The sequence below is a fragment of the Oryzias latipes genome, chromosome 12, assembly GCF_002234675.1.
Source record: "Oryzias latipes chromosome 12, ASM223467v1".
In the NCBI taxonomy this organism is placed as follows: Eukaryota; Metazoa; Chordata; class Actinopteri; order Beloniformes; family Adrianichthyidae; genus Oryzias; species Oryzias latipes.
Window position 1 is genome coordinate 19,528,651 of NC_019870.2, and position 144,179 is coordinate 19,672,829.

At 37.9% G+C, this 144,179-nt stretch overlaps 6 protein-coding genes across 14 annotated transcripts; 4 read left to right on the plus strand and 2 right to left on the minus strand.

Annotated features, from left to right (window-relative positions):
• Nucleotides 1-3,537: 3,537 nt before the first annotated feature.
• skor2 (SKI family transcriptional corepressor 2) lies at nt 3,538-14,038 on the plus strand. The gene is made up of 9 exons (XM_011481952.3): nt 3,538-3,814; nt 5,266-7,277; nt 7,740-7,803; nt 8,436-8,513; nt 10,816-10,881; nt 11,035-11,133; nt 11,361-11,428; nt 12,217-12,280; nt 12,513-14,038. Exons 2-8 carry the CDS (start codon nt 5,292-5,294, stop codon nt 12,271-12,273), a joined length of 2,418 nt encoding a protein of 805 aa, XP_011480254.1. The 5' UTR covers nt 3,538-3,814; nt 5,266-5,291; the 3' UTR covers nt 12,274-12,280; nt 12,513-14,038.
• A 555-nt stretch (nt 14,039-14,593) lies between these two features.
• Nucleotides 14,594-18,057, plus strand: LOC101167970 (immediate early response 3-interacting protein 1). Its single transcript, XM_004074868.4, has 3 exons — nt 14,594-14,733; nt 14,841-14,942; nt 16,650-18,057. The coding sequence occupies exons 1-3, from the start codon at nt 14,643-14,645 to the stop codon at nt 16,703-16,705; spliced, it is 249 nt and encodes an 82-aa protein (XP_004074916.1). The 5' UTR covers nt 14,594-14,642; the 3' UTR covers nt 16,706-18,057.
• A 566-nt stretch (nt 18,058-18,623) lies between these two features.
• Nucleotides 18,624-22,906, plus strand: hdhd2 (haloacid dehalogenase like hydrolase domain containing 2). 4 transcript variants are annotated; one of them, XM_020707811.2, is made up of 10 exons: nt 18,624-18,852; nt 19,661-19,717; nt 19,823-19,941; nt 20,567-20,669; nt 20,798-20,903; nt 21,156-21,240; nt 21,393-21,585; nt 21,670-21,720; nt 21,803-21,866; nt 22,638-22,906. In XM_020707811.2, the coding sequence occupies exons 2-10, from the start codon at nt 19,673-19,675 to the stop codon at nt 22,739-22,741; spliced, it is 870 nt and encodes a 289-aa protein (XP_020563470.1). In that variant the 5' UTR covers nt 18,624-18,852; nt 19,661-19,672; the 3' UTR covers nt 22,742-22,906. The 4 variants fall into 4 exon arrangements, with proteins under 4 accessions (XP_020563470.1, XP_020563471.1, XP_004074917.1 ...); XM_004074869.4 differs by having other exon boundaries at nt 18,742-18,852; nt 21,420-21,585; XM_020707812.2 differs by lacking the exon at nt 19,661-19,717 and having other exon boundaries at nt 18,630-18,852.
• A 196-nt stretch (nt 22,907-23,102) lies between these two features.
• On the minus strand, nt 23,103-34,730 carry katnal2 (katanin catalytic subunit A1 like 2). Of its 5 annotated transcripts, none has more exons than XM_020707807.2 (17): nt 33,338-34,730; nt 28,799-28,869; nt 27,989-28,155; nt 27,866-27,896; nt 27,705-27,786; nt 27,498-27,596; nt 26,714-26,773; nt 26,491-26,568; nt 26,029-26,127; nt 25,201-25,264; nt 24,978-25,096; nt 24,809-24,900; nt 24,616-24,726; nt 23,941-23,967; nt 23,805-23,859; nt 23,577-23,679; nt 23,103-23,481 (listed from the first exon to the last, which is right to left on the minus strand). In XM_020707807.2, exons 1-17 carry the CDS (start codon nt 33,386-33,388, stop codon nt 23,345-23,347), a joined length of 1,446 nt encoding a protein of 481 aa, XP_020563466.1. In that variant the 5' UTR covers nt 33,389-34,730; the 3' UTR covers nt 23,103-23,344. The 5 variants fall into 5 exon arrangements, with proteins under 5 accessions (XP_020563466.1, XP_020563469.1, XP_020563467.1 ...); XM_020707810.2 differs by having other exon boundaries at nt 23,577-23,711; XM_020707808.2 differs by lacking the exon at nt 23,941-23,967.
• Nucleotides 34,731-35,008: 278 nt separating this feature from the next.
• sigmar1 (sigma non-opioid intracellular receptor 1) lies at nt 35,009-40,632 on the minus strand. 2 transcript variants are annotated; one of them, XM_004074871.4, is made up of 5 exons: nt 40,393-40,632; nt 40,195-40,246; nt 39,210-39,358; nt 36,672-36,764; nt 35,009-36,562 (listed from the first exon to the last, which is right to left on the minus strand). In XM_004074871.4, the coding sequence occupies exons 1-5, from the start codon at nt 40,535-40,537 to the stop codon at nt 36,333-36,335; spliced, it is 669 nt and encodes a 222-aa protein (XP_004074919.1). In that variant the 5' UTR covers nt 40,538-40,632; the 3' UTR covers nt 35,009-36,332. The 2 variants fall into 2 exon arrangements, with proteins under 2 accessions (XP_004074919.1, XP_020563472.1); XM_020707813.2 differs by having other exon boundaries at nt 35,009-36,582; nt 40,393-40,618.
• Nucleotides 40,633-40,932: 300 nt separating this feature from the next.
• On the plus strand, nt 40,933-84,627 carry galt (galactose-1-phosphate uridylyltransferase). Its single transcript, XM_004075009.4, has 11 exons — nt 40,933-41,068; nt 42,627-42,796; nt 42,919-42,994; nt 43,122-43,170; nt 56,950-57,079; nt 58,092-58,148; nt 65,115-65,237; nt 73,828-73,960; nt 76,087-76,170; nt 82,701-82,855; nt 82,954-84,627. The coding sequence occupies exons 1-11, from the start codon at nt 41,032-41,034 to the stop codon at nt 83,047-83,049; spliced, it is 1,110 nt and encodes a 369-aa protein (XP_004075057.1). The 5' UTR covers nt 40,933-41,031; the 3' UTR covers nt 83,050-84,627.
• Nucleotides 84,628-144,179: the final 59,552 nt, after the last annotated feature.

The following is a 144,179-nucleotide window of genomic DNA, read 5'->3' on the forward strand; positions in this document are numbered from 1 at the left end:
TTTTTCCCTTTAATTAGAATAAAGTCTTTTTTGACTTTGCAAAATTTGATCATTAAGTAGCTACTGCAATGGGATCAGAGTTTTAAGTTGACTTTTTAATAACGTTTTTTTTAAAGGCAGACTTTTTAAATAACCAATTAAAACAACTTTATAGTCTGTTCTAGGATTTAATCAACTGAATTTTGTATCACAAAAGTAAAAGAAAAATGTCATCTTAAAGTGGTCAAAACATAATAATCAATTTATCTTATTTAAAAACAAAACATGCACATAAAACCATGACTCTGCAGGTCAAGTGAATTTAGTTGATTCAATAAGAATTAAGGGTATTAATGTCTAAATTACATTACACATAGGCTATTGCATCACCTGCATTTCAATTTCCGAAAAACTGACTGGCTAATGTTCCTGATCCTCAATGAAATCTGGGAACCGTTCGTGTTTAGTCTGTTCCGCTAATTGGTACAGGCGCCCGAGGCGAGTTCACATCCAGCAAACAGAGGGCACCATCGCTTGCGGGCCTGCATATCCGTTTTGATAGTAGGAGACTGGAAAATGACATGCAAAATAATAATAACAATAATAATAATAATAATAATAATAATAATAAAATTAAGGTTAATAAAATAGTTCACTTACCTCTTGTTGCAGATTCAATGTGCTTAATCATACAAAATAACTTAAATTGATAATCGTATCTAACGAATTTTCTAAAATCTAAGTCAAGTATTTGAAATTATTGTTGATATATTTATTTTCTTTTTTTCTTTCTTTTTTTTTAATTTCATAACTGCACTGTAAAATGACAAAAAGGGATCATTCTTTTATGACAACATTGGACTTAATATCTCAGTGCACCAACAGTATTTTATTCCAATCATTCACGAGCGCGAATGGAGCAAGAAGAGTAATGAACAGCGCGCACACGCGCGCTCCCCCCTTCTAAGTCTAAATCCACAGCGAGGCTTTTCATCATCAAGGGGAAATGGGCGGACCATATATTAAAACATCCTCAATAATCTTAATTACTATATATATATGTATTTTTTTCAATTTATGTAAGATGTGTGTGGATGGTAATGCACAGTAAATCTTCGTTGCAGATGAACAGAAGACTTCCATGCAGTCAGTCGCCAGACAGACGCACAGCATTAAGCAAGGATTAGAAGTGGGGAATGCAGGGCGATTGTGCACCATATTGTAGCCTGCATCTGCCTTTAAATCCACGACAAATTAATGTGAGCACGTGGGAGTGGTAGCAAAATCAGCAACATTTTGATTTAATTAATGAAGAGGAAAGGAACATCTTTAATCTGTCAGTTAAAGTTTTGGAGGAGATAAAAAAAGACCCATTAAAAATAAAATAACAGCTTTGGGACAGTTTGGAGAAAAGAATATCACTCAGCGTGGTGTATGCATCATTTATTGACAGTTTTGATGTTAAATGTCTGCAGCTCACTTAGAGTTGTAGCTCTTAATTTATTATGGCTTGGCCTCTCTCTGCATCTCCATTTTCCCTTCCCTGCTTTGACCCTCGGAGGTCACACAAGCAATTCTTTTTTTAAACGCATGATTAATTTCTCAGTAGGGCGACCGACTTCTGCATTATGGAAAAGTGAGATGTGTTCCAATGGGGCTAATAGAGCTGTTGTATTCCAATGAGCCTTTTCCTGCTTCACATGGTTTAGTCATGCTCTGCCTTTGATAACATGTCAGAAACATCTCTCTCAGGGACGCACAGGAATTTATTTCATTATGCGCTTTTGAAAGCCTGCTTTATTATCGCCGTTTGTTGTTGGTCAATTGCCTTTTGGGGGGAATTTATGCGAACATGGCATCGCAATAAATATCCGGAAGCTAAGCAGGAGACATTGCAGAACCAATATATAAATATAGTAGTACACAAACACAAACATATGTGTGCTTTTTATTTTGCCATACTTAATATTTTTCATGTTTTGCTCCCTTAGTTCTATTGTGACGTCAACCCCCCCCCCCCCCTCTCCTTGTCTCTTGTCCCACGGCAGAAGCGTTCCCGCGGTTCCCGTCCACGACACAAAGGCACGCGCGGTGACAACCTAAATAGGTTTGAGGAAGAGCAGATGGGGCTCACGCTCCCCTCTGTGACACGCGCGCAGATTTCCAGAGCCTAAAAGCAACCCTGTCATGTTCTTCGGGATGCTGGGAATAAATTACAAGCCACTTTGAACCTATAGACTAATTAATAATATTTATATTCTCATATTTTTTATTATCAAAAATACCTGCAGTCCTAAATGAATTTAAAACATGTTGAAAGTGTTTCAAACAAACATGCACATGCAGCCTTTTTTGGTTCTTATCTCCTTCAAAATTTGATGCTGATAATAAAAGTTAAAACTTATGTCTGTGTTTATATTATTTAATTATAAAACGGTTAAAAAATTAATTCATGTGCGTGTGTGCGTGTGTGCGTGTTTGTCCTTTTTAAATAGTACTTTTTTATTGAGCTGGTTGTCCATTTTTAAATCTCAGTATGCTCTTTATTGATGTAATTTCTATTTGAAATAGGATGCTCATTTGTTTAATTCTTTGTTTCCTTAGACAATCTGAATGTTTCCATATTGTTTTGAAATTGCAAACAAATTTTACAACAAAATTTTACCTTTTAAAAAAACGTATTAAACGCCATTTAAAATGTGCAGACTTTTGAATGGGCTCGACCATTTGTATCATTTCTTCCCCAGCTTTTAGAGATGGGAAGGAATTCCTCATCCCTTAAGACCTGTGAGAGTTTGGAGGGCCCTCTTACTGCCTTTTATAGAAGCGCACGGTAGCTGCGAGCTCCTCTTACCTTCAATTACAACAGATGATAGCCCATGGGCTACAGTGCGCTTCCTGCTGCCTTTTCTCCCTCGGGAACAACCTGCACATGTATATAGAGAGTCATATTTCCAAAAGCCTTCTTAGCGTTGAATGTGGGTATCAGCTGCTCTAGTCTGACAGACATATTCCTGATCCCAGACTGGCTGCCTGACTCTGTGCTGTCTCAGCTTTTATTTCTCCTTTCTGCCCATTTGAATCCGCACTGGGTCTGTGTAAAAAGCAACCTTTTTATAGTCTCTTGTGGTTGTGTCTTTCACACTTTAACAACAGTTTTTAGGTAATAGAAATGTTACTGCGGGAGGAGGGTTGCTAGTTTGGACTAGAATAACTTTGTGAGATTGTCAAATTAATTTGAAACAAAATTTACGAGGCTTTATTACAGAATTTGGCTACATATTACAGAATGAATTTCACTTCGGTTTCGTTCGGGCGCATGCGCTCCTCATACCCGTCCAGGCTTTCAGTTTGACTTCTGACAACATTTGAGCGACAGTTTGCGATGCGTCATTATTGCTGTTCAAAGCTGCGCGTGAAGGAGAGAAGAAAGAGCGTGTATGGAGCGCGTGACTGAAAGATAGGGCGCGTGCGTGCTGAAAAGGAGCTCGCGCCACATGCCAATCAAACTCAAGGCAGGTGCGCGGATGAGAAAGAGAGAGAGACACGGCGAGGGAGAGTGGGAGGGGGAAAGGGGCGGATTAGGACGGCGCGCGGTGTCTGTGAAGATAAAGCCGGCGGGAAGCACGCGCTGTATTCACATTTCACGCGCTCGCTCACTCCGGAGCTAAAGAATTAAAAACTCGCTTGCAGTTCACGAGTTTCTTGGATATTATTAGGTGTTCATCCATATAAGAAAACAATGATTTTTTTTAAAGAGTCTTCGAATCGGTTTGTTTTGTGACAGGACAAACGCTTTTTGGAGGCGTTGTGGAGTTACTCTGGAAATTGAAAGGTAAAGAAAATCTTAATTTAACTTAACCATTAAAGTTAGCTGAGATGTTGCCATTTATACCTGGAGGCCTGAGTGAAATGTTTTAACAGGCTTACCGATTACAAACTAATTAAAAAAAAACACGAAGCAAAGAATAGTAAACTGAGTAAGCTGTGTTTTTTGACAATGTGTTTTCCAATTATATTATTATTATTATTTTCGTCGTTATTTTCTATTGTTATTCTTTTTGTATTTTACTGATAATATGTAAATTGACCTAATAGAATGTTTCAGTTATTAGAAATGACCTAAAACAATAACGGGCACATTTTGTCTAAAATAAAAAAAAGTAGCGGTGCATTAATAAGAAAGTTTATTAAAATGTGGAAATTCAACATTAAGTCTAATGTAACACAGCCTGTTCTTTTTTAGAAACTGTGGCCTTATAAACTGACCCTCACTTAGTCAAACATCTTCTCATTTTTTAAGTGTATATAGAGAGTCTTTTGGTTTTTTATTTCTTCTTTTTATTATTATTTTGTAATCAGCTGCATTTTCAAACTACGATATTTTAGGAGTTTTTATTTTTATGGTACACAATAATTCTCCAACTAACTAACCCATTAATAGTTTAAATGTCTAATTTTTAAATGCATAAATAATAAATGCAATAATTTAAAAATAAGTTTTTATTTTGTAAAATTTAAAAAAAATGCGTCTTAATGTTAGTTTACTGCTTAGTTATAACATAAAACAGATAGGAACATGATCAAATATATTATAACATAAAAGCATTGCTTTATAATAAATCGTATTAAATTTATTCTTGAAAAAAATTTCACTTTAGCTGCAACTGTAATTTTCTATTTTAATTTGTGTTGTTGATAAATATTCTGTCATAACAAAATGAAAAAAAAAGATTTTTTATCTTAAACCTTTGATGTTGGACAAAAGCTCCCGCAATTTAAAGGCCTGTTATTTACATTTTTATCTATTTCTATTTCTTTAATCTAAAATCTATTTTGTAAATTTTGAATTTTGAAAACTATCAAATTTTCTTAAAACTTTTATTTGTGCTTAGATTATTGTAGACCTTTTTTAAATACATTTTCCTTGTCCATTTCATTATTTATTTGGGGCATTCGTATGGGGTTGAAAAATAGAAGTTGAAAACTGTAATTTGACTTAATATTAATATTATTAATATAACACATTAATATTTGACATTGTTTATAATATTAAAAATCAAAACAAATATTACATTAAAATGCCCTTTTCCTTGTTAATCTATTTTGCTGTATTTTCCTGTTAGTTTTTTTTGCTTTTTTATTTCAGTAGGAAGTATTTCCACAAACTTTATTTTAATGTGATAATTTCCCCTTTTAGCTTTTACATATTTTGCAAAAAAAAAATTTTGTTGTCAACAAAATGAAAAATCCCATTTTGTCTCCCCCCTCTCCTTCTTTTATCAGGTTGTTTTGAAACAATTCTTTGAAGAATGGACAAGACCCATCTTTCAAGCTCCACTGACATTATGATGACAAGCTCAACAGGCTCTTTTCAACAGGAGTCTCTCACTCCTCCCAGACCTACACACCTTCATTCTTCATCCTCTTCTTTATCTTCTCCCTCTCCATCCTCTTCCTCCTCACCCCTCAAACCCAACCAGGTCGGTCAGGTTATCCTCTACGGAGTTCCTATTGTGTCTCTTGTCATCGACAACATTGAGAGACTTTGTTTGGCTCAGATTTCAAACACACTGCTGAAAAACTACAGCTATAATGAGATTCACAACCGCCGTGTCGCACTAGGAATCACCTGTGTTCAGTGCACTCCAGTTCAGCTGGAAATCCTCAGAAGGGCTGGTGCCATGCCCATCTCATCACGCCGCTGTGGCATGATCACCAAGCGTGAAGCCGAGCGCCTGTGCAAGTCCTTCCTGGGAGAAAATGCGCCGCCAAAACTGCCTGACAACTTCGCTTTCGATGTAACACATGAGTGCGCCTGGGGTTGTCGTGGTAACTTTATACCAGCGCGCTACAACAGCTCAAGGGCCAAATGCATCAAGTGTTCCTTCTGCAACATGTACTTCTCCCCAAATAAGTTTATTTTTCATTCCCATCGCACACCAGACGCCAAGTACACCCAGCCTGATGCAGCTAACTTCAACTCCTGGCGACGACACCTCAAGCTGTCTGACAAACACCCACCTGATGAGTTGGTCTACGCGTGGGAAGATGTCAAAGCTATGTTCAACGGAGGCAGCAGAAAGAGAGCACTTCCCTCTTCGGCACATTGTTCGTCTATGGGCCCCTTAAAGTCTCTTCCAGGTTCGGTGGTCCCCCACATGATCGGAGCTGACCTTGGTGGTCAAAAGAGGGCTCGTTTTGAGGATGAAGATGATCTTGATGGAGACAGTCTGCCTCCCCGCAAGACACCACGCAGCTACCCTGTCATCCCTGTTCCAAGCAAAGGTTTTGGCATGTTGCAAAAGTTTCCTTCCACGTCCCTCTTCCCCTCCCCTTATCCCTTTCCTACGTTTGGTCTTTGTCAGCAAAAAAAAGAGGACAGTGATGTTGCTGCTGGGCAAAAAGGACCGGGGCTATCAGGACTTTTATGGCCTGGCCGCAAAGACACTTTTTATCCTCCTTTTTGCATGTTCTGGCCACCGAGAGCGGCAGGAGGAATCCCTGTTCCCACTTACCTCCAGCCTCAGCCCAGCACTCTCTCCTCCCTGACTGACAACCCATCTCTCAGACAGGCGTTTCTGGATCTGTCAGACCCGAGTGAACCTGGAGCTCTGAGCGGCAACGGAAATGGCGTGGGTGCAAACATGACGCCCAGCATCATGACTGCCAGATCTGGAATGTTTGACCCAGAGTGTTCAGCGGTTCCCCCTGAACTTCGGCCCGTCACATCAGAGGGATGGCTTAAGCTGTTGGACAACACAAGCTTCCAAACACGAAAGCCGAGCTATGGCTCCGCCTTCCGCCCTGTCATTAAAGATGCAGAGAGTATCGTTAAACTCCACAGCAACAGCGGAGGAGTCAGCGGGGCTGCAGATGAAGACTTTGGCGAGGTGGTTGCCGGTTCAGACCAACATCAACGACTGTCTCCAACCAGCAGCTGCAGCTATGGATCTGAAAGTGGAGGGGATGGAGAAGCGGAGGGAGCGGATAGTGAGGAAGAGGGGGAAGTGGATGTGGAATCATCGAAGCAGGAAGAGGAGGAAGAGGAAGAAGCGGCCTTCTCCAGAAGGACGCCACAGACTCAAACTAACATGTACCTCTCTGCGCTGAGTGAAAGTGCTGGAGAGGAAAGGGGAAAGGACAGAGGGAGTGGTGCGGTGTTTCCCGGGACCTCCCCTCAGTCCTCCTCAAACCCCGTCCTGCAGGACTCCCCGGGCCTACCTGCCTCTCCTCGGGCCAGCTTGCCTCTCTCCAGCTCGACCCCGCCTCACCGAGATGACACAGCTTACAAAAACGTAAATATCCCCAAAGGCCACTTTACCTAATTATTATTTAAATTGTGCAGCAGTCAGGCAGTGCTCTGATCTGCATAAGCAGATTGATGAGCTGGTTACTCCCTGTAGAAATGGAAACAGTCACCCTGCTCTGATCCCAGCTAATAGGCCCAGTCATGAATTGTTTAATGGCCACAATGTGTTTGTTCTCTCCCTGACACTCCCACCTGCGGGGGCAAGTCTATTCTTTAGCCTTTTGACTCCCACATTAGCCAGATCTGTGAGGGGAAGCCTCATGAGGGCCGCGTAATCGTTATTCTCACCTATGCTGTACACTACGCTCATTTAAAACAGCATCAAATTTACGTTCAAAACAATATTTTGAGAAACCTTTCGAGTCAAATGAGTTTAGAAAAATGTCGTTTGTTTACGTTTTTACCCAAAACAGAGTTAAAATTTCACCAAACCCTGTTTGTGTTTCAGGTTCAGAAAAACAGAGATGAAGGACTTCCTGCATATGCAACCAAAGACACTTCAACTACTTCAGGTGAGCATTAACTGCTCGTTTAGTTGATGTAGGAAAGCAGTTTTACTTCAAAACTTCTTAAAGTGTGTTCCATTAAACATGTTACAACTTTGATCTAGCTGCTAGATAATACAATAAAAGTTTCTCAGTCATATATCATCTCCAAAGAGTGTCCTTGTTTTTCTGTTTGAATAGATTGGTTGACGGTCCGTCTTAAACCCTAAACTCGTTTTATGTCTTGAAGCCTTTTTTTTTCGTACATTGTTTCATCAAATAGCATCACACACAATTCCAGCAAACTGTTACACGCTATGTGTTTCATCAGATGTTTGAGTCAGTTGCATTATAGCATTTTTGTTTCATTTATTGTCTGAGTGAGTAGTTTTATAGTGTCCCCGTGTCCCTGCAAGGCTCGCATCCCTGGGACGTTTCATTTGCTCCTCTCATCTCCCCGTCTGACCCTTTTGCTAAGAAAAACAAAACAAAAAAAAGCTTGCCAAACACACACGTACAACAGTCTCACAAATGCACGTGCACAAGGCAGACACACACAATGCATGCACTCAATTATCTCCATGTGTCCGGATAACCAGCTCAGCCAATGGGCCTTACTGAATCTCACCATCCAGTCTTTCTGTCACGTTTGCTTCCAGATGAAAACAAAGACCAGAGCAGTTTCTTTGTGCCCGAAAGTGAGACGGTGGCACCGGACTATTGGAGGGAGAGCTCAGGTACCATCTCGCATTCATATTTTGTGTCAGATTCAAACAACAAAATAACAAATAATGCTTCACTGGTCAAGGCAGATATATTTTGTTTTTACATTTTAAAAGCAAAGGAATCAATTGAAAAGTAAAAATACCTTTAAAAACAAAGCTGATCAAGTTGAATAATAAAATGTTTTTTCTTTCCATGCAAATTGCTTTCATTATACCCCCCTGAGTGAAGAAAAGCTCTTCAGTTTTTACCATTATAACCCCCAAATCTACCTGCGCTGCCTTCTCTATCCCATCATGTCCACTTCTCTCAAATGGCAAATTAAGGGATTCACATAAATACACACAGATATGAAACAGCAGCGGAAAGCTCCTTCTCTTTAGCAGAATTGTCACAGAGAATGTGAGTCTTAGGGGGGCCGTTATAGTTCAACAAGAAAACATCAGCTCAGAGATAAGCAGCACACCAGCAATCTCCATCCCAAAGCCGTATCTCTGCCAACGTAATTGTCTTTTCTCCCTTCTCAGCGCAAAAACACCCTTTCCTGTTTGAAAAGGATCACAGCTTATTGCCTTTTTATATGTGTCAGGAAGACATTAAAAGTGCTTTATGACATCTGTGCCAACATTTATATCTGCCCCCCCACATTCCCCCACACATAGACACTGTAATGATCCCCGCACATAATGTATAATGTATTTCAAAAAATTACACGAAACAAATTAAATGAAACCACCTTTCCCCTGATTGCCGAATGTCTCCCTGGGCGGTGGGAAGCTCTACGTGATTAGAAGGCCTGATTCTTGCGAGTCCCACCAGCCCCCCCTCTACTTCCTTTAAATTCTCTCTCTGTTTCTAGGGAGAAAAAATAATCTAATTTTCCATTTATGTAATGCAAACCGCCTTGGCTTTGACTATTCACGGTTAATTGACTGTCAAACGAGGTTGTTATCCTCAGGCACTGTCTGCAAATTTGCTTGTCAAATGAGACAGAGCGAGGAGAGGAAAGGATAGACGATAGGAGGAGAGAAAGGAGACCTCTGCCGTCTCGAAGTAACGGAGGGAAAAAAAGCAAGGGAAGGCTGGTTGGAGCCAGGACAAAAAATGACTGCAGGAGAGCATACATATTGAGGGGGCTGGATTGCTTCATTTAGGCCAGTAAATGCCTCATTGTCACATATCAGACAGCACTGCATTCCATCCACTACAGTGAGAAGGTTTTCCAGCTGCTTGATTTAAAATGAAATGTGATGGAGATGCTTGTTCCTGACATTCCAAACTTTTAATCATACCTTACTTGGACAAAAAGGTCTGACACAAGTTTCTAAATCTTTACACACCTCAAACTAGTCACTGATGAAATACAAGATTTATTTGCATGTTAAAAGAAGGTCTGTTGATGCAACAGGTGTCAGCATTTGTACCATCTTTTGTCAGCCCTTAATATGTCCAACTTTTGAATACTTTGCCCTTGTTGTGCTAGTCCTAAATGTTTTGCTTCCCTTTGTATTATCTGATCTGACAGCAAGAGGAGACTAAATATGATGAGCAGAAAGTAAATCTCCTGTTACAGATTTCGTTTCAACTTAGCTTGGCGCAAACTTAGACTGACACCAGGAGGCTAAAGAGGGAATTACAGCGAATCATTTTGCTAAGCATCAGAGGGAGACACAAAAAATATGAAATCATCAATATATGCAAGTGCTTTTGTAACTCAGGGCAATAAAACACATAAAAATTTACTAAACAAAGTACTACTTCAGTAAAGAGTTTTGGACATTTGTCTGAAATTTAAGAATCCTCTCTGCAAATGAAACACTCATTAGACAATGAAATCTAAGATTTTTGTTTACTTTGACATTTAAAAATATATTTAAGTTATTTAAATTTGGCAGGATATATTAATTTTAGTTAATTATAATTTGTATTTGTGGGCAAAAATTGGATTCCAAAAGATAGTAAAACTGTTTAACATGGACAAGTTTAATTCCTCTTTATAAATATTTTTTCTGGCGCTTCTTAAAGGAAAGATGTGTCCGTAAACTCACTTTGTCAGGGATCTTTGGTGCTGCATACCATTCTATTTGACTTGCATTTTAAGCATCAATTTGTACAAATCCTCTCTGAGCTCTTTGGGTTTTAACACTAAGAAATATTTTAAAAATATTGCAATGTAAAAAAACATGATTTTAATTTTAACTATTAGAATTAGAAGCTAATTATGACTTTTTTTTAGAGTTTTTTAGTTTCAATTATACATTTGATACTTTTGGACGCTCTTTCTGTTCTGAGGATCGCCTCTGTCTGTGCTTTCAGGTGATCAGTGCAGAGGTGCAGCTTCTCCTGTCTCTTTAAAGAAAGATGTGGAGAACATGGAGAAAGGTAAAGATTGATAAGCTGCTCCAGAAAATTCTGCCGTTATTTTTATCTGATAGCTGTTTGGAGATTTATCCTGAGAAGTTGTAACTTTAATGAGCAGATTCTTCATCGCATGTTGTCATTTTTCCTATTTTCTTTCTTTTTGAAAATAAACAGAAGAGCTTCAGAAGGTTTTGCTGGAGCAGATCGACTTCAGGAGAAGACTTGAGCAGGAATTTCACGCTCTAAAGGGGACCTCACCGTTTCCTGTTTTCCGTAAGTATTTGATCATTTTCTCACATTTTTTGGTTTTACGAATAAAGAGCTAGATTTATTAATACTTCTTTTCTGATTACCTTTAACACTTTTTTACCCTGTCTATCCTTTCCTTGTTTTTTTAACCTTTATCAATTATTACTTCAGTATTGTTTTCTATTTGTTGTAAATCTCTTAATTTGCTTGTAAAAATGCAAAATCATGTGTGGCTTTTGAACCCTTTTCAGATAGTTTTCAGGATCAGATGAAACGAGAGCTCGCCTACAAAGAGGAAATGGTGCAGCAATTACAGATGGTAAGATTACTATTAGTGCTATTCAATAAATAATGAACACTGATGGAAATTACAGTCAGACATAACATGTAAAACATCCTGTCATCGATAAGTGACCACAAAAGAAAGTTTATTTACCAGCTTTCAGAAACATTTATGAACGCTAAAACCATTTTTCTGTCTTATTTTGGAGAATATTAGAAAGAATTCTGCCTAAAACCAAAGTAATGTTATAGAGTTATTAAGAAGGAGTGAGATGGACTTTTATCTTGTTTCTAATTTGTCTATCAAAAGACAGAGGCAGCCATGTAGTTTGTCTTTCATGGGTGAGAAGTTCATCTGCAGCCATCTGAGTGTTTCTGTTGACATCAATCACTGGAGCAGCTGGCAGACAGCCTGACAGACGCTGTTTGTCTTTGCTTTTTGACACATGCAACTCGCTTGTACACACAAAGTGCATGTGCTCGCCGGAACATGCACACTCACACACGGCACACACCGCTTCTCTGAAACAAATGCCGACATTTGTAAGCACTTATGTCCTCACCAAAGTGCACACAAAGAAATTGATAAATGTGTCTAGATCTAGCATATGGATGTGACTGAGAGTAATGACATATTAATTTTGCTCAGATATTCAAATGAACTTCTGAAAAATGTTTAATTCATGTTGATGTGCTTTGTCAAAACTTTGTGCCTCTTGCTTAGATTCTCTAAATTTATCTTTTAGTTCTTATTGATGCTCTATGTGGTTTGTTTTTTAGGAGTTTAGAATGTATTTATTTATTATTATTATTATTTTTTTTCAGATTCCCTACGCAAACATCCTCAGAAAAGAAAAGATCAACTCCCATCTTAGCAAGTAACTAAAAGGTGACTCCATGTTAATTTTATTTTACAGCCCATTGCATGTTGGATCTGTTAGCATATGCATGTGTCTCATCAATAACTATAAAGCTGAATAACTCTATTACATTTTACAAATCCATGCGGTACGTTGGGTTAAATTTAGCTCAGCTGTAGGTTGAATCACAACAGGCTCTTTTTTGATGAAAAGAAAAAAAACTAACGTTTTTTTTTCCTTTGCATTTTCTTGTCTCTACAGGTCGAGTCCATGTCTTTGAAGAGAGAAGCTACCGTACTTGAATTTTTCAGGAAGAACTGCAGCAGTAAAAAAAAAAAAAAGACGCCAAGAGAAAGAAACATGATGGCATTATTTACATCCTAGAACAAAGAATACGTTGTGTTGAACATGTGTTCACCTGTTCAGGTGTACAAACTGCTCACAGCTCATTTAAATACCTTCATACCTCTACTAGCAAAGAGATAAATCAATGCTAAACTGATGCATTTTCCCATGCAGTATCTTTTTTTTTCTGTCTAAACTGACTCAACTGAAATAGAAAGATTGCATCAGGTGTAATAGAACTAATCCTGCTCTTACATCTGCACCCTGTTGTCAAAATCCCCGCTTCATCCATCCAGGACCAAAGGAAGCCAGTCCTCTGTCAGCCTCTGTGAACTTTAAAGATTGTTAAGGGCCAACCAGAAGGCAGCTACTGATGTCAGAAAGTAATAAGAAGTCATTCTTTTCTATTGTTCGCACTGACGTTGGCCTTCACACATGAACGTGGGCTTGCAGATGCACTGATGTCAACACACCGGCGCCCTGAAGACAAGCAACACTCGGTTTTTTAATCAACATTTGATCCCAAAGAGATTTTTTCCGGTATTGTGGAGTTGGGACGCTTCCCTGTTTACATAACTCATCACCACCAACTATTAATGTAACTTCTTACACAAAAACGATGACTGTTTAGCGTGGAAATAGAAGGTCAAGAACATAGCAAAGAGAGGAAAATGAAGTCTAAGCAGATAGTGGTGATGATCAAGACTGTAATGAGTAAGCCCTAAGGCTAATGGTGCATGGAGAACAATGCAAACGCAGTGTGGTTTCACAGAACAAAGAAACACTCACAGAGTGGCCACTCTCTCTTTTAAATGCAGACCTTACTGCAAGGGTTGGGGGGGGGGGTTGTACATGGAAAGAAATTAGCAGTTGACCTCAAACTGTATCAACCAGAGCAGCTGGACTTTTGTAAAGAAATTCACTGACACAACTTTTAATCCACCAAGAAGAAAAAAAAACTTTTGCAGCAAAAAAACAGCCCTCAGTGTTCACTGCGTGTAAAATGAAGGCTGCTGCTTACAGCTGCAAGGTGGTAAACGGGTGATCAAAGTGTTGCTTGCTTTCCAAAAGAGTGCATGGACATGGAGTACAAAAGACAGCAGTGTGTCAGTGTTGTGTATCTACATGTAAATAGACCCACTTGATTGTTAAACTCATACAAACCCTACAGCCACTCTCTCAACATGTGTTTGTTTATTGATTTGAGTATCAAACCCCTCAGACCCTGATTGTGAAAATAATATTTATTATAACAATTAAATAAAAAAAGGACTTATTGATGCCATGTATGTCACACAAATGACAACTTACCTTGTTTATAGAATGAATGAAGTTGTCCTTCAAGGTTACCCGTATGAACTGTTCATGCAGACGTATTTCAAAATGTTCTTGTAGTTTCTCTACTATTTATGTGAAAAATTAAATATATATACAAACAAAAATCGGTTTAATACAAATCATATGTGTTTTGTATGAAGAAATATATTTCCTCTGAAAACCCTGCAGTTTTTAGAGATAATTTTTATTTTGTAAACATAAAAATAAGCCTTTTAAAATGTCGGGATGGACAAAACTCTGATTTATGCTTGTGACAAGACTAATTCTTTTAAGTGATATAAAATAATTTGTTTATTAGCTAACACAATTTGTAGTAAGTTTAGGTCATTCATTGTAAAAATTTATCAAGACAATATATGGCTAGAAAATTGAAATACAAAAAACAATTCAAACAAATTTGGATGAATAGTTAAAAGGAATACACATCTTTAGAGAACTGGGCTATAAACTCTAAAACTTTATTCTTCTAAATTTAAATCGCAGATATTTAAATAAACTGCAATGATGTTGATTACAATTTTTATTTTATATCAAGGATCTATTTTTATCTGCAGAAAAACACTTTATTTTATTTATTTATTTATTTTTTTTTTTGGAGCTTTAAATCTATCGCACGACTATACCCGTTGGTTTACGGCAGTGGGTCTCCCGGAGCGTAGACGATCAAAATAGTTTCGGGGAGAAGGAGGAGGAGTCAAAGTTGCCAGCATGGCGCTGACTCTGTATTCTCTCATCCAGAGTGTGATTCTGTGCACTAATGCAATCGCCGTATTGCATGAAGAACGGTTTCTCTGTAAACGTGAGTGTTATCAGTATTATGCATGTTAGTAGCTGATAAGTACACTATTTTTTATGCCTCCTTGCTCCTTTTTCATCCACTCTCTCCCTCTCTGCTGGCATCTTCAGTGGGCTGGGCCGCTGATCAGGGAGTCGGAGGTTTTGGAGATGATCTAGGAATCAAAGCTCAGATACACAACCTCGTCCGTTCAGTTCGCACCGTTATGAGAGGTCAGAGCACTTATCATTTGACAGAAATGTGAAGTCAGTGAACGCATCACTTTAAACCTGTAGACGGGCTTTAAATAATCTTACTCAAGTAGAAAGTAACTATCCAAAATAATTACTCTAAATGTTTAAAGACTAATAAACATATTCCGATTTCCAAATTGGTACTAAATAAAATGTTACAATTATGCAAATTAAATTGTTTTATTTTTTGTAGTTTTATTTTCTAACATGAATGCACATACCAACCCTTAGTATTTTGTTTTTAATCAAGGATATTATTAAGTATAGCAATTTGAGCAATATAGCAAGTATAACAAATATACTATAGACCACATGTGTCAAACTCAAGGCCCGTGGGTCAAATGTGGCCCGTCATGTCATTTTATGAGGCCCGCGAGAGCATAAAAGTTTTCAATTTCTTAAAATAAAAATTGGTGTGTATTTATTCATATCTAGGGGGAATCAGACTTGAAATATGGGATTGGGCAACTATATATTAGGACTTAAACACTGTCCATATAACCTAACCTGACAGAATCATATTTAAAATAATTTATGCTGAAGTAACAAGCAAACATGTTTTCTATGCAACTCTAATTGTCACTTTAAAAGGTTATAGTAAATAAATATAGTAATTTAACATTAAGGAGTAGTTACTTTTATTTTTCATTACATTTACTTAGATGTATAAGTTAAATCTGGCCCTTTAAGGACAGCCACTATGCTGATGTGGCCCTCAGTGAAAATGAGTTAGACACCCGTGCTATAGACTATGTACGTGTAGTGTAGGAAGTATTCTAATTGAATACTTCTTCAGACTAATTGGAATCTATTTAGTTAGTAATAGTTTATAAAATTAAACTTCATGGATACTGCCCCACTGTAACCCTTGTGCTATCCTAGGCACTTTAACATTGGGAGTTGGGTCATCTCGACCCACTAGACAGTGCTCTGAACCTTTTTTCTTCAATGATTTGTGATCTTCACTGGTGTCCATGGATTACATGAAATCTTTCCACCTGTATCCACCTTTGTGATGGTATGGAGAACACGTCAATGGAAGGGTGGGGTCATCTAAGATAGCACAAAGGTTAAGCAAAGACTAAGTATACTTGTTGTACATTTAAATAGAATACTTATTGCCAAGTGAATAACCTACATTTTTCCTATTTGTGCATGAATGATGAATTATTTGCAAAAAAAAACTGTTTTAAAACATCAACTACTAGCAAGTCTATTGTCTGTCTTTGATATTTTAAAATACCTCCACATACCAACAGTCCATTGTAGTTTCATCATGGTTGTAATCTCAAAGGTAAACTTGATTATAGTACATTCTCATAGAATAAATTGTACATATGTAAGAAATAAAAAAAAAGAAAAAGTAACTGAAAAAATGCAGCACATATAATCGGAGTAAAAGTCCTGGAATTTCTTACAAGGAAAAGTTATGTTGCGCATTAAAACTAGTCTTTGAAGCACATTTATTTCCCAAAAAATACTAAAATAAAAGTTACTGGATCAATGGAACTCAAGCCACGTACAACATTGAAGAGACTTAAAAATGTAAGACGAGTCTTTAGTTGTAATTGAAACAATACCATTTCAACATGCTCTTTTACATGAGCGTGATTATCCGTTTTATAATTAAATATTGTGATGGGTGCAGCTTGTTCATGAGTTTTCACTGTATTTCTGTTTTTATAGTGCCTTTGATTCTGGTGAACTCTGCCTGCATTGTTCTGCTGTTGCTGTTTGGATGAAAGCATCCTGGGTAAACCAAAGGACGTCACACATGCCATGGAACAAACTTTCTGTCATGATTTCTCTTGCTCAAAAACACAAAACACTGATAGATTTTATTTTTTTTTACTTCCCAAGACAGGATGATGCTTCTCTCCTCATTTAGAACTTTAGTGCTTCTCACATCCGATTTATCTTGTTCTGCAGGAAGCGTTGAGACTAATCTGCTTTAACGATTTTAATGAAATTACACTATATTTTGTCACGAGTTTAACTGAAGTGAATGTTCAAGTGTCACTGTTTGAAGATCATAAATTGTAACTTTAATCTTGCCAGTGAAGTACAAATGACAGACTTTTGCAACATTTTACTCAGAAAGACTGGAGAACAATTTTTCAAAAAAATTTTTTTTTTTTATTTGCATCTCAGGCTTTTTTAAGAGATTTTTTCTGGTGATAAGTGTTCTGTCAACTACTTTGTGACAGTAAAGAACAGTCTAAACACGGATTTGTCATTCACTCCACTCCACTTATTGATGAACAAAATGTTTTAATTTTTTTTTTTTTACAAAACGTTTTAATTTTTTTTAAGAATGTTGCAATCCAGTGTACTATTTAAATGCCAAATAGATCTAGATTTTGTTGAAAATGGTGAATAATTGTGAATAATGGCATTTATGTGTAAATCTACATGGATACGCTTAGAGAAATAAAGATACAAATTTGATAAAACTGATAAATGAATGTTTTCCTCTGAATTAATTTTCACTAAAAGGTAACATGAAAATGAGAGAATGGGATTATCATGTAGATTAGCAGAAAGCTAGTAAAAATGATGCTCATTGGATAAATGAGGAATGTCTCAGCTGTTTGATCTATATATTTTCTTTTCTTAGGCAAAAAAATACTATAAAACATAAAGTGTGACTATCTTAAGGAAAAGTCACATTTATTTAAATAACTGAATTAACAAAAACAGTTTCAGAAAAGTAATGCAAAATTTATAATATATATATACAAATACTTTAACTGTTACTTTTAAGTTTGTGTCTTAAAAAAATCCAAGTTATATGCGTTGGGTTTTTCCATTTTTTTTAAATTGGTCTGAGTGCTTATGAAGATATTATCTAACTAGTAAAATATACAATAATCCCTGTTATTCTTTTTCTCCTACTTTATTACAGTTTTGCCTTTTTATTCAGAGTTTTTATATGATGTATTATTATATATTGTTTTCTAGTGATTTGTGGTCACATTAATTCACTTTAGGTTGGATCCTGAACACACAGGAGTTAATGGTGTAGAGGTTTACTGGAATTACAAGCATATGTTGATCAGGGAGGTTTACACATTAAAGCCGTTTTGATCTGTGATTAGTCTGAGTTTATCCGGGACGTGCAGAGAAAAATTGAAGTGAAATGCGAGTTGGATACTAGTTTTTTTTTTTTTTTTTATCTGCTGTTTTAGAGTTTTTTTTCCCCATTTTGTTCATAGTATTTCGGTATAGAAATTCATTAAAAAAATGAAATTACATGTGACAAAAACTTTTAAAAAAAGGGGGGGGGGTTAAGAATAACAAAAAAATGATCCAAATTGTTATATTTAAATGAATTGTCCCACAAAAAGGTTTTAAAAATGGTTAATTTATGTTTTCTACGAAATAGTCTAAACAGGAAAGTGTTTATAATAAAAATTGGTTAAAGAAAACAAACAAAAAACATGTTATTCATTATTTAGAGGAAACACGGGCAGAGGATTTGAGGAGTGTTGGCTGGCATCAGGCGGAGAGCTTTTTTATCATTCTGATAATACATCCCTTCTGAGTAAATCTAAAAGAACTACTAATGCGATACATCTGTTTGTAGTTAGTGTGATTGGGCACATATGTTTTTTTAATGCATGATTAAGCAGTTGAAGATAACCCTCTTAACTGATTATGGCCTATAGCTTAAAAAGCTAAATATAAAAAACAGAGAGAATTATATAGAGATGGGGGGGGAGGAAGTGAAAAATATGTTTTTCTCCTGTTGAATTAGACCATATAGTCAAAAAGGGACCGCGTGTATTATTATTTTTAACCATGAATTCCAAATGTTGGCTGCAGGGGGCAGCATCGAGCTGCTCACCTTTACGGAGAAGAAGAAGAAGCGTCAACCGGAAGCCTGAAGGTTAGCTATCCAAGTTGCTTATATTTTAAAAGAATTATCAAAACACATGGAATAGACATTTAATATGGAAAATATAAAATCGCTTTAACAGGTTTTGAGATTTAACGCTTAAACGTATTTTTTGCATATTTATTCAGACAATAAATTATAAGTTCAGATCACAATGATAAATAATATGTTGTAAATACAGAAAACTTAAATAAAAAAAAACAGGGCTGTAGAAGACTTCGGTTGATAATTCTGACACTTTTCTCCTCACAGTAAAACAAAGATAGTAATGCAAATCTAATACTAATTCACTGATCTGTACATTGTGAGGTCGTGGGTATTAGAGGTATTAATTGTACTCTTACTGTGATAACTACAGGAGGGAAATCCAAACATGTCTAAATACAAGGGGATGAGATTCTGTTATATCAATTGGAGACGATCCAAAAATCTGGATCGCAAGGCTACACATAAAACTGGTCAATAATCCTCTCAGTTGGTCATCATTTGAGTTTGATCAACACAATAATCTGGTACATTCTGCCATTACCGATGTGAATTATGATTATGATGGCATTATTATTTTTAAATGGTGCACTGTTGTGGCCGAGCAAGCATTTTTACTGTGGCTTAAAGCTCTGTTTACAGCTGATCTTGCTCAGTTTTGGCAGCTTTGATAATCTGCATTCAACCTGGTTTTTATCTATTATCAAAATTGTATCCAAATGCGTCCTCAGATTGCAGTTTTTATTTTTTAATTTGTAAACTATGAATAATCGTCATTTTATTTGTTAGCTGATCTTGTGTTTCTCCAAAGCAGATCAGCCTAATAATGGTTTCCTTAGGGTGGGGATTTATGCTCTCAGCCTGTAGAAAGGTGTGACATTTACTATACAAACCTCAGTTATTTTCTGATGTAGTTTTTACCACTTTGGTAACCTAAAATCCCATAAACCCAATAAAAAGGTTTTTCCTCTGACAGGCTTCCAACATGGTGGCCAGACCAGACAAGCGGGCTCTGAAGGCGGTGCTCATTGACCTGAGTGGAACTCTTCATATAGATGACACAGCTGTACCAGGAGCACAGGAAGCTCTTAAGAAGTAAGAAACAGCCCACAAAACAGGTACATGCAGTAAATAAACAGCAGAGAGTTCAGTATTTTAGGAGACATTTATGACATTTTGTAGTTTGCATGCAAAAAAGCAAAAATAAGCATTTGCATCAATGTATTTTATTAACCAGGATGTGTGCTCTTCTAATAATTCAGAGTAAGTCCACCATTCAGTCCACTCACATGCAGCATTAGTCATATGGTGCTACAATTGGTGCAGATCTTCTCCATATAGACTGCCCTACTTGTATATAGGAAAACATTTTTTTTTATTATAAACACTGATATGCAAACAGAATCCAGGGAGTTTAGGAAAACTTTTTAATGTTCATCCGTTCCAACATGTTGCAGAAATGCAAAATACACTATGAGAGTATGGCAAGTAATGGTAGCAAAGACTAACTGCAGCTGCAATGAAAAAGTTCAATCAGAACAGCTGTAACTGCTTTCACACTTTTAAATGCTTCTTAGTTTTTTGGAAATAAAAAGACCATGATTAGAGTTTGTGTTGACAAGAAACGAAAGGATTGCATTGTTTTCTGTTTTCTTTTTTTTTTTTTTAAATATGAATTTCTAACATGTTTTAAATGAGCTTTTTTCTCTGGTACCACCAGGTTACGGAACGCATCTGTAACTGTAAAGTTTGTGACCAACACAACCAAAGAGAGCAAGAGAAACTTGCTGGAACGCCTTCACCGTCTCAACTTTGATGTCCAGGTAAAAATGTCAGGCTTGGTACATTTAATAAAAAAATTAAAGGGATTGTTGAAAGTTAAGAATAAAGATGAAATTGTGGAGTATCCTGTGTTTTATTTCTTTCTGTTTTTATACATTTAAATCCACAGGAGAATGAAATCTTCACATCTCTGAGTGCAGCAAGGAGCTTGATAGAGCAGAAAAATCACAGACCTCTGCTGCTGGTGGAGGACAGCGCACTGGAAGATTTTAATGGTGACCCATTTTTTTTTTTTAAATCAACAATTTTTTTATTAAGCAAATGGTCAAAAGCAGCAATTTTAAGTCTCCCGAGTCCAGCTCATGTTGCTTTTCAACTCTATTGGGAAAAAAAAGCCAAAGCAGCATCACACAAAAGAAATCATCACAAATCATAAATTTAGTTGTAGGACAAATACTTGTGAAATTTTTGAAGATAAAAGGATTGTGATTCTTTAAAGACTAAGCTGTTGATGCTTCCTTATACAGGCATTGACACATCAGAGCCAAATGCTGTTGTCATTGGACTCGCCCCAGAACATTTTAACTACCAAACTCTAAATAAGGCCTTCAGGTGAGAAGCGCTTCATCTTTTTTCCATTTAAATGCTTAAAGAATGAGATACTTTTTTGAAGGGATTCTTTTCTGTTGTTTCCACCTCTTGTGCTTTTGAAATGGTTGAGGTTTCAGAATTCTTGATATGAGAATCATTCCTGTTTTTTGTAGCTTTTCTTCCTTGTCAATTCTCCTTAGAATGATTCTGGACGGAGCTCCCCTCATCGCCATTCATAAGGCTCGCTACTACAAACGGAAGGACGGCTTGGCCCTTGGCCCTGGGCCCTTTGTGACAGGGCTGGAGTATGCCACAGACCGGAAAGCCAGTGTAGTGGGAAAGCCTGAAAAGACGTTTTTTATGCAGGTTGATTATTTCTTTCCCTTACAATGGAGCTAATATTTCCACGTTCCTTCTAAATTCTGGTTTCCTGACTTTTGTCTTATTTAGGCGTTGTCTGATTTAGGATGTAGCCCCAGTGAAGCTGTCATGATAGGAGATGTAAGATCAAAAGTTAAAAAAATAAAAATAGAGAACTATGTATGTAATGGAAAACAACACATTGATTATTTGTTTTCTGTAGGATGCTAGAGATGATATAGGTGGGGCTCAGAATGCAGGAATGTTAGGAATTCTCGTCCGATCTGGTGAGTTAACTTTCCTCCCCTCTAGACTTAACTCAAGACATGCTTGCAGATGCTTTGTGTGCACACATTGACTGTATATGAGAACTGGACCGAGTGACCTAAAGAAAATGTTCTACTTCCAGCTCCAACCAAATGAAGTAAATTCAGTCGCCATATTGAAACCAGACGAGGCCAGTAACCAGTGATTAGTTGGAAATCTGTCAAATAATTTGAACGTTTGATGTGGGGGGCAGCAAGTGCCACATGCATTTATTGAGGCATCTGATTGGTCAGTTTATATAGAAAAAATGTTGTTTAAAATTAGGATTAGTAATTATTCTGACTGAGTAACAGCTGTTTATAAGTCTATTGGATTTTGGCTTCTTGGGGCCAGCAAGTACCTCCTGTTTGGAACGCCAGGGGAGCAGTGTCACTCAGTCCAGTCCTCATATACAGTCAATGTTTGTACCTCACAATTATCCCAATCAAACAATAATCTTCCTTGTTTTCTTCTCATATGATTCTGTCATAACTTAAAGGGCCTTCATCATGTTTTCAAACGGAAGGTTTTTAGATGAATACTCAGAAATGAGTGAATGGATCAAAATACCACTTTGGTGTTGGTTCTTATGAGAAACGATCTTTAAAAATACATTTAAAAGCGTAAAAAGTTGATTTTTGCATGACAGACCCTTTTAATTTTCAATATACTTTCTACTGAAATTTGAAATGAGAAATTCTGTCTGCGACTTTTTTTTAATTTTATTTTTTATACCTTCTTTAATTTTTCAGGCAAATATAGAGAAGGAGATGAAAACAAAATCAGTCCACCCCCTCACCTGACGTGTGACAGCTTCCCAGACGCCGTTGAGCACATCCTACAAAACCTGCTCTAACCCACAGCCAACTAAGGAACAACCTGTTTGATTCCCTCAGAGGCTTTTTCATTTTCACCAAGTGCTGCATACTGGTCACCTCAAAAAAAAGCAGCTCAATATCAGTGAAGAATATATGTATATAATATATGTGAAGAAACATTAAACCTGTTAAAGAAAAGAGGATCCTACTGAAGTCTGGTCATTTTTAGAAAAATTTAATACAAGTGGATTATTCCTCTTGAATTTTCACAAACACAAAGGGATTGAGTTTTTTTCACCTATTGGATTGCATATATAAGGAATAAATAACATGATTTGGATTTGTCATATTCACTGTAGATCAATGTGCAGACGGCTAGAAAAAAAAACCCTCAAAACACTAATATTTAAATCAATATTTTATTTAAAAAAAACATTTCTTTCTTTTCTTCTAAAAGAACATTTTAGAAGTGTTTTAACACTTTCACAGCTTAAATGTCATGTATGCCATTTATGGCAACATTTGCAAAACAGATAAATTGTGTTCTTGATGTGTGCGAATTTGTGTCTCTTAAATGTTTTAAAATGATACCAGAAACACTTCTTTTTCAAAAAATCCTTCATGGGTGAAGAAGTTGAGCCTCAGACCGACTCGTATTCTCTCTCAAAGGCGGTGTAGCGGTCCATCAGGCTTCGGGCTGATGGTTTGGTGTGTGCGATCACCTCCACAAAGTCCGCTGTAGTTAAAGCTCCCAGCTGGATGGCGGTAATATCAGAGCCTGATGTGGAAGAAGAGTTATTTGAGCATGATGCATTGTGGGAGGATTGTCTGTCTGATTTTTTTTTTTAAAAGAAGGTCAATGTGTGGCCTTACATTCCTGATGAGACTCCAGAGAGTCAAACACTGTACGGACTAGCGTCATGGCTGCCTCTTTACACACCAGCCTGATATCAGAGCCAGAATATCCCTCCATTTGCTTGAAGACGCATCACAAAAAAATACACATGTCTAAATAAGCCAAGATTAAGGTTCAGAAAATTAAGAGATAACATGAGAAATCCTTCAATACTTCACCTTTATAGAATTTAAAAAGTAACAAACCTCCGCAAGCATTTTATAGTCTAAAGACGTCCTCAGCTCCATCCCTCCTGTGGAGCTGAGAGGAGGAAGCCAATGAGAGATCATTGCTTGGCGAGCAGGAGAAGAAGGAAGACCCACCAGAATTCTCTTCTCTAACCTCCTTAACATGGCGTGGTCAAGTTCCCTAAAATGCATTTTTAAAGCAGATCAAGGTTATTTTTTAGTTCTTACTTGGTAACATCTCATCAGATTTCAAACAATTAGAACAAGGTTTCTATTTAAAAATCTAAAAGTAGTTTTAGAAAACAAGCCTGTTAAGAGAAAACCTTGAAGCAAAGATGTCTGTTTTCATCTCCAGTATTTGAATGTAATAATACAAATATGCTGTCATCATGGTCTGTGCGTGAGTTTTTATAGTTTTTATCATTGACTGTATATGAGAACTCGACAGTGCAACGTTTTTTACAATTATTTTTGTTCTTTATAGCAAGTTATAAACTGACCAATCGGGTTCCTCAAAAAAAAGTGTGTGGTTAAACATTGAGCGTCAGAATCTCTAAGCCCAGTTTCAGTGGAAGGGGTGTGGGTTTCCAGCAAGCTCACTCTTGATTGGCAAGAGTGGTTGCCATAGAAATGAAGACTCAGACAATCACTGCTTACTGACGACATCTAGTTCCAGCATGGCGACGCCAATGTTGCGAAACAACGGCAACTGAATTGACTTCATCTGGTTGGAGCCGGAAGTCCATTATTTTCTATTAGGTGATGTCACACTTGCTCAGTCCAGTTCTCATATACAATCAATGTTTTTTTTTTTTGGTTAAAGTGTTACCAAGGCAGGTTGGAAGCAGCGAGCACAAACACCAGGTCCTCAGATCTGGAAAGTCCATCCATCTGAACCAGCAGTTCTGTCTTCATCCTGCGGCTGCCCTCGTGCTCCCCCCTGACCACAATAATGCCTTCACTTTGCCGCAGTCACATGCATATTTGAAGGCAACCAACCTAAAACAACAGGCTGAGCTCACCCCAAGCTAGTGCCTCTCTGGCCCATCACTGACTCTAGTTCATCCAGAAAGATGGTGGATGGGGCGTGGTACCTGGCCAGTTCAAACAGAACCTGCAGACACACACATCATGTGTAAAAACTTACATATATGTAAAAAGGTACGGTTTATCTGATGGGTGAAGACCTACCCTGACCAGTTTCTCGGAGTCACCCCTCCATTTGCTGACAATGCTGGACGCTGAGATGTTAAAAAAGGTTGTCCTGCACTCTGTCGCCACAGCTTTAGCCAGCAGAGTCTTACCTGTACCTGTGTGTTAGATGGTTGTGGAAGAACGTGCATTTGAATTTTAAAATAAAGATCTTTCAATAGAGTTTTGTCGATTTTTTTTTTTTTTTCCCTCCACGCCTCACCTGGAGGTCCATAGAGCAGTAAACCTTTCCATGGAGATAAAATCCCTGTAAACAGTTGAGGGTACTGCATAGGATAGGGATGAAATCACAAGGGCAACAATTGGCAAAAGCAAAGCATGGTGAAGGAATGAAACTTCCCCAAACCCCACTGCATTTTAAATCTACTTCTTCAGGAACTGCTTTTATTTTGGAGCAGACCAATGAGAAACTGATCTGTGCGCAAGGAAAAGTGATCGACTGAAAGGGAAAGCTGAATCAGAGCTGCAAATACATTACAACGCAAATTAGAATGAATATTATTGGGCAAACAGAAGCAGCCTCAAATCATCAAACTGACCTTATCCCAGAGGAATGAATCATAATGGAGACAAAGTTTGGAATTATACTAAAAAAAGAAGGATGGTGTTCTTCAATAAAAGAGCCCAGCAGAATATATGACAAAGAAAATTGACACGTCTGTCCTTATCTTCATCTGGAAATGTCAGAAGGATGCAGACAAGCTTTATTTGTTGACAATATGAGAAAGGTCGGGATGATGATGATGATGATAAAAGCGTGTGAGGATATTGTCAGTATGTAGAGGTAAAACTGAGCAACCAGGCTTGTGTATACTAAATTCCTGACAGCTCTCCCTGCATTTCTGCTTCTGTCTATCCATCTGTGTACACGTGTTGTCATAAGACCTCAGATATAGATTTCATGTCAGTCTAATAGACTGGCCTGACCCTGCTGCCCTCTGTCTCTTTAAGTCTTGTAAAGGAGATGTATTCATAATCGAAGGCAGGGAACTGACACCAAAATACCAGCGCGCTCATGTGGTGGCCGCACCTTAATGGGATAAACGACGGCCTCTTTGACTAATCGCTTGGCATCTTCCAGACCAATGATGTCCTCCCACCGCACGTTTGGGTTGTGCAAATAGATGTCCTTTAGGGTTGAATACACACACATACACAAAAACAAAGAATGAAGGATGCACGGGAAAGAGCATGTCCTGTTGGAATTAGGTTTGCCTAAATAGGTGTCCTTTAAAATGAAACATCCGATAAGTGATATAGATAGGAGCTGGGCCTTCATTAAGGCATTTATTCAAAACACAGCTCTTCACTGCCCCCTAGTGGACAAAGTCACTTTCAGTATCAAATAATGTTATTAATAATAAATAATAAATGTTATTTTTATGATAGGCACAAGCTCACATCACTAAAATAAAACAATATTTTATATACAATTACACAGGCAGAAAATGTGTTGTTTTATGCTTTCATTGTGAAAATCTTAGTACAGTACCCCACTGATGATTGCAGCCAGCTCCTTCATCTCACCGCTCAACCCAGAAAATCCACTAAGGGGTTTGAGGAGCCGCTCCTGCAACAGAAACTCATAATAGCAATGTGCTCATTCATTACTATAATTAATTATAATGTACACAGTTTATTAAACAAAATATTTAATTATCAGCATACGTTGTAGGATATTTTACTTCATGGGTGTGCAGGTTGTTTTTTTTTACCATTTGCTCTGTTTCAGCTCCTCTGGAAGCGTCATGAGTCACAGTTTTTCCATCAGTCAACTGTCCCAAAAATAAAGTCAGTTATTTCTTTATGGCAAGATAGTTGCTACACAAAAATGTAATAAAATGATATAAAAGTAACAATTTAAGAAAATAATATTTTAAATATAAGGCAAAATTTTTCAATTTTGTAGATATCTTTTTGTTTTAACAAGCCTTCAAAAAGAGATCAACCAAGTAAAATCAATTGTTTCTCACTAATGTTTACATTATGGCTTAACTTTTGGTAAAAAAAAGAAGATGAGACAAGTTGTAGTCAAGTAAGTTTGCATTTGCATAAAGTTAAAATCTGGTAGATAGATTATTATTTATATCCTGGCACTACATGATCTTAGCCTTTAAAAAAAGGGTCACTTTATTTTTTCACATGACTGAAATACAGTAGAACTGTGACCAAACAGTTCCTGAAGGTAAATCCATTTTTCCTTCATTTTTTTAATGATCTGGCGGGCTACATTTAAAGAATACTCTGACACTAGCCTCAGCAGTTTTGGTTTATCTTTGTTTATGTTAACATTAGGTCTTTTAATTTTGTGATTCTCCTGAATTCAGTAGTTACTAAATTGGCACACCGGTATCAACACAGTTTGTGTAATAAATGAATGAATAAGTAAGTAAGTAAATAAATAAAGGGGTTGAAAACAAAACCACACAGAAGGAAAAAACCTGTTTTTACTTGTTGTGATGTATATTTGATTCAATTTTAGTAAAACTTTTTCAGTACCTTTCTGTTTATGTCACCACGTCCAGCTGGTCCACTTTTAAGGGGTGAAATGCTCATCCCAAGTTCTAATGAGTCCGGATCCACTGAGGTCCCATTCTCCTAGGAAAACAAATTCACAGTTGATCATGATATTAAGAAAATTGTCCTCTTTTTATCCTATTTAACAAAGGGGGTTGTCATATTTTTGTTCCAGTAGTATCCATGTACATTGCTGGTGGTCCTCTTGGCTGACTGAAGGTTTGAGGATGAAATAATTCTAGGAAGACTCTTTAAAGCCGAGCAGGAAATCCTGAGGGCAAATGAGAGAAAATGTTGAATTCCTGTCTGCATAAAAAGAAAAACTGGATGGAAGAGACAAGCTGACTCACCTCTTGCCCCCACTTTTCACATTTCTATCGCCTTGGTAGAAAAACAAATAGACACTTTGTTAAACTGTAGTCCCCCGATAACTGAGCATCAACGCTATTCTTTATATCAGGATGGTCATGTGCCTGTTTCTGACGATCTCTTGATAAGTTTGGGATATTTCTGGAACTTGACATAGTGATAACTCTCAAATTCCATTAGCACCATCTCCAGATCGATGTTATCACAAACCTCGAACCTCCTCAGACCTCCATTTGTCTCCTGGTCCAAGGCCATTGCTGCAGCTGCAAAGCTGGAGAACAAACATGATGGCTTTATAACCAGATCCATGTAACACAGCTAAGGCCACATGCTTTATTATACACTGTTACATTACTTCATTGTTGGGTGAGTTGATTTAGCGCACATACCCAGCAGTAAGTGCACGCATGGATAGAAATTGAAAAATAGAATTGAATTTGCTCATCTTGTAATTGTCATGGTAACTTGTAATTAAAAGGGAAAATTTTAATCCAAAACTACAAAAGTTTATTCCTTTTTTTTAATGAAAAAATCTGGAAAATAAAAACCTTTGGTTGGGGTGATTTTAACTTAACTTTTTAAACTCTGGCACAACCTAAAATGGAAAAAAATTCCTTTTTTGTAATAATTATACCCTGCAACCCTTAAACTAAGAACCAAACTTTAGAACACATTTAGAAAACATATTATTAATGACATTATTGTGTGTATTACCCTCCCAAGACAATAGGCAGCATTTGCCTTTTTATTGATTTTGTCTTCGTTTGATGGTTAAAGGTACAACACTGCAACCTTTAATGCAATAAACAGATGGGTGTTTGTAGGATGAAACATTTAAACCATTCAAACTTGAGGATGTCTATTTTGACATGCTATTCCACGGTCTTAGCAGTGTCAATGTACCACAAACTCACCCTTGCCCAAGCAAATGATGGTGGATCAATACTAAAAGGTTCTTCTTCCTCATCTTAGTCTTCAGCTCATCCTGTTGCAAAAAGAAAAAAATAACAATAGTTATAATATTTATTTATTTTTTACAAATATGACTAAACAAACTAAAGAAAAAAACACGTTTCACTAAAAATTTCTAAAAGACCACTGGTTCTATTCGAATTCGGCTTCTAATTTTGATCCAGGGGTCTACAACCTGAGGTGTCGGAGCCACATGCAGCTCCTTTATTCCTCCATTGTGGTTTCTTTTTTCTTTTCGCGGTGATATATCGCGAGACGTGGAAAGTTCTCCCGGTTCCGCTCCCCTCATTCAGCTCCATTGAGTGCACTGCCTTCCTGCTTCCTGGACCCACACCAACTGTAATAGCAGTGGTTTACCGCCCCCCAAAACCGAACAGGGACTTTCTGGAGCATTTTGGAACTCTGCTAACTCACCTATCGTCTCTCTCTCCTGACGTTATGTGTGTGGGGGATTTTAACATACATTTTGATAACAACCACCTCCCCCTCACCAGAGACTTCTGCTCATGCCTGGATAGTCTTGGTTTTTATCAACATGTTCAGCTGCCTACCCATGCTAAGGGACACATTCTGGACCTGGTCTGCTGCTCTGGGTTAACCCCCTCTAACTGTTCCACAGATGACCTTCCTATGACTGATCACCATCTTGTTTCTTTTAGCATCCCCTTGATTTTATCTGAGATTAAACCCACTCGCCTCATCTCCTTCCGAAACATCAAGAATATAAACGTGGATCTGTTTTCTTCTCATTTGGAGCGCATTCCTTTCCCGAACTCGTCCAACAATGATGAACTGGTTTCTTTTTATAATAAGTGCCTTTTAGATGGTCTTAACAATTTCGCTCCTGTAAAAACCCGGTCTGTTTCGTTTGTTAAATCTTCCCCCTGGTTCACCCCTGAACTCCATAAACGGAAAGCCAAATGCCGCCAGATGGAACGGTTCTGCAAAAAAACTGGCTCTCCCCTTCATAAGGAAATCTACAATGAACATATTCTACAATACAAGGACTTGGTTTCTAACACTAAAACGAACTACTTCACTCAACTGATTGATGCAAATAAGGGAAATTACAAAATGTTGTTTTCTCTAATGGATAATATCTTTCAACCCCATAACAGTTTTCCCCCTCATTTTTAATTCAGATGAGCACTGTAATTCTCTTCAGTTATTCTTTAACCAGAAAATTCTAGATATCCATCAACATCTCCATTCCTCCACCTCTCCTCCCATCCCGTCTGACTCGTGTTCTGTAACTCATATATTCACTTCCTTTCTCCTCCCTGATCCCAGTGAAATTTCCCGCCTCATCCATAAGTCCAAACCATCCACATGTTTCCTCGATCCCCTTCCAACATCCCTGGTTAAATCCTGCCTTCCTTCTCTTCTTCCTTTCATTTGTGCCATTATCCACTCCTCATTGACATCAGGTATTGTCCCCTCACTCCTCAAGATCGCTGCCGTCAGACCCATCCTAAAAAAACCCGGCTCAGACCCTAATTCCTTTCATAATCTTCGTCCTATTTCCAACCTCCCCTTCATCTCAAAAATTCTTGAAAAAATAGTCGCCTCCCAACTTTCCCATCATCTCACCCAAAATGATCTTTTTGAACCTTTTCAATCTGGTTTCCATCCCCTTCATAGCACAGAAACTGCCCTACTAAAAATCACCAATGACCTTCTCCTAGCAGCTGATTCTGGACTCATCACCATCCTCATCCTCCTCGACTTGAGCGCAGCATTTGACACCATATCTCACTCCATCCTCCTCCACAGACTTTCAGCCCTCGGTATCGAGTCAACCCCCCTCCGCTGGTTTCATTCTTATTTTTCAAGCCGCACTCAGTTTATTCAACTGAATTCTTTCAAATCCCAACCCTCACTCATTTCATCTGGTGTTCCTCAAGGTTCTGTTCTCGGTCCCCTCCTCTTCATTACCTACCTGCTACCCCTTGGTAATATATTCCGTAAATTCAATATTGATTTTCATTGTTTCGCGGATGACACTCAGCTCTATCTGTCCAGTCAACCCAACTCTTCTATTCCACCTGCCTCCCTCTCCTCCTGCCTGTCTGAAATAAAAACCTGGTTCACCCTAAACTTCCTCAAACTTAACAGTGATAAAACCGAATTACTCCTCGTAGGTTCCAAATTCACCCTTTCCAAAGTTTCTAATTTTACCCTTTCCATCGATTCCTCTCCAGTTTTCCCCTCCCCTCAAGTAAAGAGTCTGGGTGTCATCCTTGATAGTACATTATCATTTCAATCCCACATCAATAGCATTACTCGGTCAGCCTACTTTCATATACGCAATATTAATCGACTCCGCCCCTCCCTCACCATCCACTCCGTCTCCATTTTAGTTCATAGTCTGGTCACCTCTCGTCTCGACTATTGTAATGCTCTTCTCTTTGGTCTTCCCAACAAAACTCTAAATAAGCTTCAATTGGTCCAAAATTCAGCTGCCCGCATCATCACCAGAACTCCTTCCTTCCATCACATCACTCCCGTTCTCCAGCAGTTGCACTGGCTTCCAGTAGCCTTTAGGATTAAGTTCAAGCTCCTTCTCTACACTTTCAAAGCCCTCCATAGCCTGGCTCCCTCCTATCTCTCTAATCTCCTCCATGTTAACACTCCCTCTCGCTCTCTTCGGTCTTCTTCCTCCCTTCAGCTCTCTGTCCCTCCGGCACGTATGGTCACCATGGGGAGCCGTGCCTTCAGTCGCTCTGCTCCCCAACTCTGGAACTCTCTCCCCCCAGACCTCCGCAACACTGACTCCTTTCTGATCTTTAAATCCAGACTAAAAACCTATCTGTTTAAGCTTGCATTTCCGGAACACAATTTCACATTTTCTGTCAGCTGATTTTACTAATGAATCCAATTTATTTATTGTTTTTAACATGTTGTGATTTTATTGTGTTTTACCTCTAACTTTGTACGGTGACCTTGGGTGTTTTGAAAGGCGCTTTTAAATAAAATGTATTATTATTATTATTTTTTTTAACTAAGACATTGAATAAATAATGGGTTCATTTGTTTTAATTAATTGATCGAATGCTACAAAGCTATAAAGCATTCAACCCATTAAATGCTTCTACAATTTTTCAGCTATTTTAACCATTCAACTATTAAAATGTTCAGCTTCTTCAGCTTTTTCCAGCTATGACTTTTGGTCCTTTCAATCCTCAAACTTTTCAAGATAGTGAAAGATTACCAGGACTTTTGCCTCCATTAAAATCCATGGTGAATCATTGGTGCAGGAGCTCGCTGGTTCAAGACCTGGCACTTTTCACAAAAATATCTTTTTTGTTATTGTGCTGTTTTCACTTTATTTATGGACAACTTTGATCATTTCTGTCTTTGTTTTTGCCAATTATTACCCCTTAAGTTTCATTTTCTTTAAGCAATATAGCATTCAACCCTGTATTTTCTTCTGTAAATGCAGCTCCTTCTAGTTGAGTTTTATGATTAGATTTTTTACAGGTCAGAAAGCAAATTAAAATGATGGCAAAAGGTTTATTATCCTTTCAGAGTGGCTTATCATTAGAATAAGCTTAAAGAACATTGTATAAAGAACTCGTACCATCTTCTGCACAACAGTGACTGGTAGCAGATCAGAGGCAAAGTTTTTGAAATAAAAAAATGTTGGCTTTCTTGGATTTTCAAAATCAAGATAAAATGATGCAGTAGAAAGATCTTATTTGGCATCAACTATGTTTTATATTGGAAGGAACTTTTATGTGTTGCTGTCAAAAGTGAAAACAAAAATGTATTATTATTATATATAGATATAACATTATTATATTTCAATTCTTTTAATATTTTATAAATGGATTGGCTACAAAAAGATCAAGTAGATTTTTCTTAATTGTGAAGTGAGACTTTGTGGCTCTCACTGAGCTTTGTTTGGAAAGAAAATGTCTCTTTTAGTGTAAAATTTGCAGACCCCTATTTTTGATCTATTAAAATACAAGTGTTGAATTTGAATTTACAAGAGATTGGAAAAAAAATGTTTAAATTACTTTAAAAACAACAGTGACACACTAAGTAAAACAGTATAAAGGCTATGGAATAAGAGATTCACAAAAAGCAGAAAAGAATACAAACCCCTCCCTAAAAGACAAAAAGACATTATCTCCTAATTTGTAAAATGAGACAAGTTTCACTAGGAGACAAACCCTGCCAGCAGGGGGAGACAAATTTCCTGCAAGTGCACACAACTGATGGGGTTTCTATGGCAACAAAAGAACGCTGCCTCCCTGCCAGTGAACTAACATTTTTTCACGTACCAAAACATTTGTTTATTTTAGAGATTTTTTTAATATACCAGTTCACATTTGATACAACGACCTAACCTAAGTACATATAACTCTTCCTAGTTTAAGCACTTATTCAACACTTGCTAGCTTGAGTTTGTTAGCTTAACACAACTGTATTTTCTGGTTAAAGCCATAACAAACAAACAAACCACCACGATTACTCACCGCCTCTCGAGTTTGATGGGCGATTTTAATGGACTGATAAGAAAGCTCCATCGTGGTTGGAAACCTTATTAAGGCTGGATCATTAAGGCAGTTTTGGGCTGTTTTCAGCTGTGCGCGTTTGTTTAATGCGTCGTTGCTCTCCGGGCTTCCGTACACACATGTGGACCGGAAGTGTTTGAGTCGGCAGAGCTCATGGTTTTTCCGAAGTTAAATATCTTTTGAGACAACTTTCAATCGGGGTGCGATAAAGACTTTTAAAAAATTCTGACGTTGCAGTTTTGTAGAAGAAATCCAAAATGTTTCTACAATTTAAAGATTTCAGTTAAACAATAAAATAATTTGCGTATATCCTCTGCATCCTCCACATCAACCCACTTACTGTAAATACGAACTCTAAATACGGTCTATGGATCAACCTCCCACTCATTTTCTCCTTGAACCTACTTTTTGGTTCTGACTTTCCTTTTTCAGATTACTTCTACTCCATTATGTTGACAGAAATTCTCATGAATCCAGGTGACTTTGTCTTGCAGTTGAAGTTGTTTTGAAATAGAAATTGAGAGCTTCTGTGATCCATTAACAAAAAGTAGTACACTTGAAGTTTTTTTTAATAACAACACTTGATTATAGTTCCTGGGGTCTGCAACCTGTGGCTTTCATGTTCCCTGGATCTTTTGCTTTGAGGAAAAATGTTAACATACTGAATCAACAATGAGTTTGGAGTTTTGGTCACTATCATTTAAGTTAATTAGGTTATTTCAGTTATGTTTGGATGTTTAACATGACAGATAACTGATCAAAGTGATGGTAGAAGGTTTATTCAATTGTCAAAGTGGTTTAATTTTTAGAATAAACTTAAAGCACATATTTGATAGTAAAAAGAGAAAATTGATGAAGGTGCACCAAAGTCATAATAATACAAAGTGGGATGTTTAAGTTGGCTTTCTTGCCGTTTTTATTCAAGTAAATCTGCTGCAGCAGGAAGATTTCATGTGACACTGGAGGATGAATTTTATTTCGATTGGAACTTGCACGAGCTGCTTTCAAAAGAAAGAAAAAATCTTATATAAAAAAAGTAATATCTATGATAATAGAGACCTTCTAGATTTTTCTCTTTATGCTTTAGTACATTTTGGTAAGAAATGGGAAGCATTTATATGTGTTTGCCTTCATGTTGCTGCTCAAGATGTCATACTCAAAGCTCCAGTAACATGTGATCAGAATAAACGTTTTTATATGTCGCAAAGGCCATCACAATAAAGAGATCTGAAAAAAAAAAAGGAAGTTAGCCAATGAAACATTTGACATACATTAAACTCATATAAAAAAAAAAAAAATAAAAACTAATTTTCTATCCAACATCCACCTACTCCCACATTGGAACCAGCACTTTAAAGCACTGGATAGTGCCCTGTTGTTGCTGCATTGAACAAAACATGTTTCTATGTCTTGTTTTTGTTTTCTGTAAATTTACTGTAATTTAATGTGCAGGAACACATACAGTTCTGTGCTTTGATTCATGTGCCAATGATTTATTTCTCCAACTCCAAATGTATATTCAGCGTGGTCAACAATGTGCAACAACAAAAATGTCTTAACAGTTCAGATGCTTATACAAATGGTCAAACATTCATGGACCTTGAGTTTTAAGTACAAACAAGTTAGACCTCATACCAAGAAAAAAAAACTTTATTTTTTGGCATTGTCAGTCTTCAATAATTATCAGCCAAAGGGAGTATGATCTCCATGACCATCATTTAACAGTTACAGTGCCTTTGGGTTTAAGATATCTATAAAAAAAGGGGATATTAACCACTAAAAGTAATACTGCAGAGTTTTTTGGTCAGAATGATAAAAAGTAAAATACTTAAATTACATTTGAAAAACCAAGAAATGTGGACAGATATACAATTGTTCTCCTCTTCCACCTTATAATAAACATAAATTCACATAGCGATAGAAAATTAGTTATCAAGTCATTCCTGTCAATCATCAGCTCCCAACCACTATAGCATAGTTTTTAATTAGACACTATTCTGTAGAAAACAAACAGCACAGGTTTATAGTGAAGAATAGAAGTGTTTCATCCCATTCTCTTCTCCAAACATGAACTGCACATCAATAGAATCAATAGAAAAAATGCTGGTTTTCTCTCAAAGATGGACCATTATACAAACACTCAACCTGAATTTGGAAGAATACTTAAAGAAAAAAAATCAAACTAAAAAAAGAATTAGTGCGGTTGAGTCTTCTGTCGATGAAGAAACTTATATTTGGTACTGAGGAGTAACCAAAATGTTTGTGAATGCTGGGTTTTGCAAGTTAGCTTTTCACCTAAATGTAGAATTAATTTATTAACCATCTCATTTCCAGATAGTCTGTATGCCTATTTTTTATGAACAAATTGTTACAAGTACCTCGGAATTTCACAGGCCTAGGCAATCTGGAAAGCTGCAACAACCAAATACCTCCACTGAGTAAGACAAGTCCTGAGAACCAGCTCAATGGCAAGAACAAGACCCAGGCATTAAACAGCTACACACACACACTGCCTACTCTGGTAGAGGACCCGAGCTTGGGTGAGGATAAACTAACTTGCTGCTCAGTTATTTCAGACAGATTCTAAACTGACGTTAAAGACATTTATAGGGACTGAAATCAGCTTGAGCCTAAATAATTTACTGAACAGAAAGTGATGCAGAGCCTTCCTGCCTCTGAGCAGTGAGATGGAGTTTGAATCACCATTAAGTGTTTCATGGACGTTTTAAGTATTTCAAAAATTAATTCAAATTCGATCAGACACTAAATTTTAAAAGAAATGATCATATCTGTGATAAAACTAAATGCAACTTTTTTAAGACAGATGAATTTTACATACTAGTGCAATCTGGATTTTAAAACAATTCTTTGCACATGGAGTTGTAGGCAGAGAGGCATCGACCATGTCAGAATTTATTTACTTGGTAACAAAACGATGTTTTGATGTCATCTAGCCTCAGAAAACTCCAGCTTCTGTAAGCAGCGTGCCCGCCTCCATCAGAAGGGCCTTCATGTAAACACGTACAACGTAGAACATTGTCAGGAAGTCCTGGGTGCTGAACAGGGTGTCTGCCAGAGCAAAGCCCAGGGTGGATGGGATGAAACCTTTGCCATACTCCACCATCCAAGTCCCAGCAGTCCACTGCACAGCTGTGGCGTCACCCACTTTATGAACAATGGTGTCACCTGTTGAGGGAGAAGAAAGACTAAACATCTTGGTCAGGAACTCTTTTTTTCTTTTTTTTAAGTTATAAAATGTATGGATTGTTGCTTATAAAATGTGATAAAACAGTACCAGGATAGTATATTTCACTTTTGGTAGTTCCTTCCTTCCACTGCCTGAAAGTGCCTGAGATGATAGTGTCAGAAATCTCAACTAAGTATCGACCTGAATGGATCAGAAAATAAAAACAAAATTGGAGACACGTTTACTAAACTTCCAAAGTTGAATGATGGAAAAATGTCAAAAATACATGAAACAAATAAAATTAAATGAAAATATGCAAATCAGTAATTCACAGTTTTTTTTTTAATTTTCTTTCTAATTTTTAAAATGTGTCTGAAACTGTAGGGAAAATACGTATAGGGTCAAATTAGCATCAGTTTAAAGTGAATAACAACCAAGTTGCAAATTTGAAAGAAAAAAAAAAGAAAGAAAAAATACTTTTTTGTAACTGCTGCTGGTTTGTATTCTGAATTTTTGGTTTTTCAAATCTCTCCCTCTTTGCTTTCAGTCTTCAATTTACAGTTCCTAATTTTATGTGTGGGTGGGACAGGAAATGACGTCACCATAATCTCCATCAACCAGTGTCAATCATGCCCCGGTAGCCAATGGGCTCAAAGCTCCACCCCCACAGGAATATTAGGCTCATCACCATTGACTGTAAGAGAACTGGATGGCAGACAGAGAGCCACCATGGCTGTGACAAGCTGGTAACCTATCCAGGGTGTATACTGGAGCCCGTCCCAACAGTAGTGGGGACAGGCTCCAGCAACCCACGGCCCCAGCAAATGAACAAAATAAATGGAAGTTCAAGGCAAAAACGCTCGCAGTGGGTGTGTATTTCACCCGCTGATCGATTCACTGAAAACGTCACGTACCCAAAGCTGATTCCCTGATTGGTAGATACGACGCAACAACCTAGCCAAAATTCAGGTATTTGAACTCTGGCCTCGCCACTCAAATCGCGCTGCTGCCAGACCTTCGTGCTGTCTCAGTCGCTCAACTCGCGTTGCAGGACCTCAGTTCGCGTCTGCACCATTGACCCAACATTAAAACTGGCCGCCTTCGCCGCGCGAATCGCTTTTGCTGTAAATGCAGCTTCAGTCTTAATTAGCAACAGTAATTGCCACAGAAATGTTGACTCAGACCGAGTAGGACAAGTCACTGATGTCTGGCTCCAACATGGCGACGTTCTTATCGCGGAAAAATGCAGATTGAATTGGCTGCATTTAGTTGGAGCCGGAAGTAAGGCATTTTCTATGGGTGACGTCTCACCCACTCAGTCCTGGGGGGTATTCCAGGAAGCAGGTTATGCTAGCTCCCACGGTAAGTTTGAGGCTAAGGAAGTTGATAACCTCAGCTTTCGGTTCCAGAAATGGAGGTATGTTTCAGGGTATGTCAAGTTGCCATGGCAACTCATGCTCTGAACACAACCTGGTCTGGAGCAGGTTTAGTTGAAGCTTAGTTTGTTTTCAGAGAGGTGAAGCAGCATGGCGTGTCCATTTGAAGATGATTTAGTGGATGAAGAAGCTCAAATAATACTTTTTCCACTATGAGAGGGTGATAAGACCACGTATGGATGTTGGAAAGATAAACTTTGTTGATGTAACTTAATTATTTGCTTCAGTTAATATAATTAAAAATCATTTTTTTGTTTAGTCAGTTTAAAAATAACACGTAGTTTTCAGACAGTTATTTTATTTTTATTCAAATGAATTCAATTAAGTAGGTGTAACTTTGCTGCTGCTGTTAGATCGGCACCACAAGGGATTCTGGGATATCATTCCCTTTGCCTGTCTGGACGGATTTGGGTTCAAGTGTGGGTTTTTGACCAAATGTGTTTAGTTGTTTAGCTGTTTTACTGTGTTTTGCTGAGTTATTTTGTCCTACTCTGCACCATGACTGAAAGGGAGGGAGAGGATGATGAGTTTATATAGCACCCCTGCTGCCTATTGCTGTAATGACAATGTCGGAAAATTTCTAAATGGATGTATTCTCCAGGCGTGTATCGTTTTGTTCTTTTTCTTGTTATAAAAATGAGTATATCTGCCAGCTCAGACTTAAACATTTGAGAGTTCAAGAATTATAATTCATTAGGATGGAAAAATTATTAATTGAATTGGAGTAATAAGAGATTTAGTTAAATAAATATGTAAATTTGAGTTGTATAAACAATTATTGAGTTTTATAGACGTAAGAAATTAGGTTGAATAAATTTAACTCAATTACTTGTTACCAATAGAAGTAATTCATTTAAGGTGGCAAAATTGGTGTTTAAACATGCTTCTTGGAATACCCCCCAGTTCTCTTATAATGTCAACTTTAAAAAAACGATTCAAAGGGAAAAACAAAAGAAACAGAAAAACTAACGATAATACAAAATGCCAGCTGTTACAAAAATGAACAATTTTTTCAATTCAAATTTCAAATTTCCCCCCAGAATTTCAATATTTCTTTCAAGTTTCTAATTTAAACTTTTATTTTTTCAATTTTTCAATATTTCCTTCAATTTTGAAATGTGTAATTTGGAGTTTAAAACTATCAAGTTTACGATCTGGTTTTAGATCCACTTTAATCTGATCCTGATTTGACGCTTTACTGCTTGTTTACCTGAATGTCCGCTTGTGTCCACTGCAGTGCCAAACAGCAGCAAGTATTCTGTCAAAGAGGCGTGAAGAAGACACATGGAGCCCATCCAGCCTCCTGCATTAACAAAAATCCACTGCAAGTCTTCATCAGGCAGGATGCGGCCGGGATATCTAATTAAGGAAAACCGAAGAGGTTACTTAGATTAAGTTTCTATCAAGAGCTAGAATATTGAGATAAATGTTACAATTAAAAACACGTGAAAATCACATCAACAAATCACTCAACACACAAAAATATTAAAGATCACAATGATCACAATAAAAAAAGGAATAAAATAGAATAAGACAAACAAATAAGGTGACTGACTATAAATAATAAAAAATAAAGTGATCACTGTAAAAATGAGAAAAATGCAAAGTATGTTTTGCTTTTTAAATTGCTGTTGTGAAATTTTAGGTTTTGGCATTTCAGGGCCACCGTACATTTGACATTACATGGCGTTAACTCTTAACAGCAGAAAACTACTGAAATTTAACTACAGACAATCCTTTTTTATACATGAAAACATGTTTGTTAACTGCAGCTTTACATTTACGTAATATAATATTAGCTGACTATTCAAAGATGATACATTACTATAAACGGAGATTATTTAATCTGTATCAATATCTTTGATTTATTTAAACTTTCCTTTTTCATCTGGTTGACAAAAATGTAGAAAAACATATTTTAAAAAAGTAGAACACGATGAAATTTGCTGATTTAATTGTCTTTACAGCATAATAGTTTTAGCAAAAACAATAATAATTTCTTCTGACGATTTAAAAAATCTTACTTAAAAAAATTATAATTGTTTTGTTCAAAACCAAAGTATTTTCATACAACCCCCCCCCACCCCCCACAAAACGACAGTTAATTGAAAAAAAAAATCTACAATTGAGTAACTGAAAGTGAACTGACCTAACAAACAGTCAAGGAGATTTGTGCAAGAACAAGTCGCTTTTACCTTTTCCTAAGCTCCACCACCACTTTGGTGAAGGCGTGTTCATGATCCTGCCCTAAAAAAAGATGCATACACAAATAGCACAATTCAACACCATGAAGTGTTAATGGCAGAAAGGTCAACATCATTTTCTAACCCAATTACAGTTACTTAGAACTGTTAAGCGAGTGAAATGTCGTTCATTCTGATTGTCAGACTCGCCTGCATACTGTTTGACCAACTTGGCAATATCGTCTCTATTAAAAACATAGTCCTTTGTGGCCATCCAGTTCTGAAGCACCAACACAACCAGGACGCCGACGGAGGCCAACACGAGCAACTTAAAAATGGCTTTAATAAAAGACATGGTGGCACAGACAGCTGCAAATCCCGCTACATGTGTGAGAAGGCTTGCTCCATAAGGGAAAAGTGGAATGCCTCCTTCCTTGTCACGTGACAGCAAGAATGGGTCATTTTAACCAATCAGAGGCAGACTTCGTCGTGGGGCGAACTGGCGACAGAAAGTTGCCAGCACAGTATCAAAACCCCCTCTAAGATCATTTGTACAAACCAAGTGAAAACACGTACATGCTTCGAATAATTTATAAAATATTTATATTTACTCACAATATGATATTATATTTGTCTGTGTAATTCAATGTACATCTGTTTTGTTTCTTTCTTTATTTTTTAAAGCTTTTTTCGCGATGTTTAACATTGTTTCGAAATGGCACTTTTGGGTCGTCCGACGAATAACAGGAAGTAAGACAAGGGTCGCTGTAGACAGACCATTCATACAGAGTCCAGGATCAGTGAAAAGGTTCACCGAATATTATAGACTTTTCTTCAGCTGCTTACATCATGAGCGGCGAACAAGGCGTGAGTTTCGACCCAAAAGGTGTGTAAAATGAAAGAAACCAACACTCTGGAAAAACAAAACAAAAAGAGGCATTCTGTTTTGCGGCACATGATATTTACTTTGAAAACCTGATGATCATACACTTAAGAAAAGGACAGAAACATAACTAATAACGAGTTCATAATCCAGTCGTTTTAAAAGACAGACGTAGCAAATTACTATTCAAATTAGTTAATAAGTGATAGTGTCCATAGCATATCCAAATGAAAACTATTGAGGCATTTGTGTTGTTTGTTAGTTAGTAGATTACTGAATTAACAGGTAAACTAATCTGTTAGCTTATGTGGTTTAAAAAAAAAATCTCCCAACAACTGTCTCGTGATTTTAGTTTCTGCTGATGTTGTTTTCTGGTTCAGCAGTTTTTTTGTGCCTGCTGTGCGACAACGAAACCTACTTTTTGCTGTTATGGTAAATAGTTAAAACCAAATTGATTTCAAATGACAGATGAAATTATACATGTTCTCAATGAAAACTTATGTTCCATGTGCTTTGTTTTTAGAGGTAGTTGTTGTGGTGCAGGGGTCTGCAACCTTCAACACTTAAGAGCCATTTGGGCCAATTTCTCACTGAGCACTATAATCCAGTGGCAGGAACCACAAGTCTTATTTCACCTTGTAGAAAAATAAGACATGAGTTTTTATTGACAATAATGTTATTGGTACTATTATGATGAGTATAAATATATATTTTTCTTTTTGCATAGATAAGACAAACATAAAGAGAAAACAGCCTTCTTTTCAAATTATGAAATACTTTAGACAGAGGTTTACATAACTGGCTTTCAAAATAAAAGACTCTGAACCACATACCACCATTTCAAAGCAGACAATTTGGTAAGTTGTGTGAAAAACAAAATAAAAAACAGTTTAATTTATTTTTATTTGTAGGAGATCTGACAATCAAAAATGTAAATCTAACTTATTTGAAGCCTTAAAATGTAAAGTTTCAAAACTTAAAATTCCTTAATTTGTAAAAAATAGAGATTCTGCTTTATAATCGGAGGTGCCTTGATCCTGGTTGTGCTTACTGACCTCCGATTTATTTTCTGTTGTACACGGCACCCAAAAAGCTGTCAAAATTTTTTTAGTTTGAAATTTATTTTTGGTTCTTCAAACATTACACTTTTTTTTTTTACTAATTTTAATCAATAAGCAACATTAACCAAAAGGGACTGGGCTGAAGCACAGTGCTTTTCCAAGCCCATCCAAAGATACAATTTACTCAAAAAACAAAACTAACATCAAGTTGACAAAAAAGACATAAAGACAAAATACTTAAACATTTACATATTCATATATACAGTTCGACTTATGATACATATTGTCTTTCAACCGTTTGTGAATGAGTTTCTTAAAGCCTGAGTTGACTTTTTTTTTTATTTACAGTTACTTTTTAAAACTAGGAATTTTATTTTTTTCAACCAGAGAGCCACCATGGAGCGGTAAAACATCCACATGTAGCTCCTGAGCTGTAGGTTGTAGACCCCTGCTCCGTTACTACACGGTGTTGTTGTTATAACATGTCTTATGAACAACAGAGCACCAGCATTTGCGGTACAACCCACTGCGGGACAGCTGGGTCCTGGTGTCGGCCCACCGCATGAAGAGACCGTGGGCTGGACAAGTGGAAAAACCTCCAGAGGAGCACATACCTAAATATGATCCGAAAAACCCTCTTTGTCCCAGGAACACACGAGCAAATGGACAGGTAATGGACAGGTTTACCTGAATTGTTTTCATTTTTTTACCATTACTTTGAACACTTTAGTGAAGAACATTTCTGAAGTAGTTTTTTGGTTGCTTACTGTCTATTAAACATTTATTTTCCAGGTAAATCCTGACTATGACAGTACTTTTTTGTTTGAAAATGACTTTCCAGCTCTTCAACCAGATGCCCCAGATCCTGGTGAGTTCCTGAGCTGTTACGAAATTGGAAGTGGTTGTGTTACTAGAAGGAGATGCTTGATTATTTTGACCAATACATCTACTCTTTCAACTACCACTTAAAAAACCCACTGGTGTTGTGTTCTCAGGGGAGGATCAACATCCATTATTTCAGACTCGTGCTGCCAGGGGCATCTGGTAAGAATAAAGACTGTCTTATACATGATCAGTTAAAATAGTTACAGAGAGCTCTCCAAATGTTACAGTCAGACAATCGTTTTCTTATCGAAGAGCTAGAAGTTAAAGGGCCCATACCATGCTGTTCTTAAGCCTTTTATAGTAAATATTACTGCCTTTGGCACTAAAAGAACATTTTTTTAAAATGAAATATTAGTTATTTTTCTGAGCTTTTTTCCAACCTAGAAGTAAGACGGCTCATTCTCAGAGGCAACGACTTTCTCTCCTTGTGACTGACATCACTCTAGAGTTGGCCTCAGCAGTGTGTCCGCGTTTCGTCCACGAAAACAAACAACATCCGAACTTTTGCAAAGATGGATGTGCATATAAAAGGAAAGTGTTTTAGCCAATTACCACTAGCTCTGCAGAGAAAGTGTGTGTGTGTGTGTTAGCCTGGGGGCGGTGTTTGCAGTGCAGACTCTCCTTGGAAGGGGCTGTTCCTTTCAGTCTATGTCAATGTGAGAACCAGCTCATTTCTGTGGGTTAGGAGGGGCTGGTGCTCAGAGTGCAGGTTTTTTAGACGAATACTCAGAAATTTGTGAACGGATCAAAATACCACTTTGGGGTTTCTTTTCACGAGGAATGAACATTTTAATACAATTAAAAAAGCTAAACAAAAAAAAAGATTTTACATGGTATAGGCCCTTTAAGTGTTTATCCAAACCATCAGTTACAGGTTTAGATCAGTTCATTTTTAAATGATAGGTCAAACATCTTCCCTCCTTCAACCTTTATTCAGTTATAGACTCACTCTGATGAAAATTGTGTTTTTGGTGTTTTTAACATGTTCTTGTAGCATTTCTCTCATGATGGAGGACATATATAAAGAAAATGAAGCTTAAAATTACATTTCTAAGTATGTCTTTATTCAAAGACACCAACAGTCCCACTCACAACTTAGAAGATGAATTTCTAAAACAGCATACTAATAATAATAAAAAAACACTTATCAAAAGATGATTGAAGTGGGTCTTTATAGAAAGTCACTACCAAGTTAACACACGTCTTCAATACCTTATATTAAGGAGCCACATGTACACATATGACCATAACTCCTGACAAAAAACCAAAACTAAATACATAAAATTTAGGCTTTTCAGATAAAACCCACATTTCTACTCATCTAATGTCAGTGGTAATTTCTTAATAATTATTTTGACACGAACAGGGTTTTTATTTTAATGCACAATGTCAACAGAAACTCACTGACTAACTTTAGAATTTGTCAATATATGCCATTTATAATTGTTTTGAATATATTTTCTACCTCAAAGGTAATTAATGTTCCGTCTGTCCTGGAAAAAAAGCCCACAGAAAATCTAGTTTCATTAGGCGTCGAACGTTTCCTCATTTTTTTACAATTAAGAGTTTCATTTAAAGTGCGTCAAACATTCTGGATTGAAGGTTTGTCCCATCCAGAGTAGCAGCAGTGGATTATTTGAATTTACACAAATGTATCCACCACACTTTCATCAATTTATGGTTAAACTGTCAGTTTTTATTTATTACTCGACCACACACCAGGAAAAAAAAGCAATTTAGGTAACTGTATTAACATATAACAAGTTGAATGACCAGATTCCGCACAGCTGATATTAAGTTAGAAGATGGATTCTTTAAAAAAGGGAAGCAATCATGTTAAAGTTAAGAACATAATTCAAAGGATAAATATGTTTGTGAGTTGAGTTTTTTGTTTGTTCAAAATTTCAGTCAGCTTTTAGATTATGCCATTGGTTTTATAGGAAAATAGGAAGAAAATCCTGCTGGTGGTCCCTTTAAACCACCAGCAGGTGGAGGTGTTGCTTCATCACTTTGTTGGTTACCTCATGTCTGGGTGAATAAAAGAAAATTATATTTTTTGTCCTTTTTTCAATACATCTTCAGTTATTTTTAAAGTCAACTTTCAGTTTTGAAAGAATTGACCCCTGTTTTGATGAAGAGACAAAAGAGGCTCCTAGAAACGACTTTTCTTTTTTCATCTATTATTGAACCCTAAACCAGAATCTATTTGGAACAATTTAAACACCTGAAGAGAGCATTGCTGTGCTCAAATCGTTGCAAATAAAGTTTCCATTTCAATTCTCACCTCCCATGGTTCTTTGGCAGTTGAGGATCTCTGAGTAGATTCTTGTGACTAGAAGCAGCGACAAAACCTCCTCATGCTTTTCATCATGTGGCGAAGTCACTGTAGATAAAGTTCTGGAGCAATCCAGGAGTCTGGGAATACTTGTGCGATTCAGCCTGACAGCAGAGTTACAACTGAATAATAGATGAAATCAAAACTGTGTGAGTGTGGCGGGTGAAGACTGAACTAAGGCTTTACCTCCCCTGTGCTGGCAGATGTAGGAGCTGTCAGGTGCTTGCCGCACACACTCGCAGCAAAGAACCGAAGCGGTGCTGACTGACGTGTTACGCCGGCTTTGTGTTGATTCTTCCATGTCAATGTGTTTTTCTTCTTGGTTGATATACTGTAACTGTGCCAGAGACTTTTCGTATCAAAACATCTGTTTGAATAGGCTTTTGTCCCCATACTTTATACCACTTTTGTGAGTTTTTTTGGCCTGCTTGATACAATATAAACAGAAACAGGAACAAAGCCCAGCAGCAACATCCAAAAAAACAATTAGAGGAGAGAAACACAGGAAACAGAATTTTCAGGGATCTGGGTCACAAAAGACAGAGTAGCAATCAAACTCTCTCAATATGCAAGGTTGTAGTAAATTCCTAAAAATGTTGTTTCTTTCCCCCAAAAAACAGATTTACTGCCAACATTTTTTCAAATAAATCTAATAGTTTAAGACATACAGATTCTCAGAAAATAAGATGTAATTCAGTAGAAGATATTTTCTTTAAAAAAATAATTCATTTAAAGCAAAAAATGAAAAATAAAAATAGTATTTTTGTTTAAGCATTTAAGCATAGTAAATTAAAATTTGATGTCCAAATGAAATAGAACCTTGTTGTTCCAATTCTTGTCCAGGTATGCAACTCAACTGTCGTAATTTTGTTCAAAAACTAGTTTCCAACAATGGTAGTTATTTTAAAATACCGTAAATATAATACATACAAAATAAATATTATATATTTTCAAGCCAACCGTGTGTTTTTCTTCTTTCAAACAAGAAAATAGGTGTGTGACAATAATGTCACATTTTTTGTTCATGATCTAAGTTTCACCAACATTAGTTATTTTCAAATAAATAAAATACAATAAATAATATATGCATAACTGTAATGCCAAGAAATGTTTATGTGTATTCAAATGTTAGTGATTAAAAAATTCCCCACCCATGCTCAATTTTTGTATAAACCTAATAATAGTGGTCAAACTGTACTTTAAAAAAATCATTCTGGCATTTGTATGTTGAACCTGGATCACATTAGAAATGTATGGAATTACAAGGCTTTTATGTTAACAAAGTAGTCATAATGTATGCGTTTTATTAATGTCTAAACATTATCGTAATATTATAAAGTGCTCAGCCTGAGAATTACCAAATAATTTTAACATGAAATTTAGGGTGAATTCAGACTGGACACATTTGGTTCACCTTAAGTGAACCAGAGTTCATTTCTACCAATTAGCCGGAACAAATTTTCAGTCTGAAAACACCCAAGTGAACCCTGGTCCGGGATTAGGGACCCCTCTCGGACCCATCTCTTGAGGTGGTCTCGGTTAGTTTCCAATCGGACTGAGCTTCAGTTTGCTTTGAGATTCCTCAGTCGGAATACTATCCGTCCTTGGAGCAGAACAACTGAACCAAAACTGCCATGGTAACCAGCAGTCATGTGGTTTACACACAGTCAGCATGTAGCAACAGATGAGTCACGGAAAAATGTAAGGCAACGATCATTGTTATCACAGACGAAAAAAGGGTCCAAGTCCTTACTTGTTACCTTTCTTTAAACACCACTGAAAACATGTTTTACATGCTTTTTTGTGTCTTGTTACGCGTCACGTGATGCCTTCCTTAACAGTTTTTTTTAAACAATGCTATAACACCACAATGATAAGACACAGCAATTCATTGACATTTGGTTGTATGAATTTGGGCTCGTTAAAAAAATTTTTTTTAAAGTGATACATGTTGCTTCTCACTGTTTTCCCTACATGTCATAAACACTAATGACACCTTCTTAGCTGTCTTCTTGCCAGTAATCGCCCTGGAGAGTGTCTCCACTGGACCAAAAAAGCAAGTAAAAAGTGTTGAGCCTGATGTTGACACATACGTTTAAAATTGGTCAGCAAAATATAAAGTTTGAATGAACTACCCTGAGAAGGACTGCAAAGTGCTGGACTTCAATAATTTCTGTCTCTAGTCTAGTAGCTTTGCCCCGCTCTCATCGTTCTTGAACAATGAGGGAGAGATTTTCCTTCATGTGGTTTTGCTTGCTGGCTTTGGTTAAATCAGGAAAGGCCACTTGACGGCAGTGTGAATACAGACCAAACGCAAGGTTCAGGACTCGATCAGATCATATAAACTGGTCTGGGTCCGGAACTGGTCTGGGTCGGGAACTGGGTTTTCCCATTCTGAACTCCCTTAAAAACAGTACGAAGACTTGAACCTGACAGCAAAGACTCAAATACTTTTGCCATTACCATGTTCACAAAAAATATATTTTTCTTATTGTGTTTGTTTTTGTTTAGGTTCTCATTTATGCTTTAATAAAATGTTACTTTAGTTTAAACATTAAAAGAAAGTCATGAAAGAAAAAAGCAGTCAGAGAATGAGTGCTTGGAATTCTCTGTATCATAGCTCTAGTTTATGTTGTTGTTAGCTGGAGGTCTGATCCAAACACAATGACAGCTGCCAGCTCGGCTATATTCTCCTCATAAACAATTCATATATACGACCATTCAGTTTGCTCAGAGCATAAACACCAAAGCCGTCTTCAATTATTGATCTTGTGCTCACTGTTTGTGTCCTACAAGTCTCTGAATGTCAATCGAAATTTTGCTTCTCTTGCTTTTGACAGTTTCTTATTTGTCCTGCTGCTGTCTGGAAGCCTGGAAGCAAACAATGCATTTTACAGAGTTTTTCCAGACTCACAGACGTACAGTAGGGAGACATATTGAATCAGTGCACATTACAAAGCAGTGAAACGACTGCTGTCCATGCTTTCTGATGATCATACTCATTTTCCTTTCTAATAAAAAATAAAGAAAGCTTCAGATCTTGCATTTCAGATAAAAAGTAAGTCAATGTAAAAACCTGTTTTAAAGCCAGAAAATCTTGTTGTTTTAAGCAGAATTCCTTTTGTAATGTTTCAGTAGAGAAACATGTTAAAATGCAATTAAACTTTGCATTTTTGCTGTCAGTGTTTTGAGTTTCGACAGTTGACTATATTATGTAGGCAACTTTTCATAACAATTCATATAATATTTGATACACGCATTTCTGAGACCCCTATCTCATAAGCATGATCCAAACTTCCATGTTTTCTGCCCTGTAGTTCACCATCATTCCACTAGGGGCAGTAGAAGGGCTTTTCCTGCTCATTCTAAAACGGCTACTTCCATGAAATCTCAAAAACACTTTTGACTGGAAAAGTTTAGCTAATTTTCAAAGCTTTGTTGTGACATTAGTTTAACTATTGTTGATCATGCAATTTTTAGGCAAAACCACAAACCTGTGTCATTTTCTAGGATGCAGTTTCTGCATAGACGCAGTAGTTGTTTAGACATTCCCCTCTGAGTTGTGGGCGGGACTGTTAGCACGTAGTAAGCCTTCCTTCATTTCCCATAATCCTTTTGTTTACATACTAGCCCACTAGCTTACAGCCCCTCACTCCCCAACCTAAAATTACTGAGGCAACTTGACTGTTGCGTTCAAAATAGAAAGAGCCTGCTGGCCCCAAAAAGCGGAAATCCCACAGACTTCTTTTGAGAAATAAACATGCTATTATTTGAATATAGAAACACTCAGAAATACAATTTTAAGCTTAAATTTCTAAAGATATGTCCTCCATCGTGAGAAAATACTACAAGAACACCAACACCAAAAACACAGTTTCCGTTGGAGTGGGTTTTCAAATACATTCAAACAAGCAAAAAAACTGAAATATTTCATCAAAAAGGCTTGTTGATCTTCTACAGTTTATGTAAAACCCAACTCGTAATAATAAACCAAAAAACGCAAAAAGCAGGTTAAAAGTACAGATGGAGAAACAGGCTGTCTCTAAAAAATGCAAAGAAATGATTTATTTTCATACCAAAACAGCAGTATTGCAGGTAATCACCCAGTCCCAAAAAGATGAAAGACATGTTTTGTTGACTGAAAGACATCATATTTATACTTTATTAATCAGACCAAGAGCAAGCACAGCAGAAATAAAAGAAAAAAACAGACATGCCTAAAAAAACAGCATCTTGAAATGAAAAGAAACATGTAAGAAACATCACAATAACTCAGATTCCACTCCTGTTAGTTGGTCTCTTCAGTTTTTTTGGATGACCGCATATCAAATCTTTCACAAACTTTGCTTTTGGGAATTTCCGAGGTGACTTGTCGCCTATATTTTTTAGATCCCAACAAAGTGGCAACTTGATGGGCACAGCTGCTGCATGCATAGATTCATGCAGTCTGGGACTGAAACCCTCCATTTCGTCCACAGCTTTGTTGCAGGGTCGAGTGGGTAGTTAAAAGATCAAATATTAATGAGTTGTCTGTTTAAAATAAATGAGGTGGCATTTTATAAAGGACACACTCGCCCTTTCAGTCAGTTCTATTTTCTTCTTTCCCTAAAGCTCAGATCTTGCTGTAAGCTTGTGCAGTATCTCATTCTAGGATTCTAGTGCTGCTCACCTTTACACAGAAATCGCAGATGTTGTTCGTGGAATGTTAAGTTTGGGGCTAGTAGCTCCAATTACCTCTGGGACTACCTTTTTCTTCACCTTTCATATCTTTTTTTCACCCTTCTATCAGCCTTTCATATTTCTTAAGCTTCTCAGGCTCCTTCTCCCTGATGTTGCTATCTCTGAGGGTAGCTCCATATGAGCTATGACCTTCTCTGCTGTTCGTCCATGGCCATAATGTCCACTTCATCATCAGTATTTTGAAAGTTTTTGCTCAAAACTCTCAAAATACCTTAGTATAACCTTTCCCAACCACATTAGCTGTTGAAGGTTTTTGGAGATATTTCCTCTTAATAATTATAGTTATTATCAATTAAAACTATTTGGAAAATATGAACTTGATTTTTTTTTTTTACCAAAGACTATCATTTCTTTACATGTATGCATTTTTTGTGCATGTATACATTTATTCCATGTGAAGTTTGATAATTTATCCCTTGTGCTATCCTATGGGGTCCAGATGACCCGATCCTTACATTGACGTGTTCTCCCTACCATGACAAAGGTGGATAAAGGTGGAAAGATTTCATGTAATCCATGGACACCAGTGAAGATCACAAATCATTGAAGAAAAAAGGTTTAGCGGACTGTCTTGTGGGTCTACATGACCCCACTCCCAATGTTAAAGTGCCTAGGACAGCACAAGGGTGCTCTGAAACTGGTTTAAAGACCTGCTTTGATGAAAATTGTGTTTTTGTTGTTTTTTAATGTTTTTTTGTGGCATAGTTCTGATGATGAAGGATACATATATAAAGGAAATTAATCTTAATAGGAGCAGATGAAAAAGATCGCATTTGTGACATAGGGGTGGAGTTGCTCTGATCCAATGGTCCCGTCCACTCAGAGGTGAATTTCTGATGAACTACTGCCTTTCTGCAGAAACAATGTCTGAGATAGCGACATAGGTTTTTCGATTTTGACAAAAATGGAAAATCATAGTTAAATCATAGTTAAAACACTTTTACAATAGATCAAAAGATGATCAGAGTGGAACTTTTGGGATTAAGTGTGTATGTTTGCAGAATTTCTGCATATCAAACCAAAATTAAAATAAATATTTTATTTTTTATTTATTCTTTGTTTCAACTATGCTTTTGTTTAATGAAGCCAAGGCTGTGAATATCTCATTGCCTGCTTTCCATTATTGTTTGCTACAAGCTAAGAGCGCACTAGCTATCGGTACACAGCCCACCTCAGTAAAAAAGCTTAGACACACCTCTGACTGTCAAATTGTTCGTGTTTTTTCTTGTTGATAATACTTTGTAACCTTTGCTGTTAGAATCCCACAGCCTGCTGTCCCATGCTGAGTTCTCTCAGAGGCATGTTCGAACATCTGGCACCAGGGGTCCTACCTGGTTGGATAAATCCCAGGTTCTATTGATCTTGCTCTCAGAAGCCTGTGTGAAACTTTGTTATAAACTGTGAAAAAATATTTTTTTCTTGATACTAGAAACTCTTGCTAAACTTAAAATCAGCTTGTCTCAGTTACAAGTTCAACAATCCAACTAAAAAAAGGAATCCAAGTTTCTCTGGGGAAAACCTCACTCTGCAATAGATTTTAGAAGTGACATTAAACGAGTAGCAAAAACGGCTTCATTTATTGAACACAATTTCAAACAAAATTAGCCTTTTTATAACTTTAATTTTGGTTAATTTTATTTTTACTTGATATGATTTAATAATACTTTTCTTCTTTGGTCCTAAGCAGATACAAATACTGTTAATAATGTAAAAAAATAATGGAATAAAAGATACCTATTCCACAATTGCAATATTTAAGTAAAGCACTTTTTGACTTTGACCATTTTAGGAGTTTCAAAACTGCACAAAATATCTAAGGCTACGTTCACACTGCTGTGCTGGGGCTGCGCGTGTGTGTGTGTAAGAGAGAGGAGAGAGCGCGTGCAGCGCAGGAGGGAGTGAGAGGGGGCAGCGGAGGTGTGTTGGGGGCGCACATTCATGTTGTGTGTTACGGAGGAAGGAGAACGACAATAAAAGAAGGCTCCCCCCAGAATAAATGCTATTGATTCTTTATTAACTCGCTCAGGAGAATCTGAGGGTCCGAACGGGGAGGTGAAGGAGGATCCGCCTTCGGCCTTAGAGAATGTCTCCCTCGCGCTTCTGACCACTTCGGAAAGGGAAAAAAAAGTAATAGGTTAGGTTTCAACACCACGCTCTGCCATTTAGCTGGAATTTTTTTCAAAAACCGCCCGGTTGTGATAAGAGCCCTCGAGTTTGGCCTGAATAGAGCTGTCGGACGAAATATTAATCCAAATCCCTTCCACTGACTGTTCTCAGCAGCATCGTCCACCCTGGTTGATGTTTATGCTCTCGTCCCGCCTACTTCAACGCAGAATCATGACGTTTGTAGCATATCGATGACGTACAGGTCGGATACATGTGGCGTGGCCATTCAGACGGAGGTCGCATTTCAAAAAATTCGGATTTTAGGGTGGCCCAGAAGGGTCACAACACTTTAGATTTCGCAACACAACACAAAATAATACACTAAAATTTGTCACGACACAAAAAAATTACCTCACTTCACAAAATAATATCTCACAACACAACAAAATAACTCACTACACAACACAGTAACTAATAACACAAAACAAAACAATAACTCACAACACAATAACTAACAACACAACACAATATTTCCTAACACAAAACAATAACTCACAACACAACACAATAACTCACAACACAGTAACTCATAACACAAAACAAAACAATTACTCACAACACAATAACTCACAACACAAAACAATAACTCACAACACATCACACTAAATCACCAATAACTCACAACACAACAAAGTGCAAACTCCGAGCAAAGATCATTTTTGTAAATCTCTCAAAAACGAATAATAAACATTTATATGTGCTGGTCTTTGCTCGGAGTTTGCACTTTGTTGGCGATCCTTTGGCAGCCGGTTCGCTGCATGTCTGCATTTACAACTGGAAGAGAACACTTCTCATTAAAAGGCAGAAAAAGTGATCTTTTTTCTTTAGAAATGCATTTGTAGTTCACTCTCTGTGTTGATACAAAAGGATCGAGATACTTGCTGTCACATTTGAACATTTATCACAAGAGTTGTTGAGCCGGAAGTCGTAAGCTAAGAATATCATTCAGACTTTACCAAACTGATATTTTTCTTATTTTCATAGTGACAATAAATAATAATAAAAAGGTCCCCTGATTTTTATTTTTGTTTTTACTTTCCCCTTTTGGGTTTTTGAGGGACAGTGAGCCTTCAAAGTGGGTCACATAGACACAGAAACACCCGGAAGTGGCTGACCCACAGACGGCTGTCACACAGAGTGGGAGAGAACCTGCGGTTACCGGGAGAAACTTTGAACGATCTCATGAACCCTGAATCGAGACCTGATTGCCAATCTTTCAGGCGGTGGAAATATCAGAATAAACGTTGAATGTTTAATGTATAATTCCGTTTTGAGTTAAAGTGTTGTGTTTTGAGTTATCGTGTTGTGAGTTGTTGTGTTTTAAGTTAATGTTTCGTGTTGTGAGTTATGGTTTCGTGTTGTGGGTTTTTGTCTTGTGAGTAATTGTGTTGTGTTGTGAGTTAATGTTTCGTGTTGTGAGTCATTGTTTCGTATTGTGAGTAATTTTTTTTAGTGTTGTGACGAATTGTAGGGTGTTATTTTGTCTTGTGTTGCAAAATCTAAATTGTTGTGAGCCTTCTGGGCCACCATATTTTTCTCAGTTGGAAATAATGACTAATAAAATAATAATAATAATAATAATGGCTAATCACTTATTATTACACATTCATTCACAGAGGCCCATGGATATCAAATAAAATGCATTTTAACTTTTAAAAATGGGTTTATTCAATTTTATACAAACGGAATATTTTACATTTGACACTGAAGCAATCCTGATAATAAAATCAAGAGGGGGGTATGGAGAAAAATGAAACACCCTGCCTAAAATATAAAAAAAAGGGTTTATTCAATTTTATACAAACTGAATATTTTACATCTGACACTGAAGCAATCGCGATAATAAAATCACGATGGTAGAATGGAGAAAAAATGAAACACCCTGCCTAAAATGTAAATGTGCAAATCAATGTAAAATTGAAAATAAAATAAACTTGCAAACATTTGTAAACATAACAAAAATTAGGAGTTAACCTCCCTTTCACTCCTGAAACTTCACCCGGCCATCAATATCAGGATTCAAATCCTGAGCAGCAACACATTTCACTGTCATTCAAGTGTGCAAAACACAACAAAATGTCTAAGAATCCTTTCCTGAATTTTGTGGCAACACCTGCCTTCTTCCTGACCTTTGATGGGGCGCCATCATAACTAGAGAGCTGACAATGTCATCAGCTGTTGTGTCCATCAACTCAAGAAACTCCGATGTGACAGTCTCTTCAGCACCTCTTGTATATATACAACACCAGTTGTATAAATCTGTGATGTCGGCCCTTTCACCAGTAGTGACCGAAATTGTTGGCGGTTCGATCCCCGCTCCCACCAGCCAAAATGTCGTTGTGTCCTTGGGCAAGACACTTCAACCTCCTTGCCTCCAGTGTGGCTCCACTGGTGTGTGAATGTGTATGAATGATCCCGGTGATGGTCAGAGGGGCCGTAGGCGCAAAATTGCAGCCACGCCTCTGTCAGTGTGCCCCAGGGCAGCAGTGGCTACAACCATAGCTCACCATCACCAAGTATGAATGTGGAGCAAATGAATAATGGACACACTGCAAGCGCTTTGAGTGTCTGAAAAAGCGCAGAAAAATCCAATTTTAAAAAAAAAATTAAAAAAAATGCCACAAATGACTAAATTCCTTCATTTGTCTGCCCAAGTCTCCTCAGAGATGTATCTGCAATCGTAATCCTTGACAGACTTGTGTTGTCAAATGTCGACTGCTTTTTAGGGCACAAGACTTCTGCAGCCTTCAGCATTTTTTCACAAGTTCACCATCCGAAAATGGTTTGGATGTTAGCATATGATGAAAGTTTTCTTTACGTTGAGTCTCATTGTGGTGTTGAGTGTTACAGTATATTCTCTGAGCACTCCGACCTGTTGATGACATACCAGCACTAATGTATTCAGCTCCGTGAAAAAAATAAAACTCTGTCCATTTTTCCTGGAGAGCTCGGCACTCCACTTCAACCTATTTTTCTTTTTGACAACATTTTGGTAATTAGAGTGTCACTACTGATCATATAGCAACGTAACAGCGGTGAGGCACGCAGGGAACCAAACTGCATCTTACCTAGAGGCAGGGCTTTTAGGTTTCTCTTTTGGCACGTGAAGAGATATGCTGCTTCACCTTTTTTTCTTTTCCTTTGCTCCCCCTAGTGGCGAAATTGTGCATTTCCGTTATTTCCGTTATCTTTAAGAAAAAAAATTTAACTCACCCCAGGAATGGTCTAGATTTTTGTTTTTTTTAAACATCCTTAAAGTTTGTACTCTTCATGAGTGGCTGGGATTAAACCCTCTGGCGGGCCGTATGTTTGATGGCCCTGATCTACAGGCTTGACCCGCCCTCCATGTATTGTTTCCTTTTTTCCAATGGTATTGGCATGATAAGGGCATTTTTTAGAGGCAACGGTCAAATGTGTCTTGAAAAGAATGCTATAGGTCAAAATACCTTTTCATCCAAAGGTAGTCAGGTCTAAACAAAGTTTATCACTACTGTATAAGAAAGGGTCTTACATTGTTACTCTTTAAAACACTACTAAGTGGTTTTAAAGGCAAACCAGCCTTTTAAAATTTTAACAACTGTGAATGATTGTGCATGTGTTTTACTTTTGTAGTATATTTGTAATGAGCATTGACTATATTTGAAAATTGGACTGAGTGAGTGTGACTTCACCCACAGAAAATGCTCCAACGAAATGAAGTCAATTCAGTCGCCACTTTTTTTGTGTGGACGCTGCCTTGTCTGTAAGCAGTGATAGGTCTGAGTCGGACTGAGTCAACATGGCAACCACTATCCTTAATCAGAAATGAGCTTCTTGGAAGGCCACACTTCTACCACTTGAAAGGGGGCTCGAGAGAATCTGTTAATCAAATGCTTCTCGTTGATGCAAGACCACATACTTTTATCTGATTGGTCAGTTTATAACTTGCACTGCAGCAAAAATATCTTGGAAAAAAAATTAGGATTAGCAAGAATATGTTAAAAAAAACTAGAATGGTTAGTCTGATAAATATAATGACTGAGTAATAGCTGTTTACTTCTCTATAGAAGTCTGAGATTTAGGCTTGGTGTAGCCAACGGATACTTCCTGTTTGCAATAATGGGGGGGAGGGATCACTCAGTCCAGTTCTTTTATACAGTCAAATGGATTGATATGCCACTGTACCTGTCTATGAACTTCAGAGGAAGCTGTAATCTGACATGTTGAAATATGCTGAGACTGGAAGGCTGAGTCATTCCAAATAATCTAAAAATGGGATCCAGTGCCTCCCTGCTTGCCACTCAGCATTAAGGGGTTGGGATGGGGGGGTTAAACCACCAAATGGTTCCTGAACGCAGCTGTGCCTGCAGCTAATCGCTCCCCCAGGGGATGCGTCAGATTTCAAACACCTAGGTGCGTGGCAAATAATACAAATTCAGCTTGTTACTAAGTTTAGTTTTATCATAGCAGTGTAAGCTTTATTTAGTTAATTATTGGGTTTATTTTAAAATACATCTGATATTTTAGCACTATTTTTAAACTTCCTTGTTACCTTTAACATTCTTATGATTCCTCAGAGATACAGATTGCCTTCTATCCCAATTCTTTTGTTTATTAAAAACATTTTGAACATTTGTAACCAAAACCGTTTGACAAATCCAATTATTCATGCCATCACTAATGTTTTTAACCACCATTTTTTTTGTGTGCTTTCATAGTAAGGTCATGTGTTTTCATCCCTGGTCTGACGTGACACTCCCTCTCATGAAAAAGCAAGAAATTGTGAAGGTGGTTGAGAAGTGGGTGGAAATCCTAGAGGAACTGGGTGCTACATACCCGTGGGTTCAGGTAAGGATTCCCATTTCCATTTCCATAGATTCTTCACTGATTTCTAAATAACTGGACATATGAGATATGGGACTTAAACAGACATGTAAATGAAGCCTGTATTATCTTTCTTGCTCATTTATCATGAAAAAGTTGGTTTGTAGAGAATTTTTAAAATCTAATAAAATGTATTTGAGAAAGTTAAAACTTGTTTTTGTACATTTTTGTGCAGTTTCCTTTCAAGGTTATGTCAGGATGACATTCACAACTAGGGGACAGAAGGCAGAGCTCATCTCTGTTTGGCAAAGACAAGCTCCTAAGTAAATATGACAGGACATTCAACTGTACCAGCTGCCAAAAAAGATGGATGGATATTGTTCAGTATTCCGAGAAGATCACATCCTTGTTGCCAAGAGCAGGATAGAAGGATGAATCCAGACCAATAAAAAGGCAGACTGGGATTTTGTTAGTCCTGAATGCAGCAAGCCCTCTTCAACAGCAGTTTGCTGCCTTAGAAATAAAAAATAAGTCTAGTGACAATATATTTCTTGTAACAGGTATAGTTTTATGCATTAAAGCACTTGTTAGCTATCTCTGCTGTGACCATTACTTTATGAAGGTCCTCAGTTCCAAATGTGTTGTCATTAGTGTTAAAGTGTAGTCATTACTCTATTCATTTATGAACAATTGCATTGGTATCAGCTTGCAGTCCTAGATTACAACATAATGAGCCTTTAACTGCTGTTTTATGCCGAACTAGCTGTCATTAGTGCGATGTCCAAAACAGGATGGGATTGCTAATACATACTGGCAGGTCACGTTTTTCTTCAATAAAACTATTAAGTACGCAAACATTTTCTGGTTAAAGTCTTCTATATTTTTTGTCAGCACAGATGTTATCATAAATGTTGAAAATAATGACTTTGTTAATAAAGTTTTATACTTATTAAGAGTTTAATTGTGGTTTTGTTTTGTGGATATATGCACTCTCAGTAAAGTTTGTTTAAGTTTGTTTATTTTTTATTTTTTTCAGATCTTTGAGAATAAGGGTGCAATGATGGGCTGTTCAAACCCGCATCCTCACTGCCAGGTAGGAAAACATACCGTATGCATAACCTTGGTGCAAAATGAATAATAGTTAGTAAAAAACAGCTCATGTGGTGGAATCAGCTGCTGGAGAATGACAGTTGCTGCACTCCGGTGCTTCCAGACCACAGATTAGATTTGTATCTCTGCACTTTTTTGAAGTGAGATTCATTCAGATCAGGGCTGCCCAACCTTGGACTTCAATGTCCTCCACCCTGCCTTGTTTCCAAACCTCGCTGCACTTCTTGTTGCGTATTACCTGGATCAGATGTGGACAGTCAATCTGGATGAGGGGACACCTGAGTCAGCAAATCAGCAAAAAGAATTGTGCAGAGAGAACAGGAAAAAAGGAAGAATTGGGCAGCCCTCACCCAAAATGTTTGAACTATGTGAATTCAAGCCCTATAGGGGCTGAAACAATTAGATTGTTTCCATAAGAAACACCTTTGTTTTAAATTGTCAGTGTTTTATATTTACTTTTTTTATTCATTTCTAATTTACAGTACTTATTTTTTTTACCTTATTTGCTCTAAACTTCTATTTTATAGCAAATTGTAAAAGGTGGTGCAGTTCATAAAAGCAGGACTGAATATTAATTGAAAATGAAGAAAAAGCTGCTGAGGCAAAATATCTTGTGGTTTAACAGTCTGCAGTAAATTAAGAGTAATCCTGAGAATGTTTATTGAGCATGACTCAGTGCACATGTCTTTTCTGATTTAAATGCCCTTAAAGGAAGTAATTTTGATGTCTGCCTATTTAGAGAATTTCAAATGATAAAAGGAGTAAACAAACTAATTGAATTTTGTAGTTTAAAGCTTAATTCCCCAAAATATTCAAAATGTTCCTTCTAAATTCAAAAATATTAATGTTTCTCCCACAATGTTAAATGGCTAATGGACATAAAATATTGCCACTTTAGGAACTCGGACAATTGAGTTATTATTGACTAAATCATTACATTTTTGTAAGCAGTAGTTCCTAAAATAATGCTGTGCATTGATGCCCAACATAAATAAAGCTCACTATTTTTATACTGTGACAGCACATTTGTGATGTTTTGAAAGGGTAAGTCAAAAGTTTTCAGCCCAAAAGGTCTCCTCATATGAAACTGCTGATTGACATTCAGAAATAAGATGCTGCGGTGTATTTTTGTCATATTTTGAGTGAAGGTGTACTCAAAGTCAAACCCAAACGCTGAAGCCTGCATGTTTGCTTATCTCTATGCTTTCCTCGTCAGTAATCTGAGACAGGCAGAGGTAACAAATCAGGCAGAGGGAAGCAGATCCTGTCAAACTGTCTCGTCACAGTTTGATGTTGAAAACATGCACAAATAGGGGATGGTAGCTTGAGATACAAAGAGGTGCTAGAGGGAAATCCTCCAATAACTGTTATGGTTTCAGGAACATATATAGAGCGATGCATCCAAAATAAAAGGTTTGTGATGGTAAGAAAGCACGTCTCTTATAAGACCTACAGTAGTTGTTTGCTTATTTTGGACACTTATGCTTGCTGCTAAGTTGAAAAGAAGTGTCATCTAAACATCAGATTTATTTTTCGGAATCTCCTCTGATGTTAAAAATAAGAAATAATGGAAAGTTAGACACATGATGACACATCTGGTTACCTAAATCATCTTGGAGGCATTAAACATAAATAAAAGAAACCCCAATGAACAAGTTCTTACTGCTTTGTATATTTTAAAAAGAAAATAATATACTTAAAGGCCCACTCTAATCATCATTTGATCTATTTTAAAAGCGTTCCCAGCGGTCTTTTAATTATGATTATGCTGTTTTTAGGCAAAATCAAAAAAGCTGTGAATCTGCAGAAGTTCTTTAGACTCTCATCTTTGAGTTGTGGGCGGGACTGTTGGCACAGAGCCACCCCACCCCCTCTTCCTGTCACCTGTAACTGAGAGCTATCTGTTTACACTTACTCCTGCTAGTTTACAGCCCCTCACGACCCTATGCTGAAATTACTGATGCAACAATAAGGGTGAGCAATATTGAAGCTGTCCAGCTATCGTACAGTTTTGACCCAGATGCCAACCCAGACGAGAAAAACAAAAACATGCATCTATTTGTCTGCAAGTCGATGCATTAGAGTGGAGAGGAACAGGGAGCCTGTGAATCGCCTGGCGTACTTTCTGCGTCAAAATCTCCTGATTTACAGCAATTTGAAAAAAGAAATGCAAATTTGAGCTAAATTTTCTTTACACATGTTCCCCCTCATTAGGAAAATGCCACAAGAACATGTTCAAAACATCAACAAGACCATTTTCATCATAGTTGGTCTTGAAAGCATGTGAATGTATTCAGCTTTACGAATTTTATGCATGTTTTGAAATTGTTTAAATGTTTTTTGTTAAAGAAAAGTTATTGAAATTTGTATCAAGTGATTAAAGCATATGGTACTTTTGCTGTTTTTTCATGACATAACTTTGCATCTTAGATTAAGAAAAAACTGTTTTAAAGCAAATGTCTATGGTAATTTATAAATTAAAATATATTCCATGGATTATTGTTAAACATTTAGTCTTTTGTTTTCTCTCCAACAATTTTTAATCAAAAGAGTGAAGTAACACACTCCAATCAAAGCTTAAGAGTTTTAAACGTTTTTGCTTTAGTTGTGTGTCTTTATTTTAAATGATTATTCTTTATGTTGACCAATTAAAGCTTAAACACGTTTAGGATTTTTATTTTTTTAAAAAAGACAACAAAAGCTTATTTTAATCAGTGCAGGCAAAGTTTTCCATGATGTACATGCAGCAGTCACCAACAGATGGCAGTATGTGACCTCAGAATAACGATGTTATAGACAGACCTTCAGGGTTTTTGTTAATGACAAACGTCGGCACAGAACCCTGCCACTAAAAGAAGAAGGTTCATATCCTGTTTGGACACAAAACTCTCTAGAACAATTTTGTTTTTCTCAAGATGAACACGCGTTTTCTGGTGACCTCCTTTAACTGAATATATATTCAGTAAAAATGTGTTTCATAGTCCAACGTTCAAAATGGGAACAGGGCAAAACCTTTTTCTAAATACAAGGAAAATTGAGTGTTTAAAAATGATGTGTGCTTTTTTCATTGTCCTTTTCATCTTTTTAGATGTTAAAGTCCAAGAAAAGAACAGTTTAGACACATGTGTGCGCATCAGTATGTGCAGCCACACAAGCCCCTCAGGCCAGAACTATCTGAAACTTTGAAGAAGAATAAAAAAATAGAGAAAAAGTTAATCTTGTTCTGCAGGCATTGCTTCTGATAAGATTAGTCTCAGGGGGACAGAGCTGTATGTATTTTTCTGTAAGTGAAGGGAGAAAAACATGCATCTCAAATAGTAATACCCCTTTCAACTCTAAGAGCCTTTATGGTTTTATGTGAACTTGTGCATTTGCATGTTTTCGGCTCTAAAGTGGAAGCAGTGTATTCTGAACGCAGACAGTGAGTATCTGTCTGTCAAAACGGATGTTAGAAGGTCAGGTCTGTGGAACTGTTTTGTTTTTGTTGTCCCTTGTGCATCAACTTACACAATGAATATTGTGTTAGTGATCAATTAATGAAGACAACAATGCAGATGTACTAATACAATCATAGGAATGCTGGGAGCCACAGGGTCTCACATATTTCCTATGCATATTGAGTAGGACTGTGGGATGAATTGAAATGATTGATGTATCTGGAAAAGGTTGATACAAGATATATATATAAAATTATATTTTAAATATTGTGCATAAACCCTCACAGCAGTGTTTTAAGTCATAGAAATGTCTCTCTGGCTTACTAATAGCAGCAGACAGCTCACTCGCCGCCCATCCAGAAATCACATGTTATTCCTGTATGCATTTTATTCTTTAAGGGAAGATGTGAAATGGGTTTTCCGTTAACAAAAGTATAAGCATGAAGTGAATTATTAGATAGATGGAATTTACTATATTTAACACAATCCATTATCTGGTGGTGTGGCTTTTGCAAAGAGGATGTCCAACAATATGCGGTAATGTGTAAAATTGCAGCAACTCTGTTCCATCAACTCAAAACTTTATTCTTTACAACATGAGGAATGCCTCATAATGTGTGGCCACATCTCCATCAACAAAAGAAATGAGCCAACCTCAAAACAAATCGCTCGTCATTCACAAAATCAATTTCCTGTGACAAAGAAAAAATATTACAAATGAATCATTTCCCTTTTCTTTTGATTAATTTGTTGCTGTTTTTTTTTGGTTTTGTCCCCCCCGCCAAAATCACTCAATTAAACATGGTCCAGGAAAAAGTGCACCTTAGCCTGGTATGGTTTGAATCATAACTCTCAGAATTTTTTGTCAATTCTGTTTTGTAACGTTTTCAGGTTCCCCTTTTAGGGTTCTCAGCCGCACCATATTTATAGTTTACTTTAACCCTTGTGCTATCCTACGGGGTCCAGATGACCCGATCCTTACATTGACGTGTTCTCCCTCACATGACAAAGGTGGATAAAGGTGAAGAGGATTTCATGTAATCCATGGACACCAGTGAAGATCAGAAATCATTGAAGAAAAAAGGTTCAGAACACTGTTTAGTGGGTCTAGATGACCCAACTTCCAATGGTAAAGTGCCTAGGATAGCACAAGGGATACAAATGAATTGCAATTATTATTCATGCAGAGCGAACACACTTCATGGTTTAGTCGTATGGTTTTGGAAAGGTTGTAGCAGAATCTTTTTAAATGTTTTTGTTGTAACAGATCTCTAAAAGCCTTTACAATTTTAAGATGAAATAAAAAATAAAAGATGACTGGACAGAGTTAAAATGAGATAACTGATAGTCAGCTTAGTGCAATAATAATTTGACCTATAATAAGTTATTTCATTTTAAATTAAAGTGTTTTTTTTTATTAACGATAAAATAGAAACTGGATTCTAAATATTCCTTGGTCATTTGCCTTTCTGCATATACAAGCACACTTCATTATTATGCAACAAATTCACACAAAAAGGCCTTTTACTTAAATTTCCATCTACTCTGGCATAGTTAAGAGAGGGTTTATTCTGCTAGTTTAGTTTATTAGCCATCAGAGTACTATGAAGCACCAGTTCATGAAAAATGTCTGTTAAGGAAATAGAGCAGAAAAAGAAACCTCCAAAGCTTTGTGAAAAACATATACAATACAATTTGTATTATATACAAAAAACATTAACAATACTCTTTGTCTTGATGTGTTGATCAGGCAGTTTTCTTTAGGATTTTACTCTTCTCTTTAAACAATTACAGCAATGTTTAAGGTTTGAATGAACTATCCTGACAAGTACTGCAAAGTGTAAGACTTCCATAATTTCTCCCTCAATTTGCTATGCCTTGCCCCTCGTGACCAATGAGTGAAGAGATTTTTAGTCATGCAGTTTTGTTTACAAGCTTTGGTCCGGAACAGGAAAGTCGGCAGTCTGAATACAGACTAAAGGCAAGGTTCAGGACTTAATCTGGAACAAATTTAGGGGACTTGGTCCAGACCCAATGGCTTTGACAGTCTGAATACACCCTTAGCTTTTCTCTCTCATTTTGATCTAGCAGCAAAAGGAGATTTGTAAACAAGGAGCACATTTAAAACTTGTTAAACATTTTTTTTAAATGCAGAGGTAATAGAACAGTCATTAGGGCTACACCTTTTTTTTTTACATCTAATTTTCTTTTGAATGTTCTTACTTTCCTTTGGTGTATAACATTTGTTGTCCTCTGAAGGAGTAAACTGCTGACCAATCTGTGCTCAGAGACTATTTAGTGCAGGGTTCACCAACCTTTTTGAGACCGAGGGCTATTTCATGGGCACCAAGTGGTATGAAGGGCGCCACTAAAAACCTCCTAGCCCCCCCCCAAAAAAAAACCCAACACAATTTGAGGACTTCCTTTTGTGTGCCCTATTTTTATTTGCTCACACACAAAAACATGCATGAATTTTCTAGACTCGTATTACAGGGGGGGGTCAAACTCAGTTGCAGAGGGAGCCTAATTTCAAAACAGACTTTAGGTTGCAGCCGAACAAGATAAATATTTATTGAACACACTAAAGCTAAACTTTTAAACCTTTAAAACTTTAATTTAATTTTAACTTTTTAAACATAAATGTAAATAAAAACAGACAGGAATATTAATCCTCACATTAATGGATTACTCAACCACCTCAACCTATTCTCAAAATCTTTACATTACATGAATCATAAGAATGTCCAGAAATTGTGTAATTTATTTGATCTATTTAAACTTTTGTAATAGACCCTTACTTTTAGTGATTATTTTTTAAGTTATATTTGTTTACATATTTGGGTTTTCTTTGTCTACCTTTATCTCAGAATTGATATTGTTGTCATTGACAGACATGCCGTGGTTGTTTGTTGAATATTTGCTTCAATAAAAAAAAAAAAAGATTTTTTTTTTGGGTGCATTCCCTGCGGGCGCCACAAGGGGTGCTCGCGGGCGCACTGGCGCCCGCGGGCACAGGGTTGGTGACCCCTGATTTAGTGGTTTAGTTATTTTTAAATGAGTGCTTTCTTGCTTGATAGGAATTGCACTTATCATGCATGCAGTCATTGGATCCCATGTTAAAAGATGTCATTTTAATTTTAATATAATCGTAAAATGTAATTTATTGCTCATGATCTATTCCTGACAGATAGCCTATATCATTTCTCTATGAAACTATTCCAGCTTTGTAAACTCTGCAAAGACCTTTTAAGGAAAAAGTCACCTGAGTTCAGACTACTATAATTCTAAAAACAAAAAACTAAAAGCAGCTGTTCTTTGTTAAAGAAGTGAATGTTTTTCCCTGACTTGAATTGCTGTTGTATTCAATCGTTTTGAAAAATTAGTTTTGGCTGTCAAAGTTGTTCCGTAGAGAAATACAGAGCTAAAGCAGTTTTTGTACTGAATAGATACAAAATAATTTGTCACAAGTGATATGATCTGTCATCTTTTTCTTGCTTTGTTTGTCATTGTAGGTGTGGGCCAGTAACTTTCTGCCAAATGAGCCGGCTCTATCGGACCGCTGCCAGAGAAATTACTATCAAAAGCATGGAGAACCGCTGCTGCTGGAGTATGCGAGGCAAGAAGCTGAGAGAAAGGTGTGGCATGCACACACACAACCATTCCATTTTCACTGAACCCTTAAGTAAGATTTTCCTAACATAGAGGATCTTAAATCACAGTATTTTATCGCTGTTACTCCAGAAAAGGTGACATAATACAAAATATATGGAGAACCCTGTTAAACTGCAAATATCATATTAAACATCAAAAGGTTTTTTTTGGTCAAACTTTTAAAATCTTTTTGTTGTTATTCACAAAAAAATCTTTATATTATTTTTACTTTCTTATAAAGGAGGCAAACAATTTGCCGTTGCACATCATTTCATTTTTAGCTGTTCTGAATCTTGTCCAAGAAGTAATTTATTTTTTGATCAACCCTTAGAAAACAATGTTTTTTCTTTTTTTAAGGACATTTAACAATGTCAGTCAATGGTGATGTGCTTTTGCAATATTTGTTTCTCTTCAAAATAAAGAAATGTGTAAAAAGTTGCAGATGAGATGTACAGGACATATAGTAGGAAAAAAATAAATCAAGTTCTGCATTAAAAGCTTGCCTGTGTGAATATTAGGTATGTTAAGAAAAAAAAACACTGCTTTGCTTAAATACCTACGAAAATGAACCGAGTGTTCGACTGAATTTACTTAAACTTTGATGAAATTCAAAACTCTCCGAGTATGACATGCCTGAACAGCATTGCCATCTTTGCACCTTTAACTGTCTTTTCTAAGTGTTTGCCTTTGTGTGTCCTTTTTTTCATATCAGTGCTCTCTCAGTCCCCCTCCCGCCTGATTCTTAGTCAGTGGAGCGTGTGATTGGACAGCATAGATGCTTATTAGCATAATGCACCAGTGTCCATTTCTAAATTGCATGAAGATTAGAAAACTGTGGGTGGTGGCACGTGTGGATTATCATCAGCAGTTACTACTGACGATAGCTCTTACCACATTTATGCCAATTGTCAGCCAACACTACCAAAGTTTTTTTTTTTTCAAATACTTGCATATTTGTTTAGTCACAACTAGTTTTTTGCTTGTAGGGCATTTGTGTTTTTGTGCATTTTGGGACCAGAAACAACATTATTAAGATACAAAGAACTCCTCTTCCCATAGTAATGCCTTCATCAGAGAATTCAGTCATAAAGATAAAACGTGATTTTTAGGTTACTCTTTGAATATTTTTGGAAAGTTAAAGTGAGTTTAAAAAAAGGAATCTAGTATACGATTCAGTTCGTTTGGCAATTAATTACACTTGAATACAAAAGCTAAAGGAAATCGTCTTCTCATCAAGAAGTGTAAAAAAAAACAGCCAACAAAATCAGCAAATAAATTAGAATATCATAGCTCTAATTTAATTTATTTGTATCTAATTAAAACATAAATATATTCATATACTGTATGTTTTAATTATCATTTTTTTCCATCATTGTAGAGTTGTGAGTTTTTTGCAAATAGTGTCCATTTCTATAATTTAAGTCAAGAAACTAAAATCTAATAAAATATGTAGATATGTCTAACATTTAAATATGAAAAATGTCTTCATATGTAGCCTCACTAATATAACAATATATATGTATAAGTTCCGTGTACCGGTATATACATTATAAAATATATAAATTAGCAAACTATCTGAATCTTTTCAAGAACAGTAAATTTCCTATTAAAAATCTGGAAAAAAAATATTTTTGAAATTTTATGTTGAAAACCTAAAAAAAGGTATTGGTAAAAGGTATACAAAAAGTATTGTATTAAATTATTGACTTTTAAAGAACATGGATTTTTAAAAGACACATGCCAGAAGCAAAGACTTCAGGTCTTTAACATAAAGAGAAAGCAAAGGAGACCAGCTATGCTGAAACAAAGGGAAAAAAATGTGGAGGTAAAGGCAGAAAGCCACTGATTTGTTCAGGGAATGAGCTCACCTGCTATACTAGGAGTGTGCATGTGGCATGTGCATGTGTTTGAGAGAAGGCCGAAGGATAAAGGAGAGGGTTTTAGAGGTGCCCAGAAGACACTTGAATCTCGTAGAGAACCACTCCAGGGGACTGACCTTTCTAAAGTAAGAGCGGAAGCCGGAAACAGGTGTGTGTGTTCATTTGAGCACAAGTGTGTGATTCTGTTCCCATCTCCTTGCACCTGTTTCTCTGACGTGAAGTTAGGACTGTAAATTGGCACACGGCAGTTTGAAGAGGAACCTGAATTGTGTGTCGGTTCCCTAGTGACTCTCTTGACTTTGAAACAAAAACTTTTAAAGTTAATTGAATCAAGTTGTTTGGGACTGGCTGCCTTTAGTGTGTGTGGCTTGGGACATTCTCCACTTACTGTCTTTGTCTTCAGCTTATTTTTTTGTTTTCTTTATATTTTACAATCATATTATACGTTTATGGGAAGGAGAGCAAGGGACAGTATGTTTCCTAAAGGTAAACAAAAAAAACGAAAGTCAAATTTTAATCAGAAAAGGCGACAATTCACCTCAAAATGTAATAACACTGAAGCTCTCAAGCTACGTTCACACTACCCCTCTGCAACACATGTTCAAGTGACCACTTCCAATGAAAACTTCTGTGTTGAATACACACTGAAACCAGTTGTCTTTTCCTTAAGGCTTTCTTTGATTTATAAGTTCTTGTTCTTGATTCAAGCCATAAAGCCTAGCCTAGGTGCAAAAGACAGTGTGCAATGTATTGCATATTTAGTTAGAATAAAAAATAAGCATCATTGTAAATAGGGATACACTTCAAACTTTTAGCTTGATTATTTCAAAAACATATTGAGGGATGATAACAGATATCTGATCTATAAACCTTTGTTTTCCTTGGTTTGATGTATAACGCTAAGTCTAAATTACACAAAATTTCAAACTAAACCAACAAAACAGGAAGGTAGTTTGATTCTAAAATACAACTACATTTTATTCACCCAGGTTGTAGGTAATCTGTTGAGGCACTGGTAGCCAGTAAAGCTGCTGTAAGACAGGTATAATATGATGATTGGAAGTGGCTTGTGTTATTATTCGAGCAGCTGAGATTTAGACCAGTTGTAGTTTGCAGAGGGTTTTTTGAGGAAGTCCAGAAACAATGAAGTTACAATAATCAATAAGGGAGGTGATGAGACTATGTGTACTGTGTATACCTGTGGAGTGAGGGGTAAGGGAGAGACGGAAGCGACCAATATTGCGGAGATGGAAATGGGCGGTGCGGGGGATATTGTTTATGTGAGCGGTGACTTTCCAACCAGATTAATCTGTCTGAGGCAAGTCGTACTGCATATGAAATACATGTATGTTGATGTTGTACCACCATATGTTCCATATGCACTAGGAGAATAGTGACCTAAGTCTGTGCAGTCATGTTTCTGTGTTACTCCTCTTACCTGCAACAGTTGCTGGTTTTGCTGTTGGTTATGAGAGTCCTTTTTTTTCCAACTCTTTGCTGAGAATTTAGAAACAATATTAGTATTATACATACATTTTCAGTGGTGTGTCAAAATAGTTAGAGGCAATTATTCATTTTTTCAAGCCGCAGTTTAGTTTGTGTGGGCATCCTACCGGCGTAGTCACATGGTGATACTTGCATACCACCTTCACAACACGTGCGTGCAGCATTCGCACGCAGTCAGTAGGGGACCAGTATATGCACAATACTAACAATTAAAGTGTGGCATAAGGGCACCATATGACACCAAAACCCATGCATAAGTGCGTGCAACTTCTATTATCCTTACAAATACTTTATGATACAATTACTACAGAGACATTGTATGTTTCTTAAGGCCCTTAAGGTGACCGTATGAGCCTCTGAACTGAAAGACATCTGCAATTCTCTTAAGATCTGGCCATTGCGGTCTATAATCCTCCATGGGCTGGCCCAACCAAAAACTCGCAGCAGCCGTACTGGTCAACCCCTTGTACGGGGGATATGTGACAAAGACTTAAGTCACAACACTGCCAACATGTCTATTGGCGATACCTATTGTTAGACATTTTCACACGACTGTTACTGATATCATACAGCTATATTGCTAAGGAACCTTTTCTGCTCCAATGTATGCTCATGCTGTGCTCATCAGAGACCATCTTGATCTCTCATGATCTCTTGACCATTAAAGTCATGCCAGTCTGATAAAATCCTAACCTTCAGTCCCACTAAGCAGGGAACGAACAGGCTTTTGGCACTATGAAAACGAGATGGAGACGTTTTTTAGAGGGTGACTCCTTTGGCCATCCATAAACTGGAAAATCAGTGCAGCACGACTTCCATTAAAACTTAAACAAGTATTTGTATAAAATGCAATCTAAATCAAATTGTAAACTTTAAAAAGAAGCAACTGTCTATTGCAGTAACCTCGCAAATCTTTAAGATTTGTATTGCTTCAACATATTTAAGATGTTCTAGGCTCCCAAGTGGGGCAAAAAGGTGAAAAAATAGTCAATGACTTCACTAAAATATTTTATATTAAGCTGGTGCTACTTTGCTATCAATTTTGAAGCAAATTTATTCAACTGTCACCACCACTCAGTGCTTTTTAATTTATTTTGCTACATACCAGATCCTTATGTTTCATTTTCAGATTACACATTGTGCTATTTGCTGTGTGAATCAGATTTAGCCAGCAGTGACAAACACTTGTAAACATCACATAATGTTGAATTGACCAAAACTTTTAAAAATCTTTTTTTTCAACTGGAGTTACTTTACATTTCAGTCTTGCCAGCATCAGGGCACTTCTTGAAACTTCAAATAAGTTATTTTTAATCAGTGGTTTACTCTCCATGCTGCATCAAACAACAGACACGCTCAGGAAGTTGTGACAGCTGAAAAGACAAACACTTCTCTCTGGGGTTGGTTAAGACATCAGAGCCAAAAGGTCAGAGCTGCTCGATTGCGGTGTCTGGTGTTTGTATAAACAGGCTGTTGCTTGGTAACACCTTATACATTCCATTTTTAGAAGGCTGGAATTTGTGAGATTTGTTCAGTTTTCATTTTGTTAATGATGTTTCTTGTCCCCACATGTGGCAAATAGATTAAAAAAACTGATCAGCTGTACTGCTGCTTGATATTATTCATACTATTAGGCCTTAGCATGATGCCATGAAGAGAGTTGGGTTGGAAAACGTACACACACACACACACACACACACACACAGATACAAGCTAAGCTAATCTATTTCAAATGGATTGTATTAGAAAGGTCGGGTCATGTTTGTGGCAACTCATCAGCTTGTTAAATCTGCTTTAGTCAAATTTTGCATGTAACACTTAATGATAATTATGTCTCTTGATGAAACAGGCCGGTTCCAGCTGGCCTGTTTCATATCATTTTATCTGATTCTGCTGCAGACACATCCTTTACTCTCGGTGATGCATGTTTTTTTTTTATCCTCACGCTTGTGGTTTCAGATATTTCTTTATTAACCAAACTGTCAACTAATGCAACGTTAAAAGAAAAATATGCAAGCGAGTTGTAATCAAAAACATCTGTCTTTCATTGTTACACTTCAAACACTGGTTGTTCTAAATAGTTTGATCTTTAAAGACCCACTCCAATAAAAACTGTGTTTTTGGTGTTTTTAACATGTTCCTGTCACATTTTTTAGTGATAAAAAAATAGAATTTCAACTGTGTGCTGTTTGAAAATGCTCGTAGTTTCCATGGATAAACTGCAATTTGCAGGCCACAAGCTCCCTGCTTCACTCCATTCTGATACATCCTCTTAGATGACTAGATCCATGAACATACTTGTTTTCCATGTCGGAGCTGGTAGATCATGGGAAATAAGCGCAGCCTTGCTTCACACCAACAGTCCCCGCCCACAACTCAATTTCTGTTGGACTCCTGCCGTTCCTCAGAAACTATGTCCTAGACGATGACACAGGTTTTTCTATTTTAGCTATAAAGCGAATTATTCATAAGACCACTAGGAACAATTTTACAGTATATCAAAAGAGACAGTTGGAGTGGTATGGAGAGAAATTAGACTCAGTCGGATTTGTGCGTGCGTAATTCTTGATATGTGCGTAAATTAGGATTTGTGTATGCATATTCTTGCTTTGTGCGTGCGTAAATTAGGATTTGTGCATAAATTTGGATTTGTGCGTGATTTGTTACTCACATAATACGTTTTGTGTATAAGTTAAAAAAATGTAAAATGGAAAAAAATACAAAATGCAATTTACGTATGCACAAATTAAGATTACAACAGCTTGAAACTACTTACACACACACATCTTTAAAAAACACGCACGAATCCCTTGTTACGCACACACGAAGCCAAAGTTACGCGCGGATCTACCGTGAGACTGTTTTGACGTCTCACAAATTCGTCCGTAAGTGCTGCGTTTAAATACCAATGGAATGCTCGGTCATTAGAATTTTCCTATCAGCCTTCCCTTCTAAACGTATTTCCTTCAGTGGGTGTAGCAGGGCTTAAAAAAACTTTAAAGGAAAATAAAAATTATTATCTGAGAATATGACGTTCCCTTTCAAACGCTAATATATATATTAAAAGTATATTATTCTCCGAGACTCCGAATTGATACAAAATGCGTAACAGGAAAGACCAGTAGGGGGCACTGTTTTTTTTCTTCCGGAAAAAATCAAAGGCAGTCAGACTGAGAGAGTCACGGGAAGAATGGCGGCCCATCTCGGTGGTCAGCGCCCCGAAGTAAGCAGCCTCTATGTTCAACACTAACATCTACTGTCTTCATGTATTGATTGAGTCATTGTCTGGATACGTTTAGACAAACGTGTTAATGCATAGGTATTTAAACGCAGCACTTACAGACTAATTTGTGAGACGTCAAAACAGTCTCACGGTAGATCCGTGCGTAACTTTGGCTTCGTGTGTGCGTAACAAGGGATTCGTGCGTGTTTTTTAAAGATGTGTGTGTAAGTAGTTTCAAGCTGTTGTAATCTTAATTTGTGCATACGTAAATTGCATTTTGTATTTTTTTCATTTTACATTTTTTTAACTTATACACAAAGCGTATTGTGAGTAACAAATCACGCACAAATCCAAATTTGTGCGTGATCTTAAGGGAAGTGCACGTGTGTCTTTCAGTCCTCTTGAGCCTCATGCAGTCATCTTAAGGGACGTCTGAAAAATGGAGCGTATAATTGTCTTGCGTGTTGTAAATGTATCATAAAGTACTTTTAAAGATAATGTAAGTTGCACACACGTGTTTTATACTAGTGATGCTGTCGTATGGCACCCTTACGCTACACTTCAGTCGCTAATAAGGTGCACACACTGACTCCTTACTGACTTCGTGAAAATGCTGTACGCACGGGGTGTGCAGGTGATACTTGAGTGCTCGTAGGAAGCCTGTAGGATGCCTACACAAACTACACTTTGATTGATTAATTTTCTCATTTCTAACAGTCAGGCTGCTTAACGGGCTCCTTTTGCTGGATTTGGGGTGGGGTGGGGGGTTGAAAGGATGAAAAATCTATACGTTGTGCCTGCGTCTCATACTCTTTAGCCCTATTACTGTTTATGTGTTTGCTGCGACCTGTTGTCCACAGCATGCCAGTAGAAAAAAAAGGGCATTAACATTTTCCTCTATGAGGTTCTCAGAGCGGTCTTCAACTTTGTTATTTTGTGCTGACTATGACAGCTTGTATCCATCTGTAAGGGCAGTTGTGACTAAGGCTTAAGACTCACCAGTTTATCTGACACTCTTTACTTTTAAAACATCCTCCTTCCATCCATCCATCCAACAAACTCCTCCATTAGGATCTCTCCTTTTCTGTTCCTCTTTCTAGTCACAAGGTGATTGAAAAGCTTGAACTTGCTTTCACTCTTAACGCCTTGCTCCTTTGCTTCTGGCCTCTTGATCACACAGGAAATCCACCTTTCAATTGCAGGTCAACAGAACTTGTGGTTGTCTTTGTTAACCGGGGCCACAACAGAGCCTGTGTGAAATTTCTGTTTGTCATTTGCATGATTGAGTTGGCTTTTGTGCACTACTGTGTTATAACAAAAGAAACTGAGGAACCAGATCCAAACACCATTTTTCCTTATGTTTAGATTAGAACAAAATAGAATAATACTTTATTGATCACACAAATGGGAAAATACATTGTTACTATAGCTCAATAAAAACAGCAGATAGAATATAACGCAAAAAATACACCTAAAAAATACAACTGTTTACATTTTCCAGTTTTATTGCATATAACAACTTGCATAGCATGACATATAAAAAAAATACAGGAATATTAAACCTAAATTGTAATTTATTAAAAGTTATGGTGAGCTATTTTCATGGTGAGCTATATTGAAGCTAACTTCAATCAGTTGCACTGACCTCTGCACAATTCTGTCTTTATGTTTCCCTTTTACTAAAATTGTTACACAATTATTTATGAATGCTTTATTCCATATTCTGCAGTGACATTTTTGAGAGGAGTAAAGTTCATTAAAAGTCCAAAACAAGAAAAAGTAAAATGAGAAAGAAAGTCTTAGGATTTAAAATATTTGCACTTGTTCAGAAGAATAAAGTCAAAGTGCAGAGGTTACTGGATTACCCATTGAGAAAAAGAAATGCATTTAGTCAAAAAGTTTTTTAAGAAGTAATTTTATCGCATTTGAAACTTTGAAAATGCATTAACACGTTTGTCTTGTTAGGATCGTGTGGTGGTAGGGAATTCTGCTTGGCTGGCAGTGGTTCCATACTGGGCGACTTGGCCTTACCAGACATTGCTGTTGCCACGGCGACATGTCCTCAGACTCACTGACCTGACAACTGAGGAGAGAGAGGGTAAGTGTTTACTTGTGTGTGCAAAGATAATAAAAGAGTGAGTGACTTGAAGAACAACAAGGCAATTAAGATCACTCTAAGGTGACTCCAGTCAATAAAGAACCTGCTGCTGCTTTCATTTCTGATGTTCATTCACAGCACAGTCAGATGCTCCAAAACATTTCACTTTGGACTCTTTGGACTTAGCAGACTAAGTTATGCATCTTTAATTCCAAGATATATATATATATATATATATATATATATATATATATATATATATATATATATATATATATATATATATATATATATATATATATATATATATATGGAGCGTATAATTGTCTTGCGTGTTGTAAATGTATCATAAAGTACTTTTAAAGATAATGTAAGTTGCACACACGTGTTTTATACTAGTGATGCTGTCGTATGGCACCCTTACGCTACACTTCAGTCGCTAATAAGGTGCACACACTGACTCCTTACTGACTTCGTGAAAATGCTGTACGCACGGGGTGTGCAGGTGATACTTGAGTGCTCGTAGGAAGCCTGTAGGATGCCTACACAAACTACACTTTGATTGATTAATTTTCTCATTTCTAACAGTCAGGCTGCTTAACGGGCTCCTTTTGCTGGATTTGGGGTGGGGTGGGGGGTTGAAAGGATGAAAAATCTATACGTTGTGCCTGCGTCTCATACTCTTTAGCCCTATTACTGTTTATGTGTTTGCTGCGACCTGTTGTCCACAGCATGCCAGTAGAAAAAAAAGGGCATTAACATTTTCCTCTATGAGGTTCTCAGAGCGGTCTTCAACTTTGTTATTTTGTGCTGACTATGACAGCTTGTATCCATCTGTAAGGGCAGTTGTGACTAAGGCTTAAGACTCACCAGTTTATCTGACACTCTTTACTTTTAAAACATCCTCCTTCCATCCATCCATCCAACAAACTCCTCCATTAGGATCTCTCCTTTTCTGTTCCTCTTTCTAGTCACAAGGTGATTGAAAAGCTTGAACTTGCTTTCACTCTTAACGCCTTGCTCCTTTGCTTCTGGCCTCTTGATCACACAGGAAATCCACCTTTCAATTGCAGGTCAACAGAACTTGTGGTTGTCTTTGTTAACCGGGGCCACAACAGAGCCTGTGTGAAATTTCTGTTTGTCATTTGCATGATTGAGTTGGCTTTTGTGCACTACTGTGTTATAACAAAAGAAACTGAGGAACCAGATCCAAACACCATTTTTCCTTATGTTTAGATTAGAACAAAATAGAATAATACTTTATTGATCACACAAATGGGAACCCAGAGATGGAGGTGTGATTATTAATGCTTTTGTAGAGATCTTCAAAATTAATAAACCTGATCTCTCAAAATATTCGGTGTCTTCTGTGCATTGAAAATGAGATATACAGTGAAAGCTTCCATGTGGTGATGAGGCTAAAAACTTTTGACAATAGCTCCTCATATTTACGTGTCTACCGTATTTCCATAGTATAAGTCGCAGTAGAAAAAAAAAACCATAATTTAGTTGGAGTATAAGTTGCACTAAACTCTGTTTATGCTTAACACAGCATAAAAGGCTGCACAGGTCAGTTCCCCAGTCACCCCCAAAGTCCAAAAACAAACTTAATGGGTTAATTGGAGTTCCTTAATGTCAGTTAGGTATAAATCTGTAAGCTGTCCAGGGCGTGCCCTATCTTCTCTCAGCAGTAGCTGGATATTTGGTGGAAGGTTCCACCCACCCTGTGATCTTGACCAAGAATAAGTCAGTAATTAAAAGTCTCATTGATATTTTTGCGTGTGTCAACTTTGAAAATACTATAAACATCATATATTTTCTCAAGAAATGAATATGGGATTAGGTTATGTTTAGGCTATGCATAGGTTATTTAGCCTAATATTATAAAATAAAGTTACAATTGTTAGGAATTTGCTTTCTTCTCCTGTTGTTCTAGTCCAATATCAATCAATTAAAAAAAAGACAGTTTCAATGCTTTTGTTATGACAGCCTTTCTTACACTTTTTACTTATTTCTTTTCACTTAGGAAATAAGGGTTCTTCAACTCACACTGTATTTTATTTTCCATGTCTGTCCACTTTCCTCAGGGTGTTTCATTTATCTTTGTCTGTGTTGCTTTTTTACAGGTCTGGCAGATATTATGAAGCAGCTGTTGATCAAATATGACAACCTGTTTGAAGTTTCTTTTCCCTACTCTATGGGCTGGCATGGTAAGACCTGACGATGTGAGGCTTAACATTTTTTTTAATTACTTCCCTGCATCCTAAAATGACTTTAATGCCTAAAATACTGATTTCATTTATTTTTAGGCACAATAGGCAGTAGGAAATTGTTAAATACAAAAAATGATAATATAGGAATAGGATGGATAATATAGGCTTATTACATAGTATTTTATGTACTGTTTAATAAATATATATCCTGTATTTTTCCAGTACTGGTTGCAATTGATTATAAGGGCACCGTCAATGAATGGTCTATTCATGAATATTGTATATGTCATATATAAGGCACACTGATCTATAGGTTGCATTAGGCGAGACAAAACCGTCAGAAATAGGTCCCTCAGTCAGTCAGATACTGCGTTCACAGAACAGCACATTCCAAATTATTATGCAAATGATATTTTCTATGATTTATCTAAATACTCAATGCATATCGCCAGTTAGCATAATTTTCAGGTCACTAATCATTGGATATATATTAAATGTTATTGAACAAACCTACATACTTGCCTTTATCTGCCTTTAGGTGTGCTCTGAATCAGGCACAAATGTATTAATAGATCATGCTAAAGTTTTCGTGAAATATCCAATGTTTTCTATTTTGTCCAAGACATTTAACTATTTTACACTTTTCAACAGGAGAGAGATCCTTTTTCTTTCCCATATTGCATGAAAATGTTGGTCTGCTTAATAATGCGCAACGTCCTTCTCTAGTAGTTTTTCCTTTGATTGAACTCACCTGAGTAGACTGACATGTTGAGAGAATGTTGTGTAGCTCTCAAAATGGCTTAGATATCAGTGGACTCAACCAGAATCTATCCATATATAAGGTGATCTAGGTTATGATATTCAGTGTCGTTTTGGGGAAAAAATTAAGGCTTTTTTACAGAAAATACTGTAAATGTAAGTATTTTGATGCAAAACCAATGCTATTTGATCCAGCTTTAAGCTAGTTTCAATGACAACTGAAATCTAAAAGTGCTCCCCCGACAGTATTAAAAGGAGCAGGAATAATGTAATTTAAAGTCATTTTACAGTTATTATTTTAATATACTTTTAGAGGTATATTAACCAGAGATAAGAGGATTGTGAAAGGAGGTGCTGTAAAATTGTGTCACACCTTGTTTAAGTTTTTGTGACAGTCACACCTCATAGAGTTTTAATTCTCCAAATCCCCTGTTCATCCTTCCCTCCTTATTTCCACACACCTAATATCCTATTCTTTATGCTGCACAAGTCATTGAAAAGCTAATTCTTTTACCAATTTCATAGCCATTTCTTGCTTTCTACAACATGTACATTCATGTACCTCTATGTCTTAATGTAAGTTTTTAAAACATTTTCCTGTACCCACCTTTTTTATTTTTTTGTGTTCAGCATTTTTAGCTTCTTTTTTGACAGCAAAGGACATGCATTTACAAGGTTAGATTATCATAATTTGACATCCGCACAACCTCTTTTTGCATCCTCACACTTCATTAGTTTCTCTACTCCACAATAAAGGACATTAGGCTTTGTCATGCTGCAACACGTACATATCTGCTAAATGTGATACTACTGAGACCGGTCATTTCAATTTCAGCATGCATTTTGTACATGTTGGGCTTATCCTATACGTCAGTCATCTTAATTTAGTGAATTGCATGACAAGCTGAGTTTGATGTCAAACTCATCCTTAATGCGTCACCACTTCCCTGCATCCTTAGACGCATGGAAATATTTAAGGATTAAGAAAGTTTCCTCCTCTGTAAAACAAACAGCACTTCTGACGGTTTTATTTTTGCATTTGAAAATTCACAAATGAGGCCCAGGGAGGCAGTTCTGGTGCTCAAATGGTCCATCCAAGGCTCTGACCTAAATCCAGGTACCATAATTGTAAACCAGCCGGATCTACTTGCAAAAACTATGCAAACTGAAAGGTGGGACCCTTACTATGTCATTAGAGTCAAAAAGCTCAAGTAGTCTGTCTCTGAAACATACACAATAAAATGTGTTTTGACTCACAGTAAACAATATCACACCAGTGTTTTTGTAGGGTCTTATCTTTTATTCTTTCCCGTATTGCACCATAGTAAATATATTTGTTTCATTTATTTATAGGAGCAGTTTTGTTCTTTTGTTGTACAGTGTTCCTTCGCTATATTGCGGTTCACATTTCAACGTGTCACTGTTTCACATATTTTTTTCAGTGTAATTCTGCTAGAATTTTTTTAATACAGACTGGGTTCTGCATTCTGATTGGCTGTAGACCTCTGTCAATCAATCTCCTTAATGCCGTGCCTTCTTTGTAGAATGGGTTCAGTTTGCCAAACTGTAAGTTGATGTCACCAATGGACAGCACCCACAAGTAGCGAAAGCCTGTGCCTCATCAAGTCGTCTTACTTCCGGGTTTGAAAAGAGTTCAGGAAAATAACTAATAAGTAATTTAAAAAAAAATATTTTATGTGCCAAGGTGATATATATTATATACAGGATACGGTTTACTATAAAAGCCTAAGAAAATCATGGTATAGCTTTTAACCTTTTAACAACCTAACTGAGAGCAAAAATCGATAAAAAATGTTTTGCCTTCGGTGACAATGGAGAATAATAATGTTTCTAAGATATATTTTCAAAATGTACTCCACCACTTTTTGAGCAGGGAGTTGAATGTAAAGAAGCATGCCAAATCAAGGTGAAATCTGGGGACCATGGAGCTCTGCGTGTAAGATGGATTTGGTTTTTGGTTGGTGGTATAATAGATGTTATAGCAAGATTTTAAAACTAACTAAAATTAGTTAGTAACAAAACTAAAATTAAATCTACACTATATCCTTTAAGTAACTTAATGAGTTAAATCTCAGTTGTGAGACAAATGTTTTCCAGAGAGGGTTACAGTCTTCCATTTTTTCACTCACTAACTTTTCTGTCACGTGACTCACGAGACCTGAACGTAGGTCGGAGCTGTTCACAGCGCCAGGCCCTGCTGTACAACTGAGGCTAAATTTAATGTTTACGGTAAATAAATGTTTTCGGGTTTTGTTACGTTTTATCTAGGATGATGTTTTTTTTAGGTCAATTTAGTAATTCTACATGTTTTTTTATTTAAAGATTTTGTTTGATCTTTTTTATTTTCATGCATTTTTGTTTTTAGATTTTGTTTAAACTCCAGAGTTTTCTTTCCCTCATGGGAGATCCTCCAGTCATGAAGCCTCCTCGCTGAATGTGGTTGTTGCAGTGGGATCTCCCGGGTCGGTGCTGCTTGCTTTGATCAGGGGGATCCTGTGGTGACGCCCTCTGTGATCATGAGTGGGGTGGTCACTGGTGTGGACATACATCCTCTCCTCATTTCCTTTCATTTTTATTCACCAGTTCACAGAGGGGAGGCATGTCAGACCAACGTAACAAATCACAGGCATTTTTTTAAGCTAGGGTTTATCACAGTGATTGCAGATACAGACAATGAATTTGTCCTTTTTCGGGCCTAATCACTTAAATTCTCTGTACTTGTTTAAAAAATAAAGTTTATAAACAGAGATAAATGTGGTGTAGAAAAAAAAGAAGGTACCGAAGGCACGTGATCATGTTTTCTCTTTTTTGTAGCATAAAGATTTCTAAATTTAAAGAAGTTCTTGTAGGGGCTTGCCTTTAGTGATTTTATGTTCAGCTTCGCTTTAATCTATTCTCTTTTATCTCCCCTAAAGCGTGGTCATGTCATAGCGATGCGTTGAACATTTTAAGCAGACAATCTTTGGGTTCACTTTCATGTATGTAGTCTCAGACTTTTTAAGTCAACTATCTCTTATTTAATGTCCAAAGGGAAGAAAAAAATGAAAAATGTTTTTATTTGCTCATTACTTAGAAATCTAGGGAACAGTTTCTTTGATTTACAGCGCTTTAGAGCTGTACTACTTTTTAGTCAAAACAGAGGAGTGATTGAAAATAACTTTTTAAATTATTATTAATAATATAAAAAGAAAAGTAAGTATGTAGAAGAAACAATTCCAAAGACAGTCCAGAGGGAAAAAAAAGTCGAGTTTTAGGACATGATGTGTTTTTTTTGTTGGAAAAGGATATCAATAAATAGTTGAATCATGGCTATTAAAGAATGAGAATACAAGCGTATTTCATTTGATTTTTACATAAATTCTGAAATGAGTTGTTTACCGTAGGTTGGGCAAGGTTGAACCCACTTTTCTGTCAAGATTGTTTTTCAAAGGACTATGATTGTTCAGTCGGAGACAAAGAATTATTTAACTAATGTATAATTCCTAAAGGAGTATTTATACAACCTTTTCGTTAACCTTTATGGAGTAACATGCTCAAGTTCCCAGGAGTTATAGATTCCTAATTTTTCCTTTTGAGTCAATTGCGTCATGGTTTCCACTAATCTCTCTAAATAGTCTTAAGCTCGGATCTCACTGGTCTGCTAGTTCATAAATAGTTAAACACAAAAAATATTACGTTTTTATTATATTGAGCTTTAATTAATCAAATTACAAAAAATGAAAGCTTAAAATCTTTGTTTGTGTAGTGATTCTATAAAAACATGTCTGTAGATTCTCATTCATCCTGGTTGATTTATTCAAAGAAGTGGGTGGAAAGGAGCCAACAGGACTTGGTTTATATCTTTTTTTTAATGTTTAATCTCTTTTTCCTCAAGGCTTTTTAATTTGGAGATGACACATCTTCAGTAAAGAACTAATGCAGATGTTTGCTTTTGATGTACTGTTTAGAACCTATATAAACCAAAGGTTTCACCTTTTGACTGAAAAAATTGTTAATGTATGTTTGTTTTAGGTGTAACTATAGTTTTGCTTAAAAGAGAGAAAACAAAACATTTTTAGAACCACACTAGGTGGATGTTGCAGGCAATGTTTTACAAAATTATTAATGTATCACAAAACAATTGATGCGAGAAAATGAGTTTATTGCGGTCATTGTGCACATACTGTTATTAACCATCTATGTGTGATCTTTGACATTTCACTCACTCTTCTGCCTCGCTCTTTCTACTTATGTGTTTAAGATGCTTGTACATGAAAATTGAAGTAGATCAACAGACATGCATGAAGTGACTGTAATGTTTACATTTAGTTAGCTATGCTGAGTCCACAATGATAGTATTGCATGAAAAACTGTTGAATGAGATGCATTAACAACTGCTATAATTGGTGGTTCCTTATTCAGGGACATCTATTTAAATGTGAGGCATTGCAGCCTGTGGTTCACTGATTCACAGTCATTGGTACAAACAAACCCAAAGACAATTTAAAACTCCATAATTGTCTTCTAATAGGAGCATCTATCTACATAAATTTTTTAATCTCCTTTCTTCTCTTCAGGCTTTTTTTTTTTTGTCTGCCTCTCTGTTTTCTCATCCATTAGTTTGTCACCCCCCTGTCATCTTTATCTGAGCCTGATTAGCTCCCATAGCGAAGAGAATGGCTTAATAGAAAAAGTGTTATCTCTTTAGGGGACATGTTCTGAATAGGTTTTAGAAAAAAATAGTTTCTGCCTTTCTTTTTGCGTTATCATTGTTTGTTGCTTTACCAAAGTATTTATGGGAATCCTTATATATGAATCCTCACATTTGTAAGGATTTCCTTTTAGTCTGTACTTAAAATGAATGATCCAAAATTTTGATGTGACGATACAAATTAAACTAAAATTAGCTAAACATTTAGGGAAGGCTGGGTACTACAATTGGAGAATTTTTCATCCTGAGTGGGGAAGAAGCTTGACTGATGATAATCCATAGAAATAGGCATTACAGCTCACAGGACCAAACATTTGTGCACCTAAAATAAAAAAACTACAAAATGTTTTAGCTAAAATACATGTTGACGGACCACTTAAAGACCCACTCAAATGAAAATGGTGTTTTTGGTGTTTTTAACATGTTTTCTTATGCTAGAGGACATAGATTAAGAAAATTAAGATTAGAATTGCATTTCTGAGTATTTATTTATTCAAATTCTGGTGAAAACGATTCAGATGAAAACATGTCATTTAAAAAAGCTTGTGGTTATGTACAAACTACAATTGGTGGGCCTAACGCTCCCTTCATTTCGATGCATTCACTTGCAGACAATTAAATCCATGTATGTCTTTGTTTTCCTCGTCTGAGCTGGCATCTGGTTCAAAACTGTATGACTGGATAGCTCCGATATTGCTCGCCATTTTTGTTGCACAGCTAATGTCAGTTTGGAAGTGTAGGGGGCTGAAAACTAGTAGGAGAGAGTGTAAACAAAGGAATGATGGAAAAGGAAAGCGGGCTCACTTTGCGCTAACAGTCCTGCCAATAACTCAGAGGGGATTTTCTGATGAACTAAAATAACATCCAGGGCAGTTTGATATTCATCACATATGAAGACAGTAAAACAAGAAGAAGACATTTTCTGTATAATAAAATATGACAAGTAATTTAGCTTAAATTTAGTTGAAAGGACAAAATTAAGCTAATTTACCATCAATAGTCTTTAATGATGAAATGTTTCATTCTTGTGTTTTGTTTGCCTAATTTCCATTTTCAGGAGCACCAACTGGCCCCCATTTGAAAGAGGATAACTCCCACTGGCAGCTTCACGCTCATTACTACCCGCCTCTCCTGCGTTCAGGCACGGTAAAGAAGTTTATGGTGGGGTACGAGATGCTTGCCCAGGAGCAAAGGGATCTTACTCCTGAACAGGTAACACAGACGTTTCCATAGGTAGCAATACAAGCATAGTTAATCCAGTCTTAAAAAAAAAGAATGATTCATAATCATTTGTTGTGTTTGTGTTCAAGGCTGCCGAGAAGCTAAGAAATCTGCCAGATCAGCACTATAAAACCAGGGAGAACCAGGAGATGGAAGAAAAAAGGAAAAGTCAGCGTGACGGGTGATACAAACAATTCAATGAAGGCAGTATAATCAAGAAGTTCACTAAAAATACAATTAAAAACACATGCAAAAAGATTTCAGTTTTTCCCCCCTTTCTGCTTAGTGCATCACTAGTCCATTTTTAATACAAAAGTTTTGTGAGAAACATGTAACCCTTGTGCTATCCTATGGGGTCAAGATGACCATTGACATGTTCTCCCTACCATGACAAGGGTAGATAAAGGTGGAGAGGATTCATGTAATCAAGGAAACCAGTGAAGATCACAAATAAATGAAGAAAAAAAAGTTCAGCGCACTGTCTAGTGGGGTCTAGATGACCCCACTTCCAATGTTAATGCCTAGGATAGCACAAGGGTTAAAAGTGGCTTTAATGACACTCAGCCTTTCAAACCTTTTCTTTGCCAAAGTAGGATGAAAACATTTCATATATGTTTGCTTCTGAGCTTCCTTCATTAATTGGATTTGAAATCAAATGTGGTACAATGCCCTTCTTCTTTCTTAGAATGTAGAATAACCAAATATTATTCAGCCTCCTCTGTTAAATTTGAAGAAATCCTGTCTGGCTCTAATGGAAAGCTTTCAACCATAATGTTTTGTCTCTTGGAATAGTTTTAAGGTGTTTGTTCACTTAAGTAAAGTGTTATTTTTTAGTATTTTTTATATGAAACTTTAATAAATGTCATTTTAACCTTAAATGACTTAGAAAGCATGAGATATATTTTCAAGGCAAATATAAGTTGTAGCTGTGTGTGCTTCTATCAAAAACCGGTCATTTATGGCCTCACATTGTCATTTATTGTCTTCTTTTTATGTTTATCAATATATCTTGGCCTGCTTTTAGTAGCTGAAAAATAAAAATGGAAAAATGCACATGAGGCTGTTATGTCATGTACCACATACCATTTCCCTCAAAGGGGGGATGTTTTATTTCGTTTACTTTTTTTTCTTAAACTTTTTGCATTAAAACAACGTAAAATGTTCTCCTTATACTTTAGGGTAACAAGTGCTTTGAAAAAATTGAGTTTTGAATGTCAAAGCCCCATTAGTTGTCACATCAGTACCTAGGTGTGTGAAATTTGTGCTCTCCATTTGACCACTTTATGACCCCCCCCCCCAATCCAACCCCTTAATGCTGAATGTCAAGCATGGTCACTCACGGCGCCAGAGGAGGAAGCACGGGTAGGCGACGCAGGAACGCTGGAACTTCTTCAAAGAAAGGTGGCCGATGTTTCTGACTGGCAAAATGTCCTGGATTAGGGATTTTGGACAAAAAACGAAAATCTAAAAGCAACCAGCAGGAAGGTTGATTTTAGTGTGACACTTATCAAAAAAAGTAAAATCCTGTAAATACAGAGGAGCAACAGACGGCAGGCCGGATACACTGGCACCATCTTGCACTTCCGGGTTGGAGTAACTCAAATAACCACTCGTTACAACTGAAGTATGCAGAAGAACATCTTTGAACACACAACACATCCAACCTTGGGGCAGATGGGCTACAACAGCAGGAGACCACACTGGGTGCCAATCCAGTCAGCTAAGAACAGGAAACTCAGGCTACAATTCCCGCAGGCTCGCTATTAAAAGATTTAAAAAAACATTCCCTATTCTGATGAGTCTCCATTTCTGCTACTGTTTTCAGATGGTAGGGTCAGAATTTGGCATCAACAAGAAGAAACATGGATCCATCCTGCCTTTTATCAATGTTTAACGCTGGTGGTAGTGGTGTAATAGTGTGGGGGATATTTTCTTGGTTGACGTTTGGCCCCTGAGTACCGATTGAGCACGGCTACAATGGCTGCCAGAGTATTGTTGCTGACCATGTCCATCCCTTTCTGACCACAATGCATCCATCTTCTAATGGCTACTTCCACCAGGATAACGTCCCATGTCAGTGAACTGGAATAATCTCAGACTGGTTTCTTGAACATGACAATGTGGTCACTGTTTTCAAATGGCCTCTACAGTCACCAGATCTCAACCCAATAGAGAACCTTTGGGATGTGGTGGAACGGGAGATTGACATCACAAATGTGCAGCCAAAAAAATCAGCAGAAACTGCATGTTACTATCATGTCAATACGGACCAAACTCTTTAACCCTTGTGCTATCCTATGACCCCACCCTTACATTGATGTGTTATCCCTACCATAACAAAGGTGGATAAAGGTAAGGAGTATTTCATGTAATCCATAGACACCAGTGAAGATCTCAAATCATTAAAAAAAAAAGGTTAAGGATGACCCAACTCCCAATGTTAAAGTGCCTAGGATAGCACAAGGGCTAAGGAATGTTTTCAGTAACATCTTGAATCCATGCCACGAAGGATTAGGGCAGTTCTGAAGGTAAAACGGGGGTCCAACTTGGTACTAGCAAGGCTTACCAAATAAAGTGCGATGCAATGTCACTTGCAATGTAATAAAAATATTTTTATGATTAACTGTGGTGGATGTGGTCCATGCTAATTTGAATTGGAATATTTTAGCATTTAAAAACCCTTTTTTAGCAATAATCGTGCACATGTGAAGGAGAATGGAATCAAGGGTTTTGATCATTTTATGAAAAATGATTGTTATCTTCTTCAGGCTGCATTTAAACTTCTTCTTTAAACTCTCCTGCACAATTCCAATATGAATCTATTATGCTAACTTCTACAACTTTAAAAGTTTAACTTTTTTTGAATAAAAATGACCTTAAATGGTTGTGCATGGAATAGAGAAGCAATCCAAGGCACAAGGGGATTACAGTTTAGGTTTAAACTAGAAAATGTGAGTTATCAGCAGGTTAGGGTGATGAAGGTCTGGTGCTTAAAAAGTCAGGGGAATTTCTCTTAAATGTCATGCAGAATGACTAAACACATTTCATAATACAGCACAAGCATGATATTGGTCTTTCATATAGCTGGGATGTTAGATGGTATAAAAAAAGTGTTTTTTTTACAACATCTATGAAAAAGTGCTGCTGAAAACACATTTGAAGCACAAACCTCTTCTAAATCAAAGGTATAGTCTAAACAATTACCCCTCAAAGCACCACTTTAGAAACTTTTATGCTATATTTCTGCAAGAAACAACTTTAAAATAAAGGAAAAGGTTTAAGAAAAATGGAAAACGATGATACATAAAGGAATGCTTGCACTGACATTGAAAATAACAGAATTCAGCTAAACACACAGTTCCCACTCTCAGTTTTCAAACTTCTTCCACTAAAAAATCCATAAATATTGATGCTGGTTTTGGTAAATTTCTTTTTTTATGTGTGAGTTAGCAGTTGAGAGTGTAAGTACAGTTTATTCACTGTGAGGTCCTTCCAGGGCATGGGTGTTGATTAAACCAGAAGCGCGTCTGTGGATGTTCTTACAAACCTTTTTATGTACTGTGACAGACCTCATTCATTCAGGTCAATATTTATCCAGTCCTCCGGGCCCACCATAGATTCTTTTCTCATCTATTTCAGCACTCCTTGGAGAGTCTTGGGGTGTGTAAGTGAACAGATATTTCCATCTCCTCACAGACAGCAGGGACTGCGCTTTTTTTAACCGATTCTGTTTTCACTCATACAAAACAAACCAACCAGAAAAAATAAAAATTGTTGCTGGTCTTCTGTAGCCTGTTATGAAAGAAAATAAATACATTGTACCTGCTTTTCTGCATTTAAAGTCTAACTCTGATCCTGGTGGTCTTTAAATTCTAATCATGTTTTTAGCCAAAATCTAAAAATATGTCACTTTCTAGGACATCGTTTCTGCAGAGGGGCAGTATCTCATTGGAAAGTTAGCCCATCCCCACTTCATCATCCACCTGTTTACGCGCTGTCCCACTAGCTTACAGGCCCCTCCAAACCCCAACCTTACAGTCATGGCCAAAAGTTTTGAGAATGACACAAATATTAGTTTTCACAAAGTTTACTGCTAAACTGCTTTTATATCTTCGTTTTCAGTGAATTACTGAAGTATAATTACAAGCACTTCATACGTTTCAAAGGTTTTTATCAACAATTACCTGACATTTATGCAAAGAGTCAGTATTTGCAGCGTTAGCCCTTTTTTTTCAGGACCTCTGCGATTTGACTGGGCATGTTTTCAATCAACTTCTGGGCCAAATCCTGATTGATAGTAACCCATTCTTTCAGAATCAGTTCTTGGAGTTTTTCAGAATTTTGATGGTCCACCCTCCTCTTGAGGATTGACCTCGAATTTTCAATGGGATTAAAATCTGGATGGACCTAAATTTTCAACGTCTTGGTCCCTGAACAACTTAGTTATCACTTGTGCCTTATGGCAAGGTGCTCCATCATGCTGGAAAATGCTTTTTTTGTCACCAAATTGTTGTTGGATTGTTGAAAGAAGTTCACATTCACTGATATGTGCAGCTTGCTGCTGAAAACTGGCGCCAACCTATAACCACCAGGAGCAATGTGGGGTTCAGTGTCTTGCCTAAGGACACTTTGACACATGGGTGGGCAGGGTGTGAACGGAACCTGCAATCTCCTAATAAGAGGTTTACCGCTCTGCCTCTGCACCACGGCAGCCCCAAAATGTAATAACATTTTTCAACTCAAAATCAGAAAGCAAAAAAAGACCTTCAAAAACACACACAAAAATTGTAAAATACACACAATGCCTACGACTCCCCCAACCCTGTCGCAACTAAGACCAAAGAATATACCTCTGTGTGCTCATATATTTGTAAGGTGCCATATTTTTCTTAATTTTTCTGTACTGTTTTTACACAATCCAAAGGTCCATTCACTTCTAAGCAGGCATTCGTGATGATATGGTCAGTCAGTGTAAAAGCAAAAGTGTCCTGGCAAATTCTGAACCACAACTGCTCCCCTTTCTGGGCTCAGCAGGGTAAGGCTGATGCAGCTCAGTGGATTCCAATTAAAGGGAGGTGTGGGCGAGCCTCTTACCTGCTAATCTGTCACCTCGCTGGGTGCTAAAGATCTGAGGATGAGAAAGAGGAAAATATACAGGAGTAGACAAGGATGAAAGAGAACGGGATGAACACAGGAGCAGAGGGAGGAAACCAGTTACCTAATTGGATTTTTTTTTCACTCAAAGTTTTAGATATTAAAGCTTTGCAGATTTATTTTATGGACTCAGCTTTTTTGCTACAATGTTGTTATATAATTTTGATTATAAGTTGTTAGAGTTTGGCTCTGTGCCTCAAACATCACACCCCTAAACACAAAAAAAGTATGTGGTAGTCAGTGATTTTTCAAGTTGTTCCACTTAAAAAGTTGAAATATTTATCGTTGTTACACAACACTATAACTGAGAGACAATGTAAAAAAGGATCAGGAAATCACATTATATGATTTTTAAAGAATTTATTTCTACAAAAAAGTTGCCAAAACACAGTTTTTGTTCAAAAAGAAAAGATCTCTGAGGTTTTCTGCAAGTCTTCAGCAGGTTTGCACACTCACATTCAGCTCATTCTTCCATGCAGATCTTCTCAAGAACGGTGATGTTTTGAGGGTGTCAATGGGCATCACCTGTGACAGATTTTCTATGTAGATTGACGTCTTGCAACCAGCTAGGCCAGTCCTTCTCAACTCTGCTCCTTAGGGGTCCAATGTCCTGCAGTTTTTAATCCCACCCTGTTTAAATACACCTGCCCCCAATGACTGGCAAGATGGGGCCTTTGCAGAGCTGGAAGATCAGCTGAATCATGTGTGCTGTAGGGCAACATGGAAAACATTGCTTAAATAGTCAGGAACGTCGTTCTTTAGTAGTTTATCCTTTAATTGAACTCGCATGGCAAACTAATTATCACAGGTGTCTAAGATTGACGTCCGTGATCCAAAGAGCCCCCTGACACAGAACCATCCATGTGTTTGTTTGAAAACAACTTTTTGACACTTACCGGTAAATACACTTTGCACAATAATTTGGAACACACTGTAAATCCATGACAATGTTGTGTCTTACTATGAAACCTGTCTGTGAAACCTTTGTCACCACTCCTCCTACAGCTAGATAGAAGCTCTCTGTAAACCATGAATGGGGTACGCAGGTGCCCGCACGAAATAATGAGGTCATATAGACCACTTGGTGAGGCCAAAGAGAGATCATTTTTATGCAAATATGTTTTTACAAGCGCTGGCAACAGGTTGTAGAAAACATTCATACGACATTCAACCCCCCCGAAGATTTTGGACTGTGCAAGGAACCTGTGACTGCAGTTCATGTAATAAATGCATGCTTCTTGAAGGCAGCCTCACTGTTAGAAATGAAGGAAGTAGATTATCAGAAAGTAGTTTATGTAGACATCCTACAGGCACTTGCATATCCGGTGCACATCCTCTGTGTGCAGCATTTGGCCGTGGTCAGTGAGGGACCAGTACTCACACCTTACTAAAGACTAGAGTTTTGTTTAAGAGCACCATATGACAGCATCACCCGTAAGTGCATGCAACTTATATTATCCTTACAAATACTTCAAAATCTACTTACCACACGCACGACAACCTTATACAATTTTCATGACATCCTTTGAGGTGGCCATGCAAGCCTCAAGTGAGCTGTAAGGCACACATGCGCTCCTCTGGAGATCATTTGTATCCCACCTGGTGGTATCTTGTGTGCGGCTCCAGTTAGAGATTGTCAGTAATCTTGTATTTCTTACGTTTTCTAATAATTGCTCCAACAGTTGATCTCTTCTCTTCAAGCTGCCTTTTCATTGTAGATTGGTTCATCCTAGTTTTGTTCAGGTGTACAGTCTCGTCCCTGGTGTCCTTTGACAGCTCATTGGTCTTGGCCATGGTGGAGAGGCTAAAGAAAGAGGTTATCTACTGTGTGCCTATCTGAAACTTAGTAAGTTTGTTATTATTAATATAACTAAACAGTATTTCAATGTATCAGCAAGGACTTTAGACACAGTTTGTCATCCAGACTGCAGCTCAGTGCAAAATCCTCCCTCCTGAGCTGAAGGGATAAAAAAGAAGAGATAACACACAGAGGGCGTCTCTGGAGGCATGTCCACCTGGTACAAAAATGTCACAAAAAGCAAAATCCATTCTCTGCAAAAAAATAAAATAAAAAAGAAGAAACTTAACTGATAATGCTGTGAAAAAACAGGGAAAGAAAAGTAAAAAATGCTGTCTAAAGTTGTCACTTTCGAATCTCCCATTTAATTGTACATTATCTCAGGCCAGAAAGAAAGAAATAAGAGATTTAAAACTGAGGAGACAAAGGCCTAAAAGCTATTACAGTGATACAAAAAAGGAAATAATTATCCTAACAGTCCATTTTGTGCATCAGAATATTTTCTGGAATGCTGGATATAATATTGTGAGTGCATAATTATCTCAAAAGGTAACAAAGAAAGCCTTTTGTGAATATGGTGTAAACAAACATATATATTTTGATATCATTTCAACCTATATGATATTATATTATTATTCATTCATCTTCTTCCATTTGTTCCCTTTCGGGGTCACGAGGCTGCCAGAGCCTATCCCGGACACTTATTGGCGAAGGCAGGGGACACCCTGAAGAGGTCGCCAGTCTGTCGCAGTCTGTCACAATCACACTCACACCTAGGGACAATTTAGAGTTGCAGAATAACCTATGAAGCATGTTTTTGGACGGTGGGAGGAAGCCAGAGACCCCGGATAAAACCCACGCATGCACTGGGAGAACATGCAAACTCCACACAGAAAGTGTGGAGTCCCCCGTTGATACTCTTATCGATACTTTTTGAGCACAAAAATAAATTAATAACAAATTAAGCACATGAAGTGTTTTATTTCCTCATTATGCAACAACATTGTTTTATTTAACAAAACATTTTACTCTATACATTTTTCCAACTTGAAAAGTAAAATACATGAAAAATAAACAGCAATGTTTTTGTCATGGCCTGTCAGCTACTCCCTCCTCCCCCCTCCTTCCTGTTTTGGACGCGACCAGCTGGATCCACTTACCTCATCTTCTCCTGCCTTCATAAGCTCCTCCTGGATCATCAGCCGGTGCCAGTTCGTTGTTCCTCCTATGGTGCATAGTCTGGTCAGCTCAGGTTTTTGACTCCTGTCTCGTTACTCTTTGCTCATTGTACCTCTCGCTCTGCTTCAGGAAAGAAACCTGTTGGATACTCACCTGGTCGCAGTCCACAGACGTCGCAGTCCTCCCTCTGGAAAATCCGCCTCAAGATCCCTCCAGCCAGCCGCCGCTCCTCGCCTAGGAAGAAACCTGTCAACCTCTGTTCCTCGATTAAACCTCTTAAACTTACCGTTGAGTCCGAGCCTCTTTCCGGGTTCCAGCGTTTGGGTCACTCTGAACTCTTGCCCCGATCATGACAGTTTTGACATATTGCTGTCATGATGTAAATATAAAACAAAGTAAATAATTGTTTGAGGTTTTAAAATCATCCCAGAGAGAAAGTGCCTGCTTCAACTCCCGCAGTGAAAGCTGCGTCTATATCTGACGCCCGTGTTTCCATCTCTCTGACAGAGTTTGAAGCCAAAGCCCCTCCTCTCTCTGCTTTTCCTCTCTACCTGTTCACCTGTCCACATCCTCTGCAGCAGGGAGTTGTTTTTTTCCCGCAACCCTCCACTGCATTCTACACAGAGCGCAAAATACAGTCATCATAGCAGCAGGTTGACACGAGTCTGGGCGCTCTAGCGCAGATTTAATAAATTTTGTCTGAACAACAGCCCCGTGCACACAAATAGCCAGACAGACCTCAACTGAAAATTGACTGACTTGGTGAGTTAAATATGGCAGATAATGTTTATATCTTGTGGGACATACATAAAAAGCGACTTCTCCAGTACCGATGTCAGAACCGTTGAGGTCAGATCTTACCGATACTGCGATCTTGAAAAATGTTGCCCCAGGGCTCGTTCTATATACCGGAGCTCGCTATCCATCCCTAGACACTAGTTGTTAAATTAAAAAGTGATGTGTTTTCATGAACCTATTATTTTCCATAATTCAAATGTTAGCTTAATAATGATTGTCACAAACATCCATTGTAAAAGTGAAATATGTAAACATTACAGACTTTTTTGTTTCAGAGTGAACAGACTGGAAACAAGATTATTGGCCTTTAAGGATGGATGACTTTACGTTAAAATGTTGGCGTCATCAGGGTCATCTGCTATAATTCGAGGTTATGCTAGATCAAATTATCAGAGAAAAACAGTGATACAAGCACAATAACTCACCAGGGATCAAGTAAGTGCATAAATTATAGATTATGTAAATGTGAGGCCAGCACAGTAGCTGCAAAGGTTAGCATTACTGGCTCACAGCAGAAAGGTTTGACCCTGCAGGTCAGCATGTCAGTGTGGAGTTTTTATGTGGTGTAAGAATGTGGTTAGGATTTTTCACTGCATGTCAAAAATGCTAAAGAGGTTAACTGGGGCTCCTGCTTAGTATCCATCTATCAAACACCTATTATCACAATTTGAAAATTGCTTTCACATCATTGTGTTCTTATAATTAAAATGTTTTGTGGGGCTGTTACTGCCCCAGACCTTTGGTGTGTATTTTTGTGTGTGTGTAAGTTTATCCCCTGCAGAGGCATACTCCAGCACGCTGCCTGACTCCACCTTCTGCAGGAGATTGCGGCCTCCTTACTTCCTCCATTAACAAGGCTGGGCGGGAAGCATAAAAGCCTCAGCAGCCCCTGCTCCAGTGGCAGCTGAATTGCCTGAGAGAGATCCGTTTTCTCAGCTTGCCCCTGCTGTCAGACTTAGCTTTTAGGAGCATTCGGGAACAGCCTTGTTTTCCTTCTTCGCTGTGGTCTTTTTTTCATTTATGGTTTTGTCTTAGTACTGTCCATATGGTTTGAGTTCCACTGTAGGTTCAGTTGGTAGTTGTGTTATTTGTTTTTCTGTTGCATTTTGGGGGATATCTTTGGTTTGTTTGAATATGGTGAGTAGTGCCTGTGAATTTAAGTTTGTTCCCTTTACTAAACCTCATCTTTATTTCCATTGTGGTCACTTCTGCACCTGTCCCGGACGAGCCCCCACTTATGTTACGTCCCATCCCAGGGCCAGGGAGAAAAATAGGCAATATAAAGAAAAGATCTCCAAGCTGGTAGGGTGTAGACTGACAGTGCAGCCATTTATTAGTTAAGTTTCTCTCAAAATTGAAAATTTTTATGCTAATGTATTTCAGATCTTGTAAACAGAAGGTTTATGAGTGTTAACAGTTGTTGGAGAACTAAATGTTGTAAAATCTTACTACTTTGATTTATTAAAAAAAAAAATCTATAATCTTAGTCACAGCTACCCTTATGGATATAGAGTATATGGGCTGTCTGCAAACCTGTGCAGGTGGCCAGCATGAAATATGAAGGTCGTTAATCACTCAGTGAACAAGTAGAGTAAAAATGCTAATGCACATTTTTTTCCATGAGCATGCTACAAGTGACACTAAGAAACACACAAGGGTGAGTAAGGGTGAACTAAGTGAGACGCAGGCAGGTCATACGGATTTGTCTTCTTTTTTTTTTACATTTTCCATTGCTTTTCGATTAGGTTTCTTCCATTTCTTCTTGTCATTATGTTCACTTTCAGCTAAAAAATCAGTTAAAACTTCTGTGAAAAACGGAATGAAACATCCTTTCTTTCCTGTTGTCTTTTTTACCTTTTTTTTTTACTTGACCCGTACATATCCAGTTGAAAGTTACATTTCCAGAAGGTTAGAAAGAAGAAAAATAGGAAAAAATATCAAAAGTGCGCACCAACCTAACAATAAAAAATGAAAATAAATTAAAAAAAAACTTGGGAATTAAAACACAGATTTGCCACATCATACTTCCTATTAATTTATGAGAAATCAAAACATCATAATACATATCCAGGTAGATGGTGAAAGAATGTTCAATACGTGAATGCATAAAAATGGGTTGTGGAGATTAGAGAAGGAATCATCTAAATACATTTTTCCTCTATGCTCCGTTTCAGGTGTTATTCGTCCGTTATCTCCTGTTTCTTATTCTTCTCTTGCCTTTTCCTTTTCACACTTAGGGATCATTAATCTGCATGAAAGCTGACTCAGCAAATGCTGTCAGAAAGTCTTTTTTTCTTTTCCTTTTTTGTTTTTTTCTATTAACAAAAAAAAGCAAGTACAATCGATGCACCATCTGACTATGAAAAACGTTTAAATGGAAATGTGAAGGATGAGACATAGCCAGGAAGCAAATGTTAGCTTCTGATACTTAACACACTGTACTGCACTTTAAGAAGTGGTACCAATGCTCTGAAAACAATGATAAGCCGTATGTATGCAGCTTTATCTTGAAATCTTTACAAATGCACTGGGAAACAGGAAAAATTGCAATATCATATTGGTGAGATATTGTTTCCTCAGGTATCTGAGATTTAAAAAACTAGTGCAAAAATGCTTCTGGAATTGATAAAAAAAATTAATCAGCTAGATGCTGAAATTTATAAGCAGTGTTCGGATCTAAACAAGATAAGATGGAGGGAATTTTAAATGTATCAGCCTCTTTGAACAACAAGAAAAATCATGTATTATTTCATTGTGCTTGTCACAGCACTGTTGGGGAATAATTCCACTCCACAGCTGTGGATATTATCTCACAACAGTTTTTGGCTGTTTATTACTTTTAGTCTTCATGCTTCTTCTCTGTTATTGATATCGACTGGCTCAAACTCTGTTGCTATGAAAAAAAAAAAACAGTTTTTTTTTTTTGGTCCTGTTCTCTGTTGTCACACAGTTGGACAGATTGTGGTTTCACCCGCGGGACCTGAATTTAGCCTCCCACCACTTGGTGGCAGTGAGGCGTCAGTCAGGTGTTGTACTATGCACCAATATACAGTGTAGCTGCGTCAAAAAGTATTATCTTAATGCTATGTCTGAATTCTCTCCCTATTCACAACATAGAGCACTGTATTGTACGGTCGTCATTTTGTAGTGCTGTCCGAATCTACAATTCCAAAATCAAGTTCCCTAGAAATTTTCCAGAAGTCTCTGAAAAGGACCAGCGTGCATCGATGCTGACTGGATTGGCGAATATAGACCACAATGCATTGCGTCTGAACAATTTTTATGAAAACATTTTATTTAAATGTATTTTTTTTTGGTACATCAACGTTTTCATCTTCAGAACTCAGTGAATTCATTAATGATCGTCGCAAAACAATCATATTAGATTTTAACTTTGTGAAATTAATGACGTCATATTCGCTGTTAAAAAAAAAAAAAAAAGGAGTGAGCATGATGTCCGAATTGCTTTTTAGATTCAGGGCACTAAACAGTCCTGCACTGTACAAGTGAACATTCTCAAACATTGCCCGAACATTGCCCACTTTTTTTTATAAGGCCAGTTTGGCTGCTGTTAAACGTTTGACGTCTTAGTTCCTATCAAGCCGTTGTAGCGAGGGGCACACGCCTCGAATTGCTCACGCACCACACCACGCGCTGCTGCAGTTACCCGGGCAAACGCTAGAAGATCAGATTGATGGCAAGACACACTAAAATGTCCTCTCTGTAAATAACGTTAACATTACTTTTTAAAACTATAATGGTTTTAGTCTCCTTGCTTTTGGGTTGGGGTTCTCTTTTTGTTCTGTCTGGTTTTGAGTTCATTTCCTGTTTTACTTTGAAAGATTCCTGTGTTGTGTCGTGTTTTAGAGTTTTACTTTTGGTCCCCATCTGCCCCCATTGTTTCCACCTGTGTCTCGTCTGTTCTGGATGTATTTGAGTCCTGTCTTTCTGTTCCTCCTGTGCTGATCCATAGTTTAACAGTCTATTCCTGTCCAAACTTGATGAAAAAGTAACTTACCCAAACATATTATTAACTTGTCCAAAAGTCTTACCGCAGACTGATTAGCACAATGTTATTTTTTGTTGTGTTAAACTTGCCAAATATTTTTTATTTGAGAGTGTGAGAGTGTTGTTGCCTGGTAATTTAATTACCTGTCTGGTAATTATGCTGTGATGCTACTTTTTATAGAATAAACTGGAGATCCTGATTTCAAGTTTGATGGATTCATTTGGCTGCATTCAACCATCTCACAACTGCTACACAGGCAAATAAGAAGTCAGTTGCAGAAGACATGGACAAGTTTTAAAAACGAAAAAATTAAGAAAAACAAGGTGTGAGTCCCTCTTCAAAGGCTAAATTTATACACAAATACAACCCTGATTTATAAAGTTTATAAAGTCTGATTGTGAATAGGATAATGGGCTTCAGATGCAGAAAAGGTCTATCGTATCACTGACTGGCAGCTGGACGAGTCAACTGATGTCATAAATGCTGCACTGCTCCACAAAACAGTATGTCTCTTTGCAAGACAACAAACTGTTTTGTGGAGAACTACCAATTCGAACAACAGCTCAAGAATTTTTACGCTGCACGGATAACTACTTCACTGAGAATGGCCTTGACTGGCAGAACTGTGTGCAGTGATGGCAGAGCGTCAATGACTGGCAGGCTTTGTTTCTCCACTGTGAAAACCTTGCAGCGAAACAAATGTCACCAGAGTTCAACGAGGTGATGGATGTAAGTGTGAAAACTATCAACTTCTTTAAAAATAATGCCATGAACTCCTGATGTTTTGCTAAACTTTGTGAGGGCATGGAAGCAGATCATGTTCAGCTGCTCTACCATAGTGAGGTGAGATGGCTCTCAAGAGGGCTTGTTCTCACACATATCTTTAAGGTTAGGAATAAGGTTTTCTATTTTCTTACTAATAAGAAATCTCATTGCACATTATTACACCAAAACCACCTTCATAGCTAAACTTGCCTTCCTCTCTGACATGTTTTCACTGCTGAACCAGCTGAGCATCTCACTTCAGGGGAGAAATAACAACATGTTTTTTGTTGCAACAAAGTTCAAGCTTTCAAGAGAAAACTTGCTTTGTGGACTAAGAGGGCCCAGGAAGAGAGACTGGACATGTTTTTATTTTTGTCCAACATTTTGGAAACTCACCTCAAGTGAAGATCAGTCATTCAGACACTCAGCATCTCTCCCAACTGGCAGAGAAATTTAATAAATACTTTCCCGAGGACCCCATGGAGGGACCCATGTGGGTTGTGGATCCATTCCAGTTGATCCCACTGAAAATGATGTTGCTTTGCCCTCACATCTGGAATCACAGCTTCTGGTAGTTTCCATTGACAGCACTTTAAAAGGGCAGTGGGGCAAACTGGACTTATAGGCTCCTTCTGGATTGTTGTCTCAAAGGAGTACCAACAACTAGCACTGAGGGCTATTAAAGTCCTTCTTCCTTGTGTGAATCAGGATTCTCAACTGTGGCCACAACTAAGAACAAAGCTCGCAGCAGACTCAGAGCATCACTGGAGGCTACCCTAAGAGTAAACCTTTCCCCCACCCCACCCAGATTGGATTTGATCATGTCTAAGAGACGTAACTAAGTGTCTCATGAAATGGGATTTGTAGCATGCTAAAAAAAAAAAAGACTGTTGTGACTGTTGCTGTTGATTTGTCACAAAATTTGTACTAGTTATTCTCCAATCTAAGACTATTAAACTGTCAAGTTCATCAGCAGGTTATAGGGTAATATTTTAATTTGCACTTTATTTAAATGTCATTTACGGTTCATTTAACTTGAACCTTTTATTTTAAATGTGCTTGTTTTACTACCACAAAACTGTATCTATCAAAATGCCGTATAAATATTTTCTACATTCTAATTTGTGTTAAGCATGACATCCCTGGTTTACCTGTTCAGTGTGAAAACAAAAGTCTTTGAGATGATCACATTGTATCATATTTTTCTCCCACAAGGTTTAAATTTGATAAACCATAAAAAGACTTGATTTGATTATTGAATACATATTAAACTAGACAGATTAATTTAAATTAACATGTTAATATTTGAATGGGCCTCGAATCACTTTGTTCTGGGAAAAAATGGGCCCTGGTGTCAAAAAGGTTAAGAACCTCTGAGTTAGAGGAACATCTCGATGGTAAACATGGATATAATGTCACAAAACATGAATATATTAGTCAAATTTGTGGCGGCCTTGTTCTACAGGCAAAGAGATCTGGCAGCTGAAGATGGTGTCAGGCTTATTTTTACCAGTTAATTCTCCTCATGTCATTGAGGCAGTTTACATGGCAGCAGGCTTTAATCAGGAAACCACTTTCAAAGCACCATCTTCAGCACTAAAATGGCACTAAAACCAAGGCACGAGTTGAAGAAAATGGCAAATCTATTAGAGTATGAAGCCATGAAAAACGTTAACAGTGTCCAAATGTTTAAGCAAATCTGTGAGACAAAATGGAGTGAACTTGTATCTTTACAAGTCCCCAGGAATATAAATGGGGCAAAATGGAATGCTCCTCTTCTACTCCTCTTTGCAGAAGATGTTAGACAATAGTTTAATGCCCTGCAAAGGAAGGAGTGCCAGACAATCCTGGAAATTTAAGCAAGTAAAAAGCACTGGGCAGATTTTGTGAGGTGACCATTTTCAACCGAAGAAGAGGAGAGGTTTCCAAAATGTACGTCGATAGCTTTACACTACAAAATACTTCACAGAGTCACCTTGATTTGGAGCTTGTTTTAACAGGCCTAGAATAGAAGCTCTGTAACAATTTTCAGCAGATTGAGATCAGGGAAAAAGTACCCATCCTCCTCACACCTTAAGTAATGACATCAATGGAAATACTCGTAAAACTTGGTTAAAATGTGGGGTGCCTGATGACAATAATTTTATTTTTTAGACGACCAGATCCAGTCACTTATTTCAGAGAGTCTGATGTCATTCACTAAGCTGTGGTATGAAACACTCAGAGGTACTTTCTTCTACCAAATTAAGGAAACATGTTGCAACCATGTCTAAGGTTCTGAACCTCTAAGACAATGACATAATGATATTGCTGACTTCTTCATTTTAGTGCAATTTTCTCCAACAGAGTGTCCCTTTCTGTGAAGACATTCTGAGAAGGCACTCTAAAAAAATGAATCATAGTTTTCCACGCAAATTCTCTCCAATTGATGGATGTTGTACATTTCACATTGTTGTTTTTTTTTATTTCCTCCCACTCTTTCAATTGCAACCTCAACCCCCCTTCTTTCTCCTATTTTCCTTTAAATAACAATTTAGAAATGGTTTTTGATCTTGGTTCAGCTTTGTATGCCTTTAGGAGAAGTTCTAACATCTCATGTGGGAATTTGGTCTGTTTTATGTATCTCCTCTAAACAGTGTCTCACTTGAAAGAATCTGTGAAAGTCTTTATTTTCTGTAATATATATTTTTCAGATCTTGGAAATGTTTAAAATTTCCTCTACTGTCAAATAGGTTATCGTAAATTATAAGACTAATACTTGACTATTGTTTAAATTTTCTATCCATTACGTTAGGAATAAATTCAGGGTCATGGGCAATCCAAGTTATTGACAAGCAGGGATCCTTATATTCTCTAACCAAATTACACCAGTTATTTAATGTTGTTCTTGTTCTAGGGTTGCTTAATTCAAATGTTTTTTTGTGAATATTGGGGACTTCACCCCACATTGAACATTCAACCTCCTTCCTCCTTTCCAAGTATGTAGCAGCAGATAAGTCGATGAGAAGACTTTTCTGTGCTGCCTGAAAATGTTTTTGAAAATTGGGTAATGAGAGCCCCCCTTGATCTTTTGCCAATTGTGTGTCTTGTACCTAACTCTTGGCATTTTACCTTGCCAAATGAATCCTGAAACAGATTTTTTAATCTCTTGGCGGATATTCACTGGTTTGTCAGATGGTATTGATTGGAACAGATATAAAAGTTTTGGTTAGACATTCATCTCTACTGTCTGCACAAGACCCAAGAAGGGCATCAGGTTCCATCTGGTTATGTCTGGAGGATTTTGATCAGAGAGGTATACATTTCAGTAGCAAATAAATCAGGATATTGAAAATTTTAATCACCAAGTATTTTATTTCTGAGGCTTTTCAATTTATATCAATGATTTGCATAAATTGGTACGTATCTAAATGATAGATCTTAAGGTTTACTGGAGTTGATTTTCTAGCCTGAGTAAACTCCATATTTTGTTAATACCTGATAGAGTTCTGGAAGTGAGCTGTTGGGTTCACTCAGGTTCAAGAGAACATCATCTGCGAATATGTTCGCAGAATATGACTGCTTTATGTTCTATTTAGTAAATTTCAATTCCCCTCATCTTTATGTTTAATCTTACCCACTGACTAGGCGGCTCAATAAATATTGCAAACAGCAACAGAAAAATTAGACAGCCCTGTCTGAATCCTCTCTCTATTTTGAAAAAAGTTTGACAGTGTCCCATTAATTTTAATACCAGCAGTAGAATTCTGAAATAGGGTGTCTATAATTCTGACAAATGTCTCACTAAAATTAAAGACTGACAGCACGTCTCCTAGGAAATCCCACTTGACTGAGTCAAAGGCTTCCTGTGCATCCAACCCCTGCAACTGCTTGTTCATTTTAGGTATTAAAGTGCTTAGATTGCCCTTTTTAATTTGTCATTAGTTATATCCGCTGACAAATCTAATATTGTGCTTCTGTTACTTTTGAGCTTGGTAAAATGCCTCAAAACTGTGTTTTAATTCCTGACACTTATACTTAAAATGCTTGAAGATTGGATCTCTAATTTTACATATGTATATCTTTCTGATTTCTGTTTTACAACTTTGTTGACTTGTGTCCTATCTCCTGGTGTATTAGCTTAAGAAACATTTTCTTTTGTACATCTGTTGTAGGTAAGTCATTGATTTGGTTTCTTATGGCCTTAATTTTATTAGTAGTAAGTATCTACACCTATTTTGTTTTTATTTTTCCCCTCTAGATCTTCAAGTTCTTTTGATAATTTGTTTAGATTTTCATGTCTTAATCTTTTTAATAATGCTGATTTAGATATTATTTTTGCATCTAAGAACGGCCTTACACGCATCCCACCAAATAATTGGTGACACTTCTTCATTATCATTGTATGTTAATTCTTGTGCTATCTTAGATGACCCCACCCTTACATTGACGTGTTATTCCTACCATGACAAAGGTGGATAAAGGTGGAAAGATTTCATGTAATCCATGGACACCAGTGAAGATCACAAATCATTAAAGAAAAAAGGTTCAGCGCACTGTCTAGTGGGTTTAGATGACCCGAATCCCAACGTTAAAGTCCCTAGGATAGCACAAGGGTTAAGTAAGTTTGTATTTCCTTTTCCAATTCTTCTTTCACTTGTCCCTTAGGTAAACTAGTGTTAAGCCTCCACAATAAAATAGGTATTTCTGTGTCCATTTACAAATTCAAATAAATAGGACTATGGTCTAAAAGATCTATAACCTCCGGTTTACATGTTGCCACTCTCTTTGTTCATCAGGAAGAAATAATCTGTTCTTGATTATGTCTTATATTCAGCAGAGTAGAAAGAGTAATCTTTTGTTGTAGGATTTAGTTCCCTCCATACATTGCATATACCAATTTCACTCATCATTTTCTTCATTCGTTTACTTAGTGTTGTTAGAATTTAATTACCTTTGCTCTCTTATTTGATCTAGCTATTTATAATATTTATATGTTTAGGTCTAACTGTTTTCATCTTCTTCCTCACTTCATCCTTACTACTACACAACAGCTGTCTTGTCCAAAGACACATATTAGATCCACTATTCTTCTTTTAATCATGTTGACCAACTCTAGTTTTCCCTGTCCATGTTTTTACATTCTAAGTTCCAACTCGAAGTCCTACTGTCTTTCATTTTCTCTCTCTCTCTTCCACCAACAGTTATCCAATTTCAATCAGCACACTGCAGGTCAACAGCAACTCTGGTGGTTGTTAACGTAGCTCACAACTGGTCTGTTACTGATACAACCCTCTGCATTTATCTGGACTTGGTATCAGCATATGAAACCACTGTGCCTCTTTGTGGTTGCATTGCATTACCATTACCAAGGTCTGAAATGCTCTCCTGGGGTTTGTGACCCTTTTGGGCTCTATTTAAAAAATGAATTTCTTGTTCCAGCTGCTTCTTTTTATTTTATGACACTATCATAAAGATAGTATCTGATGTGCCCTAATCATACCTATATATTTACATTAAATCGATACTCAATGTTTGCACAGATATTGTATTTTATTATTTTTTTAACTCGTCCTGTCCAACAGCTGAGCAAGTATCAAAGCTGAAGGGCTCTTGTGTTGGACAGATTTTACTTTCATAAGGGGTTTTTGGATTATCAGATAAACAAAAATTATTTTTGTATAAACCCCTTTTGTCTTTGAGGCTAATTTTTTTTTATAATAATTTTAAATCATTCTCTGTTTTATTTGAGGAACTCCAAGTGCGTATTGGAATTTATTCAGGACCATCAAAGAAGCGGAAATGGAGTGACGAGGACGTGGAAGAGGTAGAATGAAGAAGAAAAAAAATGAAAAAACTCTTGTGGAGGAAACCAACATGGAAAAGGTCCCTGGAGAAAAACAGTATCAGTTCTGTATTCAGACCTCACCTGTAGAATTGAGAAATAGAACATGGGAAGGTATAAAATATTATGTTTTAAATAAAATTGATGATTTTGAAAAAAAGAAATTTTAAGCTGGACATATCAGCCAAAATTGAAAAATGACAGGCTGTGTCATGATCTGACTAGAGTTCAGAGTGACCCAAATGCTGGAACCCAGAAGGAGACTCGGACAACGGGGTATGTTTAGTAGATTTTATATAGAAAGGTGAGTAATGGCTTTTTCCAGAGGAGGCACGGCGGCTGGCTGGAGGAGAGCGGCAGCAGGATTCCGGAGGTGAGACAGCGTGAAGCCAGAGGACTGCCACCAGATGAGTTCCAGAGATGATTCTTCCATGGGAGGAATAACGAACTGGCATTGAATGAAGATCCAGATGCTCCTTAAGAGGGCATCGGCGATGATGAGGTAAGTGGTGGCAGCTGGTCGCGTCCAAAAACAGAGCAGGCGAGGGAGGGGGAGAGTAGCTGGCAGAGGCACCATGACATGCTGTTTGTTAAAAATTGCTGTTGTTTTTGTTTTTATTTTACCACATTAAATATCAGCTCATTTTAATTTAACTTTTAGCTGTCATGCTGTTGTCAGACAAATTAGGGGTTGTGGATTTTTCATATTTTTAACAGAAAAAATTAGAATAACAGCCCAGTTAAAAACTACTTGGACTCTTTGAATGTATTACAAAACATTTTAAGAAAAGATTTGAAATGTCTATTGTCCAAGTGTTGTATCTTATCTAGAGACAATGTTTAATGGTTTTCTCTATCAAACACATTTCAATATTTTCTGTGTATGTATATGTGATGGCAGCATACCCTGCCACACCCACAAACAACATGGCGGTAACCTCCCTTCAGCATTGCACACTTTCTTTTTAATTTTATTATTTCAGATTCTTTATTCTTAAATAAATGCACACATTTCTTTGAGTTAAAATATACATTTATTTATTTTCAATAATTTCTAGCACATGGACACTTGTTTAGTTTACTTATTTTGGTTTGTTTAATTAATGTCACCTGTTTTTGAGTTGCCAGTGCTGAGGGGGCTACTGGTCGCTACGGGTGTGGCTGAGGTTCTGCTCCTGGAGCTGTGCTGTGAGGACTGGCAAAGGAGGAGCTCAAGTCTTCACAGCCTTTAAATACTCCAGCCAGGCAATTAGGAAGGCACCATCTACTGAAGCCTCCAGGGGAGAAACCAATGGACTTATTTAATGTTTATTTGCTTTGCTTCTGTTGTTCATTATTCATTTTGTTCCACTTTTGATGATTTTTCTCTTCCACTAAGAGGCCAAGTTTTGTGTTTAGTCTTGTCTTTATAGTCTTTGTTAAATGTCTTTTGTAGTCATGTTAGTTCCCCCCCATGTTTCTCAAGTGGTCTGATCAGCCACTATATATGTTCCCCTGTTGTGTCTTTGGTTAGGTCGATTTGTTTCTGTTACTTGGTCTGTTTAGTTGGTTAAGTTAAAGTTATTGCCTGAGTTAATTATGTTTCTGTTGACCTCTTTTACGGGCCCAGTTTGTTCATCTTTTTACATTTTTTGAGAAAATTAAAATTTTCATTTTTGATAAACTTCTGTTGTCCTCTTTGGCTGCTCGATCCATCACAGTATACATGTAGTGACTTGGTGCATTTGGGTATAAAAATGAAAGAAGAAAAAGAGCAATGTTCTGTAGTGGTTTCTCAAATTGTTTTGCTTTTCTTTCTTTAACATTTAATGGACACACAGTATTGGTTCCTTACAAGTGGAAAAAGGTTCAATGGAGATGCTACATTCTTGAACCAATCCATTAATTATGTTTCCCATTTTGACCTTGGGGTTTCCAATCTATATTCTGCACACATGTTCCTGCATATTATTCCAGCTACTTGATGCAGCACTTTATGTATGTTTTCCCTGCCATCATCTTACATCCTGCAGTTATGTGCTGGATTGTTTCATGCACCTCTTTACACAGCCTACACCTTGTGTCTTGTCTGGTGTGGTAGATCTGAGCCTCCAGCGAAGGGCCGGGATGTCCGGGGTGGGGGTGTCTGCATGATTTCCAGATAGTCTTGCGCTTCTCATGGCTGATTACCTGGTTCAGGTGTGTCCAGCCAATAGTCTTGCCCTACTTATAGCTGATTACCTGGTTCAGGTGTGTTCAGCCAATCAGAACATGCCAGAGCAGGGTATGTTGGAAAACATGCAAGAATGCAGCCCTCAGTGCCCACCTCTGCTCTATTGCTCTGGTGCTCAGGGCTTGTTCCTGAGCTTCCTGGATGAGTGCTTCAGTGCTGTCCTGTAGGCCAGCCCTTTCTAGCCATTGGTAGGATATTCTTGATATCAGCCACTTCAGTTATGGTCCGGTGGTACATCCCCTGCAGGGGTTTATCCTCCCATGAGGATCTGTCCTCCAGCACCACATCCTCTGCTCTCAATGCCTGACTCATTCACTGAGCACACTGTCAGTTGGGGCCTTGAGCTTGATGTATTCATGCATCTTGGATGTTTCATGTGAGGAGCTTTCGCGTCTTAACATCCGTGATCTGTATCTCTTCCTTTGGACATCTTATTATTCCTGCTGGGTATCTGATAACTGGCAGTGTGTAGCTGTTTATTGCCTGTGTCTTGTTCTTGCCATTGAGCTGGCTTCTCAGGACTTGCCTTACTCATTGGAGGTATTTAGCTGTTGCTTTCCTTGTTGCCTGCTCCAGGTTGCCATTTGCCTGCGGAACTCCAAGGTACTTGTAACTGTCCTCAATATCTGCCATTGTTCCTTCTGGGAGTGAGACCCCTCTTGTGTGAACTACCTTGCCTCTCTTTGTCACCATCAGGCTACATTTCTCGAGCCCGAATTACATCCCAGTGTCGGTACTGTAGATCATGGTGATGTGGATCAGGGAGTCAATGTCAGTCTCTCTCTTAGCTTGTAGCTTGATGTCATCCATGTCGAGGAGGTGACTGATGTTGGCCCCATTTTTTGAGTCAGTATCCATAGCCAGTCTTGTTGATTATTTGGCTGAGGGGGTTAAGACCTATGCAGAACTGCAGTGGGGACAGAGCATCATCTTGGTATATCCCACATTTGATGGACACTTGTGCAAGTGGCTTCCCATTGGCTTCAAGGGTGGTTTTCCACAGCTTCATCGAGTTTCCTATGAAGGCTCTTAGAGTCCTGTTGATGTTTTACAGCTCCAAGCATTCAGTGATCCATGTGTGGCATTGAGTCATAGACTTTCTTGTAATCAATCCAGGCTGTGTCCAGAGCTTCAGGTATGGGCATCTGGTTGTATCTCTTAGGTACTTGCTTTCTCATTGTACCTCTTTGAGCCTCTGTCAGTTTAATAATAATAATAATAATGGATTGGATTTATCTGCGCTTTTCAAGACACCCAAAGCGCTTACATTATGTCCATTATTCATTCACTCCTCATTCATACTTGGTGATGGTAAGCTATGGTTGTAGCCACAGCTGCCCTGGGGCAGACTGACAGAGGCGTGGCTGCCATTTCGCGCCTATGGCCCCTCTGAACATCACCGGGATCATTCATGCGCATTCACACACCAGTGGAGCCACACTGGAGGCAAGGAGGGTGAAGTGTCTTGCCCAAGGACACAACGACATTTTGGCTGGTGGGAGCGGGGATCGAACCGCCAACCCTTCGATCATTGGACGACCCACTCAACCACCTGAGCCACTGTCGCCCCAGTTTACTCACATCCCTCCGAGTTGCCTTGATTTTGGCCTCTAACTGTTGCTTCCATGATGGGTATTGTTTTCTCCAATGGTTGCTCTTAATGCCAAGCATCTCAAGGATCACTGCTGCTGAAGTGTAAACCAGTTCATTGGGTTCTGTGATTGTGGCAGGAATTGCCCTCAATGCTTCATTTATGTTTCTAGGAGACTTTTAGGTGGCACATCTCCAATGGCAACTGTTGTAGCTGGTGTCAGAGCTGCCTATTGTTCATTCTAGACATGACCTTTTCTTTCAGGTCAGTTGCTGCCTTGCTCACTGTATCTGTGGTTGTTGGGGTTGTGTACACAAGCTCAGGGTGGGAGTGTGGCATAGCCTCCTCTCTGACCTGCTGTTTTGCATCTGCTCCAGACTGCTCAGGGACTGCACAGATCAGCTCTGCCTGGTCGTAGCGTACATGTTCAACCTGAGCCTCAACACGAGGAGGGTCCCTGTGCAGTGGAAAACCTCCTGTGTGGTCCCAGTACCAAAGACCGCACAGGCAAAGGAGCCTAACAACTTCAGACCTACAGTATGGCCTTAACGTCTCACCTACTGAAGACCCTAGAGAGGCTGATCCTGAATCACCTCCAGCCCTTAGTGAGCCCAGCGCTTGACCCTCTGCAGTTTGCGTGCCACCTGGGCATTGGAGCGGATGACACTGTCATCTACTTGATGCACAGAACTCTGCTACACCTGGAGGAACCTGGAAGTACTGTGAGAGTCATGTTTTTCGACTTCTCCAGCGCTTTCAACACCATTCAACCATCACTGCTCTGGGGAAAGCTGGAAGGAGCTGGGGTTGAAAACCAGCTGACTGCATGGATTATTGACTTCCTCACCAACAGACCATAGTATGTGAGGCTCCAAGACTGCGGGTCTGCTCAGGTGGTCTGCAGCACGGGGGCTTCACAAGGGACAGTGCTCTCTCCTTTTCTTTTTACACTCTACCCATCCGACTTCCACTATGACTCAAACAGCTGCCATGTGCAGAAGTTCTCCGATGACACCGCCATCGTTGGACGCGTGTCTTAGGGAAATGATCTGGAATATAAGAAGGTGATCAAGGACTTTGTGGACTGGTGTGAACTCAATCACATTCACATCAATGCCACCTAAATAAAGGAGATGGTGGTGGTCTTCAGCAAAAAGCTGCCTCAGTCTCCTCCAGTGGTCATTCAGGGACTGGACATTGAGAGGGTGGATGTGTACAAGTATCTGGGTGTGCACAACAACAATAAACTGGACTGGTCAGACAACACAAAGGTCCTGCATAGGAAGGGTCAGAGTCGCCTCCACCTCCTGAGGAGACTGAGGTCCTTTGGTGTGTGTAGGCCACTACTCAAGACCTTATATGAAACTGTTGTTGCTTCAGCAACAATGCTGTGGTCTGCTGGTGTGGAGGAATTAACGATAGGGACAAAAAGAAACTGGACAAGCTGGTGAAGAAAGTGGGCTCTGTCCTGGGCTGTCCCCTGGACTCAGTAGACTCTGTAGGTGAGAGGAGGATGCTGACCACGCTATCCAGCATCTGGAACAACCCCCCCCCCCCTCTGTAGTTTTTTTTAAATTATGTATGTATGTATGTATGTATGTATGTATGTATGTATGTATGTATGTATGTATGTATGTATGTATGTATGTATGTATGTATGTATGTATGTATGTATGTATGTATGTATGTATGTATGTATGTATGTATGTATGTATGTATGTATGTATGTATGTATGTATGTATGTATGTATGTATGTATGTATGTATGTATGTATGTATGTATGTATGTATGTATGTATGTATGTATGTATGTATGTATGTGTGTATGTGTGTATGTATGTATGTGTATATATATATATATAATAATCATCCATCTTTGACTCCTACATCCTGTTCTTCTGATTGCTTTATGTGGCTTCACTCAGATGTGTTTGTTTGCTCATTTAGGTTTATAAACTGGACCATTATTAAATCACAACTTATTTTCACAAGTGACTAATTGTCTTCTGTTCTGAGTATGAGATAAAGTCTCTTGAATGCAAATGAAGAATAGGATCGTGCTTTTGAAAAATCCATTTGTCTCATGAAATGTGTCTGTAAAATTTCAGCTTTAACGATTTTAAAATACTAAATGCAAACAGTTATTTTTGTTTTTATGACAAAATTTAAGAGTACTGTCTATTGTCATTTGATATCATAATAATCATGATGAACTGGACCATAAAATGCATTTTATCTTTCCGAAATTTAATATTTAACAAAATTGCTAGAATTTTTCACTGAGTTATTGGATGACAAACCTGCAATAATCAAAATCATAAATCTCACTGGATTATAGCAAAAGATAAAAAAGTTACTTTGTCATGCGAGATGATGCAGAGAACGACTGATCATGAAAATGCCAAGAGTTATATTTGCTGGTTTTTAAATCTGAAAAATAAACTTTATTTCTTGTGATCCATTTCAATAAAGAACTTATTAAAATACACATTTTCTTATTGTTCTGAGTGGACCAAGCAGGTGTGAAAACCAAAGAAACGGCCACGTTTCAACTGTTCAATCTGAGGCTACTTTCTTTAATTGTTTGCAACTTGACAGCATTTATTCTTATTGATTTTCCCCCTCTCCTGTTACCAAAACTCAAATGCCATTTTAAAACGATTTTTTAAAGAATATTAACAACATACATCATTTTCCTTTATAAAATGAGTAATATAGAAGAAATGGTTGGTTATATCATAAAAATACAATATTTATGGAAAAAATGACTGCATATTACGCATATTTGTATTTTCTAAGAATGCAACTCAAACCTTTTCCATAGGACACAACAGAAGTTATTTATAGATTGATTAGTTATTTCATAAAGCCATAAGACAACTTTTAGAATCAGCGTAAATGTAAAAATAACATTACTGTTCTTGATTTTTGAAGAAACATTTGAATTATTAGAAATAAAAATGGTAACAGGCTCAAGTATGTGAGTGTGTTTAAACTGTTAATTGTGTCTAACCCATTGCACTACTGCGCTACATGAAGAACATCACATTAAAATACATTCTTGCTAACTTTGGTCAGAATAAAAACAGAACATACATAAATTGTTCAAATAAATCTAAAAAAAGCACAGTAGGAAGGGAGAAATAACAGCATCTTAGTGGTGTTTGCAGATAGCATGGGAACAATGGATTCAAGAGACAAAAGCCAAAAAAACTGTGGCGAGAATGCGGATAGAAGTCAAGTAAGAGCCACCGTGGAGGTGGAAAAAGAATTTGACTAACAAAGACAGAGGTAGGTTGATTGACAAAGGGCAGAGGGTAACACACAGGAGTGTGCTTGTGCTATCCTAGGCACTTTAACACTGGGAGTTGGGTCATCTAGACCAGTGTTTTTCAACCAGTGTGCCGCGGCACACCAGTGTGCCGTGGGAGATGGTCAAGTGTGCCGTGGAAAATTGCCCTCATTAACTGATCTAAAAGCATTCCCCATCTCCAGGAAATCAGCTCTTTGTTCATCCAAACAGGTCCTGATAAAACACTGAGTAGTTAGGAATATAAACGATCATAAAATACTTTTTTCTTTGTGTTTATTTGATTCTATTAAAGACATTTTGATAAGAATGACGGTAACGCGAAATAGCTGCAGCTATAACTGTGTAAGGAAAAGTCCCGCAGCTTTTACTGTCTCCACGACTCCACCAATCATTCTTGAAGGCTTAATCACATGTCATCAGTCTGACCAATCAGAAGTGGTTAAAGTCTCCACTTCCTTGTTCCAATTTAGCTCATAACTCAGTCAGTTCCGACAAAAACACCAGCTAAAGCTCGTCTTTAGCGGTGTAGCTTTCCACAGAATCCGGTATCAGACCGTGGAACAAGTGAACAAAACAATGAAGCTCAGAGACGCGAGTCTTTCTGCCGTTTTCTCGCAGTTTTCACACTACATCTCCCATGATGCATTGGCTTGATGAGTCGTCCTTCTTACACGTCTTGAAAACACAACGAACATACAGTTTGTATGTAACTCAACTTTTATTACATCTTTTAGAAAAACATCTGAAACTTCCTGCTTTTTCTGCCACAATTATCACAAAAATGCACGTCAGATTGCCGGGGGGGGGGGGCTGTAGATCAAAACAGACTATGAGTTTCAGCTTCTTTTTTTTTTTTTTTGGATGCTGGTGTGCCGCGGGATTTTTGTCAAGGTTAAAGTGTGCCGTGGCTCAAAAAAGGTTGCAACCAGTGTGCCGCGGCACACTAGTGTGCCGTGGGAGATGGTCAAGTGCGCCGTAGAGAAATTGCCCTCATTAACTGATCTAAAAATATTTTCCATCTCCAGGAAATCAGCTCTTTGTTCATCCAAACAAGCCCTGATAAAACACTGAGGAGTTAGGAATATAAAATATCTTAAAATTACTTTTTCTTTGTGTTTATATAATTCTATTAAAGACATTTTGATAAGAATCACGGTACTGCGATTTAGCTGCAGCTATAACTGTGTAAGGAAAAGTCCCGCCCCTTTAACTGTCTCCGCCAATCATTCTTGAAGGCTTAATCACATGTCATCAGTCTGACCAATCAGAAGTGGTTAAAGTCTTCACTTCCTTGTTCTTAATTCTGCTGATAAAGTCGCTCAGTTCTAACAAAAATACCAACTGAGTTCGTCTTTAGCTGGTGGTTCATCTCTTAGAAAAAAACAGCCGCACCTTCCTGCTTTTTTGCCACAATTATCACAAAAATCCACGTGAGATTGCGCGCGGGGGGGGGGGGGGGGGGGGCTGTCGATCAATACAGACCATGAATTTCTGCTTTTTTTTTTTTGGATGCTGGTGTGCCGCGGGATTTTTGTCAGGGTTAAAGTGTGCCGTGGCTCAAACAGGTTGAAAAACACTGCACTAGACAGTGCGCTGAACCTTTTCTCTTCAATGATTTGTGATCTTCACTGGTGTCCATGGATTACAGGAAATCTTTCAATCCTTTATCCACCTTTGTCATGGTTGGAAAAACACGTCAAAGTAAGGGTGGGGTCATCTAAGATAGCACAAGGGTTAAACTCAGTTTTCCATTTGGCTTTGTAAAAAAAATAAACACTGAACAACTTTCAATTTTTACTCTATGATTGCACAGTTTGTGTCATTGTGCTAAATGAAATAATGCATTTGGGGAAATATTTAATTTAGTTTTTGCTTTTACTGCTTTGTTAGAAATTCAGAGGAAGTTCAATGCAGCAGAATCTCTTTGTAGGTGCTTGATTGGCTACAGTGTCAGGGACATGTTTGGTCTGAATTTGCCATTTTTCAAGTTTAGACCAACAAACAGAAACCTGCATATTTTTATCCAATTTAAATTTACATCATATTAATTCCGTTTCAAGGTTGGTTTTAAGTATAACTGTTTTTCATGTTATTCCTGTCTTTTTAATCACTAGCTGCTTTTGTTTACTTTCAAGGCACATTTTTACATCTTACATTATTCATGACTTACTCTTGATGCTCTCTGCCCTCCTCTACACACTCTGGAAGCAGTAAATTCTCCTTCATACTGGAGCTTTTGAGGTTTCCTTTACGGTTACAATTCACAGGTTCAACTATGAACACAAATTCACTCTTAAAGTTAGAAAAATTAGCCAAAACTTTAACTTTTCAAACATTGGACCTTACGTTTACCATGAGATCACCACTTGTGCTTTGTCAGTTTGTGGATAAGTGATGCCAAACTGATGTATGCTAAATTAATCGAACACCTGTCAGATAGGAGAAAACCCATTCAGAGCGATTGACAGAGAAATGCAGAGACTGATTCTTTTCTAAAAACCACAAAGTGAGATGGATGATTTGGCAACACCTGCGATTGTAGTTGAATAATAAAGCATCCAGAGTGGGGTCTTGCGATGTACTGCGACCTCGCTGTTTCTCAACACACTACAGATGGAGAAGTGTTTAGCATGCAAAATACCAACAATGTGCTTTGATAAATATTCACTTTGATCACTTGAAAGTACACTTTGTGCATACATTTCCACATCATTTCGATTTGTTTTATCGATATACTATTTAGGTGAAAGCAACAGCAGATGCTTTGATGAGTGGAGAAGGCATTTGCATTTAATCGTTTTTCTGAGAAGGGTGGATTTAGACACACAAAGTTTGGTGAAAGTTTGTCCACTTTTGATCAGGTTGTAACAATGAGACAAATGTGGTTTGCTTTTTAAAATTGTGACACTTAAACTTAATGTGATGTCATACTTAATGTCAAAAAATCTATACCCTTTTAAATCAGTCACAACCAAAGTTTAAAGATTCACTCCAATGAAATTGTGTTTTTGGTATGTTTAGCGTGTTGATGCATGTTTCTCATGGTGGAGAACATAAAGTATATAAGCTTAAAAATGATATTCTGAGATGAATAGTAGTTGAGACGTTGCAAATACAATAGGCTGCCATAAACTCCTTGCTCCACTCCGTTCTGATGCATTTATTGCAGACAAATAGATTAATGCATGTCCTTGCGTGCTGGATAACTACAATGTTACTCGCCATTTTTGCTGAATCATTGTTAGGTCGGGGTTGTGGGGGGCTGAAAGCCAGGGAGATGGCATGTAAAACAGTTGGATGTCTGGAAAAACTCTGCACTAACAGTCCAACCAACGACTCAGAGATGAATTTCTAATGAACAGAAGAAACTATGGCCTAGAAAACACAGGTTTTCTGGCATAATCCTAATTCAAAGACCACTGGGAATTCTTTTAAAATAGCTCAATAGATGAATGTAGTGGCAAAATAATTAGCGACCCTTAACTGTGTTCCTCAAATGGAACAATTCAACCCATAGTTGCCCCTGGTGGGTAAAGCCTCTCCCTCATAGATAAATCAGGCAGTTTGAGGACAAGTAGGTAGAAAACTACAACGTACAAGTGGAAAACATAGCATGAGTGGATTGAGTTGTGTGACTTTTGTTTCTGCACCACTGATTCAAATCCAACAAGAGAACAAAAACATAGTGTTGTTTGTGTAGGAGAAATCAGATGAATAAAACAAGTGATTAACTAGATTTCTTTAATTTACTCTAATAAAAGATATCATGTAAGACAGAGCAACTGTTTCTTTTTGCCTTTCTCATTTGCTTCACTTAATACCAGCACATTTACTGATTCAGATTTATGGCATAAATTAGCTGTAGCCATAGATTAGGTGTTATTTGAGCATCTCTTAACTCCTTCATGACATATGTCACTAATTTGCAATGTACCATATAATCCCGGACCACTAATTTAACATGAATTCGAACAGAAAAAACACATTGAAATTTTTTTTTTTACAAAATATAAAACTAGTTCAGGCATGAAAGAGTTCAAAGTGAGAGCTAATATTAAAGGTGACTCAAATCTATGAGCAAATTTCACCAACAATAAATCAAATATGTGTTAGAGGCTGATTTTCTTACAATCTTGTTTTTCCACAATTTATAACAAAAATAAAAAGTGCTTGTGATAAGCAAGACAGGTTGGCAGGCTGCACTGCTTACTTTACTACATAACATCTGAATTACAAATTTATTTTTTATATTCTAAATGATTCTGTGTTCACTTGTTTTTTTTGTTTGAATGTAGTTTGATGATTACATTTTTAAATGGTACATAGAAATTAGTGCTTTGCTACCTTGACAATTCACACACTGATGGCAGCTCAGCCGACTTACACTGGTTCCAACCAATAACCACGAGGAGCAATGTGGGGTTTAGTGTCTTGCCAAAAAAACACTTCAACACATGGGCAGGCAATTCAAGGACCAAAACTGTGATCAGAGGTGAACTGTTCTACCCCTGTACCACAGCAGCAAATTATCCTAACTAAAAAGCAAAGTCATCAACCCATACTTATTTCATACAGTCTATTTTTTTCCTTAAATGTCTCTCTTCAAGGAGTATGTAAAAACCTTTACTTGCGTTTTTTCAGTTCATTGATTTTGATTTTTATCCAGGTAGAAACAGAAGTGGAACGACAAGCAGTTGCCCAATATTCCAACAGAAAGTCATCAACTAGTTAAGAACCATCTTGTTAGCCAGCAGCTCCTGACTAACCAGTGACATGAGAGGCACCATCAGGCAGTTACCAGCTTGTTGGCTTAAACCTTAAACTTGCATCAGCCATGTTAATCACCATTTTTCCATCCATCCATCTCTATATCAGCTTAACCTTTTGGGGTCATGGGGTTGCTGGAGCCTATCCCGGCTTCTGCCATCAGATTTTTTATGGGGGGAAAAATATTCTGAATCACAGCTATGTCATCTTTTAGGCAAATTCTCAATCCAACACTATAAAAAATGTCAGTAATTGTTTTTTTATTTTTTATTTTTATACTGTTGAAGGGGACCAAAGCCCATCACACCTAATACAAAGATGAGAAACAACACTTGGAGAAAGTAGCTACAGGGACAAAAGGAAAGTGCACCTTTCATACAGACCCCCCCCCCCCCCCGCCCTGATTGTAACAGAAGACACTAATTATTAAAGCACAATTAAAGAACAATATTACTGTATTGTGTAATATTTTATTATTTTATATATATATATATATATTTTTTTTATTACATATTATTTTTGTTGCTAAATTTCATACCCGAATGTAAGACGACTCAATCTCTATGGCACCGGTTTTCATTCTTTGTGGGTGCCACCCACTTCATAATGTCAACCTAGAGTCAGCCGCGATAGCGTGTCTGCATTTCACCCACAAAAAACAAACATTCAAACTTTTGCTCAGATAGATGTGCATATTATGCATATAAAGTGAAAGAGATGTTGCCAATCACTGCTAGTTCTGTGGAGAAAGTGTGTGTGTTAGCCTGGGGGCAGTGCTGGCAGTGCAGATTCTTCCTGGAAGGGGCTGTTCTCATTTATCTATGTCATAATGAAAGATAAGACTCGTTTTCGTGGACTGGGAGGGACTGGTGTTCAAAGCATAGGTTTTAAGAGGAATTCTCAAAAATCTATGAATGGACTGGAACAGTGTTTCCCAACCCTGATCCTCGGGGCACACTTTCCTGCATGTGTGCTATGTTGCCCTGCTTACGCACACCTGATTCAGCTCATCATCAGGCTTTGGAGAAGCCTGGCAATGAAAGTCATGACAGTCCGGTGTGTTTGAATAAGGTTGGATTGAAAAAAATGGGAGACAGTGTGCCTCAAGGACCAGAGTTAGGAAAACACTGGATTAGAATACCACTCTGGGGTTGTTGTTTCCTTATGGAATCAACATGTTACACTTTTACAAAAAGGATTTTGGATGTTATAGGCTCTTAAACAGAAGTGAAAGGTTTTAGCCTTCAATTCATAGTGTTTCACAGTTTTTCTGAGCTGCCAGCTGAGTGGGCACTTGAAGCTGTCCCTGAAGGGACATTTATTATGAATGAGAGGTTCATGTAAAAAATATACTTTTTGTAGCAAAAAAAACAAAACAAAAAACTTGAGCCGTTACTTTTAAATCACATTTGAAAATTACCATGTGTCAAAACCTACCAACTGAGATTTTTGGATTGCTCTAAATGAATGAATACAAATCCAGTCCACCCATATCTGTATATATATTTTTTTTTCAGTGTTTACAGACAGTACTTTGCCTTAGTTCTAATATAGTGATACTTCACTGGGTGCCTATAACAAGACAGTTCTGATGGAATACTGCTGCAAATTACAGACACACACTTGCCTCGTTAGTAATAGAGACAGAGAGCAGAGTAAGTCTGGGAAATTTGCCTGTCAAAGCCCACCAGAATGAGAAATCCTTCCTGGTGTTTCAATCCAAATGTGGAATTTTTCTTTTTGACTGTTCAATCAAAGTTGCCTCAGCAGTTAGAATTAATCTCTCAAGAGTAATAAAGGAAGAGGTTCATCCTAGAATGCTGAGGGGAAAAAATGCTATTAGGAACAGCTTTTGGAGAATGGAAACTGTATCTAAACTTTGCTTTGGTGACAGAATTCTGAGTAATTAAATGCTGCAGATAAATGTCTGAATTGTTATTTCCAAAAAAGTTTAATTATTTCCCTCCAGGGAGCCACATTTGCAAAACCCCCATTAAATGTGGAAAGACATTTTTAAAGGTGCTTTATTTTTAAAGTCATAAATACAAATGAAAAGTTTAAATTCACGGCGGGTTGTTCTGCCTCTTATGAATAATTGTTGTAAACTCTTTCAAGAGGCTGATAAATATTACTTCTCCTTATTCCTTCTTTACTCTTTTGGTTGTCTTATTTGGGCAAGTTTTTTTTCTGCCCTTTTGCATTGCCTGTTCACACCATTTTCATTAGCCTGATGAAGATTTTGCTGACAACAGTGCCAACATGCATGTTTTCACTGAGCAGAAACTGCAAGTCAATCTTTCATTGACTGACTGACTGACTGACTGACTTACCGGCTTACCCACTGAGACACATCCCAATAGGAAATGGAGAACTGAACTCTTTGTGCCAGTGGTGATGATTGATTACTGAACTTCAGCTGAAAAGCTGTGGTCAGCAAGCACAGAAATTGGCAGAAATAGACCGCCGAAGGTCTTATACCTAAAAATAAATGGAGAGCCAAGTGCTTTCAGTTCATTCTGGGATTGACAATCAAATGACATATCCTTTAAGAGCTTAAAAGTTTAGTATCGGTGCACTTTATACAATGACTAGTGGTTCTTTTCACTTCGACCATCTCTTTTGTAGCACAGTTTTCCTTCAAGGTTCTTCCACTTGACTGACAGATTATTGATTTTAACTTTCAGACACCTGCTTTATTATTCTATTTATTATATTTATTATTCAGCATCAGAATTGATCAAAGACTCAATATGATCAAGTTTATAGTCAGCTATAATAACCAGACAGGTGAAGTGTAAGAACTTCTGCAAAACCAATTGGGTAAAGGCAGTGTTTTTCAACCAGTGTGCTGCGGCACTCTAGGCAAGGCAAGGCAAGGCAAGTTTATTTGTATAGCACAATTCGTACACAAAATAATTCAAGGTGCTTCACAAAACAGAAAAGTGCATTAAAATCACAATACATCATAGAAATAATCAACATAAAATTTACTTTAAAAGAAAAGGAAGAAAAAAAAAAGATTTAAAAAGAAAGGAAGGAAAGAAAGGTGCAGATAGGACCTTTCAGTCATATACACGGCTAAACAGAAATGTTTTAAGTCTAGATTTGAACATGAACACAGAAGACGCCTGTCTTACGCCTTCAGGGAGGCTGTTCCAGATTTTAGCTGCAGAATATTGAAACGCTGATTCCCCTTGTTTAGTTCTGACTCTGGGAATCAACAGGAGGCCGGTCCCTGAGGTCCTCAGAGTACGAGATGGTTCATATGGCACTAACATGTCAGAGATGTACTTTGGTGCTCGGCCATGGAGAGACTTGTACACAAGCAGAGCTGCTTTGAAGTCTATTCTTTGAGGTACAGGGAGCCAGTGCAGAGACCTGAGCACAGGACTAATGTGATCATACTTCCTGGTTTTGGTCAGGACTCGAGCAGCAGCATTCTGGATGTACTGAAGCTGTTTTACAGCTCGTTTGGACAGGCCGGTGAGCAGGCCGTTACAGTAGTCTAACCTACTGGAGACAAATGCATGGATAAGTATCTCCAGGTCTCGCTTTGAGATTATGTTTTTGATTTTGGCAATGTTTTTCAGGTGGTAAAATGCCGCTGATGTTACTGACTTGATATGGCTGTTAAAGTTCAGGTCAGAGTCCATGATTACCCCTAGATTTCTGACTTGATTTGAGGGTTTGAGAGACAGAGAATGAAGGTAGCTGCTGACAATTTCTCTTTGTTTCTGTGGGCCAAAAACAATAACTTCGGTCTTGTCTGAGTTTAGCTGGAGAAAGTTGTTCTGCATCCACGCGCTGATCTGTTGGAGGCAGTGGTTGAGAGAATCCACTGGCCCATATTCACCTGTTGTCAGTGACACATAGATCTGAGTATCATCTGCATAGTTGTGATAAGATATGTTATTACTGCGTATTAACTGCCCTAGTGGCAGCATGTAGAGGTTGAACAGAAGGGGTCCCAGGATCGATCCCTGGGGCACACCACAATTCAAGCCCATGTAGTCTGAGACACAACTCCCAATTTCAACAAAATATTTCCTGTCTTCCAGATAAGACTTGAGCCAACTTAGGGCAGATCCAGAGATGCCAACCCAGTCTTGGAGTCTGTGCAAAAGGATCCCATGATCAACAGTATCAAAGGCAGCGCTCAGGTCTAGCAGGATTAAGACAGAGACTTTTCCATCATCAGTGTTCAGGCGGATGTCATTGGTTACCTTGATAAGAGCAGTTTCTGTGCTATGATGGGGTCTAAAACCTGACTGGAAAACATCAAACGAATTGTTTAATAAGAGAAAGTCAGTGAGCTGTTGGTAGACAACTTTTTCAAGGACTTTTCCTAAAAATGGCAGATTAGAGATAGGTCTGTAATTATTCAGTACAGTGGGATCAAGACCGCTCTTTTTCAGGAGGGGTTTAATGACTGCAGTTTTTAAGGCCTCTGGAAATATTCCAGATTGAAGAGACATGTTAACTATTTGAGTAATTGATGGCAACACACTGTTCAAGACAGACTTTAGAAATCTAGTGGGTAACACATCAAGGCAGCATGTAGACGAGCTCAGACGGGTGATGGTCTCTTGGACAGTTTGGTCAGTGACAGGTATAAAGTGAGTCAGCTTAGAGTGAGTAGGTGGCCGTTCGATAGTTATATGTGTTGTGGAGTTGATGGCTTTTTTAATGCCCTGAACCTTGTCATTGAAAAATACAGCAAACTCATTACATTTAGGTGTACAAACCAATTCTATTGGTAGCTGGGTTGGGGGGTTAGTTAATCTGTTAACTGTTGTGAACAGGATACGAGAGTTGCTGCTGCAACTTCCAATTATTTCAGAGAAGTACCTTTCCCTTGTTCTGCATAAGATCTGGTTATAAGCGTACAACTCCGCCTTATATATTCCATAATGAACCTGGAGTTTTGACTTGCGCCACTTTCGCTCGGCTCTGCGGCACTGTTGTTTCTGTGCCCTGACTAGATCATCATTCCTCCAGGGAGCTTTCTGTCTATGTTTTCTCAATTGAACTTTCATAGGGGCAATGGCATCCAGAACATTCAAGATGCTAGAAGTAACAGAATTCAGCATTTCATCAACATTGGCACCAGAGACGTTTTCAGGGTTTATCATTTCTACAAACTGTGCCCTAGTGCTCTCATTTATTTGTCTCCTTTGGACAACTGCAGGGCCAGGCGGTGGTTTGGGAGCAACAGACAGGTCAAAGAATACACAGAAATGATCAGAGAGGGCGACATCAACCACACTGACATTGTGAATATTAACCCCCTTTGTGATGAGCAGGTCCAGAGTGTGCCCTCTGCTGTGGGTGGGGCAACTCACATGCTGAATTAGATCAAAGGTTTCAAGGACAGCATTGAGCTCTTTTGCATTTCTGTCATTGACATTATCAACATGAACATTAAAATCACCTGTAATGACTAGACCATCAAAGTCTGTGCACACAACTGAGAGCATTTCAGTGAAATCATCAATGAAACTTTGGCTGTGCTGAGGAGGTTTGTACATGACTATGCAGAGTAAGGGAGGAGTTTGTTTTAACTCAATCTTAAAGGACACATACTCAAATGATGAAAACACACCAAATGATAGTCTGCGGGTTGCAATATTATCTCTAAACAGTGCAGAAACGCCTCCACCCTTTTTATTTTCTCGTATTTCCGATTCATGTTTGTAGTTGGGGGGAGTTGATTCGACTAGAACTATGTTTCCTGTGTTTTTGTCAAGCCATGTTTCAGTTAAAAACATAAAATCAAGATTAAAAGAAGAGATAAGATTATTGATTAAAAATGATTTGTTGCATAAAGATCTGACATTGAGTGCAGCAAGTTTGAGATTAGTTTCCTTGGGACTGGTCAAAACCTTCTTGCAAGGGATGTGAACTAGATTTCTTTGATTGGACAGTCTAACTGCCCTTTTTTGCATTCTACGTGGTGCAACTACAGGTATATCACCAGAAGGAAGCTGTTCATCACAGGGCCCCAGTTTGACATAACCTTTCCTAGGACACTGGGGGCCCGTTTCATCCTAGCTCCGGGGAATAGCACGTCTAGAGGCGCGCAGGAGAGGTTGAGTTGAGGGTAGTTTGGGTGATGGACCGGGAGGAGTGGGAGCTGGACGGGATTTGGGTGAACGACGGAGGGGGCGTGTTGGAGGGGGTTTGGATGAAGGCCGTGTTGGAGGGACTTTGGGTGAAGGATGAGGAGGGGGCGCTGGAGGGGTAGGAGAGCTCCTGTGTGGTGTGAGGCTCACAGGTGTTAGGGGAGCCATCTTAATTCCTGACTTGATGAGGCTATCAAAATGGCTAGGTAGGGCCATGGGTGAAAGTGGGGGGGACGAAAAGGAAAGTGAGTCTTCACTGGGAGTAGACGTAGCAGGGGGCGCCCACAGCTGGTCAGATGGTGGAATTTCTGGGGCCAAATCTGGTGGTTGTTGTTGTGGTTCTGCAGCTGGGTCCTTAGCTGGCGGTAGTTGTTGTGGTGCTGGTGCAGGTGAGTCCTTAGATGGAGGTGGTTGCTGTAATGCTGGTGGAGCTGAGTCCTTAGGTGGAGGTGGTTGTGGTGCTGGTGCTGCCGGATCCAAGTCATTGACCGGTGTTGGTGGAGGTAGTTGTTGTTGCCGTTGTGCTGTGGTTCCTGGGACACTGGCTCGGTCCTTCCTTACTGCCTTTTCAGGGCCTTGGCCTCTATGCCCCAGAGCGTGGAGGAGGTTCTTCACTAACTCTCTTGCTCCACCTCTGTTCAGGTGTGGGCCTCTTCCCATGAAAAGGTCCTTTCGCTTCCAGAATGTATTGAAGTTCTCAATGTAATGCAATCCTCTGGAAGCACACTCTCTGGAGAGCCAATTGTTCAGCTGAAACAGACGGCTGAACTTGAGTGACACCCCATCGATGTTAGGAAGAGGTCCGCTGATGAATGCTTCAACCTCTACTTTGTCAATCTCTTCAAATAACTTGATGAAGTCTTTTTTCAAACGTTCGGACTGTTCTTTTTTGATATCGACAGCACCTACATGGATGATTATTCGTTTGACTCCTTGGTACAAGACTTTAGATAAGAGTCCTGTAATCACTGGAACAGTAGAACTTGGGCAACATAAAGTTTGCATTCTTCTGTGGCTGACTCCACTGATAGCGCCATCTCCAAGCAGCAGCGTATCTCTGACCTTGACGTTTGGCACAGATTTTCTTTCTGCCTGTGCTTTGTTTCCAACATTATGACTCCTTCTCTGTGGTCCAATTTCACTGTGTTCTTCAATATCACATTGTGTTAGGGGTAAAAATCTGTTTGTGAGCTTTATTTCGGATGTTCTGTCATCTTTACGCTTTGGCTTAACACAGAGTTCCTCCGCACAAAGTTTTGGAAAGGACACAACATCACTCAGGTCTATGTCACTGTTATTCTTCTCGTTTGTAGTAAGAGCAGGCTTCTTACCACCCGATGTTACTGGAAGGGTCTTGTGAAGTCCATTTTCAGTTTCCAAAGTAAATATCCGTGTTTGTAGCTCTTTTATTTCTTGTTGGTAGATCCGACAGCGTTCACAGTGGGAGTTTGTTTTTCTTCCTCTTCCGGACATGTCGCTGGCTTGTCAAAAATATTGATTTGTATAGGTAGAAGTCACAAAAAAGGATGACCAGTCTGATATTCCAGGATGTGTGGAAGAAGTAAAATGATTAAAAATGATTAATTAAATGATTAAAAAGCAAATAAAGCAGGAAGCAGCAGGAGCAGGGAAAGAAGCGTCTGCACTCTTTTGCAGGGGGAGTGATGCTTTGGGAGATGGTCAGGTGTGCCGAGGGAAATTACCTATTGTCACTGATATAAAAATATTTATCATCTCCAGGATATCTGTGTTCATCCAAACAGGCCTTGATAAAACAATGAGTAGGAATATGAAAGGTCACGAAAGAGTTTTTTCTTTCTGTTTATTTGATTCCATTACAGACACTTTGATGAGAAAGACGGTACCGTGATTTAGCCGCAGCTTCAGGTCTGTTTTCAGAAAAGTCCCGTCCCTTCAAGTGTCTCTGCCAATCATTCTTGCACCCCTAATCATACGTCATCAGTCTGACCAATAAGAAGTTGTTAAAGTCCTCCCTACCTTGTTCCGATTTAGCTCGTAAAGTCTCTCAGTTCCAACAAAAATTACAGCTAAAGTTCGTCTTTAGCGGTGTAGCTTTCCACGGGATCCGGTACCAGACCGTGGAAAAAGTGATAAAAATAATAAAGCTCAGAGACGCGAGTCTGTCTGGCATCGGCGTCAGTTTATGCTCTACATCTCCCATGATGCATTAGGTTAAAGTGTCTCAGCGTACAATGAGTCTTCCTTGTTAAACGTCTTGAAACCACAACGAACACACATCAAACAGTTTTTTAAATCTTCTTGATGAAATCAGAGGTCAGAGGTCAACAGTCCAATTCATCTTTCTAACTAAAACACTTTTCTAATAATGTCTGGAATGAAGGATAAATTCGCTTTCAGACTTCAGTCACTTTTGAAAAATTAAAAGTTAAGCTTAAATAGAAGTAATAACAACATTTAAGAAAGAGGATTAAGGCGAAGTGGCCAACAGACACAATTAAACTAGATTGGAACAATTTAATCATCTAAAAAGAAATAAAAAATGTTTGCTTGTCTTCATTTTTGATTAAGACAAAAGAAAAACTAATAAAACTTCAACATGTTCACTTTTCGTGTAGCTACAGAAAACATAAATGTAATGTTAGTTTTTTGTGTAAAATGTATCAAACATATTGTGATCATTTTATTCAAAAAATTACAGTTCGTAGGACTCCAGAGACACTAGCAGTTTCAAATATGTTTGCCGCTGTGTAATGGGATTTTAGCAGCTCCTGTCTTAATCTGATTTATTTGTGTGACAGAAACCTTCCTCATTCTGCCTCTATCTACACGTACCCCTGTGTTACACTGAATCAGCCACAAATCTCTTACTATTGCAATGATCACAGTTAGGTTTTTGTGAATTATCCAAGGTTTGGCCCGCAAGATCATATCAAATGTGCATTAAAGCTGGCCTGCCGTACATACTGTACCGCTAATACTACAAATTCCACAATGCTTTGCTAGTACGATGGTGCGCAGTCGAAACCGGCAAGCGCTCCTTTTATCTGTTGAAAGTCACTGACAGCCATGCTCCAGTCACGTCGAACAAATTAATTGCACCCTCCACAAAAATAGCCAAACGAAAGATGGACAACAGGAGCTTTCAAGACAGGTAGGAGGCAGATTATCTGTTCACAAATATAAAGACAGACCTGTTTGTCTTGTGTGTGGAAGTAACGTGGCTGTAACAAAAGAATATAACATTGGAAGACACTATATGAAAAGGTTATCACATATCAGTTGCAGTTAATTTTTCAATATATATTGAGTTTGGTCCGAGTTTGGCCCGTTCTTAAGTAAAACGCAGCTGGCCAAGTCAGACTCTGTAATTTTCTCTGGTCCCCTGCCGTACTTAGTCAGTGATGACATGTACAGCCGTTTTTCATCACTTCACCGCTGGCTTTCCATATGGTGCCCAGAAAACGGCTTTGGTTTTGTGGATAATTGGAGCGCGTTTTGGGGGAAGCCTGGTCTCATGCAGAGAGATGGCGTCCATCCTACTCTGGACGGTGCCCGTCTTCTTTCTATAAACATTTCTGCTAGCCTTAGTTTGTCAACCTGACAACCCAGAGACGAGACTCGGGCACAGAGCAGCAGTGTAAAACTCTCCTCTGAGCCTCCCTTAGTGCTGGTGCAATACCCATGCAGAGAAAGTCATGCAGTTCCTAGCTTTAGCTTATGTGCTGAAAGACAAGTGAAAGGAGTGCCTCACAGAAACCTTAAAGTGACAGACAGCAGTACTCACAAGCAGAACTTTGATGTCAATAAATATGGTTTATTAAACATTCGATCTATTTCCTCTAAGTCCCTCTTAGTCAATGAGTTAATTAATGATAACAAACTTAGTCTTCTAGCCTTAACCCTTGTGCTATCCTGTGACCCCACCCTTACATTGACGTGTTCTCCCTACCATAACAAAGGTGGATAAAGATGAAGAGGATTTCATGTAATCCATGGACACCAGTGAAAATCACAAAACATTGAAGAAAAAAGGTTCAGAGCACTGTCTTGTGGGGTCTAGATGACATCACGCCAAATGTTAAAGTGCCTAGGATAGCACAAGGGTTAACAGAAACTTGGCTCCTACAGGATGACTATGTTATACTGAATGAAGACTTCCAATCGACTACTATTTTAGATTCTGATCAAATTATAATATAAGGGAATTTAAATATCCATGTTGATAACCCCAGTGACTGTTTATGAAATGCCTTTGCAGCTTTATTAGATCATGTTGGTTTCACCCAAAATGTAAATGAACCCACTCACTGTCATAAGCACACCCTGGACCTTGTTTTGACCCATGGTAGAGATCAGCCAGCTGAGTGTCCTTCCTTATAACACCATCATTTCTGATCACTTTCTGATTACCTTCCAGTTTATATTTCAACATGCTACTGCCCCAGTGAAAAGAAACAGCCCAGAAGAACCTTAACTGACCGTTCTGTATCTGACTTTAAACTCACAGTTCAACCAGTACTTAGTGACATTCCGAGCAAATACTCTGAGACCAGCTCCCATAGCATCAGTCCCAGTATAAATGACCAATTTGTTAATGATGCCTTACAAGCCTTTAAGGAAACACTCGATTAGAAGAAGTTCGTTAGACAAAACCGAGTAGCAACATGGTTTAACGCTGAAAACACATTCCCCTTAAACACGTAACCCTGGGCTCTTTCAAAAAACGTTTAACTGAACATGGGACAAAGCTTTCAAACTGTAAATGCTTTATTTAAGACTGTTTTTTATGATTGAGTGTGAGTGTAAATGAGAATTGTGTGTTATTGTTTGTAATTGTGTGTTATTGACGCTCTTGCAAAAGTGATTTTTAATCTCAATGAGTTTTTTATCCTGGTTAAATAAAGGTGAATAAAAATAAAAATAACCTGTAAATTGGAAAGAGAGTGACGCTGCTCCAGTTCAGAACAGTCTCTGAATACCTGGAAACATAGTCTATTTAATTATAAAACAGCTCTGCGTAGAGCTAGAAGCCAGTACTATTCAACCTTAATATCAGAGAATGGAAATAATCCAAGATTTCTTTTTAGTACTATTACTAGATTAACTCGCAGTCAGAGCTCAGTAGAACCACATGTTCCTCTTTCTCTCAGCTCTGATGATTTTCTTACATTTTTCGATAGTAAAATCTCAAATATTAGACATAAGTCGAATCTAGTTATTCCTACTATCAGCCCAGAGCAGGCTGAAGCGGCAGAAGTGGAGGCATCCATAGAAACCTCTTTAATATTAGACTGCTTCACTGCTATGGATCAAGCAGAAATAACATCAGTTATTACATACTCCAAATCCTCAACTTGTCTGTTAGACCCAATTCCCACTAAGCTTTTTAAAAAAAAACTTCCCCCTAATTAATGATTCCATATTAACAATAATAAATGCCTCTCTGGAAATGGGTTACGTGCTACAGTCTTTTAAATATGCAGTTGTTAAACCTCTTCTGAAAAAGCCCAGTTTAGATCCTAGCAATCTGGCCAACTATAGACCGATATCAAACCTGCCCTTTATTTCTAAAATCCTAGAAAGAGTTGTAGTTAAGCAGCTTTACTGCCACCTACAGGACAATAGCCACTTTGAAGACTTTCAGTCAGGGTTTAGACCTCACCGCAGTACAGAAACTGCACTAGTTAAGAGTCTAATAACTTGTTACTGGCCTCAGAAAAGGGACTACTCTCTATTGTGGTCCTGTTAGACCTCAGTGCAGCCTTTGACACCATTGACCATAGTATTCTATTCCATAGATTAGAGCATGACATACGGATCAGAGGATTTGCCCTCCAGTGGTTTGAATCATATTTATCCGATAGGTACCAGTTTGTTAATGTAAATGGACAGTCCTCTCAGTGCACTCCAGTTAACTATGGAGTCCTACAGGGCTCAGCTTTAGGACCCATCCTGTTTATGATCTACATGCCTCCCTTAGGAAACGTAATCAGGAAACAGCATTAGTTATCATTGTTATACTGACAATATGAAGTTGTATTTATCCATTAAACCTGACCAGAATGACAATATAGAGAAACTGAATGCCTGCATCAGAGAATGCCTGCATCAGAGGATGCCTGGATGACAATTAATTACCTCCTCCTGAACTCAGAAAAAACTGAGGTCGTTATACTAGGTCTCAAAAACCTCAGAGATGCTCTGTCTGCTCAGATGGTCTCCCTGGATGACATAAGTATAGTCTCCAATTCCTCAGTTAGAAACCTTGGGGTTTTATTTGACCAGGATTTATCATTTAAGGCTCACATATCGTGTAGGCGTGTAGAACTGCCTTTTTTCACCTGCGGAATATAGCTAAGATCAGAAATATACTTTCTAAGAGTGATGCTGAAAAACTCATCCATGCATTTGTTACGTCTAGACTGGATTACTGTAACTCTTTGTCAACAGTGTGACCTAGTAGTTCCTTAAGAAGTCTCCAGCTTGTTCAGAATGCAGCAGCTAGATTGTTAGCAGGGACTAGCAGAAGAGATCACATTACTCCTGTGTTAGTTATACTTCACTGGATCCCCGTTGATTCTAGAATCAAGTTCAAGATCCTCCCGTTAACCTATAAGGCCTTACATGGTATGGCCCCAACTTATATCAAAGACCTCTCAGTGCCTTACCATCCAAATAGAACCTTCGCTCCCAAAATGTGGGATTTCTTTGCGGCGGAACATAAACAAACTGCGCTCCGGGACCACATTTCCACGGTTCTTACATCACTTACATTAACCTAATCCTAACCGTGACACTTGAAGATGTAATTATTGTTGTTAACATTTTAATGTCTAAAAAGAATGATAACGCCGCCCGCACGTTGATGTATTTCTCACATGCGGATTGGATACCTACATCTGGCTTTTTTTGCAACTGTGATCAGATTTGTTAAAGAATGGAGAAATGCATGTACGATGGATGTAATGCCTCCACGCCTCAGAGTTTGAGACCATACAAAGTGAATTATCCTTTATTTGATTTATTTAAATTGTATAAACGGTCATTCACTTTGTACATGTCTTCCCTGCAAGGATTCTCTCTCAAATATTTCCCACATTACAGTGCTCAATGCGACTGGCTGAGATATTAAATTAACACAGCACCACCTGCTGATTTGAGCTCTGCTGAGGAGGATCAGTTCATTGAAATCACAACAGACTCCACCCTGAGAATGAGGTTTCCAGCACAGACACTCCCTGAATTCTGGCTGGGGCAGAAGGCTGTGGGCGTTCTGCTTCCATTCTTCATCCTATCTTTGTGGGATAGGCTTTTCTGCTGTTGCCACTTTGAAAACAAAGAACAGAGCTAAGCTCAATAATGAACATGACTTGAGAGTTGCAGTAACAAACCTGCAACCTTGTTATGAAAAGACCAGCAGCTCATCAGTGTCATCATCCATCCAAGCCACGTGCATCTCAAGCCAGAACCCTCCATCAATACTGGGACTCAATAAAGACTGTTCAGTTTATGTCCTGCTTCTGCTTATCCTACATAACACCGGGGATGATTGCAGGTATGGAATTAAAAACTTTAAGTTTCACTTTAAACTGTGGCATTATGTGCGGGTCCTTAAGAAGCCATTCTGGAGCTTAGTGTAGCATTTTGTAAGCCAAAAGTTCATAATGCCTTGATCCATACACACACTCTCATTCATGGCCACGACGACATCAGAGGGATATTGGATTTTTGACATGGTTTTTCATTTGAAAAATTACCAATGGTGGCAATTTTGATCCATCGCCACAATAGGCCAGCACCACTTTGAAGTGTGATTTTTCATGGCTAGTTGTCACTAGATTCACCCTCTTTTGCCCGTATTCTGCGAATTTCAACCCACAGGGATGTCAAAAGTGAGGGGGGACTTCGTCCATGTTGATGATGTGATCTGGTGTCACAGTGTGCTCACTTACTTCCTTTTCAACAAACTCCGACACTGTCAATCTTGGATTAGAAATCGGATGGCAGCTTTTGAGACACCATTGTTTGTGCTCTGATTGAGAGGAGATTGCGTTGCATGAAGCAGAAGCACCAAGAAGATTCCCCCGCAAAGTCCTCAACATTCATTGCCTTGGCAACTACCTGGGCGTGTAGACGTTACTGCACCGTTTATAAAGCCTCTCCCCACAGCGCTTTGTTCAAGCACCCACTGGTGAACTCCTTCCTCTAGCTGTGACCATGAAGCTTTGTAAGTTTTTGGATGCTTTGTGAACAAAATTCTTAAGTTCTTTTTATAGTTATTTGGCTTTAAAATGTAAAACTATTCTATTAAAGTATACTTTTAACAAAAGTGATGGATTTTGCTTTTTTTGATGCATCTTTGTATGTTAAGACTTGTTAAATATGTGTGTGACTTCCTTAGAGAACAAATATGGCTTTTACTGTTACTGGTCCATCAATTACATGTGTGAAAAAGAGCTTTAATTGGGTCATTGAAAAGTTAGAAAGGGAAATCTTTCTGCAGCCACTTCACTACACCCTCAACATTCCTGATCATTATACATGATCAAAGGAAACTAATATAGGTGTTCTGAGGCTTTTGTTTTCAGAAACAAAATGACTGCAGCTCAATCTTGGGAGTAAGGAAAACACTACAATAAGAGCAAAGAGGATGAAGAGACAAATACATGGAGAGCAAATCTGTTGACTGGGAGGAGTGAAACCAGCAAACATGAAAGCTGCAAACCACAACACGGAGAGCATTAATGACGTTGAAACTGTTTGAAGTAGGAAAATGATCATTTTTCCACTTTTAGATGCAAATTAAGTCAAACACACAGTTTACTCTGAGGTTTTAAAGTCTTCAAAGTAGTCATGCACGACTTCAGTTCTGTTGTAGTATTTCACCATCTCTCTGTAGGATTCCCCAGGCATTTTTAATTGCATTTATATAATCACTTTTTTACCAACTTCCAGTTCAAATTTATAGTGTCGGTCAACAGACGCAGAATCTTGACAGCCAGTTAACACTGCTTTATTATAAGCTTACATTCATTAAATACTGTCAAAAACCGGTGATGTGGGAACCACTATGCTTGACACCAAACTTGGTGGCAGAAATGTTAAAACTCAATAAACTTCAAAATAACAAAAAAAAAAAAAAATACAAAAATAAAAAACCCAGACTGACGAAGCAGATGACCTGACCATAAAGGAATGAAAACCAGATCCTTTAAGAAACTGAGGGTAATTGATTGAAATGAAGACGGCTGTGGGTATTTTTCAGCCTGAACCGTGTGGGACTGTGACAGGGGGACAACTCAGAACGGAACATTAACACCAGGAACAAGCAAAGAAGAGTGCATAATCCTGATTGATACAGGCAATTTTTATTTATTTATTTTGCTCTATTGTTTGACATATTCTAAAACGTATTCGTTTTTGTATAAATTAGCATTTTAAATGAAATAGAGTAAAATACTGGAAACTATTGCAGTTCATGGGAGTGATCAGCAGTGTTGGGAATCTTACCTTAAATAATATAGTTAAATCCCCAAAAAGTAATTAATTAACTTAGTTACTGCATCTTAAATGTAAGTAGTTACTCAGCAAAGTAACTCCAGTAATTCTATATTTTTCCTCAGCTGTCTGCAAACATGAATAACTGAAGTGCAATCATTTTAATCAAAGTGACATCTTAGTATTCTGGTATAGTTCTACCAATACAATGATGTTGTTTAATTATACTAGAGAGAGAGAGAGGAATGGCGTGTGTAAATTAAAATGTTTATTTATCAGAATTATCACACAACAAAAACTGCAACAAGTATTACATAAATATTAATAATATCAACTTCAGAAAAAATGCCGACTTTGCATGAAAACTAATATAAAGGTTTCAAGTATCAGTATATTTGAAGTATCTTAAGTTCAATTTTAATAAAGTGTTTCCAATCACAGAGGGGAAAAATGGAAATGCAAGACCATCAACAAGAATAATTATGGAACAAGAAAGTGACAATATATCTCTGCTCCTCTTAATGAATTCAGTCTTATATTGCCCCTTAAACTGAACTTTAACATGATAGAACTTAACAGCTAATAGCCGCGGTTACATGGGCAAAATATCCTGATCGGATCAATGGTCGGGTTACAATTCAACCGTGCACATGGGCACAGAAAACCTTTTTCCGATTAGAACAAACGTTCACACTTGGTCACACATGGTCACACTTTCGGTCTCAATAAATCCTTTGGGCATGCGCAGTAATGTTGAAAATACCGGAAAAAGGAAATGAGTCCCTCAGTAAACAAACCTTTGCTGTCATAGACATTTATGCAGCAGCTCGGTAATGTACGAGACGATCTTCCAAACATGCTTTTATTAATGTTACGAATATTATGAAGCACCTGTTCGCTCATCATTTTAATTTTAATTCGTGTGGTCAGTGCTTTTTTTGTGGAAGAACGGAGCTGGAAGAAGCCAGGGTTAGGAGAGGCTAACACGCACTAACAACATTTAGCCTATCTATGAACATAAAATTTAATCCACGCGGGAAACGCTGCAATCTGCATCTTGGCTGCACGTAAATATGTGGGAATAACATCAGCCTTTATTTTGTCGGGACACAACTGGAAACACAAATCCACGTGATTGTTTGAACGGTTTCTTAGCACTAAGAGGCATTTCTGCTCTGAGCTCACACAACGCCGCAAAGCCGCTGTGTGAGCTGGCGGTCCGTGCTCTGTTCGGACGTGGTTCTCCTGAAGCTGGCAGCCGCTAACCCAGAGCGGCGGGACGGATCACAGTCCATCCAAGGCTCCCACAAATAACAAGCAACAAAATGCACAGGTAACATAGCATCCTCCCCTCCCCTCAAACACACATTAATAAATCCGGTTGCTCTGCTCAGACTCTGTGACACAGTTCACTCGGTCCATCAGCACCCGAACCCAGACACAGAGCTTGGGTGCTGGGTCACGGGGCACGAAGCTTTCCTCCCCCGCACCCCCTCGTGAGGGGTGTAAGAGAGGGGAGATGCGAAGAGCCAGCGGGGCGAGAGCGGGGCGGCGCTTTTCACGGGCCTCCGCAGAGAAGCTGGTCGGTCCCATATGCGCTCCAAAGCTTTCTCTCAGCGAAACACTGTCTATGCATGACGTAACCAGAGCAGTAGTGACACACGATCGGAATGAACCGTTTACATGCACAACGATTGAATAAACAATCGGTATAAACCCACCTATCTCGATTGGAAAGAAATTTTGTTCTGAACGAGTCTGATCTGGGCAGACTATTCCGAACTGTGCGTTTACATGAGGCATTTTCCTTCTGATCAGGCGTTCTTCCCGATTACTTTTGCCCATGTAAACACAGCTACTGTGTCAATCAGAATTGTCACACCACAGAACTGCAACAGGAAAAATATAAATACTATAATAAATAATATAAATAATTATAATATAATAATAATTAATAAATAGTAATAAATAATAATAATAAATTATATAAATTAACTTTATACTAGTGACCTTTATTTTATTTTTTTTTCTTTGTGTAAACACATTTTAAGTATCCTCTAAAATGGTATCTTTAGCTGCTTATTCATTTTTGTGTTCTTTTCATCAATGTAATTCATGAAAATTTTACATTACAGATGGGAAAGTCCAGGTCTGATGGATCTTTGATGCAAGACCTCTGTATCACTCCAATGTAACAGTGGACAGCGGGAGAATGTTTTCCACAACATATTGGAAATAATAGGAAATAAATAATAATAATAATGTTCATATCTGTGCGAGTTACAGTAAAGCCCCACCAACTATAAGATGCTCGTCTCTGTCTAGGAGTGTTGAGTATCCCCCACCATCACCTTAGGCAGGTATCGTGTGCTTTGGCCACACAAAACGCGATTTGCATGTTACAATGGCCTTGGACGCCTTTCTTTCAACCCATGTCAAATTTGATGCTCGATGTTTGTCCAAAAATGTAGTCAGACGGATGTGGGAGAAACTGTACAAAGTTTTTAGCCTCCTAGCTACATGGAACCATCAACTGTATATTTCATTTACAATGCATGGAAGACACAAATGATATCGAGGGATCAGCTTATTATTTTGAAGAGCTCTACAAAAGCATTGGTAATCCTGTCTCCATGGCTAGGTTCATTAGATCATTCCAGTGCGATGTGGTCCACCATCTATTACGGGAGCAGCACCTAAATGATGGATGTTTACAGTGATATTTCCGTCTGTCTGTAACCTAGTGTGATGACTTCCTGTCCCGCATTAGTCAGAGGAGGGAAAAAATAAGAATCAATATAAAAGGACCAATTTAGTATTGTCTCGAAGGAAAAAAGAAAAATATTATGAAGTTCAAAATGAGATTCTCCTCCATGTTGGTTTTGGACTCTGACTACTGATCACGTCATCAACACGTCACAGGCCAAAGCTGAGTCTCTAATTGGTTAATATGATGCGTCCTCTTTGCCAAAGTTCAGAGACATAGGGAATGAGAATCCATAGATCCCTGGACACAACTAACATCCTCACACCAGTTTCTGACTTATCCCACAATAGATGGGGGACAAAGCCAATCAAAGGCAACTGCCTTCCTTAGCTTTGTGTTAATAAATTAGTTTTGTGTTATGGGATAAGGTTTATCCTTAAAGGTATAGTAAATTTTATTGAGGAAGGGGTGGAATCACTGTTTGTTGAAAGTGGTGTTGAAACACTCTCCCATCAGGAGTTAGACCTGCAGAGTTTTATCATTGGCTGTTCCTCGATGTAAAGCCGAAAAAGGTTCTGTCAAGGTTATTTCTAAAAACAAAAGAGAGTATTAATAAAGGAAACAGACCCCAAGAGTCAGGTGCGATTTTTCATGAGGAAAGCGGGAAACAGACAACCCTTCTGCTCCAGACCGCTCTTCCTAAGGGTGACTGTTCCAGCCTCGCACTTTTGTTTAGGTCTCCCTAGTTACATGGTGAGTGAATTATCTACACGTCACAAGGTGGTTGTCAATAGTTTTCTGCTGTAATCACAGGAAGTTCTGTTTTTCATAATCACTTCTTTCCTTACTGCTGAAGTGATCACTTTTCTGAAATGGCACACGGAAATATTCCAACCCAAACAACTTTAATTATGTAAGAATAATAAAGAATGTTTGAATAATAAAGAAAATATATACATTTAACAGGTTCACAGCTCATGAATTGCTAATTCTTCTTCTTAACATTTTTCTGATTTCATCTTTCTCAGCTGGAAGAAAACATCTCAAATTTTAACAAATATGTTTTACAATATGTTCTGTTGTAGTTCATTGTTACAGTATAACCTGTCAGTTGTAAATATTTCTAATGATGTATATAGACTTCATTGTCCTGCCACTTCCTTAGAGAGTCAGGCTCACTCACATTTTACCGCTATCGAAAATAATTTTCTCAGCAGCAGCAGCCCAAAGGAATTCACACACCAAGAACAATCTAACACTAAAACATGCTCTTCATTTCCTGCTGAAACGCAGCCACCAAAAAAAAGTGTCCTTCAACATTCTGTCGAACCTTTAAAAAACACACTAAACCCATATGGATCCCCCAACTGAGCTCTCAGTATATGTGTCTTGTGAAAAATTAGCATTACAGAAAATTAATTGGCTGCCTGGAGAAGAAAATGAAGGATTTGAAAAGTGGATAAGAGGCACTTTGAGGAGAAACGAAGGGCAAGTGAAAATAAAAATTATTTAAAAATAAGAAAAGTGTTAAAAATATTATTAAAAATTATTATAAAAATGTAGCTAAAGTTTGCTAAATTTGGCCTAAAGAGTTTGTAAGGTGAAGGTCAGAACAGAGTCATTAAAGAGCATAAACATTTTTGTTTTTTGGAAAGGCAAATAAAGGCATGTCTTTAGATTGAGGCTGACACAAAGACATCTAGTGGAATATTAATAACAAAAAGTCAAATTAACCATTAAAGATTTATTATGCTAATTAGTAATTCATTAGACTCCCACCTCTGCTGTTGCTAATAGACAGAAGGTCACAGAAACTACAAAAAAGAAACATAATTACTCATTTATTATTAAATTGCAGTACAAACGTTTCCCTGGACTGCACTTCGTGGACTGGCCTCTACCACCATTAGGGTCTAGGTTTGGGGGGTTTATATATCTACAGTTTGAGCTTAACCCACTAGGATAAAGACATCATCTGCCCAGAGCCTAACCGCCAAAAGACTATGGACTATTTCATGCACATTTTTGTACCTCAAATAAATCTTTAAATGAATTCCTAAGATCTCTCCTCAATGCAGTACTTTTCAGACACAAACTGACGTCACACTAGGAGTGTGACGATAACCGCATCACCGCACTTTGTTTTTTTGGAAAGCATATATATATATATATATATATATATATATATATATATATATATATTTTTTTTTTTTTTTTTTGAAAGTTCTGCATATGGTGCGTGATTGGAACTATAATAAACACATTAAACACATTCATCTTTGCTGATAATTTACTTTTCCTGCTAGTCCTGTGTTCAGACTTTAAGGGTTTCTGGGGGAAACCTTTTATTACTGTTCTCCTTTACTCCCTGCGCCGCGCCTCTCACCTCTTGCGTTGCTCGCGGCTCTCACTCCCTCTTAGAGCCGTGCGCGGCACGCGGCTCACTCTACTCACACGCCGCGGTTTCAGAAGCAAATACACATCCTCATTGGTCCTGCAACATAAGTTTCTGTCTTGCGAGGAAATACGACAAATTTATTGCGTTCTAATTATTCACTTACATTGTATTCATTTCCATTACAAGCTGCGTACGTTCTTGAATGTGCGACACGGCCGCCCGGCGGAGGATTTTGTATTGGGGGGTGGCGGGTTTATTACTGTTCTCATTCAACACCAAACATGAACGCGCACTGTTAGATTTCGATTAATATTAACACTACATGTTTAGTTTGGGAACTATCTTATGCAGCGCAAAGTTACGTGTCTCTATAAACAAAGGCGGAGCCTCCTGCCCCGTGTTCTTCATGGTTGTCAGGCTCATGGCTACCGGAAAGGTGACAAAGTGTCTGTAGTCTTGTTTATTACTGGCCAACATCTAATATTCTGAGAAGATTTCTGTACCGGAGAGCACAAGTAAAGCCTCGCATTCAACTCGAGAGCGGTCCGCTGCAGAAGAATCAACACGCCCCCCAACACACTTGTGTGCAATCCTTCCTCCTACACACGCAGCCCTAACACACATACACATAGTCATTCTACAACACTTATATAGTTAGTTCATTAGTTTGATAGGTAGTAGTTAGTTGTTACTGTTATTTGTTAAAAAAGAATACTGTGTTGCAATTGTATTCATTTGCGACGTGGCCGCCAGGGGATTTTGTGTTTTTTTTGGGGGGTGCTGCGGTTAACCGCGACACCGCACCCCCTGCTGATTCATCACCGCGGTGATCAAAAATCCCACACCGTCACAGCTCTACATCACACACACTTTTTCCTGCAGAAGGACGATCAAAGACGTCCCTTTTCTTTAGCCAAAGAGCGTTTTATCACGTTTGCTTTTGTTAAAAACATCTTCCAGGTTAAGTTTTCACTGGGCAGTAATACATATGACCTGACATAGTAATTTATAAATTGGTTACCAGTAAAAGATAAATGTAGGATTTTACTGTCCCAAACTATGAGAACAGTGGTAAAATACTCAGTTGAGGAAAAGTAACAAAAAAACAAAAACACCCTTTAGAAATAATTTTACTATAGCCAAAATCACCAAAAAAGTATATTTTTTTCTATTAGTAAATGGAATTAGGAAAAACAAACATAGAAATGGAAAGATTTTAAGTTAGCCAATTAATTATCCTAATTTATGTTACACCCAATACTATTTGTGGCCATTTTGTTTTGTTCTTTTCCATGTTTTTCACTCATATGTTTTAGTAATCATGAAGAGCATCCAATAAAACAGTCAACATACTTGGGACAATATCTGAACAATTACTCATTTTTTTGTTTTGGTTGATTGTGAAAGTGGCAGCTAATTGTCTGATTGTCCAACCAACCATTCTGCAACCTAATAGAAGCTTTGTTATTTTTCCCACCTAACAGTTAGATTCGCTGCAAATAGTTCAGTCTAAGTTTAGCAAAGGGATAAAGTAAACAGGATTTAACACTAGAATTATAATTGTAAAATGCCAAAGAAGCAGTGCAACCTTTGACTGGCATGGCTATAAGAACCCCAGATTATGTCATTTTTAAATGTATGGTACAATTGTTGTATGAATATTTTCATCTTTATGTCCTTCCTCTCAGCATAACACATGAAGCTACTGTGCAGAAAAAATGAACAAATTGAATGACCTCTTACCTTATGAGCTAAAGCTGCCTATAGTGCTGGCGTAATGAGGCAAGGCCTCAACTCTCAGACTTCAGTTTAAAGGTCTTTTTAACATCGTTGAGACATTTTTAAACGCCTGCTAAGAGGATTTCTGGATGGAAAAAAAACGTCCTTTATAAAATAAGTAACTTCAAAGTTGATACCCTGCATGTGGAAACCAAGTCAGATTTAAATCTATTGTGGTTTAAATATGAACTCTAAAACTTAAACAGTACCTTTGCCCTTGAACTAAGGATCACCAAACTTAATCATCTGAATTATTGTAAGAGAAATACTGCTTTTTAGGAATATTCGACAATGTAAACGAAAAAAGTATATGCCTGCTTTTTTTGCCTCTCATTGTCTCCCTCAAACTCCTGCATAGGTATAATGATCTTCAATGAAGTCCATTCAGTAGCTGACGGGAGCTAATCCATGATATTTAGTCTTTCAGATGTTAAATACCTTAGTCAGGTGGCTCCTTTACAGGTGAGTGAACTGCTGTTGATTCAAAGTCATTTTTGTTAACATACACGGCGCCCTGAAGCTAGAGGAACAGATGGCGATATCAAACTCACCCAGAGACCTGCTCTCTTGTTCGTGCTCATTACTTGCTGGGTCGGCTGTGAAACACACGGTTTAGCATCATTTTGAGGCATTAATACTGACATAGACTCTCATTGTAAAGTGAAGCTGGTGGTGACAGCTGTGAATGTACGTCCTCTGATCCTTGTCAGTGCATGTGGGTGCATTTACAGCAGTCAGCATGTATTCACAGAGCCGCTTCATCAACAGATGGCTAATTGTTTCATCAATTACCCATGAAAATGGTTTTGGAGACTAATTATTAGATTTTAAATTGTATATGTAATAAGGACACTTTTAATATCCAAAAAAAGAAGACGGTGAGTGCAGTTTAAAATTGGAAAATTTTGTTTTTAATTTGTAATGCAAATGTTACATCATTTGTTAGTCTCTAATGCATCAGTACTTTTGTATGGGTGGTCAGGAGCATTGTGTTTGGCATCTAGATTGGATTTTTTTTAAACTGGGACACAACTGGACCCAATGTATAAATATGCTGTACACACATTCACAAATATACTTCAAAAAAAAAGTGTGTGACGTCATTTTAGTTCTGAAAAGTACTTCAATAAGGATAGATCTTAGGAATACAAATAAAGACTTATTTGAGATACAAATATGAGCATGAAATAGTCCATAGTCTTTTGGCGGTCAGGCTCCGGGCAGGTGACCTCTTTATCTTGGTGGGATAAGCTCAGACTGTAGATAGATAGATAGATAGATAGATAGATAGATAGATAGATAGATAGATAGATAGATAGATAGATAGATAGATAGATAGATAGATAGATAGATAGATAGATAGATAGATAGATAGATAGATAGATAGATAGATAGATAGATAGATAGATAGATAGATAGATAGATAGATAGATAGATAGATAGATAGTCACAAAATAATATCAGTTCATATCAGGCAGGTTCATTAAACAGCCAGATATATTAGATATTGGTTTAGAGTGGAGGCTTAATTGATGAGTGGCGTGTAGAGTGACGCATGAACCTAGCTTACCCAGAAATGAGGTAGATCGTGTTTTTTGAAATTGCACCAAAGCTTCATAATAGAAATTACATTAAATTTATTCAAATTAGATTTAATTATTTGACCCGGTCTATTCTAAATGAATAGTTGGTCAGTTGTTTTTTTGAGGAGTAAAGGAACAGTTGTGAATTATGAAGTATGATATTATTGTAGGACATGACAGGTCATGCAATGCATCAAGTTTTTAAAGGGGGTCTAAGGGTATATTCAGACTGGAAAAGTCAGTTGATCCGGACCAAGTCTGCTTTATATGGTCCAGATCGAGTCCTGAACCTCGCGTTTGGTCTTTATTCAGATTGCCTACAAGCTGATTATTCTGTTATGAACCAAAGCTTGTAAACAAAAGCATGTGACTAAAAATGTCTTCAGGAAAGCAGAAAATGAATATTGGAAGTCCGAACCTTTGCAATCCTTTTCGGCATAGTTCACCCACTCAAAATTTATATTTTACAGATCAGTTTTGAATGACTGTATTAACGTCAGGTTCAACACTTGTGATTTGTTACTTTGGTACAGCAGAGACTTGCTGCAGGGCGGTTACTTGGGAAGCGACAAGAAAGGTGAAAGCTGATAAGTGTTGTGTTGTCAGGAAAACAGTGTGAGAAGCAATGTATATCACGTTAAAGTTGTTTTAAGAAGACCGACCAAATTGTTGCTGTGTCTCATTGGTGCTGCATGTTTGTCTGTGACTCATAGTTGCCTCCTTCCTACTGTGTTTACATCTTGTAATGCCTGGCTACGTTGGCCATTTGGTCCAGTTGTTTTGCTCTGAGCACGGAGCCTATTCAAACTGAGGAAGCTCAGAGCGAACCGAAGCTCAGTCTGACTGGAAATGAACCAAGACCACCTTGAAAGAGGGGTCAGAGAGCGGTTCCTGGTCCCGGATCAGGGTCCAAAGATGAAAATATTATTAGAAAATCAATTAACTAATAATGTTTGACGGTAAGAAATCACCTCTAAGCAATGCTGCATGTTGCTTGTAAAGAGTAATTAATTAAGTTAGTGGTTTAGTAACTATGCTTTATCATTATGTAAGAAACTGACTGCAAGGACAAGTAACTATTGCGTAATTATGGTCACACCATCGATATTTCAAGGTCTTGCGGTGGCAGTCCAGTAACAGGCGGGTGGCAGGAACGCAGCAGTGCAATAACTGACTGTGGCATGCAAAAGGCCCGAGCAGCCTGCCTATATGCTGCAGCAGCTCTCTGTCTGCCCGCCAGTCAGCCTCCGGGGAGCTGGCATAGTGAGCGTGATTACTCCAGCCCCATGGGCCCTGGATATGCTTGACATTGAAACATGACGCCCCTGATCCGTGAATCACGTTCAGTGTGAACACAGCTTTACACTTTCAAGATAATTTTGTCTTCCTTTAGAATGAAGTGACAGACCTATAACTGCTGGTTAGCAGTCTAAGCAAAGACAGACTTCCCTCTCCCCGGCTACATCCTCCAGCCACGCTACATCTCTTGGCTTGCCTGGAAACACCTCGGAAGTTTCCGAGGTGTTTCCAGGCAAGCCAAGAGATGTAGCGTGTCTGCTTCTACCCTGGGGCCTCTGCCCAGTGGGACATTCCCAGAACATCTCCCCAAGGAGGTGTCCAGAAGACATCCAGACCAGATGCCACCTCAACTGGCTTCTCTCAAAGCGGAGGGGCAGAGCCATTTACCAATCATTTTAAATCTTCATGACAAGTCATACTATTTTTCCCAAAACACTGTCATTTATAATTAAATGTCTATAGTGAAGATTTTTAATTTTTTTTGTGGGATAATAATTTCGAAGAAGTTGCTTTGAAATTAAACATTAAAAAGAAATATTTTTTGTTTCTTAAAAAAAGCAAAAGAATTTAAGAATCCCCTTTTTAAAAAAAATTCAGAAGAAAGACAAATCTATTCAAATGTACATTCAGATTTCTTTTAGTCAATTTGGTCACATTTGAAATAGCGGAGGGGTAACAGATTGTTTCCTAGAAGACTCTTTTCTAAAATAAACAGGATTTATGTGATTATTTGCTTCAAAAGTCCACTCCATAATTACCACCGGGAGCCAATTACTGGCTCTGCATCAATTGTGATTTATCAGCATCTCCCCAAAATGATGTTAAACATGTTAATGAGGGTGATGTCCCACACTATCACAAATCCAAGCTTTTCATCTTTATAGCTGTGTGTCCTTGGGATAGGAGTGAAATAATGAATAAAAAGGGCACATAAGGTCTCCTTAAATGGTTTTCAATAGACGTCATTATGAAAATCTGGACTGTGCATGAAAATAAATAAGCAAATGGGTAATTAGTGTTCTACTGTTGTCAACGGATGGCTATTTGATTTCCTTCCCTTTTAGTGTTGTCCTTTGTATTAAATTTGTATTATTCAAGCCAGACCATAATGGGCATTCACAGATAATTCCCAAAGAATGACTTGCTCTTTCAGCTAAATCTGGAAAAGTGAGTTTTACAGCATGTAAGTCATCCTTTAGACAATTATTCAAGATAGAACCAAAGTGCAAAAACACAAAGTTTTAACATATAAATAAAAAAAAAAAAAATAGCAGTTATTTACCTTTAGCCCCTTTTAACAAAATGAAAACTTTGCCTACCAAAAATTGGGTGAAGGTCTTGACAGGAATCAGAAATCCATTAAGAATTTAGAGCAGGATTCATGAAAGTCTCTGGAGTTCTGTAGCTGTCAGCAGGAAAAGAGCCTTTGCCGTCAATGAGCAAATTTAAAGGAACCTTTTCATGTTGCCAAAAGGCGACTGTTTTCACTGCAAAGTTTTGCCATATTTTTTTATACCTACTCTAAAGAACTTTAGCATGCTTGACCTGAGAAGCACAAAACAGTAGTTTTTTGTCTTGCTAGGAAACATCATCTGAATAAGGAATAACAGTGTTTCAGTTTATTTTTTTTATTTTTATTTTCCCTTTGTATAAATAAAAACAAAAACCCACCTCTTTCACCCTTCCGTGGGTAGTTTCTCACCGAGTGATTCCTGTCCCGAGTGCTCCATTTATCACAGGCAGCACTGTCACCTTCACTTTCCATGCTTTCTACAGTTCTTCTCTGATTCCCTGGTATTTCTCCAGTTTCTCACGTTCAGGGCGCTCTGGTCCCCCAGCACCTGTCGCAGACCTTGTTTGGCCGGGCAATGTCTAAGCCGGCATGACATTGTCTCTCATGTTATGAGGTAGGCAGTAGCATTCAGGGTCTTGCTCAAGGACCCACACTAGGTGATGTTAATTGCTCACCATTGATATGGCACTTGCCCCATTACCGTTGCTTGCCATTGTCAGTCCTGCACCTTACCAATCAAGCTACCCTATATATATATATATATATATATATATATATATATATATATATATATATATATATATATATATATATATATATATATAAATGGGATGTTAGAACATTACGTTATCCATGATTGATTACAGACAAATTAGCTCTGTTTTTAAATAGCTTTATTCTAATTTTTAATGTATATCTATTGGCGTGTTCTCAAACATAAAACAAGGGTCAAACTGTTAACTTGTATGAGCATTTCACTTGAAGTCAGCTGAAAACGCGTCCATCAATGTGCAACTTTGTAGTTCTTCACAGAATTAACCATAAACAATACCACAACGTCACAGCTTTGATCTATTATGTAAGGTGTAAAGCCTGACGAGGTGTTCGTTTTCATAAATTAATGCGGTATGCAACAAGCTGATTTCATAGGATGGTAAACTGTGGATTAGGGTAGGTCAACATATGTATTTCAGTAGGCTATTAATGAGAAGATGGGACCTGATGTTTTTTTTTTTTGTAATTGTTTAAGATTGAAAAAAAAACACCTTGGTACTGTAAAAATAAAGGTTAGTAGTCTGTTTATATGAGAAAGACTTCATGAAGCCACTTTTAAATCATCTTTTGATCTTTTACAGCGTCACAATGTCACAAATTTTTATGAACCTGTCGAAAAGAGGATTTTTATAGCAAATATATTGTTAAAATAAAAACAGATTAATTTGTTCGGGGACACCCATCCCCCATGCCAGGATTAAGGTGCACCAGATATCCGTTCGAGGCTAGGATCCCATGTACGACCCTCCACTGGAGGTCACCTACTCGTTTCTCAACGGGAACTTTGTACAGGGATTTCCAACAGCCCCTCGAGGAAGACCCTGTCCCAAACAATCCAGCCCACCTCGACACTCTGACGTCCATTTAGGAGCGCAAGATTGTCCATAAGAGATCAGTCTGGCACACAATATGACTGATCTCTGTGAATGATCACACCCAAAATATTATTAAGTCTATTGGACAGGACCTTTGAAAGCAACTTATAGTCTGTACAGAGCAAAGCAAGCGGTCTCCAGTTTTTCAGGAGAGTTAAGTCTCCTTTTTTAGGAAGAAGAGAGAGAACGGCGTGACGACATGAGAAAGGCAACAATCCAGCCTTTGAGCAAATCTTGTACACCTCTAGTAGATCCGGGCCCAGGCACTTCCAGAAGTGTTTATAAAAATCAGCTGGCAGACCATCAAAACCAGGAGACCTTCCCAGCACCATCTGACCCACAGCAGCAGTCAATTCATCCGTGGAGGTCGGAATCCAAAAAGTTCCTGTCAGCATTACTCAGTCGTGGAAGTCCCTCCAGCAGCTGAGCCACACAGTCGCTGTCGCAATCTTCTTTTCCGAACAGACCGCTGTAAAAATCCTGCATTGACTTAAATCCAGTTCTCATGGCAGCCGGACTCGTAGTAACAGTCCCATCACGGAAGCGTAAACAGACCATCTGTTTATTCTTAGAAACAGATTTCTCCAGGTTAAAAAAGAACGACGTCGGAGCATCCATGTCTCTAATGGTGGTAAACCGAGCTCGAACTAAAGCTCCCTTAGCCCTTTCACAAAGAAAGTAACTTAGTTCACCCCATCTGCTCTGAAGTAATTGACTCTGTGAAGCACTATTAGTTAAACAAGTGTTTTTCCAAAGCAGATATTACTCTCTTAGTGGTAACTGTGGAATGACTTGTATACTGTTGACAGAAAACCCGTATTTGTTACCCACCTATCACCACTGGCTAATAGAAATAAAATAAGATTTTCTACACCTCCAAAGCTCCCAAAAAACTCAAATTTATCAAAAAAAACTCTATCTAGCAGAAGCTTCACATTAAAATGCCAGTATGAACTTCTTTTGGTAGATGATCCAAGATGTAAGTCTAGTGTAATCATATGATGATCACTAATGCAACCGGATAAATTGAAAATCTATAAACCCTGTTCCTAAAACTGCTTGTGAGGCAAAAGCTGTCCAGTCTGGCAAGGCTCAAATTCCCACCCATATTCCTGCCCCACGTGAATTGTCTGGTTCGGGGATTATTAAGCCGCCAAACATCAACCAAGGAAGAGTCAGAAACAATCTTTGATAAAACCGAAGATGACTGAAAATGAGGTTTCTGCACCTGTCCTATCTAAAGTCAAATCCAATGTGCAGTTCCAGTCACTGCCCATCACTATAATATCCCCTGGATGACAGTTTAAAAAAAAAGCACCTAAAGTGAAGTAAAAAAGAATTCTGTGTGCACCTTTTGCAGGTGCATAAAAGTTGATGAAACACAAATTTAATCCGTTTAGTTCAACCCTCACAGCTAGGAACCTGCCTGCGGCCAACAACCATCACTCCTTTATTTATTCAGGAGGCATACGTGATGTTAGCATGACTGACTAAGTCCCCGACAACCAGGAGAACCGTCTCCACAGAGACCTGCGACTCGGGCTGGACAGGGACCCCGTGCCTCAGGGACAAGGACGGCATCTGTGACGCCATC

Coding starts and splice junctions, on each gene's coding strand:
- skor2 (XM_011481952.3), top strand. CDS start 5,292: ATGGACAAGACCCATCTTTCAAGCTCCACTGACATTATGATGACAAGC. Junction 8,514..10,815: donor CTATTGGAGGGAGAGCTCAG/GTACCATCTCGC, acceptor CTGTGCTTTCAG/GTGATCAGTGCAGAGGTGCA. Junction 11,429..12,216: donor TGGTGCAGCAATTACAGATG/GTAAGATTACTA, acceptor ATTTTTTTTCAG/ATTCCCTACGCAAACATCCT.
- LOC101167970 (XM_004074868.4), top strand. CDS start 14,643: ATGGCGCTGACTCTGTATTCTCTCATCCAGAGTGTGATTCTGTGCACT. Junction 14,734..14,840: donor AGAACGGTTTCTCTGTAAAC/GTGAGTGTTATC, acceptor TGGCATCTTCAG/TGGGCTGGGCCGCTGATCAG. Junction 14,943..16,649: donor AGTTCGCACCGTTATGAGAG/GTCAGAGCACTT, acceptor CTGTTTTTATAG/TGCCTTTGATTCTGGTGAAC.
- hdhd2 (XM_020707811.2), top strand. CDS start 19,673: ATGGTTTCCTTAGGGTGGGGATTTATGCTCTCAGCCTGTAGAAAG. Junction 20,670..20,797: donor GTCTCAACTTTGATGTCCAG/GTAAAAATGTCA, acceptor TTAAATCCACAG/GAGAATGAAATCTTCACATC. Junction 21,586..21,669: donor AAAAGACGTTTTTTATGCAG/GTTGATTATTTC, acceptor TGTCTTATTTAG/GCGTTGTCTGATTTAGGATG.
- katnal2 (XM_004074870.4), bottom strand. CDS start 33,388: ATGGAGCTTTCTTATCAGTCCATTAAAATCGCCCATCAAACTCGAGAG. Junction 26,128..26,490: donor TGGCTGCAATCATCAGTGGG/GTACTGTACTAA, acceptor TCAACCCTAAAG/GACATCTATTTGCACAACCC. Junction 23,680..23,804: donor ACTATAAAATGCTTGCGGAG/GTTTGTTACTTT, acceptor TGCGTCTTCAAG/CAAATGGAGGGATATTCTGG.
- sigmar1 (XM_004074871.4), bottom strand. CDS start 40,537: ATGTCTTTTATTAAAGCCATTTTTAAGTTGCTCGTGTTGGCCTCCGTC. Junction 40,247..40,392: donor GTTGGTCAAACAGTATGCAG/GCGAGTCTGACA, acceptor ATCTTTTTTTAG/GGCAGGATCATGAACACGCC. Junction 39,359..40,194: donor GTGGTGGAGCTTAGGAAAAG/GTAAAAGCGACT, acceptor TTCCTTAATTAG/ATATCCCGGCCGCATCCTGC.
- galt (XM_004075009.4), top strand. CDS start 41,032: ATGAGCGGCGAACAAGGCGTGAGTTTCGACCCAAAAG. Junction 41,069..42,626: donor CGTGAGTTTCGACCCAAAAG/GTGTGTAAAATG, acceptor TATGAACAACAG/AGCACCAGCATTTGCGGTAC. Junction 42,797..42,918: donor ACACACGAGCAAATGGACAG/GTAATGGACAGG, acceptor TTTATTTTCCAG/GTAAATCCTGACTATGACAG.